This window comes from Perissodus microlepis, chromosome 7, assembly GCF_051167445.1.
Source record: "Perissodus microlepis isolate ML-2025 ecotype Zambia chromosome 7, ASM5116744v1, whole genome shotgun sequence".
In the NCBI taxonomy this organism is placed as follows: domain Eukaryota; kingdom Metazoa; phylum Chordata; class Actinopteri; order Cichliformes; family Cichlidae; genus Perissodus; species Perissodus microlepis.
In genome coordinates, this window is record NC_140467.1 from 26,947,989 (window position 1) to 27,090,513 (window position 142,525).

At 43.3% G+C, this 142,525-nt stretch overlaps 8 protein-coding genes across 10 annotated transcripts; 2 read left to right on the forward strand and 6 right to left on the reverse strand.

Moving 5' to 3' along the window:
* Positions 1-25,106: 25,106 nt before the first annotated feature.
* Positions 25,107-49,084, forward strand: npy8ar (neuropeptide Y receptor Y8a). Its single transcript, XM_084934484.1, has 5 exons — positions 25,107-25,317; positions 41,747-42,273; positions 43,712-43,953; positions 45,340-45,486; positions 45,685-49,084. Exons 2-5 carry the CDS (start codon positions 41,965-41,967, stop codon positions 46,133-46,135), a joined length of 1,149 nt encoding a protein of 382 aa, XP_084790610.1. The 5' UTR covers positions 25,107-25,317; positions 41,747-41,964; the 3' UTR covers positions 46,136-49,084.
* Positions 35,703-88,472, reverse strand: LOC146383234 (drebrin-like protein B). Of its 2 annotated transcripts, none has more exons than XM_084934482.1 (15): positions 87,769-88,472; positions 87,639-87,694; positions 86,393-86,505; positions 85,853-85,927; positions 85,643-85,786; positions 85,326-85,403; positions 85,082-85,233; positions 84,955-85,009; positions 84,282-84,347; positions 83,637-83,742; positions 83,356-83,556; positions 82,863-82,925; positions 81,662-81,756; positions 79,008-79,074; positions 35,703-40,034 (listed from the first exon to the last, which is right to left on the reverse strand). In XM_084934482.1, exons 1-15 carry the CDS (start codon positions 87,849-87,851, stop codon positions 39,790-39,792), a joined length of 1,599 nt encoding a protein of 532 aa, XP_084790608.1. In that variant the 5' UTR covers positions 87,852-88,472; the 3' UTR covers positions 35,703-39,789. The 2 variants fall into 2 exon arrangements, with proteins under 2 accessions (XP_084790608.1, XP_084790609.1); XM_084934483.1 differs by lacking the exon at positions 35,703-40,034 and adding an exon at positions 76,679-76,963.
* LOC146383235 (cytochrome c oxidase subunit 5B, mitochondrial-like) lies at positions 64,587-67,661 on the reverse strand. The gene is made up of 4 exons (XM_084934480.1): positions 67,523-67,661; positions 66,115-66,185; positions 65,117-65,216; positions 64,587-64,947 (listed from the first exon to the last, which is right to left on the reverse strand). Exons 1-4 carry the CDS (start codon positions 67,617-67,619, stop codon positions 64,835-64,837), a joined length of 381 nt encoding a protein of 126 aa, XP_084790606.1. The 5' UTR covers positions 67,620-67,661; the 3' UTR covers positions 64,587-64,834.
* LOC146383236 (cytochrome c oxidase subunit 5B, mitochondrial-like) lies at positions 73,391-75,792 on the reverse strand. Its single transcript, XM_084934486.1, has 4 exons — positions 75,641-75,792; positions 74,764-74,834; positions 74,058-74,157; positions 73,391-73,881 (listed from the first exon to the last, which is right to left on the reverse strand). The coding sequence occupies exons 1-4, from the start codon at positions 75,735-75,737 to the stop codon at positions 73,769-73,771; spliced, it is 381 nt and encodes a 126-aa protein (XP_084790612.1). The 5' UTR covers positions 75,738-75,792; the 3' UTR covers positions 73,391-73,768.
* Positions 88,473-88,576: 104 nt separating the features above from the next.
* Positions 88,577-95,063, reverse strand: dusp11 (dual specificity phosphatase 11 (RNA/RNP complex 1-interacting)). Its single transcript, XM_084934485.1, has 9 exons — positions 94,809-95,063; positions 94,143-94,218; positions 93,919-94,050; positions 93,499-93,622; positions 92,984-93,044; positions 92,859-92,905; positions 91,900-91,975; positions 90,482-90,613; positions 88,577-89,269 (listed from the first exon to the last, which is right to left on the reverse strand). Exons 1-9 carry the CDS (start codon positions 94,844-94,846, stop codon positions 88,918-88,920), a joined length of 1,038 nt encoding a protein of 345 aa, XP_084790611.1. The 5' UTR covers positions 94,847-95,063; the 3' UTR covers positions 88,577-88,917.
* An 8,876-nt stretch (positions 95,064-103,939) lies between these two features.
* On the forward strand, positions 103,940-107,777 carry LOC146383238 (caspase-3-like). Its single transcript, XM_084932558.1, has 4 exons — positions 103,940-104,211; positions 104,869-105,032; positions 105,143-105,269; positions 105,935-107,777. Exons 1-4 carry the CDS (start codon positions 103,995-103,997, stop codon positions 106,246-106,248), a joined length of 822 nt encoding a protein of 273 aa, XP_084788684.1. The 5' UTR covers positions 103,940-103,994; the 3' UTR covers positions 106,249-107,777.
* Positions 107,778-108,043: 266 nt separating this feature from the next.
* On the reverse strand, positions 108,044-112,896 carry LOC146383239 (caspase-3-like). Its single transcript, XM_084936775.1, has 4 exons — positions 112,701-112,896; positions 110,022-110,185; positions 109,785-109,911; positions 108,044-108,288 (listed from the first exon to the last, which is right to left on the reverse strand). Exons 1-4 carry the CDS (start codon positions 112,894-112,896, stop codon positions 108,044-108,046), a joined length of 732 nt encoding a protein of 243 aa, XP_084792901.1.
* A 4,755-nt stretch (positions 112,897-117,651) lies between these two features.
* Positions 117,652-132,324, reverse strand: LOC146383240 (transcription factor 7-like 2). 2 transcript variants are annotated; one of them, XM_084934488.1, is made up of 12 exons: positions 131,177-132,324; positions 131,017-131,086; positions 129,793-129,932; positions 122,255-122,332; positions 121,481-121,598; positions 121,315-121,396; positions 120,624-120,698; positions 119,773-119,916; positions 119,506-119,671; positions 118,683-118,790; positions 118,560-118,608; positions 117,652-118,479 (listed from the first exon to the last, which is right to left on the reverse strand). In XM_084934488.1, the coding sequence occupies exons 1-12, from the start codon at positions 131,351-131,353 to the stop codon at positions 117,947-117,949; spliced, it is 1,740 nt and encodes a 579-aa protein (XP_084790614.1). In that variant the 5' UTR covers positions 131,354-132,324; the 3' UTR covers positions 117,652-117,946. The 2 variants fall into 2 exon arrangements, with proteins under 2 accessions (XP_084790614.1, XP_084790613.1); XM_084934487.1 differs by having other exon boundaries at positions 121,315-121,399; positions 131,177-132,323.
* Between the last annotated feature and the right edge of the window lie 10,201 nt (positions 132,325-142,525).

A 142,525-nucleotide genomic window follows, 5' to 3' on the forward strand; every position in this document is an offset into this window, starting at 1 on the left:
CCAGAGATTAATAACAAGTATGATTCAATGCAGAGAGATCTATTAACACATAGTGAGTGAGAAAGGTGACTGAAGAAGAAATACCCAATGCATCATGGGAATCCCCCAGCAGCCTAGACCTATTGCAACATAACTACAGGAGAATTCAGGGTCACCTGATCCAGTCCTAACTAAACGGTTTAGCAAAAAAGAAACTTTGAAGCCTAATTTTAAAAGTAGAGATAATGTCTGTCTCTTGATTCCAAACTGAAAGCTGGTTCCACAGAAGAGGGGCCTGAAAGCTGAAGGCTGTCCCTCCCATTCTACTTTTAAATGCTCTGGGAACAACAAGTAAGCCTGCAGTGTGAGAGCGAAGTGCTCTAATAGGGTAATATGGTACAAAAGGTCATTAAGATAAGATGGGGCCTGATTATTCATGACCTTGTATGTGAGGAGCAGGATTTTTTTAATTTAATTCTGGATTTAACAGGAAGCCAATGAAGGGAAGCCAATACAGGAGAAACACACTCTCTATTTCTAGTCCATGTGAGTAGTCTTGCTGCAGCATTTTGGATTAACTGAAGTCTTTTTGTCACGGGCATCACAGGAATGGACCCAAAAGCAGACACTGAGCTCAGAATAGTTTGATGCAAAATTGAATTCATTTAAAAGTGACAATAGACAGTGCATGGGGAGAGTCTCACGGAGAGGGGGGTCTGACATGGGATGTGGCTGTACTGTGGAATATGTGAATGGCTTACTTGTGACAATGGTGAGCGGCACTGCAGGGGGAGCCAGACAAGGTCTGGGGTATCGACAAGTCGAGGGAGGAGCGTGCTTCCAAGCGGGGCAGCGATACGGAACAGGAGGGCAGGCAGGTGAGTGTGATCTTCTTTTTGCACAGGTAGAAAGCAGCTGATGTCCTCACTGGCGAGCAGCTGGGAGAAGCGAGTGGAGTAACGATGGAGGTAACCAGGTGAGCACGGTGAGAGAGTGTGGAAGATGAGCCAGGAAGTCGGTTACTGCAAACATAGCACAAAGTTACTATGGAAATAACTCAGGGAAAACACAAGGGATTCAGAGCTGATTTACTGCCGTTGTAAGGCAGACGATCTGGTGAAAGAGTGGAAGTGCATGCTGCTTAATACTTAATTTCTCTTTGCTACTTGGGCTGATTGGGACCGGATAATGTAATTTTGCTCTACCAGGGCCTGATATCCACATATCTAGACATTCATTTTAAATTTCAATAGAACAGTGGCAGTATAACGTAGAGCAAAATGTAGAGCAAAATTTAGTATTGTGGTCTAGACAACCCAAAATATGATGTCCCCATATGTGGATGCCAGGTCCTATGAGGTTAAGTCATTTTTTGCTAATTTTTAGTTTAGTTTGTTGTCTGTTTGGGAGCTGAAACAGTCTCTAAGGGGGTGGGGTTTTAGGGGATAACAGGAGGCGAAAGGCTGCAGAGAGGGGTGTAAGACTGCAACTCAGAAAAGCCAACTATGAGGTCGAAGGGTGACAGGGTGAATGAGACTCAGGAGGTTTTCACACCTATAGATGGTTTACTCTGGTCCAAATCAGCTCATGAGTTTGTAAACTTGTGTGCGAGAGTGTGTGTGTGTTTGTGTGAGTGGGTGTCTGTGTGTGTTTGTGTGTGAGTGCTACGATCTCTGCTCAGTCACACTGGGACTTAGCTGCTGTGTTAATAAAGTTTTTTTGAAGAGGAAGACCAAAGCTCAGTGACAGAGAGACGGGTGTCATGTTTGTGGGTTTTTGGATTCATGTTTACGACACTTTCTGTTTAAAGTGTTTCCTGTTTGGCCTCACTGCTCCTCCTCTGCTTCCAGTGTGTGGTGGTGGTCGGCTGAGTTTTTGATTCCTGCTGTGATTTCTAGATTATTCTTGGATAATCTGAGCCTCTGCTTTCTGTTTCTGATGTCTCTGGAGATGAGTTATCTTTCAAAACTCCTGTTTGTCCTCATGTTGGTCAGCTCTGCTTCCTGTTTCCTGTTGTCTCTCTTTCTTCATCTCTATCAGAAGGCTGATGAATGGGTTTCTGGCCTCATTATTGGGGACAGAGAAGCAAGGTCAGGTCAAGAAGCAGAATGTGCTGAATGATTAGCTGCTGAAGGTCAGAAGTCAGAATGAGGGCTGATGAATGAAGAGGTTAAAGCATGAAATAATGGTGATGGATTCTTGGCTGGCCGGCTGGGGTCAGACCGGGCGAGGCGTCACGTCAGTTATCAGGATGAATCATCGCTGCCTGTTTAGGAACACAAACATGTTCTCCATCAACATCAGCCTGAGTAATAGACAGCACTCTTAGCATCAGCTGATATGCGGCTGTCATAGCAACCCAGGAGGAGATGGTGAGGACCCAGGACCTGTTCCTCGCGATGGAGTGCAGGCTGACCTGCTTCATCTCTGACTATTAATCACTGCTGTTTTGAGTGTTTATCCATCACAATGAAACTTACTTGAGAGTCCGATTCGGCTGTGAACCATTGTGTATCATTCTGAGGGTGGACGGTGACCTGCGGCACTGACCACTCTGGAGTCAGTCTGGCGACGGCTCCCGGGCCTGGCAGATCCCCATGTACTAAATACGAGTGAAGAAGTTAAAGAATTGAGAACAAGGAGGGAGGGAGGGTGGGACACGTAAACGAGAATGAACAGTTTGCAGAACTGGGGGGAACCTATATAGATGACAACCAGAAAGAGCGTGTTTGGAGGCGTGGTCCCGCTCCTGAAATTCCGATACATAATCTCCAAATAATTTATTTCGAACTTGTAAATATAAGTGAAAAAACAAGAGAAAAGAAAAACTTATAAACATCACGTTTCATGAATATCTCTATGTCTACACAATCTTCATATTCAAAAAGGAGTAGGATGAAGTTTACACTTTTTCTGTTCCTACTGAACTTCTGAACTTCTCAACCTGTCTCTAAGGGAGAGGCCAGCCACCCTTCGGAAGATGCTCATTTTTGCCGCTTGTATCCGTGATCTCATTCTTTCAGTCACTACCCACAGCTCGTGAACATAGGTGAGGGTAGATTAATAGGTACGTAGATTAACCGGTAAATTGAGAGCTTCGCTGTTACACTCAGCTCTCTCTTCTCCACGACAGACCCATACAGCATCCGCATCACTGCAGCCGCAGCACCAATCCTTCTGTCGATCTCTTGCTCCCTTCTCCCGTCACTCATGAATTAGACCCCAAGACACTTAAAATCCTTCACTTGGGGCAGGAACTCGTCCCTGACCCAGAGTGGGCACTCTACCCTTTTCCGGCTGAGGACCATGGCCTCAGATTTGGAGGTCCTGATTCTCATTCCCACTGCTTCACACTCGGCTGTGAACCGTTCCACTGCGAGCTGGAGGCCATCACATGATGAGCCAACAGAACCACATCATCTGCGAAAAGCAGAGATGAGATTCTGAGACCACCTGGGTCAAAGCCTTCTGCCACTTGGCAACGCCTAGAAATTTTGTCCATAAAAATTATGAACAGAATCGGTGACAAAGGACAGCCCTGGTGGAGCCCATTGCCCACCAGGAACGAGTCCTACTTTTTGCCCACGATGCGGACCAAGCTCTTGCAAAGGTTGTATAAGGATTGAATGGCCTGTAGCAATGGGCCAAACACCTCCTACTCCCGGAGCACCTCCCACAGGACACTCTGAGGGACACGGTCGAATGCCTTCGCCAGATCCACAAAACACATGTAGACTGGCTGGGCAAACTCCCATGCACCCTCAAGTATCCTTGAGAGGATAAAGAGCTCGTCCAGCTACTCCACGACCAGGATGAAAACTGCATTGTTCCTCCTGTATCCGAGGCTCGACTAACGGATGGACTCTCCTTTCCAGCACCCTGGCATAGACTTTCCCAGGGAGACTGAAGAGTGTGATTCTAGAGTTGGAACACACCCTTTCTTTAAAATGGGAACCCCCATCTGCCAATCCAGGGGTACCGCCCCTGATCCCCATTCAGCCCCATTCAGTTTATGAAGATGGCGCCGGATGTCATGGCACGCCGTTTCTCGGTTCTGCAATGTTTATGTTTTATGTTCTTAGTGGTGTCCCTGCTAGTTTTAAAAACCCACTCCCTGTTGGTGTATGAGCAACAGACGCTTCTTAATATCCGTGACTCACTACTGAAGCTCCCCAGCATTAGCGAGCAATGTGGAGGACTCCCGCCGCCTCTGCCGTCGGTACCGGAGGAACTGCATCGCCGTGATCCCCACTGGAATCCTTTGAAACGGAAGCGCTGGAGAAGTGGATGAATGCGCGGCATGCGCTCTGGGAAGCGTGTTCGGGTCAGAACTTGGATGCAGCGGGTCCTTACCATCGGTGAACCTGGCTGTTTAGGACTTTATTTTGGCCTCAAACAGCGCTGCTTTCTTCCTGTTTACCCAATGTCATCGGAGCACGCTCACCCGAAGCTGCTTTATTGGTCGCCATGCCGACGGGATACGAGGGGAGGTGGAGCAAATATGAACAACCTACAAATACTGCCTGCTACCACAGATGGACAGAGAGTTAAATTAGCTCTCTTAAACGAAAGATCTGTATCAAATAAAACTCATGTCAAGCTGGATGTCATGTTCCTAACTGAGACATGGCTGCGCGCTGGTGAAATGGCACCCTTGCTGGAACTTTGCCCCTCCAATGCCAGCTTCTTCAGCTCCCCCAGGTTGTCTGGGAGGGGAGGCGGGGTAGCCTCTATCATCAAAGACTGTTTTAAATGCAAACAGATACAAAGTCCTGGTGTGTCTTTTTTGTTTTTTTTTTTTACCTCATTTGAGTCCCAACTCCTGACTTTAAGCTGTCCCGTGGTTCTAATTATAGTCATCTATTGTCCACCTAAATATAATGACTTGTTTATTTCGGAATTTTCAGACTTCTTGACATGTTTTATCACTCACTATGAAAGGATTCTTATAGTGGGAGACTTTAATATTCATCTGTGTTGTGAGGATAAACCCCTGGTCAAAGATTTCTTAAATGTAATTGATTCCTTAAACTTCACACAATTTCTGTCTGGGCCAACATGCAAGGGCCACACCCTAGACCTTGTCTTGGGCTACGGGCTGAATGTATCAATGACTGAAAATTGTGTTTTACCTATTCTAGACCACTCAGCAATTTTATTTGATATTTTAATCCCTAAATCTCCAGCTTCTGAGAGGGGAAAATTGCCCCTCAGATCATCTCGTTATATTAGCCCTGAAGCATTGCTTGGAGTTAAATTACATCTACCTGATGTGTTGGACCCTATTTTTACCCAGGAGTTATGTGTGGACACCTTGACTGCGAATCTTAATAATACACTTCTTGAACTACTGGACTCTGTTGCTCCCGTAAAGAAGTTAAAATGTCAAAAAAGGAACCCTATGCATTGGCTAAATGAGGAGCTCTTGAACTTGAGAAGAAATTGTAGAAAAGCAGAGCGTCACTGGAGATCTTCCAGACTAGAAGTATTTCTCCAGGCTTGGAAGGACTCATTGTCTTCTTTTCAATCAGCGATGTCGAAAGCGAAAGCAAATTATTTCTCAAATCTCATCATGAGTCATAAACCTAACTCAAAACTCCTTTTCAACACAGTGTCGCAACTTACAGAGAGTAAGTCAACTCTCTGCTGTTCTAATTTGATAGCTCATGACTTTCTTACGTTTTTCAGAGACAGGGCTGAAACACTTAGAAATCATATTACTCCCTCCTCAAGCTGTTCATTAGACTACTCGGCTGCTTTGCCTGTTGGTGTTGATAAACTGTTCTCTGACTTCAAGGTTATTTCTCTGTCTGGATTAACTAAGGTTGTAAAAGCAGCTCGATGTACAACCTGTTCTTTGGATCCTCTACCAGCCTGGGCTATAAAGGAACTGTGGTCAGCATTAGGACCCTACATTCTGTTTCTTTTAAATACTTCATTGACGACCGGAGTCTTCCCTGAATGTTTTAAATCAGCTGTGGTAGTGCCTATCTTGAAAAAGCCTGGACTGGATGTTGACATGGTCGCAAACTATAGACCCATCTCACATCTGTCTTTTTTATCTAAAGTCTTTGAAAAAGTGGTTTTTAAGCAGCTCACTGAGCATTTGTCAACAAGCAATCAGTTTGAACCATTTCAGTCTGCTTTTAGACCAAATCACTCCACAGAAACAGCTTTAGTAAAAGTGGTAAATGATCTGCTGGTAAATGCAGGCAATGATCGCACTTCAGTTTTATTACTGCTGGATCTAAGTGCTGCGTTTGACACTGTGGATCACTGCATTTTATTAGATAGGCTTGAACATTTTACTGGAATTACAGGAAATGTTTTATCATGGCTGAGATCTTACCTGTCTGGGAGGTCTCAGACTGTTAGTTTTAAAAATGATCTCTCCGAGACTTGTGCAGTGAGGCATGGGGTCCCTCAGGGCTCTGTACTTGGACCATTGCTGTTTTCTATGTACCTGCTGCCTCTTGGTGTTCTTTTACGTTCTTTTAATGTAACCGTTCATTGTTACGCTGATGACCTGCAGCTTTATGTTCCTTTAACCATTGGAAATTGTGCTGAAGTCTCTAAACTAGAATGTTGTTTATCTGCAATTAAGGGCTGGTTATCGGATAATTTCTTGCTCCTAAATATTGATAAGACAGAGTTGATGGTCATTGGGCCACACAAATTTCAGCACTTGTCCCAAAATTTCATCTTGAAAATTGATGACAGTGTCATAAATTGCAGGAACAAGGTAAAAAACTTGGGCGTGTGGTTCAACATGGTGCTCTCCTTTGAATCTCATGTAAAAGAGATAACAAAGACCGCCTTTTATCATTTGAGGAACATAGCCAGAATCAGACAAGTTTTGTCAAGCGACACTGCAGAGGTTCTTGTCCATGCATTTGTGTCCTCACGTATTGATTATTGTAATGCTCTTCTTTCTGGGCTACCAAAGAAAGGTTTTAGAGATCTACAGATGGTGCAAAATGCAGCTGCTCGCATTTTAACAAGAACTGGGAAATTTGAGCACATTAGCCCTGTTCTGAGATCTCTGCATTGGCTACCTTGTCAGGTTCGAGCAGATTTTAAGGTCCTGCTGCTCACCTACAAGGCTTTAAACGGATTGGCACCTTCATACCTCTTCGACCTTTTACATCTTTACGTTCCATCCCGTGCTCTCCGATCTCAGGACTCTGGCCTTCTAAAGGTTCCTAGAGCCAGAACAAAGACAATTGGAGAGCGTGCTTTTTCTTTTCGTGCCCCGTTTCTGTGGAACACCCTCCCTCAAGATATTCGGCAGGCATGCTCTGTGGAGGTTTTTAAAACTAAGCTGAAGACACATTTGTTCACCCTATCTTACATGTCTTAATTCTATGGCTTTTAGTTTTTAAATTTTTATATTTTTTAACTTGTATTGTGTCTTTTACCTGTATTGCTATGTATCGCTTTTATTTTATTTTTTATCTTTTTAGTTTCAAATAGTTGTACAGCACTTTGTTTGAAAGCGCTTTATAAATAAAGTTATTATTATTATTATTATTATCTCCATGCAACATTGTAGAGGTGTGTCAACCAGGACAGCCCCACAACATCCAGAGCCTTCAGGAACTCAGGGTAGACCTCATACACCCCAGGGGCTCTGCCACCAAGAAATTATTTAACTGCCTCAGTGACCTCCCCCCCACGGAGATTGGGAGGTCATCCCTCTTGTCCCCAGACTCTGCTTCCTCCACGGAAGATGTGCTAGTGGGATTAAGGAGGTCCTTGAAGTATTCCTTCCACCGCCCGACAATTTTCTTAGTCAAAGTCAGCAGCGCTCCACCTGCACTGTACACAGTGCAGGTAGAGCACCGCTTTCACCTCCTGAGTTGCCTGACGGTTTGCCAGAATCTCTTCGAGGTAATCCAAAAGTCTTTTTCCATGGCCTTTCCGAACTCCTCCTACACCTGAGTTTTTGCTTCAGCTACTGCCTGCGCCATGTTTCGCTTGGCCCGTTGATACCTATTAGCTGACTCCGAGGTCCCACAGGCTAACCAAGCCCGATAGGACTCCTTCAGCCTGGTGGCTCCCTTCACCTCTGATTTTCACCATTTGGCTCAGGAGTTACCACCACGTCAGGCACCAACCACCTTGTGGCCACAGCTCAGTGCAGCGGGTTTGGCAATGGAGTAGCTGAACATTTGAACTCAAAGTCCCTAGTCTCCCTTGGAATGCTGTTGAAGCTCTACCGGAGGTGTTCACTGAAGATCTCACAGACTTGGGCCTCTGCCAGGCATTCCCAGTGCACCCTTAGTATACATTTAGGCGCGCCAGGTCTTTCCAGCGTCCTCTCCTGCCACTGATCAAACTCACCACCAGGTGGTGATCAGTTGACAGCTCAGTCCCTCTCTTTACCCGAACATCCAGAACATATCCTTAGGTCTCATGATACAATTACAAAATCGATAATCGACCTGCAGCCTAGAGCATCCTGGTGCCATGTGCACTTATGGACACTCTTATGTTCGAACATGGTGTTTGTTATGTCCAAACTGTGGTTTGCAGAGAAGTCCAACAATAAAACACTGCTTGGGTTCAGATCTGGGAGGCTATTCCTCCCAGTAACGCCCCTCCAGGTCTCACTGTCATTGCATTGAAGTCTCCCAGTAGCACAACAGAGTCCCCAGGTGGAGCACCCTCCAGCACCCCACCCAGGGACTCCAAGAAAGCTGAGTATTCTGAACTGCCACTCAGTGCATACGGGTCAGGACATGTAACCCTACCTGAAGGCGCAGCATACAAACCCTCTCGTCGCCTCTCGCCAAGGGCAACTCCAGACTGAGACAGAGTCCAGCCCCTCTCAAGGAGAAGGGCTCCAGAGCCCAAGACGTGCGTTGAGGTGAGCCCGACTATATCTAGCTGGTACCTCTCAACCAGACACTCACTCAGGCTCCTTCCCCAAAAGAGAGGTGACATTCCATGTCCCAATTGCCAATCTTGGTAGCTGGGGATCAGTCATCCAGGGCCTCCGCTCCTGGCCTCCGCCCGGCACACAATGCACCTGACCCCCTACACCGCCTCCTGTGGGTGGTGGGCCTGCAAGAAGATGAGCCCATGTCTCTTTTTCAGGCTGTGCTAGGTCGGGCGCAATGGACTTAGGCCCGGCCATGAGATGCTCGCCAGGCCTGGGGAATATTGAGAATATTAAATTTAATAAAAAGTGGATTAGTTGGTTCTCTTGAAGTGGTTTTATTTATAATGCTTTATTGCTCTTTTGTTGCATAATGTAAGTTTGATTTATGCAATCCTTAACCTTGTAGAGAATTGGCAGAGACTTTAATTTAAGTAATGTGGGGAATCCAGGTATATTGTGATGTATTATCACACCAAGGAATTTTCTTGGTTTAGGTTAGTTCTCACCTGTACCACCTTAAAGACTGAATGTCTTTGCTTTGAAGTGGTAGGCTGTGACTGGGCCTGAGTTTTGGGTCACAGCACATTCATTCATGGACAAACACACCAGTCGCTGGTTTCTGCGACCCTGCTGAGGCCTCAGTTCTAATGTCTCAGCTGCCTCCAGAATGACCACATGGTCTGGGGAGGCCTACGGGAGCATCACTCACAGGCTGGGGACACACAGTGTCACGCTGTGGCATTAGGAAATAACAGCTTATTATATGAGCACATTTATTACATACATCAGTGTCAGTACTGATCAGCAGATACAACAACCAAAAAGGATTTGATTATCAGTGTGAATGAGGAACAGCAGAGCAAAGTAGACGTGATTAAGGCCGTCGGGAGGCTTCTATTTATTTTTCTAATGAGAGATTATTACATCGGATCACTGCAGTCCTGGGGCGCACACAGGGCAGCACAGGAAATTGGTTTACAGGTAAAAATCTCTGAAGTTTCTATTAAAGCTGCTCGATTTTATCTGCAGACTGATTCAGTGCAGCTGTCCCATCAGTCCTCATTAAAAGTTTCATAATCAGCTCAGCAGTCTGCGTCATAAATATTTGTCAGTGTGAGCTCTGTACGAGGATGCTTGCAGCCATTTCGAGGTTTCCTCCATCATTTGCAAAACTTTACTATCTGAGTTCACAACAGCCAGAGACATATTTTATTCTCCTGATCCTGAGCAGGAGTCGCTGCTGCATCATAGCTTCACTGTTAACTAACTGCACAGTTCATGGAAACCTGCTGGTTTCATTCAGTTAGTTGTTCTCCAACCGTCCATCCACCTGGCAACCTCCCTTTGCCTGAGCCTCACAGCTTCATCAGTCCAGCAGATCTCCACATGAAACTTTCAGGCCTGAAACACTCGGTTCAGCTCTGTTAGAAACTGAACTTAGATCAGTTTAATGCTCACAGTCTGAGTGGACAAACCCACTCACTTATACACTTATACCCACTTTTACTTATACAGTGCCAAATCACAACAGCAGCCGCCTCAAGAATCATGCTATATTTAACTCTCATGCCTGCAACTCACCTGCTTCACCTGACAGGCTGGACTGATCAAAGAGCTTCAGGTCCTCGCAGTTTTTATAAATCCTGTTAGGAGGTCTCTGCGTTCTTCCATAACCTTTAATATAAACAGTGTTGGGGAGGAACGGGAAACATGTACCGGCGTTAAGTATTTAACATACAAAATCTGAGTAACTGTAATCTGTTAGTTACTTTTTAAATGGGTGGTAATCAGAATACAGTTACTTTGATGAAATAAATAGAATACACGGTGGTCATTTCATGTTTCATATGTTAGGCTCTCTCCCTTTCTATGCCTTTTCCAGTTTTGATGATTAAATGCAGTCTTAGTCAAGAATGCATGTCTTCCGACACCAAATTCCGACACCACTTCATAAGAAGAATGGGATGGATGAAACTTCAGTATCTTTGATGTACTATTGCTGTGTGATTTTTATTACTATTAATGAAGGCTACTCACCACAGAGCTAACTTTGTTAGCTGATGTTAGACTGCAGACTGTTAGGCCGTTTCTCAATGCTCAAGTACGCGAGCCCGCTCTCGCAGGTCCCGACTTCGTAAGTTCACACGAGAGTCCGGAGAATGCACCGCGATTGTTCTACAATTGGAATGGCAGTGTACTTGATGACATCACAGCTCTGGAGTTCACTGTTTTTACCATCCCCTCTTAATTTAACTGTGATTAATATTTGCAATGAAAATGACACATGACATAAAAAATTACACATGATGTAGTAGATTTCTTTAAGAAGAAGAAAAAAAGCTCATTTAAAAAAAGTATCTTAAGCACTTTGGCAAAATTAGCTTTTACGTATCATCTGTTTCATAATGTCTAATAAGTTTCATACAGTTAAGCACAATCACTACATGACAGAAACACAAGCTTAAGCTCTCTTAATAAACATAGTAAACATGTGGGCCTGAATAAAAACAAACAAGTGAGATGTTAGAATGCCTTTATTTTTTATTTTAGTAAACACTCAAAACTTACAATAGACAGCTGGGGTTAGGAAGAGAATTGAACAAATATTTAAATTATAATCTGATCGTTTTTGGAGCAGCCTTCGTGATCTCCAAGTATTAACTTGCTGTTTTTAGACTTGATGGATAGCATTAACAACCTGCTAGCTGCAAATAATCATGTGCAGCTCCACATGATTATTACCAGACAAAAAGAAAACATATTACTTATACAGAAATAGTTTTCTATACGAGAGCCTTACCTAATGCCCACTCTACTTGTCACGGCTGGCGAGGCAGGCCGTAAGGACGTAAAGTGAGGACCCAAGTGCAAGAAGAGGTTGTTATGAGGAGTGAGTTTATTTAAGGTGGAGATGGAGAGGACAGGAACTAAGAAATACCTAAACTGGGAAAACCTAAATACATGAAATTGAAACCAAAACTCATAGAGTGACATGGAAAGGAACACAAGAAGGAACACAGGAAGGAACGGGGAAGACATCACAGACGAACCAAAAAACAGACAGGAGAACACACAGGGCTTAAATACTCACAGGAGTAATCATGGGACGGGAGACAGGAGAGGAACACAGAAATCAGGGCTGACGAGACACAGACGTAAACCTGAGACAGAGACCCTCAGAATAAAACAGTACAACAATACAACAGGTATGCACAGACACGAGCTTAACACAAGACATGGGAACAGGGAGGGAACACAAAGACGTGGCACCAGGGCAGGCACAGAGACACAGAACAAAAGGAGCTTGAAATACAAAACAGAAACAAAACCTGAGAACAAGAAATTCCCAACAAGAATGAATCTAAAACATAAGGTGGAGATATCATCTGAATTTCAGGAGCGGGACCACTCCTCCTTCACGCCCCATCTGGCCTCAGGCTATAAAAACGCCCCTTCTCCTTTTCATGCGAACACTCCAAAGACGCCTTAGGAGACGCCTCGCAAATTCTAAGAGCTTGATTCCTACTCACCCTTCGGCTTATCACCATGAATTCCCCGTTGCTCAGCCCATCGGACCAAGACCTCACTCCTTCTCCACCTGATTTTTCCCCTGGCAGTTCGGGATCTGCAAACTGATCTCCTAGTGGAGCCGCCGCGGAGTGCTCTATTACAGCCGGCCCGTCCGGCACGCCTTCCAGCAGCCGTCCTCGCCGCGCAGCCGTCAGGTCTGCCATTCGCATTCCCCGGAACTCCTCTCTCCGCTCCATTCAACAACACAGCGGCTCCGGTCGCTCCCCTTCCCTGCAAAACTACAACTTCCGATCTGCTACTAGAGGACGATCCCCTCCCAGTAAAAGTTCACAGCATAGCTCCACTTCGGATCACCCTGAGGTGCGTCTTCAGCCCTGCGGAGCGTCCCGGAAATGTGATCGATCTCAGCGTTCAACTCCGAGGTCGCGCCGCCGTTCCCATGCTCCGGTGAGGTCTCCCGAAGCTTCTTTGCCCACCAAGATCTCCGACTGGACCGTCGCCCGTCTCCAACGAGTTCTGAAAGAGAGAGGCATCCGCTTTTGTCGATCCGATAACAAGGCTACATGATTCCGTTTCTTCTTAACATCTCAGCGCTCCCGCTCTCATTCACCAAACAGAGTTAATTCTCTTACGGGCACAAATGAAGCTAGCGCCTGCATTAACAACTCGCTCCTTTCAGCCTCACCCAGCCAGCTACAGCCGCAGCTCGCCACCACTCCGCATGCTCCCTCCTCGGCTGCTCCTCCCACTCAGCGTGACACTCGTCTAGGGTTGCCAGTTCTGCGTGCCCCAATCCCCCCTTCGCAGCTTGCACCAACAAACCCTCTCGGTACCGAGTTGCCAGGCCCTCAGCCACATATTCCTCCATTGATAAACTTTGCCACCAACCTCGGCACCGGGATGCCAGGTTTTCAGCCACCTTTTCCTCCTCTGTTAAACACCACAGCTAACATCAGCACAGCGTTGCCAGGTCCTCTCACCTCCGCTCCTTCCTACCGTATTTCAGCTAACATTCCTAGAACCAGCTGTCTGACTGTTCCTCCCTCTTACCCAGCAGCCTTTCCTCCTCCCATTGGTGAAGTTCAGAGCTGCACCTGGCCTAGCCTTTTCGCCCAGGCTCCATTTCTCCAAGCTAACACCGCCCAGTTTTCGCTGACCACGGCAATTCCTCCTCCCAACCCACCAGCCCCAAAGCCTTCTCCTGTATCTGCTAACCTTCGCCAATAAATCATCGCCGGTAAATACCTAGATTTAGCTGAGCTCATTCTTCCTCCTCTCATGCAACCTGCTCTTCCTAGAGTGATTGATGGCCACGACGGTTCCATTATTATATGTGGTGCAGCCCCTTCTCGGTCGAAAGTGCTCACCCCGGTCAAGTTTGCTCTAGCCTTCTCGTTATACAGAGACATCCTCTGCACCGCTTTTCCCTCCCGAAGACCGGAGTTCGACTCCTATCTGACCATTATCCTCCACCTCGCGTTACGATTTGGCGGCACCGGATTCTATCAGTACCACATCCAGTTTGCTTCTCAGGCAGCTGCTCGCCTTCAGCAGTTTAACCAAGACACCTTCTGGGGCAGTCTCGATCAGGAAATCTACTGCCGCGTCTTCGCCACCCGTTCTTCTCTCTCCTACAAGTCGTGCGGCGCCCCGTCACATCCTGCTTCCGCCTCCATAGTCCCAGCCCAAAACGATCCACAGCCCTTGCGCCGTCCTTCTGTTCTCTCCCGCTTGATCCCAGCTCCCGTGCCAGAGCCTTCTAAACCCACAGTCTCCACCCCCAGCATGCCTTTGCCTCACAGTTCAGACAGGCGGGGCAGGCCCATCATGCACCTCGGAGGCTGTATCATTTGCAATAACTTCAACGACTCTGGCTGTTCCTTGTCTCAATGCCGCTATCTTCACTGCTGCTCCTTTTGCGGCGGCGGCCATTCCCGCCCTGCATGCCCCCACAACCCCACCAAGCCATGACAAGCTCTGTCAGCCTCCACACCCATCCAAATTCTGGCACTAGAAGATGCCTTATATGAAAAAAAACAAAACCAAAACAAAACCCTAACCCGTTAGTACATGGGGTTCTGCCCGGCCCGAGAGCCGTCGCCAGTCCCCTTCAAGGCCTTCCCCAAACCGCAGCACTATTCACACTTCCTCATCCCTCATCGCCCATCGTCAATAAGGAAGTGGTCTCTGCTAGTGAAATAATAATGAAAACCAAAACCACTGAGTCCACAGACTCAGGACCATGAAACTACTGTTACTCATTTTAGATTAAGATTTAAAAATCTAGTTGGTATTGGTATAGCGAGTAACCTTCAGTAATAGTAATAAATCACACAGCAATAATACATTTGTACCATTTGCAATAACTTCAACGACTCCGGCTGTTCCTTGTCTCAATGCTGCTATCTTCACTGCTCCTCCTTTTGCGGCGGCGGCCATTCCCGCCCCGCATGCCCCCACAACCCCACCAAGCCATGACTAGCTCTGTCAGCCTCCACACCCATCCACATTCCGGCACTAGAAGATGCCTTATATGAAGAAAAAAAAAAATCACCCTAACCCAGACTTTGTCAACTTCTTAGTAAAAGGTTTCTCACAAAGCTTCCACCCAGGGATCGTCGCCCAGCCATCGGTTTCTTGCACTCGCAAAAACCTGCAGTCAAAGAAAGAAAGAAAGAAAGAGATGGTTCACCTCCTTGATGACTTCCTAGTAATGCCCCCCTCCCACGTCACCACCAGCTCACAGATTATCAACCCCGAGGTCAGTCTTCTCCGAACTCGGCGTCCCTTTGTCAGAAGAGAAAACGGAGGGACCTTCAACATCCCTGGAGTTCCTCGGGATAACCCTTGACACTGAACGTTTCCAGGCCTCCCTGCCCATCGAAAAGCTCAATTCTCCATCCAAAACATTTTGCACCACTTGCGCCAAACGACAGCTGCTCTCCCTGTTGGGACACTTAAACTTATCTCTCACTTACTTTCACTCACTGCACCCAAACCGTCACTCCTTAACTCCGCCATGCTGGATAGCTCTTCCAGGGCCGAACTGCGTTTCTGGCAACTTCTGCTCGCTAACTGGAACGGCATCACCTTCTTCTACAACGATCAGCTGTCCCACCCCGACGGCGTTCAGCTCTTCATAGATGCCGCCCCTTCTGCCGGCTTTGGGGGCTATTACGGCCGAAGACATTCAGAGCCTTGGCGCCCTACGCAGAGGCAGCTCCGACTCCAGTTCCTCCATTTTCAGCCACAACGTTCGAGACCTAAACCCCAGCATCGCAGAACTTATCAGCATCTCCCAAGAAGCGATTATAAATAGCCTTGCAGCAAGCACATTGTCCTCATATTGGACCGCTTGGAACATGTTCCGTTCATTCCATCCCTCAGTGGCATCACCTTCTTTGTCAAACTGCTCACAGGTTCACCATGCTTAACCATTACATCATCCCAGATATCACCACTCACCAAAGGTTTCCAGCGTCAGTCACCTGCCACGACCCTACACCGCTTACCCCTAACTTCAGATCTTCTACATCGCTGCATTTCTACCCTCCGGCTGAAGTATAGCAACTACTTCCTGGCACGCACACTCAAACCCATGTTCCTACTCGCCTTCTTTGGCTTCTTACGCTGTTCCGAATTCACCTCCTGATCTTTGAAGTCCCATTCGACTCTTCACCTGTGCTTTAGTGACATCCACCCAGTCTCCAAAGACTGCCTCATTTTCATCCTTAAATGAAGCAAAACCAGTCAATCGGGCAGCCCCACGCCTATATACTATTTCAAAATAAACTCACCTTTAAGTCCCTTCGAATCACTAACCCATTACCTCAACCTCAGAAAATCTCAGCACACATTACCTTCAGATCCTCTGTTCATCACCGAATCTGGCCACGCCCCAACCAGGACATGGTTCCTCTCACACTTTCGCCAAGTGCTCTTGTCTTCTGGGATTCCTCCAAATCTCTTCTCTGGCCATTCCTTCTGCATCGCCGCCGTGACTTCTGCCTCCTGCAAAGGAATCCCTGACCACTTAATCAAGCTCCTGGGTCGATGGTCATCACAAGCCTACCTGTTATACATTCACAACAATCTCCAAGACCTCCGTAATGCCCAGTCTTCGCTCCTGTAGGGGATGCCTTCTTTGGGGGTTCTGCCTGGCCCGAGAGCCGTCGCCAGTCCCCTTCAAGGCCTTCCCCAAACCGCAGCACTATTCACTTCCTCATCCCTCGTCGCCCATCGTTACCAAGGAAGTGGTCCCTGCTAGTGAAGTGGAGATATCATCTGAATTTCAGGAGCGGGACTACTCCTCCTTCACGCCCCCTCTGGCTTCAGGCTATAAAAACCCCCTTTCTCCAATACCTGCTGTTCTCATTTTCATGCCCCCCCCTGCCCCCCCCTTTTCTTTCCTCTCTTCTCCTGTCCTCTCCTCTCGGCCTTTCCTCCCTTTATTTCTCGCTAGTACAGAGGGTTCTGCCCGGCCCGAGAGCCATCGCCAGTCCCCTTCAAGGCCTTCCCCAAACCGCAGCACTATTCACACTTCCTCATCCCTCATTGCCCATCGTCACTAAGGAAGTGGTCCCTGCTAGTGAAATAATACCAAAACCACTGAGTCCACAGACTCAGGACCATGATACTACTGTTACTCATTGTATATTAAGATTTAAAAATCTAGTTGGTATTGGTATAGCGAGTAACCTTCAGTAATAGCAATAAATCACACAGCAATAGTACATTTGTTTTTACAGTTATAAAAAGCATGAAAATATATATCTAGTAATCCAAAGTATTCAGAATACGTTACTCTCATTGAGTAAGTTAACGGAATACATTACAAAATACATTTTGGGCCATGTATTCTGTAATCTGTAGAGGAATACCTTTTAAAAGTAACCTTCCCAACACTGAATATAACATCATAAATTTTGCACTTGTGGCTCTTACATTAAACTTGACGCTCACTCACTGCTTTGAGGTATTTTTGTCCTTGACTCTCAGACCTTTAACACCACTTCTCGTTTTATCTGGACTGTGTCGCACCTGTCCAGTCTCACTGACCAATCACAGCACCTCCAGCACCACCATGTGACCCCTGAGAGACTGCTGGTGGTCAAAGATATGGGTGTATTCAGCAGAGGTCACATGATCAGGCAGGTGAAATCTCAGCTGTCTGTCCTGCAGATGCTGCCTGGATGTTTTCTAAAGTCCAAACTCCTCCTGCTTCTCCCTCAGACCTCCGTCACTGCTTCTCCATCCAAAACATTTTGCACTGTGTTAGCTTGCCTGAGTGCAGAGGAAAGCTGCCTGAATGGCAGTCGTGAGCAGCTGGAAGTGTCTGCACAGCTGGACGAGGATGTTATGCAGATGTTGTGGCAGCGTGTGGGTCAGCAGGACCCTGTGCTGAAGAACAGCTGTTTTTTCAAATAAGATATACAACAAAGGGCGTGAATGTGCAGGTAATCCTCTCCATCCAGAGAATGACCAGCAGCTCGCTCCCATATTTCCTGCGTTACCACAGTGGCAGATGAGACTGTAGTTTTGTTTAAATTCAAATCTTTCATAAGTTCATGTTAGCAGCAGATTTCTTTCACCTGCAGCAGGTGTTTCTGTGACGAGCCTCCATGATCAGAGGATTTTTATCACCTTCAACCATTCACGAGGTGTGAGGCAGCAGTGGTCCTGCTGAGGTCTGAGTTGGTAGGTTTTCGGCAAGATATAGTCAGTGAGATACACTCTGTGGAAGTGTGTGTGTGTATGCGCCTGTGTGTGTGTGTGTGTGTGTGTGTGTGTGGGTGTGTGTGTGCACCCTGCAGTCATCACACGGCTTCTTCATGCTGGGAGTTTTTGGGTGAGGAGCTCTCACAAACCTGAAACCTCAATTACTCTATGCTTGGTGTGAAACACTGAAGGATTCATCTTCAGGAGATCTCAGGGACACACATACATGTTTCTTCAAGCTGAGCTCACACAGCAGTTCCACCTCTTCATGTTCTGCTCATCCTTCTCTGAGGTGAGGTTGTGGTGATGTCACAGCAGCTCCCGGACTCTACATACATGTTTGTGGAGGTGATATTACTCCACACATGACTCGTGGGCCCTGATTTCACCAGAGCTGTATGTGTGTAAAAACCAAAACCAACCAACCAACCAAATGTGATTGATTGATCGATCGATCGATCGGTTGGTCGGTTGATTGATGGGATGTTTGGTTGGGTGATTGATTTGTTGGTTGGTTGGTTCAAGCTGAATGAACTCAGATATTCTCTGAAAAGCATCAGGGTAGAGTAGAAACTACAGGAGGAGGGAGTTCAGCTGTATTACCACAGCAGGAGGTAAATAATTAACAATGTGGAGTCCAGACGAGGCTGTTTCATCAGCTCCCCTCCATGTACAGACATAAGTCCTGCCCCTTCAGAGAAAGTAAACGCTATTTCCTCCTCATGTCAGAGGGCGGTAGGCTGATTTCCCTCCTGTGCATCACAATCAGCAGCTTTAACAAACTTGTGAGAGCTGCGGGCAGCGGGACTTTAACAACTGTGAGCCGGCCCACCGACCTGGTGCAATCACTTTGCTTTCTGATGCACATCAGAGTGTTTTTAACCCTTGTTCCTCCCCCAGTTCAGTGTAAGTGTCCTGAACTCACTGCCCAGCTGACATCATTCCAACAGCCACACAGATCCCAGCTCACTGCAGACCCCTGGCCGCTTGGCTCCAGTTTAATTATCACACACCTCACATTACTTACTGCTTTGTTTGTCATAGCTGTGATGAATCTTTGATGACTCAGTTTGATTTTCCTACCACTCCTTTAAAATGAAGTGCTGTCCTGTAAGCAATTCACCAGAACGTGTGTGTTCTGGCATGAAGAATATCACAGGATGGACCACAGAAACACTGCTCCGGGTCCCGATCACATGTCTGAAGAGCTTTCCGGTGGAAAACAGAGGGGGAGGAGGTGAAGTAGGGTGGATGTGACCACAGGGAAGTTTAAGGACCCTCAAGCACAGAAGTCTGAGTTTGACTGAACTTCAGTTTGGATTACTGAGCAACACCACAGAAAAAAGGGCAGCTTTCATGGAGCTGATGGATGATATCCAGTCAAAATGGTGTGGACAGAAGAAAAATGAATCGTTCCTCTCAGCAGAGGACCTGATTTGGGTTTACATGAGCCAAGCATAACAGGCTTTTTATGAAAACACTGATGGTGTACCTGCAGTCGCCGGAAATGCCCACATGCGTTAGCCACTGTGCTTCTTATTCTTTGTATTTAATGAATGTACTGGACAGCTGTTGCCTCTAGGCCAGGACTCAGGTGGGAAATCCACCGCCACTTCGTTTAACACCTGCAATCCATTGAGGGCAGGCGAGGGAAACAAAGACAGGAAACAGTGGGCATGGGGGTGGGGGGATTATGCAAAACCATATCAGAGAGATGAGTAGTAACACAAATGACTGGATATTTAGCCTGTGAAGCAGGGTTCTCATACAGTTGCTCAGTCTCTGCACCTGTTAGCGTGCTGGACGATCTGTGAGTGTCTAACCCTAACCCTTACCTGTCCTGCATTTCTCCTGCTCTCTGACACTCTCTGTGCAATGCTCCATCAGTTTAGAGTCTTTCTCCCCTTGTGGAGGTGGAGCCTGGTTTTCTCTCTGTGCTCTCTGCAGAAAAACATCCTTTTTATTTTCACAGAGAAATTCCTCCTGATCTTCACACAGACATCAGTGGGAGGTCCTATTCTTCTTCTCTTTCATTAATCTTCAGCTCTCAGTGGGAACACTCACAGACTGCAGAGCTCAGAGATGCTCCTGACTCCACCATCAGTGCAAAGCATGAGGAAAACACCAAAGCTGCCTCAGTGCACGGAGTAATCTGAATAAAGAAATAAAACATTTAGTTTGTTTCACATCTTCATTATTTCCTTTTTAACTGACTTATTTACAGAAATGAAATCATTGTTTGAAAAATCTTTGATTCTTTGATTCATATTTGATCACAGACGCTGTAAAATATGATGAACCCACCATGAGAAGCCATTAAAAGGTGGGAAGTAACAAAGTACAGATACTTTATAGTTTAGCAGACAGGTACAACAGGTATGTCAGATATAACAGGTATGTCAGGTATATCAGAGGTCCAGAGGTTGGCACCAGGACCACCAGGAGTTACCCAGAATGCACTGTGCTTAAAACAGCCATGGATGTCTGACGGGTTTTAAAGACTGACTGTAAAAAAAAGATGCTTAATAATCTTCACTCAGGCTTCCTGTGTTGTTGTTTCCACAGCGATGTAACCACAGCAACAAGAATCAATGATAATTTATGACTTGAGCCTCATTTCCATATCTGAGCTTCTTCTGCAAGTGAAACCGTTGCAGACCCAGCCAAAGATAATCTGACCACCACTTCCTGCAAATGTTTCACAATAAAAGCCTTGCCAATAATTGACAGGACCTTTAATATGAAATAGATACAGGAAATGTTGAGCCTGTGAACCTTAAAACCTCAACTGACCAATTACCTGACAGCTCAGTGTTCCCGTGGCAACCTGCAGGAGGTCAGATACAAGCCAATTCAAATGGTTTGTTTTCCCAGAGCTGCACTCTCCTCTTGATGGATCTTCCTCAGCCAGTCCAGCTGGGCTGGGTGTCGTTACTTCCTGTGTGCCTGCAGGTAATCAGCTGATTCCCTCAGACTGCCCACAGGGCTCAGATCAGGTCATATGATGGCCAATTAAGTTGCCAGGTGTGTTGCTGCAACTGTACCGCTATACAGTAAATCTTTGCTGTAATCACTTGTTTCAGTATTGCTGTAATGTAACATGTTACTGTACTAAACTCATTAATCGCATTACAGTTACAGTTATGTTGTTACTCACTCATGCTACAGAGGTCCTTCAGGTATTTTTCTTCCTGCTACAATCAGCTCATTGTAGTTCAATAAGGAAAGGAGTGATCTATCCCGCTGTGCAAAGTGTCGTCGGAGTGACGTCTTTGATGTCTCTTTTGGACGTCCAATTTTGGTCCACTAAAGGAGTTGTTTTGTAACGCCAGGTGATGTCTTTTTTCAACGTCTACTGAAAGTCTTGACATCCATATATCTGCATACAGGCTAAAATGTGGTCATTGTGAATGTCTTTTTAATGTCAAACTTTGACTCATTATAGAGTTTTATTCTGCTTCGACCTCTGTAGTCCCATGTTTCCAGAGGGTGGAGGGCATGTTTTCTGTGCAGAAACAGTTATGTGTGAAGGAATGCAGAGTGATCAGCGGACGTCTCCAAGACGTTGCAGGCTCCTGAGCTAAAACAAAAGTGAGCAGCTGTGGAGCAGAAATGTCCCCAGCTTCTCATAGTTAGTTTCAAAATGTGTGCATCGAAAAGACTGTCAAGCAGATAGTCCAGTTCATACACACTGGTACAAACTTCTCTGAGTACAGCTACCGATCATAACCACACTCACTTCTTCTTACAAAGCGAGACATGTTTCGTGGCGCGCCTGTGGGGGAGGCTGAGACACCTGGGATGCATCAGCTCGTCACACCTCCCATGCTTATAAGAGGGGACTGGGTGCTGAAAGGCATTGTTGTTGGTGGTGTGTGCCACTCACGGCTGACAGCTGGAAAGCTGAAGCCGTAAGTGTAACGAACAAGCAACCGTGATAAAATGTTAAAGAGTGTTGAAACATGGTGGAGTCCATCATTGTTGTCACCTCCTGAATCCCAGGTGGTGGCATGGTGGAATCACAAGAATAAACCAGATACTTGTACAAATAAACCACATATTGTGAGAATGGTCTTCTAAACATATTAAACACATTGTAGTCCTTTTAAAAGGAATTCTACAACATTTTCTAAGTACTTCATCATGATTTTACATATTAACATGGATTTCAACATTTTTAATATTTCAACACATTTTAATAACTTATAGTTTAACCTGGTTACAAACAAATAAGGTTATTAATTTAAATAAATAAACCAGTTAAAGAAAAACGTACTCAGTCCAAAGTTACTAAGCTGGAAATTTTGCTTCTCAGTGTGGAAGGACAAAACAATATGGTTTGAAAATGCCATTTCACTGCTTTCCTCCTCCCTCAGTCGGCATGTTCATGGTGCCCACATTTTTTTCTGGAATATGTTGAGCAAACCTGGAGAAGCTTCAGCTCAAGAGATCATTATTGGCATTGCTGTCATTTGTTACATGATACACTGATTTGGTGAGTAAATGTTTTCTTTTATTCAAACTGTTTTTGTGCCTTCTCTCAGTTTAACACCAGGTTTATAAACTTGCCAGCTAGCCAGTGTTAGACTAGCTTTTGTGTTACCAATGGGTGCATGCTGCTGCCTCTTGGCTCATGTTACTTAAAAATTAACCCCACAGTTTTAAAAGTCTAATACAAAAATCTCTCCGTGAAATTTTCTGTTGATTATTTGAAATAGAAAAATGAGCCCAGACGTAACTTTTTCGGAAGGTGCAGTCGTTAAAGGTGGGGGCTTGTTTTCAATCCATATGAACTCCTATAAGATATGAACTGTATATTCTTAACCTCTGTATTTATTTTAATGCTTTGTGGTTGCTTTTAAACATCTGTGACATCTATTAATGTCAAATCTAGCCTTTCTTTGATTTAATGAACATTTCTGGTTAATTACATTTTAAATATTATTATTATTATTATTATTATTATTATTATTATTATTATTATTATTATTATTATTATTATAGTATTTGTTTTGTTTTGTTGTGTTTAGACAGGTTTTATTGCGAAAGTCCAAAACCATAAACCAGAATAGTGGCCTGTTAAATGGTTAAAGCTTAGGTTGGCTTTATAGTTGAAAATAAAATAATTTAGCTTGTCCCTCTAAACAAATAAGTTGAATTACACAGTTGAATCATAAGAAACATTTTGGGGTTGGCTATGTTACTTATAAACTAGTGCTGTCAGAGTTAATCTCATTAAAATGACGTTAACCGCATTAATGTGGCAAATCTCCGTTAGCGAGTTAACACGGATCGCCCCGTGTGAATGGCTGCATGGCGCTAACGCGTTAACGAGCTAACTGCGTTAACTTAAGTTTACACTTAAGTTTCAGAACAGCTACCCCGTCAGGCCAGGGCTCTGCAGTCTATTTACACCTACAGGCCAGTGGATACTCTGTCAATGATGAGGATGTGCACATCCTGGACAGGGAGGAACGCTGGTTTGAGCGCGGAGTCAAGGAAGCCATGTACGTGGAAGGGGAAAGACCATTTCTGGTTTCAGTCATTATGCAAATGTACTGTTTATAAGATTGGGGAAACCTGCAGTCAGGTGAGACTGAAGAAGTCACTTGGATGAGTGAGGAAACATTTCTCCCACAAAACGTTACGTCCAGATGAACAGAATCAACTTTTGGAGATTTACACTTAAGTTAAATTAGCTTAAGTTTAAACTTAAACTTAAGTTTCAACCCCACGTTGCTTTCTGGATTTTATACTTATTTATTTTACTGGCTACATAAAATCAAAATTCACATGTTTTATGTAACTAAAATGTTTAATTATCTGGGCTAAAGAAAATAAAGTTATAGACTATAATATTTTGTATGCATATTACAGGATGTAACACTAGCATGAGTAAAAACATGGCTTTGATTTTGCCACACCATTTGATTTCCATGCTACCCTAGGAAATTTTCACTAGATCCGCCCCTGCCAGGGCTCAAACTACTAACCCTCCAATTAGTAGATAGCCTTCTCTACCTCCTGACCTACAGCCACCCCGTGTGCTAGCATGCCAATGCTAAGCTTTGTGTGCCTCAAGTTTATATTGTAATTATGAGACAGTGTTTCAGGTCATTTTATGGAGTAATGTAAATATCAACACTTCACCGAGTTCTTTTGATTCCTCAGAGGCATCTGATGGAAGACAAAACACTGCTCAGTAGACCATTTAACCCTTTATTTCTCTTTCATATTACTTCTAGAAGGGAGATGCGTCCTGCATGACACGTTGCCGCGGATCTCAAAATGGTGGTGTGCCCCTAACAGTTTTATTACAGACGCTCTCTCATTCTAGTCTAAACAACAGTGTCTCCGTAACTTTCCACTAGAGATGGTCCCCTCTTATCTACTTTTCCCAGGCAAGCGTGAGTGAGAGTCTACAGCTTTCTACTCCCCAAGGACACATGGTCTCATGCCTTTATTTTTCAGGGCTGTGTCCACTTAATACTACACTATATAACTTTATAACACTTATTAATAAAAAGGGAGGCACTGCAAATTATTTAATCCCAACGGTAATGAGAAAGTAAGCTATTGCAGAAGTGTAACTAATTACTTCCCTGCCAAGTAATTAAGTAATATGGTGCATTACTTTAGGAAAGGTGATGGATTACTTAACGTCCCCAGCACTGTAGATGGGTTGAAACTGACTGTGGTGTGTGGAGTGAGTGTTTGACTGACGGGGTGGGTAAAGGAAACACGCCTTCAGATCAGGTGTTCCAGTTTTTCAGAATAAAGTTTGTGTATTTGTCAGGGTAGTAAAATGTGGGATTAATCCATGAAATGACTGCATGGATGCCGTGAATGTTCAGCTTCCCCCTCAGCATCTGGTCCTGGTGTTTGGATGCTGAGGGCCCCCTCAGACTCAGGCCTCCTTAAACGTGTTTACGACCCTGGGTAAAGCTGCTCTGTTGTCACTGCTCCCTCCCTCCCTCTGACTCCACACTGGTTGGAGCTCCTCCTGCTCACTCTCCGAGCGGCCGCCTCTGCGTGCGGAGCTCACAGCCGCCTCTCCGCAGATGGGTGACTGCTCCTCTTCTCCCGCTCTTCTCCTCCCAAACACGGCGGCAGCTTCTTTCAGCTGTGTACCGCAGGCAGCAGCAGCCCCTGCGCCGAGCACAGAGGCAGGACTGACGGGAACCGCGCTCCAGGTGTAAGCTCAGGTGAGGATCTTTGACGCTTTGTGTCTCTGTGCAGGACTGCAGCTGCGTCCATTTAAATGTGAGTCATGTGAACGTGTTGGCTTTTCGCGCGTGCACCCAGAGAAGTGATCTCAGAGATGTGCTGTGTGTTCACCTTCCGATCAAAGCGTGAGACATAAAGGCTCACGTGCACGGACAGAAATTCATCTCAAAAGTTAAAATATGGAAGACCGAAAGTGCCCCCCAAAATCATGACGTCAACAAATTACTGATTAAAATGATTAAAATGCTTTTACAGGCACCAGAAACCACACTGAAAATAACCATAACATCCACTGCAAAATGTGACACAAATGAAGAATAAAGTTTATGTAGTGACATCCCTGTAGTTCACTCACTGAAGGAGGAAACAGACAAACAAACTAATTAATTAATTAATTAATTAATTAATAGTGAGCAAACAGTAACTACAGTACAAAACAGACATTTTTCATAATGAATAAATTATTAAAATAGAAGGTTAAAGGGAAGGTAAAACAACATCGCTTCAGTCCCATTTCATACATTCAGTGCCTGCACTTCATTTCTGCCTTTGTTCTTTGGTGTGTATTTTATAAGATTTAAAAATGTATTTAATATTTACTGGCATCAGCATCCTTGTCATAATAGTCAGTTGGAGAGGATATTAAATGGCTCAAACAATAATTATTTATTTATTATACTTGTAAATATGCGACACGTTGATAGGCTTCTTTCTCTTTTTTGTCTCTTAATGATGACATTTAATTTTATGTGTTTGTGTGCCGAACGCGTTTGTGCTTCCACATTAAAGGCATTGATGTCTGTGGAGTGCTTCCCTCATCTTGTTAACATAATCAGCATCATTTTAGTCATCAGTTCAATGTCACGGTTTGATTTCGAGAGAACGCCGCACCCGTGTGAGGAAATGAAGCAGCGACCAGACTGATCCACACGTTTGTTCTGCACACTTCATTCAGTTTTATTTATACAACGCCAAATTACAACAGCGCTCCCCGCAGGGCACTTTGTACTGTAAAGACTGCAATCATACAGAGAACACAGAGAAAACCCTGACAGTCATGTGACCTCCTGTGAGCCTATGACCGCCTACCTCACTCTGCTTTTCTTCCACACTCTTCAGTTTAAAAACAGTTACACTTCTTATTTACATGAAGCCGAGGTTCGAAACACCCTTGGTTCAGGTGTTGCAGGTGGGTGAAGCTGGAGGGTGGTGTCAGGCTTCTGTCTTCAGGCTGGAAGCGATTGGTAAAGTCCTGCCTGTCCGGGTTAGCAGACTCCAAGAGGGACGGGGAGCGTGAAGCTCCGGCTGGCTTGGACTCGTTGACGTCTTTCTGCACTTTTCTAAGTTTGTAGCGTCAGTAGCAGAACAGCACCACTGTAGAGTCCATAATAATCACAGCTGGAAGGTGATCCTGGACTTTAAATGACTTTTGACCTGCTCCCACCAGAGCTGACACCTGTCCCACCTGCTGATCTGACCCTGAAGGTTTACCCAGAATGCACGCTGTGAGTGATCAGAAACGGGTCAAAGTGCTGCAGGTCGTTCAGACTCGGACAGATGATCACACATTTGTTCAGAGACCAGGTTCAGTCCTCAAACTGAGTATTTAACTGATCTGGGTTCAGTTTCTATCAGAGCTGAACCGAGTGTTTCAGGCCTGAAAGTTTGATGTGGAGATCTGCTGGACTGATGAAGCTGCGAGGCTCAGACAGAGGGAGGCTGCCGAGTGGATGGACGGGTGGAGAACAACGGACTGACTGCCGTTAAACTCCTTGCTGTGAATGAGGACTTGTAATCCACTCTACCACAGTATTGTACACTGTATTCAAGTCTACAACATTAGGGGCGTGGCCTCTTTCACTGACAGGTGGATGGTGACACAGGCGGCTGTAGCTGCTAGCTGTCTGCTAACAGGATCTCTGGACTGTGTTTCTGTTGTTGGAGAATTTTAGAGTAATATTAATGACATCATGGGACCAATAATATGACTGCTGTGAGGTTACTGTACTAACAGAGCGTTCAAGAAGGTGGAGCTCCATGTCAGATTTAAATTCTAGGGTTTTATGTGGATGTTACTGAGCACTCAGTAGTGATGGTCTTTGGGTTTTATGATTTCAGTTTCTGATCATCTGTTCAGAGTCTGTGTGAGTACTTTAGTTTCCTTGGTTTTTCACATTTTACTGTGGTAGTTTTTGTCTGCTATGTCTAGGTTGAACTTTTACTTACTGTTCAGCAGTGGCTCATTCGTCTCCTGTTTGCCCGTCCACCGATCGGCCCTTGGTGTGTATGAATAGTCCTGTCCTCCTGTGGATCATCCGCATGTGCTCTTTGAGTTCAGTTTCTGTGTTTTCAGATTTCTCTTCTTTGGACTGTTTAAGTAAAAAGGTTCATGTTTGAATTTCAGTCCTGGTCCTGCAAACATGAACAGTAAGGTGTGTGTGTGTGTGTGTGTTTTGCAGTTTTTGCAGCTTTATCCTTACAGCTGTGGGTCGCCTGTTTGTCCCATTGAGCTGCATCCGTCTTCTCGGCGAGCATTCACCATGTTAGGAACTTCAGCTGCTCGGTCGCTGCCACAGATTCTATTTGACCTTTGAACTGCAGCACAGCAGTGATTATGAATGAAGGAAGACCTTAAACATGGCATCAGACTGACACAGCGGAAACAAACATCCAGGACGCGATGTGACGCCTGGCTTCACCTGAGCTCATGAAGCTCAGCAGTGAGCGTTTGCACTTGATCTCCAGGACTTCCTGTTCCTGTCTCGGACTTCCTGCTCCTGTCCCTATGAAGAGTTTGGAGCTGACCAAATGATTTGATTTGGATCGAAAAGCAAAACGAAAGACAGACTATGTAAATGCTTTTAACAGTTTTCCTACAGGGAAGGATGTGACATCACAGTGATGCAGTGAGTTTATCACAGAAGTGAATTCTCCAGAAATAAATTGAAAGAATCTGTTCTGCACACAGCGATAGAGTCAGGGCAGCCTGAGCGTCAGCGAGTGCTCTGAGCGTTACATCCTCCTGTCAGCTGACATCAGCGTCAGCTCGGCCCGCTGGACTGGTGTTTTACGCCGGCCCACGGCTACTCACCGATGACACAAAGAAAACAGGCATGAAATCTGTTAGAAGCCACAGTCTGCTCACTGCTGAGTCACTCAGGGCTGCTCAGGAACATCTGAGCCCCCCGAGCTCCTCAGACCTGCAGCTGTCTGAGGTCTACGGAAATTTGTGGTTCTCAGTGAAATGTCTCGGTAGCTGAATGTGCTGTGATGATTTGTCTGTTCTGCTTTTATTTTGGAGGTCAGGTTCAAATGTGGTGTAGAGAGGACCTGAACACTGGAGGCTTATCATTGGCTTGTTTGAAAGTCCAGAGGATAAAGTCCAAACTACAACTGCATGTCCTCAACAAAAGACAGCTGTGAAACATGATTCAGAGGAAATATCACAGAAAAAAACAACTCTAACTAGAAGCTCAAAACACTAAAGAAACCAAACTCACCAAAAACCAGGAAGTATCAACCAGGAAGTGAAATCCAGGAAGTGAAAATGTCTTCTAGTCACATTTTCAGAAAAGCAGACTTCCTGTTATCCTGCCATGTGACTGGTGACAGGTGAGCTTCCATGACTTTGTTGGAAGCTCACCTGTCATGGTCGGTCTGTTGGGGTGCTGTCACAGCCGGGGGACCTTCTCGTTCTCTTGTAAGTAAAAGTCTGATCGTTTCTCAGCCGGCCATCTTTACATCAGTGAAATGTCGGTGAACGATGATGTGGTGGCATCAACATCGCCTCAATAAAACACAATTGTGTTTAGAGACATCTTCAGTGAAAAACACGTGAAACATGCCTCGCACTCCTGATTCACTCACTAATGGTTTTAGTGATGAGATCCCCCATGGGTGTTCTGTCCGGCTCTGGAGGATCTGTCTTTGGTTTCTGAGGATTTATGCCTCCAGGATAACACCTGATGTAGATCACCTCACCGTGAGGTGTCTGTGAGAGCTGAGCCACATGCTGTGAGTCAGTGGAACATGGCACTTGATGGAAACACCATTAATCATCCTGCCCCTCGTCCCTCGGTAACCAGGATGCCATCGGGCTTGTTAATCACGCCGTCGTCCCAAAATGAGAAGCTGAAGAAAATAAAAACGGTCTTCAAAGTCTGAACACCTGCGTGGATTTCATCATGATAGAGGTGTGTCTACTATCCAACAGGGGGCGCCTGCTTTGATTTGATTTATTTTTAATTTCTAAGTGATTAAGATGAATCATCACATGTCGTGATGCATTATCCAGGTAAGTAAATCCCTAAAAGTTGATTCTGTTCAGTGATCACTCTTACTGTGTGCACACTGAGCTATTGAGAGTAGGATCGTTCGTTTGGGGTGTAATGGTCACCCTCGCCACCCCTCAGCCAAGACGTAATTACAGCAGTGAATGAGAAAGCAGTGGGCTGTCTTTGTGTCTTTTAGCGTCCCTGTTCCTGAATTGTTCTGTTATAAAAGCATTAGAGGGGCTGGAACGACGGGCGTTGGCTCTGATGGAATTGGGCTTGACTAGAAATCTTCTGTTGGGGCGGATTACCAACAGAGTGCCGTTCTGATTCTCAGCCGTGAGCACGACCCGTGGGCTGCAGGACATGTTCACCTACTCATCACCGGTATGTGGAACGTCCACTTGTCTGTCCATCCATTCATCCATTTGGTGCTGCAGAGCTCTCAATTCAGCTCAGTTCAGTTTTATTTATATAGCACCAAATCACAGCAACAGCTGCCTCAAGGTGCTTTATATTGTAAGGTAGACCCTACAATAATACATACAGAGAAAAACCCAACAATCATATGACGCCCTATGAGCAAGCACTTTGGCTACAGTGGGAAGGAAAAACTCCCCTTCAAAAAGAAGAAACCTCCGGCAGAACCAGGCTCAGGGAGGGGCGGCCAGCTGCTGCGACCGGTTGGGGTGAGAGAAGGAAGACAAGATAAATACATGCTGTGGAAGAGAGACAGAGATTAATAACAACTAATGATTCAATGCAGAGACGTCTATTAATGCATAGTGAGTGAGAAAGGTGACCTAAGAAGAAATACTCAATGCATTATGGGAATCCCCCAGCAACCTAAACCTACTGCAGCATAACTAAAGGAAGGATTCAGGGTCACCTGCCTTTTAAGCGTAATCTAAAAAGTAGAGCGCCCCCCCCTCGCGCGCACACACACACACACGCACGCACTAACACATCCTCCAACCACTCACACCCATATTTTGCTCAATTGCGGTTTATTTCACACCTCAAACATTTAGTAAACAATTAAGCAAATACAAGTAATCTGCAGGTAGTAAGAAAATAAACTACTAACTCTTTTACGCTACGTCCGCACCTACACAGGTATTTTTGAAAACGCAGCTGTTTCGTCCACATGTAAACGGCGTTTCGAATCACCGAAAACTGAGATTTTTTTAAAACTCATTTTTTGCGTTTACGTGTGGACAAGGAATACAAAGTTCGTCATGCAACGTCAAAGGTATGTGCCTTTTTTCACGTCAGCTGTGCGCCACGTTATTGCTTACATGAGAGGAATTGCAGAATGGCAGATAGTCAGATTAACAGTATTTTGTCTCTATCTTCAGGTTTTACACGCTTACATATAAACACGCAGTTACTGTCCCTCTATTTAGAAAGGCAGAGGCATCACGGTGTGATTATTTTACATGTAGTTGTTTTTTTTTCCTGTGTAATAATATTCAACATTGCAATCAATACATTTTTCAAAAAAATGCCTCTCTGTGGAAAATGGGTTTAAAAACATAAACAACTGTGGGATACTGTTTGTCCGTGATTTGAAGAGCCCAGCGCTGCTCCCGACGAAGGGAAAACCAATTCTGCAGGGAGACCTACCTCAGCACTTGTGCAGGTGAAACCAAAGGGAAGATATGCTTCACCATATTTTCTAGTCTTTGGCTTAGGATGAAGTTGGTTTGGAAACATATTCAGCTATGCTTCATCTCCTGCTTTGCATTTGTGTAGGCGCCCCATGCTAGCAGTGTCCAAGCGTTGTTGGGTTTTTCTTTTTCCCTTTTCATGCCGCGCCCCCCCTGCAATGGCTCTGCGCCCCCCCCTAGGGGGCGGGCCCCACACTTTGGGAAGGTCTGTATTAACTGAAGGCTTTTCAGAGAGTTTTTAGGACATCCTAATAGCAGTGAATTACAGTAGAAGTAATAAATGCATGAACTAGTTTTTCAGTGTCACTCTGAGACAGGATATTTCTAATTTTAGAGATATTGCACAGATAGAAGAAAGCAGTCCTACATATTTGTTTAACATGCACATCGAAGGACATATCCTGGTCAAAAATGACTCCAGGGTTTCTCATGGTGTTATTGGAGGCCAAGGTAATGCCATCTAAAGTAAGAGTTTGTTTAGATACCATATTTCTAAGATTTTCAGGGCCGAGTCCAATAACCTCAGTTTTATCTGAATTTAGAAGCAGAAAATTAGAGGTCATCCAGGTCTTTATGTCTTATAGACATTCCTGCAGTTTAACTAATTGGTGTGTGTTATCTGGCTTCATGGATAGATAAAGTTGGGTGTCATAAGCATAGCAGTGTATGTATGTACGCTAGACCTTCTGATGATACTGCCTAAGGGATGCATGTATAATGTAAACAGAATTGGTCCTAGCACCTACAGCGTGCTCTAATCGTTCTAATAGAATATTATGGTCGACAGTATCAAACGCTGCACTGAGGTCTAGCAGGACAAGCACAGAGATGAGTCCACTGTCAGAGGCCATAAGAAGATCATTTGTAACCTTCACTAAAGGTGTTTCTGTGCTGTGATGAGCTCTGAAACCTGACTGACACTTTTCAAATAAGAAAGTCTGCGGGTCTCCGTGTAATCGGTTTACTGTTCCAATACTTTTAGCCCTCACTGTACTTCCATCTGTGACTTCATCAAACATGTAAGAATAACCAGGAAGTGTGAGTACGCCATCTGTAATAGTGTGGTGAGCACATGAGCAGAGATTTCCTCCTCTTTGTGTGTCCTTGAATTGCATCCCACCCTTCCCTTCCCAGCTTCATATTCATTATGAGAAGTTTTTTCCCTTAGCTTTAAAGACACTTTCAATCCTAACAGACATTAAACCTGAAGGATCATTTCACCCCCACTGACCGCCCGGTCATGCCAACAATCTGAGCTCTGCGATGTGGCGGAAACAGACAGCTCGCCGGCCCGCAGGCACCACCGTCTGCATACATGCAAACTCGATGGCACGAAGCCGGCGCCAAGACGAAAGCGTCAGCCCTCTGGAATCATCTGCCACATCGAACTGATATCAAACATCAGGACGTGACCTCTGTGATGGCTGTCCTCACCCGCCTCCGCACAAAGGAAACCTTCATAGCTTAATCCAGCTCAGATTTCATGGCTCTGCTGCGTTGCTGTCCCACTTCCACACTCAGAGAAACACAAGTTATTTATATCCGTGCAGCCAGAACACACTCTTCCAGCAGAAAGCAGCTGCAGAGCGCCGAGAGCTCCCAGCCAACACGAACGTCTCAGTGCTGAACATTCGAAGCTCAAACACATTCAAGTTGTTGGTTTAATGTGTGCGTGCTCCCCCTCTGCTGCACAGACCACAAACATGACGGGCTCAACGCTGTGCTGCAGGTGACCTCCTTCCTGCAAGACGTTCCCTCTCACATCGACACACAGTGAGCTGCAGCTTCTGCAACTGTTCCGGTATTTTTTCCCATGATGAGAGCAACAAACCAAACAGAACCTGCAGTTCCTCTGACGTCCAGCAGAGGCAGCAGTGAGACCGTCCTCATAGACTTCCATGTTAAAACAAACCTGTTTGGTCTCTGTAGATAATTTAAACCTTCATTATATTTGTTTAAGGAAGATATTTTTGTAACTCACCTGTTTGCATTATGAGGAGTGTGGCCTCTCTGACTGAAAGGTGGATGATGACACAGGTGCTGTAGCTGCAAGCTGTCTGCTAGCTTCACCTGAACTGGACCTTTGGACCATGATTGTGCTTTTAGACATCATGTGACTAATAATATCGCTGCTGTGAGGTTACTGTACTAACAGACCATCTCAAAGAAATTCTAGGATCCTCATTGGATGTTACTGATTAGCTGGTGTCTATCTGATAGCTAAGCATTAACTGATAACTCAGCACCTTCTGGTTGAACTATGGTCATGGCGTGGCTGTAAGCTGTACTAACCAGTGACATAGAACATGAAGATAAATAATCTCAGTCACCCAAACCTGTCATGCACATTTTGAATATTTTACAGAATGTCAGCCCTAAAAAACGTTGATATTTTTTCCAGCGTTTTTGATTCTCACCACTTCTTTAGTTCGTGAAATGTTTGGAAGTGATGAACAAATTTCAGCTGTTTTTATGGAGATCATAACTCCTATAACAAACAGATTAAGTCTTCAGACTGTGACACCTGCAGTGGTAGTAAAACTGATCTGGGTTCAGTTTCTCACAAAGCTTTAATGTGTTTTTTAACCCAGAGTTTCATGTGGAGATCTGCTGGACTGATGAAGCTCAAACATGCAGCAAAAAGCCCAAAATGTGGACCTATGCAAGTGTACCTGAAGGGTCTGTGAGGCTGAACATGTTCACAGTGTGAAGGGGACATAATGCATCATTGATTAAACAAAGAGCAGCTGACTGTGATTAGTTTCTGATGGAACAACCCTGTTGCACAGCTTTCCTCGGCAGCCCACAGATTACACTGTGCACATTCAGTAAACTCAAAGAGTCTGAGTGCTCTGATTCTCTGCGCAGCTGCCGCTCGGTGAGGTCGGCTTAGGTAATGTGTTCTGAGGAAAGAGAAAAGGAAGAAGAAATTAAATATCAAAGATCAGCAAGGTCATCGGAGCTAAATGGGCAACTGCAGGCGGAGTAGCAGCACCTCCACGTCTTCACAGATTCTGGTCATGCACCAGACTTCATAACTTCACCGAAGGTTCAGGCATGCGCTCAGAAACAGCACATGCATGGCCCGAGTGGAATTCTGGTTCTCCTTCTTAAATTCACCACGATGATGTCACCCCGATCTTCCATCACGCTTTAATCAGTGCACACTATGAGCGTCTCAGGCTGTCCTAAACTTGAGCCCCATCAGCTTCACGCCTGCAGGAGTCCAGCTGAAGTAGCTGAAGTACCAACAGCAGCCAGATGAACCCACTTGTGCCTTTTTCTGGACTGAGTTACCCAACATGTTTGATACTGTGTGTGGACAGAAGAACCAGAGCCACCAGGCTTCTTTTATCTCCATGGACCAGCTCTTCATAGTCACATGAAGGCATGTGTGATGGAGATGGTGATCAGGTTGAAATTTTACTGCAGAATCTGCTCTGAATCTGTGCTGTGGCATACGACAGAGCCGCCTCTCACACTGTTCCCATTAACAGTGTTTCATAGAGGAGTTCAAAGCAGTGGGTGAACGTCAGCCTGTCGGCAGCAGAAAGTGAGCTGTCAGTCACAGATGGGAAGATGTGGGAGGAAGGAAGTTCAGACATTGTTCAGCCATCTGACGAGTGTGTTGGAGGACTTGTTTTAAGTTGGCACTCAAATCAACACGCTTTCATTTATGGGTAGAAATGAGGCAGAAATTTATCATAAAGCCTGAAAAATCTAATTTCAGTTGCTGTAGGAAATTTGAACCAGAGCTGAAAGATGCAGTCTTTTATTTTGAATCCCTTTTTCCTTTCAGAGTTGGAGCCATTAAGCTCTGCTTTTGCACTGAAAAACTGCTGGACTCTTACTGTGAAAACAGAGTCCAGCAAGCTGTTCTGCAATTAACTTCAATTCAGCTTCATTTATGCTTAGTTCATTTACATTTATATATATTTATATAAATCACAATATTAATACTGTGAGGTAAAGATGCTACAATAATACAGAGAAACTCCAGCAGTCACATGATTCTCCCCACCCACATCTAAAAAACCCTCCCTTTTAACAGGAAGAAAAGTCAGACAGAACCAGGCTCAGAGAGAGGTGGCCATTTTTTTCACATCCATGACAGACTGTGTGGGAAAAATGGATGCAGCCACCACAATGCCACTGGATTCTGGACTCTGTGACCTGAAGCCTTAGGCCAGGGGTGGCCAACTCCGGGCCTCGAGCCGGTGTCCTGCAGGTTTTAGATGGGTCCTTGATCCAACACAGCTGATTTAAATGGCTAAATGACCTCCTCAACATGTCTTGAAGTTCTCCAGAGGCCTGGTAATGAACTAATCATTTGATTCAGGTGTATTGATCCAGGGTGATATCTAAAACCTGCAGGACACCGGCTCTCGAGGCCTGGAGTTGGCCACCCCAGTCTTAGGCTGTGTCAAAATTCAGGGGCCGCATCCTTCGGAGGTCACATTTGTAGGCCGATTACATCACAGCAGGTGACAAAGGCTGTCCAAATTCGAAGGTTGCTCCAAATGTGGCCCAGAAATTCGTCCTCCTTTTCCCCAGATTTGAAGCATGGGCCGGGTGTATCGTTCGTGGCCCACCATATCCCAGGATTCATTGCGAATAAGGGTTGAAGAAAATCTTTTGAGAAAAACGGCGGGTGGTCGAAGTGAAGCAATCCAGAAATAAACTTTTAAAAGTAAGTACTGTTTTTTTTTTTATCTCATTAAAAATATCCAGCGGAACAAATTTAGCATAATGAAAAGTCTTAAAAAATTCAATGTAGCTAACATTCAGTTGTTTTAGGACAAACCAACCAAAAGTCTGGCCCGTGAGCTGTGGTAAGGAAGCAGACTCAACCATGCTGTGCTGAAGTTTATGGTTAAATGAGCTCTCATCCTGTATAAACCACTAATAAATAAGACGGGCAGTAAATGGCGAAGTCTTCCTCCTGTGTCTGTGCTGTTTGTCATGCTTATATCATACAATTTGAGCATGTCACTTTTGTTATAAAGCCCAACATTTCTGCAGGATCATATGTCCTGTTTCTCCTTTCTCTTTTTTCCCCTCTTAAATTTCTCTTTAATTGTCCCACATGGGGAAATTTGATTGTAACAGCAGCCAGAAAGACACATATACAAACAAACAGTACACAGGACACAGAACAGAAACATACACAATTTTCTTTCTTACATATTTACATCAAGGACAATGGTTACTATAAACGGAGTACTGTACAGTTATTAAATTAAATAAAATTAACTACAGATGGCAAACCCAGGTTGTAGTGCGACTCGGTTGATTAAATTATTGCAGTTACAGCGCAGATGTAAACATCTATGATTGTTGGGAGCAGTTTTGATTGTACAGTCTGACAGCTGCAGGGAGGAAGGACCTGCGGAAACACTCCTTCATGCATTGGTGCATGAAGGATTTTAAATGATTGTGTGATTTAAATACATAAATTATGTCCATGTGATTCTATTAGAAAACTTTGTTTTTATCTTGCAAATTAACAGATATTTGATAAACTTCTCCTGCTTTTGTTGTTAACTGCCATGGCTGATTTTCTTCTGCAAGCGTCCAGAGTAAGGAGAGACTGAGAAGGGACAGAGGCTCTTCATCCCTGATGAAACACCAGCACAGGTTCAGCAGTGTGTGAGGAAGAGGAGGAGAAAAAGGAGCCAGCAGCAGCTGAGAGATGAAGAGGAGAACAGGGGGAGAACAGACAGCTGTTCTCTGTACATGAAGGATGGCTGAAAATATTTAAAACAGTTTTCAGATATTTGCTTCGTGTATTTGCAACACAAACTATAACAGCTGCATACAGGGAACCACTGACTGATGTTTATGCTGCAGGACAGGATCTGACAGGGAAAGAAGAGAAAATAAAAGTAACCATAGATAACTTTGATAATGATCTGATTTATCCAGAATATATTTAGTCAAAATATTGTTTTCATCACAGTGGGATTGTGCTGGTTTCAGTGGGAAAAGTATGCAAGTAAGAGGTTCAAAGAGCTGTGAAAAGCTGTACATTCATAAAGTGTGTATGTAAAATACAATATTTTATAACGATGTTATGTTTCTATATCATCTCTATCCCTTGAGACTCTTTTACCCAAATATCAGCCTGTTTAATGCTCTGATATCTTCAACATCTTAAATAAATTATATTGCCCAGTTTTCTCATCAATAAAAGAATATTTACTGCATCAGTCTGATTTCCATTTTATGTGAAACGTACAAGGATCAAATCTTTGTAGTTAATTTTTGGGATTTTTTGGGATATTGCCCTTTAATATAACTAAAGATTTCAGCCAGTGGTCACTGTGTATTAATATTTGTCTGTTAGACACAAGTTATAAATGATATGAAATAGAAATATATATACCTTGAATTTTAACTGAAATATAATATTTGAGACAACTGAGTTAAATTTCACCTCTGAGGATTTTTTTTTTTTTTTTTTCAAAAAATGAAGTATATATAGTAAAATATCAATAATGTAAATCATATTACATTTATACCATGAAAATGAAATGAGACTCATTTCAAGAGCTACACTAGCAAACTATTTTACTAGCTAAACTTAGCATAATTGGCTCAGCACATGGCTGTAATGTTCACCCAGATACATCAGACGGAGATGAAACAACACAATTTTCTTCAGTAAAAGTCAAAAAAATGACATAAAATAAAGATTTTCTCTATTTCTGTCAAACCACAGCTGTAGCTGGTTTTGGACACATGTAGTAGCATACCAGCTGAGCAGACAGTGGGCGGAGTCAAGTTGAGACATTGCAAAATTCATTGTTGGAACATTAACTGTAACCTTGTCGGGTTTTCTGATAATCTCCTGCATGAAATCCGCAGAGACCTGTGGGCACTGTCTTTGCCGAACTGACATCCAGCAGATGTCAGAGGAACTGATTGATCTGGGTTGCACCTTTTGGATGTTTTCAGCTCTTGGGTCTCTGTTGGGCTTTTCTATATGACCAACTATATTTTGCAGCCAGACGAGTCGCCCCCTGCTGGCCATTAGACAGAATGAAGGAACACCTGCCTGGAGACAGGTGAATAATGACCGACAGAAGATTTGTTCTCAGGCGATGATGTAATAAACATGCCATGTTTTGTGATGTTTTTCTGCACAGCAGAGGAAACGCATTGTTTCCAGATGTTACTGGTGTTGTTGTCTCGTCAACATCTGTCAAGCTGTTGTCCTGTGTTGGAGCTTTACGTGTGCATATTTTAAAAACAGTGTGGATCTCTGAGTGTTCTTGTGCAGGAGCGAGGGAGCAGCAGATATGGAGCTGTGTGATGGCTGCCATGACAAGCGGGTGGCTGCTGCGAGTGAGTCAGAGCGTGGCTGTGCACAAACACCTGTGAGTGTGTCTCATTTGGTGGCAGCTCAGTCCCTCGGGGCTGATGAAGGCTGTCAGTGGAGAGCGAAATGAAAGAGTGGGCGAGGCAGACAGCTGATGGTGTCGATGTGCATGTGATCAGAGGACGCGCGCCGCCTGCAGCAGCTGATGCTCTAAAAGCTGTATCTTAATTAAACCGTTAAGTCAGCACGTCGCAGATAAGTGAGAACACGGGTCGTTAAAACGATACTGAGTGTGGGTGTGTGTATAGTTTGTGTGCACATGTGTAAGAACATTACATATATCATACATGACAGTTCAAACTCTGATATTCTTTAAAACCACAGAGGGCTACAGCGTATCAGCAGCTGATCTCAGCTTATAGTTGTTAGCATCAGAACCTTTCTAGACTCCCTGCTCCACAGGGGGTGCTCTCGAGCTGCTCCGGAATGAGGGGGGCTTTGTGGAGCTGCAGAACAGAGCGGATCATCATTGTTTTCTGTCATCTGATCAGCATCTCTGAAATTAGAAATATCCTGTCTCAGATTGACACTGAAAAAGTAGTTCATGCATTTAGTACTTCTAGGCTAGACTACTATGATTCGTTATTATCAGGATGTCCAAACAACTCTGTGAAAATCCTTCAGTTAATCCAAAATGCTGCAGCAAGAGTACTGACAGGGACTAGAAAGAGAGAGCAGATTTCTCCTATACTGACTTCCCTTCATTGGCTCCCTGTTAAATCCAGAATTGAATTTAAAATCCTGCTCTTTTCATACAAGAATAATCAATAAATAATTTGGCCCCATCTTATCTTAAAGACCTTATAGTACTGTATCACCCCATTAGAGCACTTCACTCGCAGACTGTTAGTTGTTGTTTCTAGAGTATTTAAAAGTAGAATGGAAGGCAGAGCCTTCAGCTTTCTAGCCCCTCTACTGTAGAACCAGCTTCTAGTTTGGATTCAGGAGACAGACACTATCTCTACTTTTAAAATTAGGCTTCAAAGTTTCTTTTTTGCTAAAGCATATAGTTAGGGCTGTATCAGGTGACCCTGAGTCCTTTCCTTAGTTATGCTGTTATTGGCCGGTCAGTGCACATGGCTGCCCGTCCCTGAGACTGGTTTTGCCGGAGGGTTCTTCTTTTTCAATTCAATTCAATTCCATTTTATTTATATAGCGCCAAATCACAACAAAAGTCGCCTCAAGGCGCTTCATAGATACAGAGAAAAACCCAACAATCATATGACCCCCTATGAGCAAGCACTTTGGCGACAGTGGGAAGGAAAAACTCCCTTTTAACAGGAAGAAACCTCCGGCAGAACCAGGCTCAGGGAGGGGCGGCCATCTGCTGCGACCGGTTGGGGTGAGAGAAGGAAGACAGGATAAAAGACATGCTGTGGAAGAGAGACAGAGGTTAATAACAGATATGATTCAATGCAGAGAGGTCTATTAATACATAGTGAGTGAGAAAGGTGACTGGAAAGGAAAAACTCAATGCATCTTGGGAATCCCCCGGCAGCCTACGTCTATTGCAGCATAACTAAGGGAGGATTCAGGGTCACCTGGTCCAGCCCTAACTATATGCTTTAGCAAAAAGGAAAGTTTTAAGCCTAATCTTAAAAGTAGAGATAGTTTCTGTCTCCCGAATCCAAACTGGAAGCTGGTTCCACAGAAGAGGGGCCTGAAAACTGAAGGCTCTGCCTCCCATTCTACTTTTAAATACTCTAGGAACAACAAGTAGGCCTGCAGAGCGAGAGCGAAGTGCTCTAATAGGGTGATATGGTACTACAAGGTCATTAAGATAAGATGGGGCCTGATTATTTAAGACCTTGTATGTGAGGAGCAGGATTTTGAATTCAATTCTGGATTTAACAGGAAGCCAATGAAGGGAAGCCAAAACAGGAGAAATATGCTCTCTCCTTCTAGTCCCTGTCAGTACTCTTGCTGCAGCATTTTGGATTAGTTGAAGGCTTTTCAGTGAGTTTTTTGGACATCCTAATAATAATGAATGACAGTAGTCCAGCCTGGAAGTAATAAATGCATGAACTAGTTTTTCAGCGTCACTCTGAGACAGGATATTTCTAATTTTAGAGATGTTGCGCAAATGGAAGAAAGCAGTCTTACATATTTGTTTAATATGTGCGTTGAAGGACATGTCCTGGTCAAAAATGACTCCAAGGTTCCTCACAGCGTTACTGGAGGCCAAGGTAATGCCATCCAGAGTATGAATCTGGTTAGATACCATATTTCTAAGATTTTCAGGGCCGAGTACAATAACCTCAGTTTTATCTGAATTAAGAAGCAGAAAGTTAGCGGCCATCCAGGTCTTTATGTCTTTAAGACATTCCTGCAGTTTAACTAATTGGTGTGTGTTATCTGGCTTCATGGACAGATAGAGCTGGGTGTCATCTGCATAGCAGTGAAAATGTATACTATGTCTTCTAATGATGCTGCCTAAGGGAAGCATGTATAATGTAAACAGAATTGGTCCTAGCACTGAACCCTGTGGAACTCCATAATTGACCTCAGTGTGTGAAGAGGACTCTCCATTTACATGCACAAATTGGAGTCTATTAGATAGATATGATACAAACCACTGCAGTGCAGTGCAGTTCTTGTGATTTGATGCCATACAAATAAAACTGAATTAAATTAAATCGTTGCATGAGTTATGGTGAGAGCAAACTACAGTCTGATGATTTGGAAGGTCTGACTGTTGGAGAGCTGAGCTAGGATTTGGTTTTTTTCTGCTACTTGTGCACATGGAGCGACTGTCGGGCTGTGAGGAGTGTTTTTAGGCTTCCTGTTTGAAGTGCAGCCCTCACGCTGCAACGTTTTAGCAAACGCCGACAGTCAGATAGTTGGAGAGTGGTTTTTCTGCTGAGTGTGTCCCAGTGAGCTGGGCTGCATAATGTGCCATTACACCCACACTGGCAGTGTACGCTAACGAGTGTCTCTGGACGATGGAGTGCAGCTCAGCATGAGATAGCAGCATGTGCTGATGTATTCATTCACTCCTCCTCTTCACCTTTCTCCTCCTCAGCCTGTCCGCTGAGAGCTCCTCATCTCCATCTTATTACTCGCTGCTGTTTTGTTTTCTTTGCAGAAAACGCTGCTGCAGAGCTGATCCCCGGGGAAAGAAACACAGGACGCCATATTTGACTCCATCATCCAACTCCTCACAGCACGTAGCTGTGTGCTGTTCTCCTCCTCCTCCTCTTCCTCCTTGCCCCTCATTGTGTTCTGATCCTCTTTATTGTGGGAAGTTGAGTCGCCGCCGCTGGGTTGCCCGCTCCCTACTTCCTCCTCCTCTCCCTTCCTGCCATGTCCAACGACAGCGGTGTCCTCCACGTCTGGGAGGCCTCCGATTGGGCAGACACCTCTCAGTGCCCTCCCTCAGTAAGCGGGGCAACATTCCTCATCGTGGCATACAGCGCTGTCATTGCCATTGGGTTGCTAGGCAACGCAGGTCTGGTGTTCATCATTGCCCGGCAACAGGAGTTGCGCAACGTCACCAACATCCTGATCGCCAACCTGTCGTGCTCCGACATCCTTATGTGCATCGTGTGTCTGCCTGTCACCGTCATCTACACGCTGATGGATCGTTGGGTGCTGGGGGAGGCCCTGTGCAAGGTCAGTGTGCCGCACACGCTCACCGTTGCTGGGACAACAGCACTCACCAGTGTGCAATCATCACTTTTTCCTTCAAAAACAATAAAGAGACGACAGTGAGAAGCTGTCTGCAGGGCTGTGTTGTCAGCCTGAGCACAGTTTCACACCGAGCCTGCAGCTCCTTCCTCCTGGAGTCAGCTGCAGGAGTATCTGAAGGAGCTGCTCCTCTTCAGGCAGCTTTAAAGGACTTGAATACCTGAATATTATCCGCTTCATTTCTGGCACTAGATGCTTACTTTTACTAAGATAATCATTCTTTGTTGACATGGAGTTTCTAAGTTATGGTTGTTTCTTTTATTTTAACTACTGTAAGTGCTGCTAGCTTATGACTGCACTGCTGAACACTGAATTAATGAGTGTTCAGAACACAGGACGTGCTTTTAAAAGAGATTTTAAATCTCAAGTGTGTTTTTCCTGGTTAAATAAAAAATAAAACCATAACCTTCACAGTGACAGAACCTCACTCTGGGCCACCGGCCTGATAAGCTACCACTGAGGCACCTGAGACAGGAAGGGTCCAGGCTCACTGGCCAGCACTTTCCAGTGACTTTCAAAATAAGAGTCATCCAGCATTGTCAGACAGATGTAAAATTAAAAAGGAGCCGGGGGGCAGTCCAGGTGCTGACTCTGCCCACCCTGAACATGGATTGCATACTCCTTTTATCCTCCAAAGTTGTGTTGATAAATGAAGACCGTTAGCTTTCCACTGCTTAGTGATGCAGATGAGTCAGGTACGCAGGTGAGACCAGAGGATGATACAAGCCTGTTTGTTCTTCCTCTGGAAGCATGTCTGTGGGAGCAGAGGGATTAGTGGTGGTCTGCTCCACACAGGAACGTGATGCTTCTCAGTCTGAGCGACCGACCACCTGAAAGCCTGAACAGCCTCTGGCTTCACAGATAACAGATCGGTTTTAATTACAAGTCTGTGTCACCTCATTTAGTAAAAATCTGAAATTAGACAGCAAACAGCAGCAACTCAGAGCCGCTGACGTTACAGATCTAGAAGTTCAGCAGCACCAGATCTGATGGAGCAGAGATGAAGAACAACGCTGACACGGAAGTGAGAGCCATCCATGGCAGTGTTTCATGTGCCCAGCAGGCCAAGCAGCACTTTACCTGCAGACCAGGTACCGCCTGCCCTGCTCACCTGTAGGTGCGTTCATTCACATTTTAAAAGAGAAAAAAAACTTGCCTTCATTTGCTCACTGTGAGGTCATCATGAAGCTGTCAGCTGATGTAACAGAGGAAACTGAATACATTTGGATGAATGGATAAAAGTGTGATGTCACAGCGTGAAGGTGGAGCTGGTCATGACCATGGGGCCGCGCTCTCACAGTGTACCGCCAGCTCGATAACCACACCTTCAGTTTGACCTCTGCTGTGTTTCGTGCCCGTCCAGGTGACGCCCTTTGTTCAGTGCATGTCGGTGACAGTGTCGGTCTTCTCCCTGGTGTTGATCGCTTTGGAGCGCCATCAGCTGATCCTCCATCCCACCGGCTGGTCCCCCGCCGCCGGACACTCCTATCTGGCTGTGGGGCTGACATGGCTGGTTGCCTGCTTCATTTCGCTGCCTTTCCTCTCCTTCAACATCCTCACCAATGACCCATTCCAGAACATCAGCCTCCCCGCCAACCCCTTCAGGTGAGATCTGGGATACAGGTGTTTCTTAGCTTCAGTCCAGAGATGCTGTTTCATTTTAAACTGAAGCTGAGCTGAGCTATGAGGACACATAACTGATTTTCTCAAAGCCCAGAGTTTATTTTTATTCTTTGGAAATGTTCGGTATTTGTCACACAGCCCAAAACGCCTTGGGCTTGTTTTGCATTTAGCTAAAAGCAGCGTAGCCCTAAGACGTTCAGCAGCAGAACTCATCAGGGGAATAAAGTCTGCTGCAGCACAAGAAATGAACCTGAATGTGTCTCAATCCGACCGTCTGGACATTAGCCTGTCAGAAATACTTAATGAACACTTTAAGAAAGACCTTTTATCCTCGGAGGTTCCTGTACCAACTGAAGTCTTTAGAACCGGTTCAGGGCCATCAGAGTCACTGAAGGAGGTGTTTATTTACAGTTCTGATTTTGTGGAAGAAGAATGTCAGCATTTGTTGGAGTTTCTTTAAATTCTGCTCTGGTGCCTGGTGATAGAGACGCAGAGAGTGTTTCATCCACAGAGCCTGACGCTGTCTGAGACTTCAGGGTTCATATCTGGATGCTGAAGAGTTTGTATTTACTTCATTTAACAAGAAAACTGAAGATGCATTTCTGTTGGCTCAGACAGTCAGGGAACAGCACTGTATCTGCTTATCAGCACATCTAAAACCTGAAAACGTTAATGCAAGAAGGTGAGTGGACCTGCCGATTTCAGACTCTGATAACAGGACTGAGACAAAGACAGCTTTGCTCTAAGGTGAGAGTACGGAGTATGATTTAGATATGAAGGGACCTGGTTTTATTGATTCTGGTGTGCAGGCAGGTAAAAATTCAAAAAAAGCCACTAATGTAGTACCAGTAAACCCCTGTACATCCTCAGTACATTCCCAAACATGTATGTTCCAGAGAAGCAAGCGGTTCATACGAGGTTCAGTCAACAAAATGAAAAAAGCCTCTTTTTCAGAGCCTTCCTCTCATGAACCTCTGGGCAGTTTCATCTGTTAGTTTCCGATCTCTTAGTGAAAATTCTGTTACATATTTATACCTCTGAGATTAGCGCTGGATGCCAAGCAGGTGAAAATGCCATCAAATGGGTCAGACTTAGACTTAGAGCTTTTTATTGTCATTGTGCAGTTTCTTGCACAGCGAAATTGGGTAAACTCCTGGGTCAGGAGTGAGGTAATGTTCAGAACTGTCACCAGAGGTTGGACACCAGCCTCAGTAAAGTTGTGCTCAGTGGGATATTACTTTGAGGCACAGATGTTTTGGGATATTGCTTAGTGCAGAAGTTACATGAGATCTTCAACTTCCTAAATCAGTGCTTCTAAAAGTTAAATAAGTGTTTCCGTTTTCATTATCCATGTCTGTCTTGTTTAAGGGATCATTTGATCTGTATGGAGCTGTGGCCGTCAGACAAGCATCGCCTAGCCTACACGACCTCGCTGCTTATCTTCCAGTACTGCCTGCCCCTTCTGCTGGTGCTCCTCTGCTACCTCCGGATCTTTCTACGCCTGAGACGTCGCAGGTCACACAGCTTTCCGTTCACTCACTCTGTGATAACTCGGTTCATCCACATCATCTTTAACTGTTCGTGTTATCGTGTCAGATTAGAGCTCTGTGTGGACACTGTGTGTGGTTACGCTGTGAGTTAATGCTTCTTGAGGTTTGCTGTGACATTTCCTGGTGGATTGTCTGATGATGGATGTCATGCTGTGTTGTGCAGGGACATGCTGGAGCGCAGCAGGAGGACTCGAGGAGCCCAGAGGATAAACGTAATGCTGCTGGCCATCGTCATAGCCTTTGCTCTGTCCTGGCTGCCACTGAATGTCTTCAACACTCTGTTTGATTGGCACCACCAGGCCCTCCCAGACTGTCAGCATGACACAGTCTTCTCTGCCTGCCACCTGACGGCGATGGCCTCTACCTGCATTAACCCCATCGTTTACGGCTTCCTCAACAGCAACTTCCAGAGGGAGCTGAAGTTGACACTGCAACGCTGCCAGTGCGGCAACCGGGCTACAGAGAGCTACGAGAGCTTCCCTCTATCCACCGTGGGCAGTGAGGGCATGACCAAAGCAACGTCACTCAACAGGATGGGCTCGATGTGCATCCCCTCACCTAGACCTGAGATCGGTTCAGCAATACTTGCCAAGACATTACCAGCTGCCACCTAAAATCAAGGACTATGAGAACTGTCTTCTGACAGGTGGTTCATCAGCGGTTCACAGCTGGAGGCAGTGTGCTAACAGCTGGCTGGGATGACTGTGTAATCAAATGCTGCTTCATCTTGGCTTGGGTTCCATCACTTCACTGCCAGAGATAAACAGCTGATTTGACCTGTCACCAAATGTTTGGTGACAGGAATGAATGAAGAGGCTGAACGATGCTGCTTTGAGTCCCGAACACGAGCAGGATCATTGTTTAGAGTAACTCTACTGAGTGACAGAAGAGAGAGGAGGCAGGAGAGCTGGTAGCAGGGACTTTTCAGTAAGACACGCCCCTTAGTTACTATAACTAGGGCTAATAGTTTTAGCTTTTGTTGTTTGAGTGCTGCAACCAGCCATTCTACAGCATTTCAAAATGGCAACATTCTAACGACATTCTAGTGTCATAGACACAGTGGTGGGTTCTGTTGGTCAGTCTGTTGGTTGGACAGTCTGTCCACCAACAGACTGACTGACAGAACAAACAGCTAACCAAAAGACCATACAACCAACAGACTAACAAACCAGCTGACCAAAAGATCATACAACCCACAGACCAACTGATGGACGGAGCAGCTGATCCACAGACCGTCCACCCGACAGACTGACAAGCTGACCTACAGACTGTCCACCCAACAGACCAACACACTGACCAGCTGACCGACAGACCATCCACCCAACAGACCGAACAACAGACCAAAAAGCTGACCCACAGACGGTCTAACCAACAGATGGACTGACCAATAGACCAACCAGCTGTTCAAAAGACCGTCCAACCAACAGACCGACTAGCTGACCAAAAGATCGTCCAACCAAAGACTTTGGTGTTGAAAGAACTGAAATCAGATCACCTAACAGAGTGTCAGCAGCTGCAGCGCCATATTTTCTTCACATTTTTCTACAGACAGAACCAGTGGCCCCTCCCACTCTGCAATGAAGCAGGGGATGTTGGTGGAACCAGGTTACACTGCTTTGAAGTTTTTTTTGTGCAAAGAGCTCAGCAGGAGCACAGACTGTTACTGCTGCTGAAAAATGTACTAAAAACTGAAGGAAACTAACAAAATCAAGTTTAAAAAATGGTTCTATTACCGAAGCCAATGTGAGATCTCTGGCTGTCACTGCCAACATTTACTGCCAAAATTCTTTTGCAGTTCTTCAGTTTACTTTCAGACACAAACAAATTATTTAGTGTTGCACACAGGTGTTGATTTGATGAGATGAAATGATGACTGTGACTGACAGTTGTATAAAATCACCTAGCAATCGGGTTAACATTTGAGACCGTTTTAAGTAGCTGAGTAAAAGCTGTAAAAGTTAGTAGTAGGTCCCGGGTAAAGTGTCAGCATCTTGAACAGCATAGAAATAAAACCAGAGCTCTGTCACAGTGTAGCTGCCAAGCATGCCAGTGTTGCAGGCTGTTTTAAAGCAGTTAAAGTAGATCTGTCCTGTTTTCTCTTATTGTCTGTCACATATATCCTTTTCATTTTAAACATCACCAAAATTTCAAATATTGTGCTCAGAGTATGTAGAAATAATCACTGAGGCTGTGCACAGCTCTAAATTAATTTAATCTTTTTTCTCTATTCTTGGAACTGTATTTGATGCCACAGACAGAGATGATGTCCTTGAATGGTCATCTCATTTCACCCACTTCTGCTAAAGGGGGGCAGAAATTAAATGAATGTTGGTTTACATTACAGGGAATGAAGTGAAGGCCTAATGTTTAATTAATAGTGGTTCATTTGAGCTACTCTGGCTCAAGATTAATAATACATAACTCAGAATTAGGATAAGAGGACCCTTTCAACACAGAAGTCAATTTAATCTCTTAGTATAGACATGCCTTGTATTAACGGTTTGGGGTTTAGTTGAGTTAAGTTAGGTTAGGTTCAGTTGAGTTCAGTTGATGAGTTCGGTGAGGTGGGGTGCGGTTGGGCGAGGTTGAATTGATGAGTTGGGTTGAAGTGAGTTTGGTTGAGTTGGGTTAGGTTAGTGTAAACGATGTGCAACAGACCCGACCACATCTCAGCGCTTTTCTGCGTACACTTTTCTTTATTGCGATTACTGTTCATAACAATACTCACACTGCAGCTTTCCAGCTCACAGGAGAAGATTAGTAACTTACATGCAGTGGAAAACAATATGGTTGCAGGTTATATGGTCATATGGTTAACAATTGCAGAAGTTGTTAATAAAATCCACTGAGTGAGTGACTCTGTGCTAATGTTAGCGTTTACATACTTGAGCCGATTTTGTCCTAATTTCAGTGACTGCATCTTAAATAACGTTTTTAAAGATGTTGTTTAGCCTTATTCTGTGCTGAATGAAAAGAAACTGTAGGAATGTTTCACACTCAGTTTGTAGCAGCTTCACACACTCTTACACTATTCTACTGTTCATGTCAGACGTACTGTTATAGTTACAGTTACTATTACACTTACAGTTATCCAACCCTGTCTTTCTTCCTTTTTGTTAAAGCATAAATTTTATTTCTTATATCTCTAAAATCTCCTCCTGTCTTTTGCAGATGGAAAATAATGCCGTTTTTGGGATTCTCTCCAGTATGGGTTTTCAATTTGATCAACATTTGAGCAATTTTAGAAGCTATAAATTTTCCATACATCCGAATGATAACAAATGTTAAAAGACCCAGTTTCTAATCTCCTTCTTAAAAAATAAAACCTATCTGGCTGTGCATGTTTGTTCTCTCTGTGGAGTCATTTCTGTTTTAAACTCATTTCGTTTTTGGTTCAAATGACCAAACGTGGGACCAAACTCTTCTTTCTCGTATAACTGGGGATGAGTTTCCTCTGTCAGCTTCTTCATGCCATTTAAGTGAGAAAGGTGTAGTCTGTGTGGGGCTGTTGGGTAATGTAGTGCAGAATGTTTTCATTAAAACACTAAGTTTAAAGTTGAAAAGTGTCTTTGTTGTTCTTTCCTTCTCAGGCAAGAAACTTTTGTGGGATCCTGCCCATAGAAAACAGAACACTTTTTGCCAATCTCCCTTCAAGACCTTCTGCACCTCTGGATGGCTGTCAGTATGCTTCTTCTTCTTAAAGGGCTTCATGTAAATCCCAATATTACTACCAGAAGAGCATGAGAAGAGTCTTGAAGGGCAGACTGCCCAAATTAAAAACAGGAAAGGTTTCATTCTAGCTCACATACCTTCTTCCTGTTCCAGGATTAGTTCAAGCAAATGCTGAATTTCTCAAAACTGCGGTTTTCCTCAACATAACAATCCAGGTGGATGTTTTCAGATTTTTACAGAATGGATTTTGGAAGAGGAAGCGAGCTGCTCGCTAGCAACACTAACACTAACCTAACAGTAACAACACAATCTGCACCCAGAACATCTCTGTGTGAGGGTTGGTATGAACCTCACCAGGCTTTAATGCGGGCTGCTTGTGGCATATGAGTTTCTCCAGCTGAGAGATGATTGGTCCAGAGGGAATGAGAGTGGATGGCTGGCAGAACTGGATGGGGTAACGACTGATTGAAGAGGCTTTTTACAGGTTAGAGTTATTAGTATTTGCTCTTTTAACTGCTCAGGCATCAGTCTCTATGGCTGAAGAACACTGCAGTTCTTCTGCTGTCCAGCAGAGGCAGCAGGGTTGGAAGCTTTTTATAACTCACTTGTTTAATGTGTTTATTGTTAGGGGCATTGCAGGTTGTGCGAATTTTTCTAATTACAAGTCATATTTATGTTCATGTCTTATTTTTTTTAAGCTGAGCTGCAGTCTGTGCACAAGACAAATAAATTCAAAACTTGACTTTTTTTCCCAGAGACAGTGTTAGAAAAATATCTGTGTAATCTGATGACTGATAAATAATGAAGTCATAAGCTGTAAAGTTCCAGACTGTGGCCACACTGGTGACCATTCTTATGTTTTGAGCTAAGTTGAACTTGTAACCTGCAGTGAAATCAAAGCGCACAGCTCCCTCAGACTGCTCACACCTCTGCTCGGTGGATCTCAGAGAGAAGAAATGAGCCAGGCCTCCTGCTGAGCGGGCCCCTTCAGGAGGCTGAAGAGGTGGCATTGGAGGCTAGAGAGCTCTCTCGTTTATCCCCACACAGCTCACTGCTGTGCAGTCAGGCTGCTGCCATCAGACACTGAAGGAAACCTGCACAGGTGAGCTCACCTGAAGTTCACATAGTGACCACCGGTGTCAGTAACAACAGTGGTGTCCTGGAAGCTGTGCAGAACTCTTTAACATTTGCATCTTAAACCTTTTTTTAAGTGAACAGCACAGACAGCAGGAAGACCCCAAACACTAGTGATGTGCGATACCACTGATTTCCTTTCCGATCCGATACCAAGTAATATTCAGGGTGGTATCGATGATACTGATCCGATACTGATACTTTGAACAAAAACTTATTTTATTTATTGTATCTCAAATTATAGCGTCATAATGATTACAGGACATCAGATTACTTGTTCTTATCACTTAATAATGCAGAGTTCATCATATAGAAATAAAAAAACTGAAGTTGTGCGCTATTTGAACACCTTGCCTGCCTGCAGCACTAAAGGACTCGTGAGAAACTTCTGTCTCGCCCTAGCAGCACCTGTCCCTCTCCTCCTCTTCAGTTCACCTCAACATATGCTTGTCATATTCTGTGATATGATTTACTCTGAGGTGTTTGACAAGGTTAGTGATGTTGCCACAACCATACATGCCAACCCTCCCGATTTTTCCGGGAGAATCCCGAATTTCAGTGCCCCTCCCGAAAATCTCCCGGAGCCACCATTCTCCCGAATTTCTCCTGATTTTCCACCCGGACAACAAAATTGAAAAACCATATTGCAGAATTCATAGCGTGGCCCAGCCAATTCCAGTTTCCAACAATGGCGGCAGCTGCTTAGTTTTAATATCACTCTTATTTCTCTTCCTGGGTCGCAAAAAAACTTTTAACATATTTTCAGGTGAGAATGTAGCTGTGTAAACTTCAAATATCTGAGCCGACCGACGCATCGTCTTCAAACCCCCGCGGTCTTTCACTACTCGGGTTAAACATGATGTATAAGTCACTTTCATAACTTAAAAATGTTATTGTTTGGCTTTTTCAGTGTTTTATTTGTTCGTGAGTAAATCGGTTTGGCTGAGATTAAAGTTATTAGATTCGATTAAATTAAATGTAACTTTATTAATCCACACAGCTGAATAAACGTCAAACAGAAAATGATTAAACAGAAGTGTGAGACGGTCGAGAGTTTACGTCAGCGCCCGGTTATATTTTAGATAGCAAGGAGCAGACGGCAGAGTTTTACTCCACCGAGGAAGCGCATGACGTACTACCCGGCTTTCTTTAGACCACGAAGGCCGGGTCCTCAGGTGGAAGCAGCCTCTGAATTTGGACACTCCCGCTGTTTCCAGGCCGGCCAATAATAACGGTGACATTTAATGTATTTTATCCGATAAATAAACCCTGTAAAATGTATTTATCACCCCCCCTAACAGCCCTTTTGAATATCTCCCTAATTCTGAGGTCTCAAGGTTGGCAAGTATGGCCACAACACCTCACTCTTGGAGCACTTTTTTGCCACATGTATCGCAAACCACGTCTCAGCTGTTTGTGGAGGTAAAATACGTCCGCACATGACTCCAATTACACTCAGCCATTGTTGTGAGTGCGCACGCCAGCGGCTGCAAGACATTTATACAGCCGTATTTCGCCCATAACTATGAAAGGCGGAAGGGGAAGTAGTTCCTTTGAATGTAGAAAATCCGAATGTTATAGTTTCTTTCCACTGTGTTCCTGTTAATGATAAACTACAAATTTACCCTAAATTACTAAAATATCGATATTTTAATGTGAGAATCGATTCTAGAACATAAATGATTGGTATCGGAGGAATCGATATTTCAGGATCGATCCGCACATCACTACCAAACACCACAAGAAAGGGTGCGCGCACACACACAAACACTTTCACAAACACATACACAGACAGACAGACACATACACACACATGTTGGTATTACAGCAGCGCCGGAGCGAAGAGAGCGGCTGTATCCCAATTCAGGTTCTGCAGCCTTAAAGTACGCAGCCTTAACGGTCCTCAAGGGCCGCGTACTCAAAGACCGCTAAGGCCGGAAGTGTGAGGCTTGTAGGCTTGTGAAATGGGATGGTCTAGCCTCCGTCGCGCTGCCCAGGTTGCCTAGCAACCATGATACTAACAGCTGGAAACGTTTCATACAGCTTTGTTTGACAGAAATGAAGAACATATTTTGTACATTTGTTTCTACATGCGCTTTGTGTGATTTGATAAGTATCTGAGGCTGAGACCACAGGACTGTAAAACATAATTGTTGGGCTTCATTTCTGTACTGAACAGTCATTTAAGATTAGCTAGTAAATAACAATTAGCTAATGTTGTTCATGAGACTAAAGTCATCTCACTTTGGTAATGTAACTATAATATGGTCAATATTATAGTTATTATATTAATCATTATTAGTTATTACATCAGTGAGTTTGAACTCTGTGTCAAATACTGAGCTTCAGTAAAGATTCAAGTTGCATTTATTTATATTTCCTGTCACCTTAAATCTTCACTCAAAGACAAGTATCTTTGACAGTGTATATATAGATGTATCATATATAAGAGACAAATATTGTTCTTTCAGTATATTGGCATTACTAAATTTGGCTCAATGCTTACATATATGTGTAAAAAGCAAATGTACGAGCTGTGATAACTGTTTCTGATAGAATGAAGAGTAGACTGATATATTAAATATTCCTTTATTGGGTGAGAAAATCATACCATGTCATAACTGCTTTAAGTCATACAGAATAGATATCAGAGCCTTAAACAGGCTGACTTCTGCTAAATGGGTCAAACTGGGCAGAAAGTACACAAACACATAACATCATTATAGAATATATAAAGCATATAAACAATTACAGCAATATGATGCAACAAACACAGCAGTGCTACTAATCCAAAATACTCAAAGCTTCATAGAACTGAAACAAACATTTATTTCTAGCTCCATTCTGCTGCTGATACATACTTTAGGTTTCTGATATATTAAACTTGTTGCTGCCTTTCATAGTGTGTAACTTGAAGGCCCTGAGTACTTTCTCCCACACTGAAAACACTGGAATGATCAAATTATTTGAACATTACCTAATAAGACTGATTCAGGACAGACAATTTGTTATTCTAACCATTTCCAGCAGTCCTTCACAAACAGGGAACAGTCTGTCTATTCTCTCCATCTGTCAGCTGCTGTTGGCTCTTCCTCCTCCTCTTCCTCACACACTGCTGAGTTTGTCCTGGTGGATCATCAGGGGTGCAAAGCCTCACAGATGATGTGCAGCAGTGGGTCCCTCAGTCTGTCCTCACTTTGGACACTTGCAGTTGTCACACATGGAAATCAAATGTGTGATAAGCTGCAGGATTCAAACACAACTGTAACTTATAAATACATGTTCATACTTTTATTACACAATCAGAGAGAAAGAAAAAGAGAGAGAGAGTGCAGGACAGACAGACAGGTGACAGTCTCAGGTGTATACACTGCTACAAACAGGAGGATTTAGTGTTTGTGTTATTACGAGTGCTAAACAAGAAGAGTTCCCAGATGTTACAGTGGACACATGTGTGACTCCTGTGATTAAAGCATCTTTCTTTCAGCTTAACGAGTGAACCGTCAGCTCGTTCAAACACACGTTAAAGTCCGTTTGGCTCGACACCACCGAACAGAGGCAGCAATATAACATAGCTAACATTAACAGTGCAGTGAATCCTGCTTGTGCCGTGATATTCAGGACTGCAAACCGAGCAGCATCACTGACTTTCAGCTTGTTGTGTTTGTGGCTATATGACTGACTTTAATTATCCATAAAATCGTCACATTCTCTGTAAGATTAAGGCCAACTATTGAACGGCGTATATTTTGAAGTAAAGGCTTTAAAACCAAGTAAACGCTCAAAGTACAAACATCACTAATGTCACATAACTTTGCCGACATGTGGCCAACAGTAATGTTTTAATGTTCTTCATTATTAAACATTTGCATATAAATAAGTGACATATTATTCAGTACTTAAGTTACTCTTCATCCGCCCCTCTTCCGCCGTTTTTTTCGGCAAAATTATCCACTCCGTCCTATGCATTCTGGGATATGTTGGGCCACGAAGTCTACACCGCCACATCCTTAAAATTCAGGGAAATGAAGGACGCATTTGAAGGCCGCATTTCGAGCAGCCTTTGAATTGGGACAGCCTTCGTCGCGTCGCTGTGACGTAATCGGCCTTAAAATGCGGCCTTTAAGGCTGCAGACCCTCGTTCTAAACTTAGTTCTGTTCGGAGACTTAATATTGGCGGTATTATAACTGATGACCTCCGAAAAGTCTCCACCTATTGCTCCAATTTTTATAAATATTTATACAAGTCAGAGTTTGATGAGAGTGCTGCTCTGAACTTTATGGAACAAATCCCTGATGTGCGAACAGTTAAAGAAGATCAGATGAGTTTCTGTGATAGGCCGATATCTATTAGTGAAGTGCTACCTGCTATTCCACGTCTTAAAAAGTAATAAATCCCCAGGAACCGATCGCTTAACCTCTGAATTTTACATTACTTTTGCAGATCAACTGGCTCCATTTCTGCTAAATGTATACATTGAAAGTCTTATAAATCAGTCTCTTCCCCCCACTTTATCACAAGGTCTGTTAACCCTAATCCCAAAGCCAAAGAAAGATCCCACTTATATTGACAATTGGAAGCCAATTTGCCTCCTTAATAATGATTATAAGATCCTAGCTCAGATCTTTGCCAAAAGACTGCTGTTTTGAATGATATTATTGATGAAACTCAGTCTGGCTTTATGGCTAACAGACACATATCCAACAACATTAGACTTGTTTTTGACCTAATTGATTATGCAGATTTGTGTGGGGATGATAGCTTTATCTTATTTGTAGATTTCTGCAAAGCGTTTGATACGATTGAACATGGTTTTATTTTTCAGGCTTTGGGCAAATTTGGCTTTGGTCCTTATTTTCAGAATGCAATTAAAACAATGTACAAAAATGTAAATTGCTCCATCAAACTACAAGCAGGTACATCAGCTAGGTTTAACTTGAACCGCGGTATCAGGCAAGGCTGCCCCATCTCCCCATACTTATTTCTCATCTGTGCTCAACTCCTCTCTGATTATCTTAAACGCAGTCCTCTGAAAGGTATAACAATTGCGGATGAAAAAATATTCATTAGTCAACTTGCTGATGATACCACTCTCTTTTTAAAAAATGCTTCACAGGTGCAGATGGCTATTAACACAATTACTGCCTTTTCTTTAGCTTCAGGACTCCACCTAAACATTGGCAAATGTGAACTGCTTGCCCTTAGAAATTGTACCAGTCTATCTATCGCTGGCATCCCAGTGAAAGAGTCTGTCACTTACCTTGGTATCGTCATTAATAAAAATCAATCCACCAGGTGCTCCCTTAATTTCACTCCAATTTTGGACAAAACACAACAAAAGCTAAATGCTTGGCTGCAGCTTGTTGTTTCCTTTATCTTTTCTGAGTTCTCTCTTTGTTACGAGAAAATATTGTTTGGTTTCTTTAAGTACCCCATGCACAGGGCAAACAAATTTTATTTGATTAATTTATTGATATTATTGGCTAAATTTCATTTAGATAAGTTGAAATTTTCTAACGCAAAACCATCCTTTCAGTGCTTTTTAAATACAACCAAACAATATGTTAAAACCATACAACATTCTCAAAATCTAAAAGCTGTCAAAACCATAAACTTATGTTCCCTGTTCAATATCATGTGACTCTTTAATAGACTGTGTCTATTTAGTTTTTTTATACGAACCCCCTGACATTGTGTTTGCTATTTTGTATTTGTATATCTGTATTTTGTGCTTTGTCAATAAAGCGTATTAAAAAAAAAAAAAAGGCTGCAGACCCTGAACTGGGATACAACCAGTGTGTGTGTGTGTGTGTGCATGTGCACCATTACAGATAACCAAGGAAACAGCAGATGTATGGAGACGATGCTGCTTGTTTGCACAGGCAGGAGGAGAGAAGGGTTTTTTTATTTTTTGTTTTTTTTAATGTGTATGTGCGTATGGAGCCCTGTCTTTGCCCCTCAACAATAAAATGTAACTATTAATCTCAATTTTGCTAAAGAAAAGGATCTGGCTTGCATCAGTCACATGACTACCATTAACCGCACATTCTCTGTCATATAGGCCTGCATGAATAAGCTTTCTGAATCCTTTATCATCCGCAACTGAAAATAGTTGTGGATGATTACTATACCTTTCTAATGTGACGTTGTTGTCCCTGGCTCTCTTTCTCTCTCTCTTCCTGCCGCTCTGTTCCTCTGCTGAGAGTGTAACTACCGCCCCTTCCCCCTCTTCCCAGCGCAAAGCACAAGGCTCGCGTGCAGAGTGAAGCGGAAAAAAAGTGTGAGAGAGGGTGAGAGAAAGAAAAAGAAAAAAACCCACGGCTCGCGATAAGGAGCCGGCTCGCGTCGTTCACGTCAAAGATCGGACTCTAAGAGCCGTTTGGTTTGCGACCGACCCAATCACTAATTGCCTGCCAAAAACTGATTTCCAATGTTTCCGTGTGTTTTTTATGTGTAATATCGTTCCGTATGTTGCTAAATAGACTTTGGTGAACAGGTATTACAAAGGGGTTATATATAAAATTTAAAAAATTACCTGTTTCTGTAACTGTGTTATTGTACTTAAAATATGTTTACAGAACTATTTTTTTGCATTTGTTGCAATTTCAGCTGTCCTCGTGGCCAGATTACTCTTAAAAGAGACATTTTCAAAGTCAACAAGAATAAAGGATACATAAAAGTCACTGCCAAAAACTGATTGCGGCTTCTACCTTGTTACAGGAATGTTGTTTGTTGCTCAAGATGACTTGGTATCATTCATGAGGGGTACATTTGACATATGTTTCACATATTATAGACCAACAAGTTATTTACAGCAGTTTAAATACAAGCAGTCAGTTTTTGGCAAATACCGGAAATCAGTTTTTGGCAGACAATCACTTTTTGGCACAACACCTGGAACGAGCTCGCAAAGTACATGCGCATTTTCTACAGGCTAGGTGGTGGAGGAGAAGCAGGCAAATTAATTGGAAGGTGCAGACTGAAACAAAAACAGTAAGTAGGGTGTACAGCGCACACTATAGTCTATAAAAACTAATGAACTGAAATAAATGAGCGTGCTGTTTGTGCAACAGCGCGACAAACATTACATGTCCTTTTATGAACTGCACAAGTAGTGGTGGTCATTAACTGCTAGCTAACTGGGTAGGGGTGTTACAAGGGGGTCTGTAGCTCTGTCCACCATTTTAGGAAACATGTTTTGTTTTAAAGTAAGTTACAGGACTTTTCCCTTCTTTTCTGGAGGACTTTTATTTCACTAAAAACGATCTAATATGGATATCCACATAATTATGGATTATTATAATTATGATATTCAAAAAAACCCCACTGTTTTTAAAGAAAATATATTAGGTAACAGATGATATTAGGTTTATATTTCAAATTAGATAAAATGCTGATTTTACAGCAGTAAAATTATTGTATCTCTACAGTTTAAACATTTAATAAGCACTGCATGTGCATGTGTGTGTGTTTTATGTGTATAGATTTTTAAAAATTATTACTAACAATATAAAAAATATTCCAGACATGCCTCGTAAGGAGAGGAGAAAGAAACAGCTACAAAAGGAGCTGTGTGAGGCTGCTAAAGGCAGTGGATCCCTCACCAGATGGATTAAAAAGAGCACAGGTAAAAATAACACATGTACCAGTTGTTGTAGACATATTCAAGGATAAAAAACAATAATAACAGTTGCAATGTTTTGGTTCTACAACATTTTCTATCATTACTTTACCATGGACTAGGTGCAAAAGTTGTTAAGTGTAGATAATTAAATAATAGATTAATGCGATATTAAATTGTGTGTTGTTCTCAGATAAACAGCAAGTGGAGGGTGATAGTTCAGATGAGGAGATGGAAGGAGGAAGTGAGGCAAAGACTGAGTCACAGACAGAGCCCTAGAGAGAATGTAGAGGAAAGGGCAAGCCAGGAGAAAGAGACTGGAGTGAGAAAGTCAGAGAGTGAGACAGAGCTCAGAGAGCAGGAGAGTGAAGCCATAGAGAGGACATTCTCAAACCTACTTGGACACACCCAACTGATCCTGCCCATGTCATACAATTCCACATACAGTATGATGAGGCCTTTATTCAAATGTGTGACAATATTGGACCCTGCCAACCAGTACTGTCATCATATCCAAAGAATGAAGAGGGACGATCGTTTCAAAAGAAGTGGTATGAGAATAATCCATGGCTAGAGTATTCTCCAAGTGCTGATGCCATGTTTTGTTTCAGCTGCCGTCTTTTCTTAAATGATGAAAAGTACACAAGTCACAAAACCTGGAAAACGGAAGGGTTCAGTCGGTGGAGAAGGGCTTTAGAAAGGATTAAAGAGCACATATGTCTGTGAAGGTTCTCAGTCATCCAGGTCATCGTAGTCTAAGGAGCTTGGAGAGAAAAGCGTCTGGACTTGGACGTGGAGAGCCACCTCCACAGGACAAGACTCAGCAGTCCATTACAGTAACGCGTTAACGCATTACTGTAATCCGATTACTTTTGCAAGTAACGAGTAAAGTAAGGGATTACTGTTGCTTTCCTGTAGGAACGCTGCGTTACTAAAACCGTGATTTTTTTGCGAGAATGTCTCGTGACAGTGACGTAAGTGCGACGTTCGTGACAACAGCTGTGTGCAGATCAACAGTGGATCATATATCGAGTGCGGGAGAGAGTATGACCCTGCAGCGTTTAAAGCGTGGAAGTACTGACCTTACTTTAAGTTTGATTCCATAAAAAGTGACAAAAACATTAGCATCCGTTGTGCGTGGGAAGAAAATTTCTTTTTACAGCGAAAAAAAACCCTAAACGTCCGAGCAAGCACCGAGTGCGCTATGACGTAATGGGAAATTCACAGAGAAACTCGCGGATTCTTCAACTGACCGCTGCGGCACACCTGCACCAGGGCAAACCTCCGCCTACCCCACTCCTGCTTTACAGGTGAAAATAGAGCAACAGGACCACTAGTCTTTGACTTTATTTATTTTCTGCTGTGTTTTACTTGCATCTATTTGAAAGAGTGAGTGTAAACATACACACAAAAAAAATTTATTTTATGTGCTGGAATGTGCAGAAAATAGGTTTAAATATTAAACAAATTTCTTCAAGTCAGAGAATGGTGCATATAATTAAATTTTTGCTTGATGCATAAAGTTAAAAGATTAAAACTAATAAAACAAGTTTTAAAAAGAGACTTTTCCATTTGATTACATTTTGTATGATGGATTATGTAGAAAAAGTAGAATTGGGCTGAAAGATCTATCGCTTTATCACCTATTCAGGTTGTAAATCGTGTTTTTAAAAAGTAACTAAGTAATTAATTACTTTTGAAAATAAGTAATCAGTAAAGTAACAGGATTACTTTTTTGGGGAAGTAATCAGTAATTAGTTACTGATTACTTTTTTCAAGTAACTTGACCAACACTGGAGAGGACAGATGGTTTGAAAGAGGAGTGAAAGAAGCCATCTATGTCCACTGTGAGCGACCATCTTTGAACAGAGGCGGTGGTGTACGACACCAACTGTCTGCCATCTATAATCCAGTTTTGAGATCCCTTCCCAGACGCCTTAACACCCACTCACACCCTGGGCCATCTGACCTCAGGAAATCACATGATAGGGTGGGGCCAGGTTTCACAATGAGCTCACCCGAAACCCTGGCTGACTGTGACCCACACCAGTTTTCACACCTTGGCTCATGTGATTAGGTAGAGGATCAATCAGGGGGTCCTTTTGTCCCTCTTTGGGGGGTTACTCCCACAGGGACTCTCCACCATTTGACCCTCGAACTGAAGAAGCTTCTCGGATGAGAGGTGAAACGTCTTCAAGCAACTTAAAGAAGTCCAGACGCTTTTCTCTCCAAGCTCCTTAGATTAAAGCGCACAGTGCCTCAGAGTCTCACATGTGTGGTATGGTGAGGTAGAACTCATTAAAAAAAATCTTGGAGGCAGCCTTTGAAGTAGCTGACCAAGTGTCACAAGCTGCAAAAGACAAAGAGAGAGAAACAGAAATTTTGTCTTGTTTTATAGACCTCACTCTTTACCTGGCAAGTCAGGGTATGCCTTTCAGGGGAGATGATGAGACCTTGTCAAGTCAAAATCAAGGAAATTTCTCAGAGTTAGTTGAGTTGTTCAGCAAGTATGGCAGTGTAATTAAATTACACCTTAATGCCATAAAAGAGCGACAGGGAGCTGGAAAAAGACCTCTCGTTTCGCTTCTCTCTAACAGAAGTCAGAACAAAGTCAGAATCAAAGTTTTGGCCACATCAGTAAGACGTGTCATCCAAGCAGAAATGCAATAATCTGAAGATTGACAACATCCGGGGTCAAGGTTATGATGGGGCTGTCAGACACTAGGTGAGCCTGCAGAGAAGCTGCCCTCAAGACAATGAGGAAGATCCTCCCAGCTGAAATACTACAGCAAGATCCTCCAGACTCTTCAGCAGGTGATGCAATGATCCTTCTCAAAAGCATCAGTTTTAAATTCATCCTGTGTCTGGAGATCACCTGTCCCATCTTCCAAGTGACTGCTACTGCATCTGATGCATTGCAGAAGAAAGACTTTGACCTGGCTGCAGCATACAAGATTGTTGATGATGTTTTGCAGAGCCTGGAACACAGTAAAACAGAGGAAGAGTTTGAGAAAATTTATGAACAGGCTAGAGAGAAGATGGCATCAGTGGGCCTGGACACTCCATCTGAGGTCCCTGGACAAGCTCGGAGGAGGAAAGTGCCAGCAAAGTTTAAGTTTGCTGCCACAACAGCTACTGCTGATGACCATGCTTTCACAACTCCCCAAGCATACTACTGTGTTAAAGAGTTCTGTGTTTTTGTTGGCACAATGACACAGGAGCTTCTGAGACACGTTAGGAGGAGGCGATAATTCCACATGGGAAATCTTGAATGCCTTGCATACCCTGACAGTCCCAGAGAACTGGAAAAAAAAAACCACCAGTCAGTGTGGCATCCATTCTTTCAGTGGTCAAAGAAAACAATGCACATCTGATCTTCCCCAACATGACTGAGCTGCTGAAGACATATGGAACACTCCCGGTGTCCACAGCAACTGGGGAGTGTTCTTTCTCAAAACTAAAACTAGTTAAAAACAAACTCTGCACCCTTTGCTCAGAGGAGAGGTTGTCAGACCTTCTTTCATTGGCAGTTGAGAAAGATGTTCCAGTCAACCACAGTGATGTCATTGACATTTTTCGGGACATGGCAAACAGAAAGTTACTGTTATCATTTGGGACAGGACATGAAAAGCATCTTATTTCTTCCTGCTCTTTCCAAAACATACCCTGTGTTTGTTTTTGTTTTCTGATTAATAAAATGTTTGATTTATCCTCCTGTTGGTTTATTTTCTTTACTGTTGTATTGTTAATTTTAATATTTGAAAGAAAGAAAGGAAGAAAGAAGAAAGATTTTACGGTTCTACAATCTAATCCCTCCCATGGTAAAGTTGATGCTGTGATGTTCTGTGCTCTGTGATGTTTAGAAGGTGCTAACAGCACTCACACACTGTATGTATAGATTTTTTTTTAATACATGTTCACCCTACCATGACCACCCCTGCCTTTTGTACTACTAATATTCTGGTTTCAGTTTATTTCCCAGTTTTTTTTAAAAATCTGTTGCCTTATGGTTCCAAGCATTGTCATCAATCTTTTTACATTTTATTTTTTATCTCAAAGCACTTGTTTACTTAACTACCTATGGACCTTTTAATGTCTACAGTCTCAGAACAACACAGCCCTGCCCTCCAGCACTATCAGCAACAGGAGCAGCAGTAATCCCTCAACAGCAACATTGTACACCATCAGCCTATGTTTTAATAGGCTACATTTGCTTTGCATTGTCCCCACCTGATGACAGTCATATAGTGTGATGCGATTCCATATTAGATTAGTCATGAATGTGAGTTGTTGTTATTTAGCCTGTTCTATCTTCCCCTTTTCTAACTTTGAGCACCCACCCCTTTAAACGTCTCTGCACGGCCCTGGTCCTACCAGTCTCCTTTCTGTCAGTGTGAAGAACCCTAACCTCTTAAATGTAACCTCTCTCAGTGTGAGCTCAGCTCGCACGAGGCTCCCCAGCGCTGCATCGCCGGCACCGTCAGACGTGAGACTGGACCTTCTGACTCAAACAGGTCTGGCTGCTTCCTCAGACCTCAGTTTTTGTGACCTTTGCTGTTTCCTGTGAACTTTAAAGCTTCACCTGAAATCTGCCTGAGCTCTCAGGAGCCAACATGGAGGACGAGATCTCCTGAACTGAGCTCCTCACTGCGGAACTGCTGTATTACCAACATTTATGCCTGCTCTACCACATCAGGTATTTAATGTGTTCCTCCACATTCATCCCACAGCTCCAGGTGTTACCTGTATGCTCTTCTTGACCTCATCTCACTTGTATCATCCTCTCAGACTCGAGTCAGGAGGCTGACACGCCTCTGATCCATTAATCCATTAGGAAATGAAATGAAAATTCATTGAAAAGTAAAATACCCAGAATCACTGAGCGAGGGAGCACAGCATCGAGGGCAGAGGGACACTCACAGCAGATATACATGCACCGAATAAGAGGACCAGGACGACAGTTGACATGAATCCAGGAAAGAAACACAGGAAGTAAAAGAAAAACCTGTCACCAAAATAAAAGGGGAAGAGCTGACACACAACAACACAGCAGCTTTGCTCTTATGGAAATGGAGATCATCGTTAACAAAGTTCTGAGTGAGCTCCTTGGGCTCTTTCAGCTACTTTTCTTATTCGTGTGCAGCTCTGAGCGGAAACTAAAGGAAGCAAAGCAGGGGTCACATGATGCGTGCTTTAAAAAGCTGTGATGACAGTTTTAAGAAACTGTGTGAACCATTTCACGGCATCTATCTATGAAGCTACACTGCTGTCACAGGAAGCTGCAGACAGCTGTTTCCGCCTGTGGTGGCGGGGTGACCTGACCTGTGACAAGACTCGCCAGTGACTGCTCTGACGTCTCAGACCAAACAGACCTTTCACCTCCTCGCCTCACGCCAGCAGGCTCCTTAATCCACTTCATCACTACTGTGAACAGGTCTCAGTGTCTTCATCGCATCATGTACGAAACACTTTAGATTCTATTAGCAAGAAGCGCCCCCTGCTGCCAGAGGCTCAGCAGTGACTACAGACTTCTGAGATTACATTTCAATTACATTTAATCAATCTATAAGATATATTTAATCTATAATCCATCTATAATCTGTACTTTATCTGTAAATCAGATGATCAACACAAACTGTAAATAATCTATAACTTCAAAGTTCATCCTAAACTTCATTAATCCCACTGAGCAGTTTTGAATGATTCTGATAAAATTGTTCGTGATCTGGCTTCCATCGTCTGAGGTCTCCAGTTCATGTGACATAAATAAGTCATATTACCTCTGACCTCTCTGTCAGGTTCAACAGATTGATCTGAAGGTCAGAGTGATGCTGATGCTGTTTAAAACGGTTTCTTGATGCCTTGTCAACATTTAGGAAATGATATACTGGTATAAGGGGATTATGGATATCTGATTATTGTGATGTCATATCTGACCTCTCTTTTACATTTCACATCTGCCTCTCTGTCAAGTTGACCCCAGCATGCACGACATCTTTCAGAAGTCTTTTTCAGAAATACACTGCAGATTGATCTAATAATCATCCATGTTGTCATTACACATCACCGTGTGATCAAACATTTCTGATTCCTACTTCACTACAAACCTTCTACACTACATTTCGATAAGATAATAATAGAGCGAGCTGAACACTGAAGGTTTATGCTCTCACTGCTTCATGTTCACTCCGTTTTTCATTTTCAAGTTAACCCTTTATTTAAAAGACTCAATTACTACTCCCAGCTGAGCTGGAATAAACTAAATTAAAATTTTGATGTAAACAGTCTGATGTATTCTGGTTTTATGTACATCATATTTAGCACCAATAACTTTCTGATCTTAACTTTCATTTTCTTTCTTTTTCTTAATTTCTTGATATATTCAGCAGCTGTGTTCCAAAAATAAACCGCTAACACTGTAATTAACCTGTGTGTAATCTGACACATTCATTAATGTGACAACACAGAAACAACCACAGGCGTCTGTTAATATTTCAATTGTATAAATAAACTAGGAGCTGACAGTGAATACAGATACACTTCATTCTTTCATCCTCAGTTTGCTATTCTGATGCTGGGTGAGAACTTCACAGCTACACTTCCACGTTCAGGTGGAACAGATGACACAGACAGCGGGTTGACAGGAAGTTAAAGTTTATTGGCTGCTCCCGGGAGGTGGGAGGAGTGTAACGTGTGCAGTACAATTGTGTGTGTGTAAACTGACTGAATGGAAATGTCTGAAGAAACTCTTTGTTCCCCGAACGTGTCTGATCCCGAATACATGTAACGTGTAAGCAACGACTGATGAGGTCAGCAGGTATGTCAAGTAGAAGAAGGTGGGAAGCAGACAGCGCCACTTCCTCCGCAGGAGGAAGAGGAGGCAGGTCAGTGGGGGAGCTCATGGGGAACCAGCTTGTAGTGGGCGCCGCAGGACGGGCAGCGCTGGGCCTCACCCTCGTGGAGCCAGAACCAGACCACGGCTGTGTTGTCCTCCTCACCTGCACACAGGAAACTGGGTGAGAACCCTAACCTGCAGCTCACACGCATGCTCAGGTTTCCCAGTGAGGAATAAGCCCCACCCCCTTTAAGCCCGGAGGCGAGTTTAACCCTCATCTGAGAAAGCTGCCGCTGCTCACATACGCTTTCAAACAGGAAACAACAACTCACACACGCATCCCACAATCCTCTTGTTCGTGATGGAGGGAACCAGGTGGGGGTCGGCCTTGGAGCCTGCATAGTGCTTTGGCTTCATCATGTTGTAGGGGTCCTACAGGAGGGGGAGGAGTCAGGTGAGTCGGGGCGTGACGGTATTCAACATCAGTTTCATCTCAAAGTTTATCTTTCATCATCTTCATGTGCAGGAGGAGGACAGCTTAGGCTACGTTCACACTGCAGGTCTTAATGCTCAATTCCGATTTGTTGATCAAATCCAATTTTTGTGTCTGCTTGTTCACACTACAAATAAAATGTGACAGCAAACGCGCTCTAGTGTGAACCCTCAAAGCGGCCCGCATGTGCAAAAGAAGACGTCACACACAACGCGCTCTGTATAGACCCAGACCCAACAGTACTGTTTGACTGATGGCCCTTAATATAAAGACTTGTTTCGGACTTTACGTTTCCCAATTTTGCTTTAAGTTATAAAGTTATTTTGTTATTTACATATGGCCTAATAATTATCCTTATTGCTGTTTTAGAGAGGAGCGGTGCTTCAAAGGATAGTTGCAGATTTCTGTCAGAATCTGCAGATTATACAGTACAAATAACATGCTCACGTTTCTCCAACGTTGTCTTCCCAACAGTTTCACTGACATCTACACTGGATGGCCAGGAAGCGTTCGTGATGTCTTATCGGGCGCTTCACCTGCGCTGATAATTGGCGTCTGTCTTATGTCAGTGACATAAAAGACGGATTTAATGCGACATGACCATTCAAACAGCAGTCGCTTTCTAAAACATCAGATATGTATCGGATTCAGTACCACATACGAAAGTGACCCAGATCGGATTTGTGCTGTTCACTCTGTCATACCATGATCAGATATGGGTCGCATAGGGTCAAAAAAGTCAGATTTGATGCGCTTTCGCCTGCAGTGTGAACGTAGCCTGAGATACCCCAGAGACCCGTCAGGTCAAACGGGGCTGAATGAACTCAACGATCTTACCTCGCCGTGCTTCATGGCCTTCATGATGACTTTCTCCAGCCCTGTGGCCTGCTCTTCATCAGTGGGAATCCCTGTGAACACAAAACCAGCCTTCATCTTCACCTCATCTTCATTTATACACATAAACCAATACTTTAAAAGAAAAACAGGATTTTTTTTTTTTTTAAAAAGTGTTTACATTTACGTTGTTTCACAAGATACTGACAAAAATGAGAAATAAAGTATCAAATGTTCCTCACAGCGTGCCAAGAAAACCATTAAAGGCTGGTGGAGAAAATTCAGATTATACTTTACTTATGAGGAAAATTCAAAGTTTAAATGTTTCTGCTTTATTTTATTTAGAAAATAATAACATACTTTATTGTTCATTTTGATCTGAGTTTACAGTAAGCTCATGCTGCCGCACACACACACACACACACACACACACACACACACACACACAGGTGGAAAAACACATGGCTGTCTGCAGACTTCATGCTCAGAAACACAATGACTTCTTTAAACATCTTGATGCATGCTCAATCATCCAGGTAAGTAAATCCCCAAAGTTTGATTCTGTTCATCTGGACGTAGCGTTTTCAGTGGGAGAAACGTTTAGTCACTCATCCAAGTGCATTTGCATAATGACCGTTTCAGTCATTATGCAAATGTACTGTTTATAAGACTGGGGAAACCTGCACTCAGCTGAGACTGAAGAAGTCACTTGGACGAGTGACGAAACGTTTCTCCCACTGAAAACGCTACGTCCAGATGAACAGAATCAAACTTTGGGGACTTCTTTAAACATTTAATTTAAGCCAGTCTGAGCTCTTCTCGTCCTGTTCATGTCTTCTTTACATTTCATATTCAGACACATTTATGTGAGATTCTGTCTTCGGGTGAAAGTTTACTTTGTTTTTTGGTCATTTATTAAAATCATCACAGAGCAGATTTTTTCCGAATAAAAGATCAATCAATAATCAATCAGATTAGATAATTATAACCAGAGAAGATATTCATTACTATCCGAAAGCAGTAATGTAATCGATTAACCGAGCGTTTTGTATAATTGAATAATTGACTAATAATTAACTGTTAAATTGAACTCTGACCTCCCGAAGCCAACCATCTGCTAACGCTGCTGAGCTATTAACAGCCAAATATCCGCGGCTATTTCCGGTGTTCCGTCCTTTAAAGTGTGCCGATCTGAACATGGGTTTATTAAAATCTACTGATTGGACCGTTTAATCGTTTTAAAATGAGCCGATCCGTCATTTATATTTGTTCTGAATGAAGTCTTGTCTGAGCGGCGCTGTCACCGGGACAGGAAGCGATCGGCGTTCTCCGTCTTCCCCGCGGATTAAACCCTCTCTAAGCCGCCTGTTCCCGCCGAGTTCCAGGTGTTCTGTGCCGGCTTGGAGCTCACCTCCTGCTGCCATGCTGCGGCTCAGAGCGGGGGTCCGGACGGAGCGGCAGGCCGCCGCGGCTCTGACGGCGGAGCGGAGCAGTAACCTTGCAGCCATTTCTCCTTCTTCAGTGATCACTTAGGTCGATCGGTGATGACATCATATTTGTGGACTAGTTCTTCTTCTTCTTCTTTGTTTATTGGCAGCTTTGAGGTGCACTAGCGCCACCTGTGGATCTCCAGATTCAGGAGAAGTTACAATATGTGACATCAGCATCAGTTCATAATGTGACGTGTGTGTTACAGCCCACCTGTCCTCAGGTGCATGCCTCAGGGTACACTACAAAGAAAACCCGACAAAGCCTTAAGGCTAAAAGGCGTTGCGGATTATATATAACAAAAAAAAAAAGGATACGACAAGGCAAAAATTGTGGTATTTTGTAAGTATAATAACATGAATTCACTATGTAATTGTGTAACTTTATTAGCAGCTTCCCCCTGAAATGCGCCAACACCATTGAGAGTAGCATCCTCCTCTCTGACCTTTTATGCTCTCTGGTCGCTATGGTAACGTGTAAATATTTCTTTCAAAATAAGACACAACTTCTCACATCATCAGTCAGGCCATGAGCCACGCATGGATGAAACCTGGAACAACCTGGACATCAGTGACTCATTGAGGAGGTCACAGAAGAACCCAGAACGACATCTGAGGATCACACTCTATACACAGGAGTTAATAGTGACAATGATCTGCTTCAGCTTGACAAGACAAGTCAAGTGGCTTTATTGTCATTCCAAACATGTACACAGTGCTGTACCACTGCAGTACATGGTGCTATATGTGACATATAACAGACAATCAACACAGGACTACATAAAGTGCAATGTGCAAAATTGCAAAAAACAAAACACAGACAGTACAACACTAGACAGAACAGATCAATACAGACACAAGACTGTGCAGGCCAGGGCTGGACTGGAACAAAAAATCGGCCCGGGCATTTTGACTAGAGACCGGCCCACCAGGTATTACAGGAAAAGCCATAAAGCCTTTGAATGAAAACAAACGCTGTTATGACAGTGATGTACACAGTCTTGTTGGTATATACGTATGATTTCTATACATTTTACATCAGATAAAAACTTTAGTTGTAAGATCCAGATTATTTATTAACCTCTTAAGCCCCAATGCCCCCTGATACGGGGGCAAAAGGCAGGAGATCAGTTAGGCTTGGGGCTTAAGAGGTTAAAAGCTAGACATTTTAAATGAGAATAAGAAAGAAAAGTATTTCTTTGTGCCCCCCTCTCCCTGTTAATGCCCTACCTGGCCCCCTGGCAAAACTTTGCTAGACCCGCCCCTGCACAGTTACCAGCTGTCAGCTACTTAGAAAAGGATCCTGGTGTCATTTGTTTCTCAGAAACAGTTCATAGCTTCCCTTCAACTCATTCATGTCACCTCAAAGGTAAACCTGTTTCTCCATCACCTGTTCAACTCTGATGATTCAGTAAGGACATCTCCTGGTTTCATCTTCATGTTTCCCTCTCACCAGATAACCAAACCGATATCATGACCAGCAGCTTTTACAGCTGTGGCTCCAGCAAACATCAGTTGATACTAGAAATTAATATTAAATAACTTCTAACAACAGCTGATCAAGCTTTTTCTGATGGCAAAAGCTTAAACGTATCGGATTGCAATACCCTACAACGGATAGTAAGAACTGCTGAGAAGATGAACGGAGCCACTGTTCCCTCCATCACAGACACTTATTGCACCTGCTGCATTCGCAAACCCACCAGCATTGTGGAGGACCCCACGCACCCCTCACACACACTCTTCAGGCAGCAGGGCAATCGGGCCCTCACTGCCAGACTGCAAAACAGTGTCTTCTACCAAGCCGCCAGACTTGGTAGAAGACACTGGGAGTGAGACAAAACATTTTTTTCAGCATGCAGTTTATTGAAAACAGTGCTTAAATTGAAACAGGCTGTTTTATAGCTGATCAAAAGTTTAGGACAACATGCCTTTAAAAGGCCAAACTGTGCAAAAATGTTGAGTCATTGTTATTTTCTGTCAGGTAGTCACACTGTCATGACATTCTGATGGCAAAGGCAAAAAAACATTCCCTTTTTGAACGTGGTCGGGTTGTTGAACTGCATAAGCAGGGTCTCTCGCAGCACGCCATCGCTGCTGAGGTGATACACAGTAAGACAGTCATTTGGAATTTCTTAAATGATCCTGAGTGTTACTGAACAAAAAAGTCAAGTGGAAGACCAAAATAATTTCACCAGCACTGAGCTCCAGTTGGCTGTCAGTCAAGAAACTGGGTGACCCTCGACTCAAATTAAGGCCGTTACTGGTGCCAACTGCAGCCCCATAACCACCAGACAGCAAGCTAAGACCGAAGAGCTTGAAAAACAAAAATCGTCTTCAAGACCTCTTCTCCAAGAGAGGACCAAACATTGGACAATATAAGTGTGGAAGAAAGTTTTATTCTTTGATGAAAAATATTTAACAAGCAGATCCCACCTGAGACGTTTTTTACGCACCACAGAGGAAGGGGAACCATGACGATCTGGGGTGCTTTTTCCTTCAGTGGAACAATGGAGCTTCAGGAGGTGAAGGGCCGTCAAACGGCCGCTGGCTATGTCCAGGTGTTGCAGAGAGCATCCCTCATGACTGAGGGCCCTTGTCTGTGTGGTGACGACTGGATTTTTCAACAGGACAACACTACAGTCTACAATGCCTGCAGGACAAGGGACTTCTGCCAGGCGAATAACATCACTCTTTTGGACCATCCTGCATGTTCCCCTGATCTAAATCCAATTGAGAACTTTTGTGGATGGATAGCAAGGGAAGTTTACAAAAATGGACAACAGTTCCAGATAGTAGGTACCCCTCGTGCGACCGTCTTCACCACCTCATAAAAACTTTTGTATCAAGCATGGCGCGACAAATTTTTGAAGTGATCAACAATAATGGTGGAGCTACTCATTACTGAGTTGATGTTTGGAACGTTGATTTGTATTTTGGGGGGTTTACAGGTTTCTTTGGAGGTGTGGTCCTAAAATTTTGATCAGCTGTAAAACAGCCAATTTATTTCAATAAACTGTATGCTCAAAAAAATGTTTTGTCTCACTGCCATTTCTTCTTGTTGCATGTTGAAGCTCTACTTGAAACGTTGCTAAGATCCAACAGGTGTCCCTGCAGGTTTTAGATCTCACCCTGGGTCAACGCACCTGAATCACATGATTAGTTCTTTACCAGGTCTCTGGAGAACTTCAAGACATGTTGAGAAGGTAATTTATCCATTTAAATCAGCTGTGATGGGTCAAGGACACATCTAAAACCTGCAGGGACACCGGCCCTCGTGGACTGGGATTGGGGACCCCTGCTCTACAGTCTCCGTGTTTTCTGTAGAATCTGATTATCAGGACTCTGATTAACACTTTGATTTGATTTTCATGGAATTTGATGCAAACAGAAGAAAAGTTGAATCAAGAAATATTCCCATTAATGGAGACTCGAGCTGAAGACCAAATATCAGAGAATAAATGTCAAAAAGTTTCATTTCAGAATAAAGTTTGTTAAATGCTTTGGGTGAATACAAAATGTGATTTGGTTATTTTGGGTCTGTGAGGGGTTTTGGTCTGTTCACTGAAAACTGATAAGACAGGATAATATTCAAAGAACTTTGTAAATATTCATACATCCATGTTCTTCACCTCTTCTCCAGCTGAGCTCTTCAGAGTTTCCACTATGGAAATAAGATGACTGTTATGAATTCTCTATGATGCTCACTGCATGTCCAGCATCATGCTCTTCATTTTTACACGTTTAACCTGTGATATGTGATGGGATGAAATAAATCATACACACACCTGTTGTTTTCTCCTCTCTCCCTCCTGCCTCTTGTTCTTGTTCACAGTTGCGCTCCCTGAAGACTGTCGAAGCAATAATTAAAGCACATTTAAATCTCAGAGAGCTTTACTTACAATCACTCATTTGGGGCGTGTCCAGTTAGAAAAAATGTGTTTGTTCCTTTTATTTGTTGAAAAAATGTAAAAGAATTCAGGCTAAACAGAAATATTTAATTCACTTTTATTTAAATATCACAAAACCACAACAACAGTCATCTCAAGGTGCTTTATACTGTAAGGTAAAGACTGTACAATAATACACAGAAAACCCAACAATCATATGACGCCCTATGAGCAAGCACTTGAACAGTGACAGTGGGAAGTCCCTATTAACAGGAATAAACCTCCAGCAGAACCAAGCGGAGCTGCGACTGGTTGGTAGTGAGGGGAGGAAGACAGGACAAAGACATGCTCTGGAAGGGAGCCAGAGATTAATAATAACTAATGATTAAATGCAGAGAGGTGTCTAAACAACAGTGAGTGAAGAACAAACACTCCCAGTGCATTATGGGAATCCCCCAGAAGCCTACACCTATTGCAGCATAACTAAGGGAGGATTCAGGGTCACCTGATCCAGCCCTAACTATATGCTTTATGAAAAAGTAAAGTTTGAAGTCTAATCTTAAAAATAGAGATAGTGTCTGTCTCCTGAATCCAAACTAGAAGCTGGTTCCACAGAAGAGGGGCCTGAAAACTGAAGGCTCTCCCTCCCATTCTACTCTTAAATACTCTAGGAACAACAAGTAAGGCTGCAGTCTGAGAGTGAAGTGCTCTAATGGGGCGATATGGTGATATAAGGTCTGTGTTTCTCACACAGAAACTTTAAACCGCTCACACTAAAAGGTCAAAGGTCATCAGTGTGTTCAGATAGGCCTGATGAAGAGCTCATGAACATCACTGATCAGTTTTCTGACCTGTCAGTCAGCTGCATTTTAGAGAACCAGTGTGAACCTCAGTCACCACTCGCAACAAGTGTGCTTGTTAACCGCTTTAACTGTTGATCACTACTGTTCCAGACAGCTTTCCAACTGTCTCCATATCACACAGCACAGGAAAGGCGTGAACAAGCTGCAGCTGGCATGCCAGCCTCCCTGGAATTGCCCCTCAAGCCTGCTGATCCAGACCACACCTCCACCACCGCCAGACATGTTTGCATCAGTAGCTCAGAACATCCACCATCAGTGACAACATCCACACAGGTGGAGCTTCAGTTTTTAATATTTCAGTGTTTTAATCTTTTAATTATTGTTGTATGAAGCACATGGGTGGGAGGGAAACACAGAATTTCAGTGTGTTTTGAAATTACAGTGTGATGATGTCACATCATTAAAGATAGACTCGCGGGAATAACATGGCCACATTTTTACAGGAAGAAAAGAAATAATTATATAAGTGCAGGGCGTATGTGAGGTTATATTGATGGAGACAAGTCTGACTAAATCTTCCACAATCACCATCACTGTTACCTTTCAAAAGGCATGTACAGCAAAGTAAAGCACCTGGAAGTTGGGCCAGGTTAATCCACTGATTTGGCCCACACCCTGAAAAATACAGCTTACTTATGAAGTAATATCTAAAAACTGTGTTTCTGTAAACATGCTGAAAGTATGCACTGCTTAAATATACTTAGTGTAATGATGAATTTCCTGTATAACCTGACTGCTCACCTCCTTATTCTAGTATTAAGTATTTGTAGGTAAATATGATTACACAGTAACTTAATATAAAATAAGTTTCTTATTTAATCACAGAGGAATTAGGCCTTCAGTCATGTGCCGCATTATATAGTGTGACCTTGTTTTTCAGGCTCAGTGGGACGTACACTGCAGTCCCGTCATCACAGCGTCATCACTGCCACATGCTGCCGTTCTGGTCATTATTATGACAGCATGTCGATTACAAACAGCTGCTGCTACTGTATCCGTGACATCATAAATATGGTAATAAAAAGACTGAGTCAGCTGATTCAGGATAAACAGATCTTTAGTGTTAAAGGAACAGTTCACTCAAACTACAAGCACAAGTCTAGAAGTTCGATGTAAAACACATTAATCATGGTTAACTATGAAAAACAGGAAGAAGACTCAGAGACGCCCACAAACAGGAAGTTACGTTTATTGCTGCTCCTGGGAGATGGGAGGAGTGTAACATGTGCAGTACAATTGTGTGTGTGTAAACTGACTGAATGGAAATGTCTGAAGAAACTCTTTGTTCCCTGAACGTGTCTGATCCCGAGTACATGTAACGTGTAAGCAATGACTGATGAGGTCAGCAGGTACGTCAAGTAGGAGACGGCGAGAAGCGGACAGTGCCGCTTGCTCCGCAGGAGGAGGTGGTGGTGAGTCAATGGGGGAGTTCGTGGGGAACCAGCTTGTAGTGGGAGCCGCAAGATGGGCAGCGCTGGGCCTCACCCTCGTGGAGCCAGAACCAGACCACGGCCGTGTTGTCCTCCTCACCTGCACACAGGAAACTGGGTGAGAGCGGTGTCACCTGCACGTCACACGCACGCTCAGGTTTCCCCAGTGAGGATTATGCCCCGCCCATCTTTGAGCCCGGGGCAAAGTTTAACCCTCGCCTGAGAAAGCCGTGGCCGACACTCACACACGCTTACAAACAGGAAACAACAACTCACACACGCATCCCACAATCCTCTTGTTCGTGATGGAGGGAACCAGGTGGGGGTCGGCCTTGGAGCCTGCATAGTGTTTTGGCTTCATCATGTTGTAGGGGTCCTACAGGAGGGGGAGGAGTCAGGTGAGTCGGGGCGTGACAGTATTCAACATCAGTTTCATTTCAAAATTCATTGTTCATCAAGAACGATTCACACAACTCAGAGGCTGACCTCAGATCAGCTGAGGCTGAGCTGCAGACAGAATTATTTATATTAATATTTGAAAATGAGCCGAGCAGCGAATATACCACAAAATAATTATTAATCATTAATAAAAAGGCAAAACACAGAAAACTAATGTTAATCAAATAACTGCTATATGAAAATAAACAAATAATCGAGAATACATTAACAAATATTAATACAAACTTAAACAAGCCCAAAAATACTAAAAATAAATCTTATTATGAGTAACAAAATCAATAACTACTCAAAATAAAAATGTTTTATAGTTTTGCTGAAATATGTCGACACACCGACGGCTTGAGTCTGCTCGTTTCTCCTCAGATTTGATGTTTAATGATTTTAATCTTGATTTAATTTCTGGTCTGCGTGAAATATTGTGTTAAGATGAATCCGCATCACGCTCTTCTTTTTCTACTGCTGTTTTTTCATGTTTCTGGAGCACATCATGTCAGAATTCCTGTGCGTCGGTATGCTGTCTTACCTCGCCCTGTTTCATGGCCTTCATGATGACCTTTTCCAGCCCGGTGGCCTGCTCCTCATCAGTGGGAATCCCTGTGAACAGCACAGTGTGATTAACAAGCTTCAAAGCAAACACTGATCATCAGAACAGGCTAATGTGTGGACTCCCTGTGGGTCACATGACTACAGCACACGTTATTACAGGCTCTTATGACCTCAGTGAGTTGCTGAGTTTGTGAAACCTAAAGCAGCACGTGTTTCTCTCACAGACATGACCACATCTCAGTGTAAAACTGAAATGTTTGATCTGATGTTTTCATTCACGTCACTCTGATTCACTTTATTGATCATCGTCAGTCATGGTCACACACAGCACCTTAAAAATGCATCGATCACTGCCTTTAGCTGTTCCAGACTAGATACAAATCATTCAGGTTTCTGGGAAACTCTGCAAGTTAAAATGGTATGTTTATCGATACCATTACAATCTTACTGATCACTTCGATCGGCAAACCAAACTAATGACAACTTCCGTTACTCTCTCATGTGTTTAATCTTCATACCGATGAGACGTTCAGGGACCTTCATGGAGAAGGTTAAAATATGACACGTTAATTGTTTCAGATATAAAATATATTTTAGGTTTTAAATCTCACCGTATTGACCGTCATGATTACTAAATTCTGATATATTAAGACTTTTTAAATCTACAAGTCAAACAATCAGCCAACACACGGTTTTTAATAAATCGCAGGATATTAAAATGAAGTCTGATCCGAGAGGAGCCGTCACCAGAATAGGAAGCGCTCGGCGTCCTCCGACCTCCCCGCGGATTAGACCCTCTCTAAGCCGCCTGTTCCCGGCGGGTTCCGGGTGTTCTGTGCCGGCTCGTGGCTCACCTCCTGCCGCCATGCCGCGGCTCAGAGCGGGGGTCCGGGCGGAGCGGCAGGCTGCCGCTGCTCTAACGGCGGAGCGGAACAGTAACCTTGCAGCCATTTCTCCTTCTTCACTGTCAGGGAGGCCGGGCGCACGGAAATGACGTCAGAGTCGCAGCGTGCTGCTTTAAAAAAGTAAAGTAACAAGGAAACAGCTGGTCGTGGACAGATGGTTATCGATGGTCACAGCCTGGTACTATAAAGAGGATGGATGATGGATCACATGACGGCTGATCAGTTCGTTTCATCTATCTCATCTAGGCGTTTGTAGAGATTACAGCAAACATGGAAGTTTGTCTTGAAACAACAATGATCCTCTCCACATTTCAACTTTATTCTCAAATACTTGACTTTTCTTTTCTTAATGTGACCCTGATACTCCTTCCTACAGTACAGTCTGCTCAAATCAGGTAATAAAACACAAAAGACAGATATTATGAAACATGACTACATTAAAACCAAGGACAGACATTAAAATAATAATAATACATGAAAATAATATTTTAATAAATATAACATAATATAATAAATTAAATTAACGTTGACATAGATATTTAAAAGAGGTATGGAAATACAAATAATTAAAAAACAGGGGAACTGAAGAACTTTTCTGACAAAGACAGTTTTTATATTTGAAACTCTTCTGACTGGAGAGCAGTTCTTTCCACATTTTCAGAGACTCCAAACTATCTGGACAAAATAACTTTTTTTTTTTTTTTTTTAATATAAGAACTGTTTTGTAAGAAAGTCAGTGACTGCCTGGAGAACACAGGAGCATCACCACATGCTGTGTGTCCTCCTTGAGATGCTCTGCAGGTCCCCTCTGAGGTCCATAGTCCCAGTCTCGGCTGAAATGCCACCTGTTCACTGAGGCCTTTGAGTTTTGTGTGTAAAGCAACCTTGAGTTTATTAAAAGGTTCTATATGAACCTAATTTATGCTTCTTATTAATTAGTAAGACTGGCCAAACAGAAGAAAAGAAAAATAAGAGCAATATCCAAACTGCACTTGAAAATGACTGTATTTATTGTTTACTGGTTTTTTCAAAGGTTTATTAATTCAGTGATACTGAACAAGTTAATGTGAGTAAAATATCCATCTGAAACACCTACAGCTTTATTAAAATTAACAGGACAATGAGCCAATGACAACTAGATAAGCTCCACATAATTAGCCGGGAACATGCCATATTCCCCATCAGGTCCAACACCTCTCCACCAACCCTCATCCAGCATTTCTATCTGAGTAATAATATCATCGGGGTCAAAGGTGATCTCAGTGTCATCCGCTGTGAGGAAGAGGAAATAGAGAAAACTCAGTTAAACTAAAGGTTTATCTAGAAACACCTTTCAAGAGTTTCAAGTTTCAAATTACAAGCATTTAAAAAAAAAAAAAATGAAAGAAACTGTTCTGTATACTCGACTTTAGATCTGTATGTAAAATCCTGGCTGAGGATCTTACGTGGTCAGTACACATAAACAAAACAGTGAAGAAGGCGCAGCAGCGCCTCTTCTTTCTCAGGAGACTGAAAAGATTTGGCATGAGCCCCCGCATCCTCAGGACCTTCTATTGCTGTGCCATTGAGAGCATCCTCACTGGATGCATCACCACCTGGTACGGCAACAGCACCGCTTACAACCGCAAAGCTCTCCAGAGAGTAGTGCGGTGCTCTGAACGGATAATTGGAGGTGAGCTTCCCTCCCTCCAAGACATCTACAGGAAGCGGTGCCTGAGGAAAGCGGGGAGGATCATCAAGGACTCCAGTCACCCCAGCCATAAACTGTTCAGACTACTTCCATCAGGAAGGAGGTTCTGCAGTATCCGGTCCCGAACCAGCAGACTGAGAGAAGCTTTTTCCATCAGGCCATCAGACTGCTGAACATTTCATAAGACACCTAGGGGTGGCTGTAGCTCAGGTGGCAGAGCAGGTCAGCCACTAATCAGAAGGTCTGGTGGTTCGATCCCAGGCTGCCTCCTGGCTGCATGCCAAATATCCTTGGGCAAGATACTAACCCCATGTTTGCCTACTGGTGGTGGTCAGAGGGTCCGACAGTGTCCGGCAGCCTCGCCTCTGTCAGTGCGCCCCAGGGCAGCTGTGGCTACAATGTAGCTTGCCATCGCGTGAATGTGTGTGTGAATGGGTGAATGTAGTGTAAAGCGCTTTGGGGTCCTTAGGGACTGAGTAAAGCGCTATACAAATGCAGGCCATTTACCATTACCTCACCTCCACTACTGGAACTTCAACATTATGCACTACATACTGTACATTAATGCCACTGTTTTGCACATGTCTCAACCAACTCTGTATATTTTATTTTATTGTTTACTCTATTTAATTTGTAAAATATGTATACACACACACACACACACACACACACACACACACACACACACACACACACAGAAAAAAACATATTTAGCATACACATCCAGTAATGCATATACTGTTATATATTGTACATATATTTATTAGTCTCAGATTTAGCCATTCTTATATTTTGCTTGTTTTACGTTATTGTATTTTTGCACAACTCTGTTGCTTGTGAAGCTTGCACACAAGAATTTCACTCACATGTACTGTACCAGTGTACCTGCACATGTGATGTGACAATAAAAGAGATTTGATTTGATTTAAAACAACATTTCAGTGTTTCATCAGGTAAATGTGATAAATAATAACCAAACTGGATGGCTTACTGCACTGTCGAGGTACAACAGCTCTTTCCAAATGTAAGGCCACTGCAAGCTTATTTTACATCCAAGAAAAAGTATTATCCTGTTTTTACAGATTTGATTTACAGATTTGATTTGATTTGATTTGATCTTCTTGATTCATTTATTGAGATTCATCCTTCTTTAACAGCTTTTCCCCTGTGACAGTCAATGGTTCATTTAAACACTTTTCCTCAATTGAAGAATACAGAATACATTTTGGTCAAATATTTGCAGGTAAATTTATAAAAAAAAAATGTGGAAACTTAACTAGCTAAGCATTTAATCATTAATATTCTATAACTGATAATTATTTGATAATCAAACCAAATAAATGGATAAATAAAAACATGTCATATTTACTGTGAATGATCTGCTGTACCTTCACAGGCCACTAGAGGCCCCAGTGCAAACTCAGTTACAATAATGTTGTTGTGATATCACAGAAGTCTTATTTTCATGATATCAGTATGGTGAACAACACTCGGGACTCTTTCCAATTTCATTCAGGCACGTTAGACCACAAGACGCGATGGTCCTCAGTAGTCACAGAGAAGACGGCAGACCCCACAACTACCAAAAACATGAATGTGTATGTGTGTGTATGTATGTATACGTACCGGCCTGGTAGTCGTACAGAGCTCTGGCACAGATACCTTGTCCACTGCCATCCCAAATACTATCAGCCTGAAATTCAAAAACAGCTAATTAACATTTAAACAGTATTTTAAATCATTTCATTCAATAACTTTTTACTCAAACACTGGAGGACCAAATCTGCCAAAAGAGATTAAATAAATACATGAATCACCTCAATAAATACGCCTACAAATATAGGTATTCATTAACTTAGAAGCCAAGAACTTACAGTGGCTTGCAAAAGTTTTCGACCCCCTTCAACTTGCCCACATTTTGTCACATTACAGCCACAAACATGAATCAATTTTATTGGAATTCCACATGAAAGACCAATACAAAGTGGTGTATATGTGAGAAGTGGAATGAAAATCATACATGATTCCAAACATTTTTTACAAATAAATAACTGAAAAGTGGGGTGTCCGTAATTATTCAGCCCCCTGAGTCAATACTTTGTAGAACCACCTTTTGCTGCAATTACAGCTGCCAGTCTTTTAGGGTATGTCTCTACCAGCTTTGCACATCTAGAGACTGAAATTCTTGCCCATTCTTCTTTGCAAAACAGCTCCAGCTCAGTCAGATTAGATGGACAGCGTTTGTGAACAGCAGTTTTCAGATCTTGCCACAGATTCTCGATTGGATTTGACTAGATCTGGACTTTGACTGGGCCATTCTAACACATGGACATGTTTTGTTTTAAACCTTTCCATTGTTGCCCTGGCTTTATGTTTAGGGTCATTGTCCTGCTGGAAGGTGAACGTCTGCCCCAGTCTCAAGTCTTTTGCTCCAAGAGGTTTTCTTCCAAGATTGCTCTGTATTTGGCTCCATCCATCTTCCCATCAACTCTGACCAGCTTCCCTGTCCCTGCTGAAGAGAAGCACCCTCAGAGCATGATGCAGCCACCACCACGTTTGACAGTGGGGATGGTGTGTTCAGAGTGATGTGCAGTGTTAGTTTTCTGCCACACATAGTGTTTTGCATTTTGGCCAAAAAGTTCCATTTTGGTCTCATCTGACCAGAGCACCTTCTTCCACATGTTTGCTGTGTCCCCCACATGGCAAACTGCAAACGGGACTTCTTATGGTTTTCTGTTAACAATGGCTTTCTTCTTGCCACTCTTCCACGAAGGCCAACTTTGTGCAGTGCACGACTAATAGTTGTCCTATGGACAGATTCCCCCACCTGAGCTGCAGATCTCTGCAGCTCGTCCAGAGTCACCATGGGCCTCTTGGCTGCATTTCTGATCAGCGCTCTCCTTGTTCGGCCTGTGAGTTTAGGTGGACGGCCTTGTCTTGGTAGGTTTACAGTTGTGCCATACTCCTTCCATTTCTGAATGATCGCTTGAGCAGTGCTCCGTGGGATGTTCAAGGCTTGGGGAATCTTTTTGTAGCCTAAGCCTGCTTTAAATTTCTCAATAACTTTATCCCTGACCTGTCTGGTGTGTTCTTTGGACTTCATGGTGTTGTTGCTCCCAATATTCTCTTAGACAACCTTTGAGGCCGTCACAGAGCAGCTGTATTTGTACCGACATTAGATTACACCCAGGTGCACTCTATTTAGTCATTAGCACTCATCAGGCAATGTCTATGGGCAACTGACTGCACTCAGACCAAAGGGGGCTGAATAATTACGCACACCCCACTTTTCAGTTATTTATTTGTAAAAAAAATGTTTGGAATCATGTATGATTTTTGTTCCACTTCTCACGTGTTCACCACTTTGTGTTGGTCGTTCACGTGGAATTCCAATAAAATTGATTCATGTTTGTGGCTGTAATGTGACAAAATGTGGGCAAGTTGAAGGGGGCCGAATACTTTTGCAAGCCACTGTAGGTGTTTTTTATTTCATGACAAATATGAGCTCATTCTGAATCTAATGGTACCAATATATCTGAAAAAAGTTGGAATGAGAAAACAAACGTCTGGAAAAGTAAACAGAAACAGCTGGAAGAGTATTTATTTAAACAGTGCTTCACTGGAAATTCAGAATTATTTCTTATGCTAAATGAAACATTTTCTGATTGAGGCATGTTCACAGTATGTTTCCCATTTCAAGGTTCTTTATTTGCCATTTGTGCATAAAACTAGCAGTCAAAGCACACTGGAATTCTTGTGCAGAGCACTTTCAGTCATAGTAAGCAAATTTTAGGGATTTTTCATAATTTTAGAAAACACAATCCTGCTTATGATTTCTTTGGCTGAGGTGGGACAACCAAGTGGGAAAGGAATGAGTGAAGGTTCAATCTTGGTGTCAGGGTTAAACATAGAATTAGATGCTGTGGTTTAGGTTAGTGTTTTGCTATGATTAAACTTGGGTATAACATCTTCAGAAAATTATCAGAACAAACACGCCTCCCTCTGTATCAGTTTATTCTAACAGAGAACAAATTTTAGCCTAAGTCTGAGATCTAGTCATCCAAACAACCTCAAACTCAGCACTGCACTTACTCGAGACCACAGCGATACACCCACTAAGTCTCAGGTCTATTGGTCAGTTTTTGAGTCAGACACATTTCTCAAACTGTTAGTAAGACGTTAAGGGAGGAATCAGAATCAAAATACGTTGTTAATTTCTAAGGAAAATATTTACTGGGAGTGTTGTACATGTAAATGTACTTATGATGACGTGGACTTACTGCTGGTGCATGCTGGGAAACGTTTTGATACAGGTCCTCGTTACTCGGGGCTGAATGCGGTGCCATGTATGGATCATCTTGAGCTGGACTTCCCTCTGCACATTATAAAAATCACAAGTTTTAAATACCAGAGATGAAAAAGTGTTCTTTGTTTTCCAGGACAGTGAGAAAAGACACAAAAGTACCAACAGGATAAAGTATTAATACTCCAATTCCAGGAAAAGTACTAAGTATCACCACACTACAACCCTCAAAAAACAGAAGTTACAGAAATGTTACTATGAATTATGTTCCATAGTCTGAGATTCTGATATAGCCAGTGAACAAATCTATCTATCTAACCAGCGCTGTGCTACAATCGTGGTGTAACAGCTTTACAAACATGAAGGCCAACGAAACAAAAACCAAGCTGTGAGCTGTAAACATGATGGAGCAAACACAGAATAACCACAAATTATTTCAGCTAACGTCCATCATTTGCTGTTGCAACCTCAACAATTCACTGACTCACCAACTCTGACAGTGACTCTTACTCGATATGTAAAATAGTCCAAATTAATTAATTTTATTAACCAAAAAATGTGAAAACATAGCAAAGTTTAAACTGCTAAGTTTCCAGTATATAACATATTTAATTACTTTTGTTTTTTGTCTTTAATGTTTCAAACGTAAAAGCACCACTGAGGAAAAATTCATTAGTATTCACTTCACAGTGTTATAGATTTAATTTAAAGTGGATAAAAGTGACATTTTCAACTCTAATGTTTTCTAATGTATTCAGACTCTTTTCTGTGGTTTCAGATTATTTTAGGTTTATTTTGTTTGCTTTAATTATTATTGAGATGTCTGTTATTTTTAAATTTACTGAACATTAGATTCATTGACTAATTAATGGAATTAAATTGATATGGTGTTGTTCTGCAGCTATTTTTAATTCATGTGTTTAAATCTCAGCTGCAGTTATAAGACTAAGAAAACTCTGAAATGTAGTATACTAGAAGTATAAAGTATTGTGTAAATGTACTCGGAGTGATTTTTGTGGGTGTTGATGTTAGTGGCAAACTGATCATCATATAAAATATGGTCTTATAGGAAGAAAAAGATAAAAAAAAAAACCCTAATTCAAACTACTCTGATTATTGATAAATGATCAAAATTGCACAAAACAAAAGTTAAAATGAAATGACTTTAAAGTTCACACCTTGTGCAGCTTCATCTTCATCAAAATCATCTGACCACTCGTCTTCGTCACCATAACCAGCGTCTGTGTTTGCAGGAGGGACGTCTTACTTCATGTCATACACACAACACGCGGGTATTTCACAGTTCAGGTCACTAATCAGTTAAATTAATACATAAAAAAAGGTTTCCAGACTCAACTTTTTCAGCTGATTCAGCATATCCAAAGAAAATATCAGTGTTATGTGAACACGAGTTTTCTACTCATGACACAAATCCACTCCTAAATTTGAAAGTATTTTTAACAAAGCTTAAAATTTAAAAATAAAAAGCCACCTTGGTTCTGACTGACTAACTTCTGGACGCCTGCTGAAGGCCAGCAGTTTTGTGAGAACTATGAGAACAACGGTTACTCCACATAACTTACTTTATTTTTTATTTCTGTTCTACACCAAAGAACTGTGGTTCCTTCTGGGAACCTCCTGCAGTTGAAAAGCTGCCTCAATATGTCTCACCTGCAGGCTGCACAGGTGAGTGTGCCCTCTCTGGTGCTGTAGTGGAGGCAGGTGCAGCATGTGGGACAGGCAGCACAGGTGAAGCAGATGTAATCAGAGACAGGGGGGTCACTGCTGGAGGAGAGGATGGTGGAAACCGAGGCTGAACCAGGACGTCTCGCTCAAACGATTTCTGCGATAGAAACGGACTCTGCAGCCTCCCTGCAGGGGGAAACGTGAAGGTGAACCACCACCATCATCATCATCCTCATCCTCATCATTATCATCATCGTGTTTCTTACCGGGTCTGGAGTCAGCAGGTGTGTCGCCAGCATCAAAGCTCTGCTCCTTCTGCTTGAAGATGTCTCTGGGATTAAACGCTCTCTGAGAAATCAGAGATTTTGCCTCCTGTGAATAAAACAGGGTGACATTAAAGTAAAGAGGCAGGATCCTACACTTCCCTCAATGCAACTCTTCAGCCTTTGTAATTCAGCTCTTCCTGTTCATTATTTCAATTTGGCTTACAGTAAAAAAAAAATGTAAAGGCTTCCAGGCTGTAGAACTAAACATGTGAAGCAGACTACAGTTCCCATGATGCGTCTTGGTGGGCAACATCCAATCACAGAGCCAAACAAATGTGAACAAATCACCAAGAAAATCCTAATTTCTCTAGTTTTAACATCTTCAGATTGAATCATTGTGAATTCTCAATTAAAATGTGTTTGCTATGAGAACATCATGTCAGCTGCTGAGGCTCATGGGTAATGTAGTATCCAGAGCCATCCACCCAGCTGATCAAAAATGAAACTGGAATAACAAAAAAGTTAAACCTGTGTGATCATTTTTTTATGTTTCCGATGCTGTGTGAAAATAAATAATGAACATTTAGAGGGAGAAACAGGAGCAGATATTACGTTACAAGAATTTATGGTCAAAATTGCGCTCACGTTAGCTTTCTGCACCGAGGCAGCAGCGGAAATTCCCGTCATCTTCCTGTTCTCCAGCTGCTCATTCTGAAACACAGAAATCATTCATACATCACGTTAAATATAATTTTAACATCACACAACACAGACTTCTCTGCCTCAGTGATTTGCCAAAAGGATTTAAAATCAAGTTTCAATAAATAAATGACTCATAATCCAGTATTTTTTACTTTCTTAATATGTTTTTTTTATTTATTTATGAATCAAATACATAAGTTAGCTTATCCTTTAAAAGTTAAAAACATCTTTCTCTTACCCTCAAAATCAACTGCTTAACTAATATCTATGTCATTATTATTGGGTAATTTAAAACATGTTACCCTTTCCATTATTTCCTGTTTATTTACTTTTCATTATCTGAAATAGTTTTCAGTTTAATAACTTCTTTTATGTTTGCTTTTATGTTTGAATTTATTCATGTGTACTTTATTTATGTTTATAATTTTTTTTAAAAAGGGGTTAAATAGTAACGCTCAATATTGTTTTTTATATTGTTTGTGATCAAATAAAAACTTGTTTTCCAAATTTGATTTATTTTTAATTTATCAGGAGCAGTAATGTGATGCTGGCTGGGCTCATAAACTCAACCGAAACGGGGAATAAATCAGGATCAATGAGCTGAAGCTGAGCTCACCCGACGCTGCTGTTCCTGCTCTTGCTCCTCGTCCTCCCGCTGCTTCTGCCGGAGCCTGAAACACAAAATACTTGAAGTGTCTTCTTCATGAGTTTCTGTGATTTTGTGTTTTGTGTGTCTGACTCACTTCTCCTGTTCGATCTGCTGAGCTCTCTCTCTCGTTACCCTATCCCTCTCCTTCGACTGTCTCTCCTCCATGTCCCTCCTCTCCCTCTCCGCCTCCTGCCTCTCCTGTTCCACTCGAATGTTTTCCTCCTTTTGACGCATTTCTTCATCCCGCTGAAGGAGAAGAAGAGGAAATAGAGAGTGGTGTGACTTTGCTGACTGAAACCTGTGGTACAATCTTGGAGGACTTGGAGTTGAAACCGAACCTGAGCTTTGACCCAGAAGTCGTCCTTGTTGATTTGTTGGATTTCCTCGACAGCGTTGACTTTGCGGTACACAGAACCCTGACGAGAGAAAAGGCTCAGGGATTATAACAGAAATGTCCTGTTTTTCTTCTCTGTGCGCAACCCTGATTATTTATTCTTTATTTCAGCGTTCTCTCTCTGTAGACAGAAGTGTTTGAGCTGTGAAGAACATCTACATTAATGTTCATGCAGGGGTAGGAGTGCACTGTGAGATGAAATATTGGCTTATTGGATGGTAAAACGAGGCTGTGCTGCCAATTCAGGCGGCGTGATCTCACCACGGGTCCTCTGGGAACGTCTCTGTACTCCTGTGTTTGCTTGTGGAAGTTAAAGTTAGCGCCGGATGCTTTGGCCACTTTGGCCAAGATGGTCTCTGGGTCCACGTCGTCCTCCGCACGGGCGTTTACAGTCACATGGGCTCCCTGTGATGTCACACATGTTAATGATGCAGCTCTTCAAACACATTAACATTAACAGGCCAGACTCACCTTCAGGAAACCTGCTATGGTGCTCACGTGATTGGCACACTGTCCTTTCCGAGAGTCCTTCACACCTTCACCTGTCTTAGAAAACAAAAATCATCCATTCAATCCTGTGAATGTGGCATCCTTCTATCACTCGACACTCATAGAAAGTAAAGTCTGCAGAGCTCTCTACATCTAACGATGACATGCCATGTTCTGACTGTAGCATCGAAGATTGAGTGAAGTGGACATATAACGATGACCTACTCGGTGGCTAGGCTAATATAAACACATCAGCAGGCTGAAGATGGAGGACGCGGGTTAAAAAAAGTACATGTTGAGGGGCTTCCTGTCATGTGACTGGAAGATGCTGAAACCAGCCAAACTTCACCCCAGAGGTCTGAGATGATCCGTCCACAGCATGAGCTCACTTATTAATGGTCTGGATTACTCACTGTGAAAAAGTCCTGAGCTTCACGTCCACACTGAAATCTTCAGATATTTGTGGTTTTCAGAAAAAAGAAAAACTTCAGGAAAAAAGCTTTGAGTTAAAGTTGGTCTTACCCAGTTTATGAGGATGTATTTGGGCAGTCCAGAGTTCGGGTCCCTGACTCGACAGAAAGCGTACATCACCTTCCCGCTGTTCAGCTCCTCCACCATCTCCTCCAACCCTCCATCTACACAAAACACAAAGGAGAACATGATCTCATTTAGATCAGACCGCAGACACCTGAAGGCCAGACTGGAGATCAGAAGGTTATGAGGGTGGCTTACGCTGGTGTTCCTGCGCGCACGTCCTGTGTAACACATAAAGAGGTCAAGTGCTGCACGAAAAACCCTCCACAGCTTGTTGGAGACGTTCCTCTGACACTCTTAATGCTGGTGATGTCATTGCATCATTTCTCAGCTGCACAAACCAGTTTGGAGCGCTGAGCAACTTTTGCTTTTTTTCCCACCTGAGAGCAGCAGATTCTTATCTGTGTGCTTCAACACGCCAGCTGTACCAGCGTTCACAGCCGTGAGCCCAGTGGTTTTCTTTGCTTTCACTTGCAGTTATATTTCGCTTGCAGCCTCTGCTCCATTCTGCTGAAACTTATTGGTACATCACAAGATGTAGCCATGGCTCAGCTGTGGAAGCTGAATGCTTGTAATAACCATGCTGTTAATGTTTGCTTCATATTTAATAATAAGTTTTAAGTGTAGTAGGGCAAACACCACTCTGCATGTGGTCGGTCTGCTCCTGGATTTTAACCTGAAACCCTCAGAAACAGAAAACACTCTGGGAGCAGACCAGAGGAGTCAAACATAAGGCCTGGGGGCCAGAATCAGCCCAGTAAAGCCTCCATTCCGGCCCCCAGGAGGAGATAAATGTTTGTTGCTGCTGACGCTAGAAATGTCTGTTTTTACAGTTGGTCCAAACAAAAGGACATTTTCTGTGATGAACACAACTTTGTTTTATACTCTCGGACAGTCTGGATGAGTGTATTTCTTACAGTCATGATGATCATCACGTGGAAAAAGCTGAACTTGGTTGTCTTACATTAGGAAGTCTTAGGGTTTACATGTGCACAGAGGGACAGACTGCAGCACTGCTGAAAAGTCAAACTGAGGTCAAGAAACAGGGTGGAGAGCAAGAACACCTCAAACATCTCCTCAGGTCCAAACACAGCAGGAAACCAGCAGAGAGAAGAGTCAGAGAGGAAGGACAGCAAAGAACACAGGATCTGACCTTCAAAATAAAACAGGAAGTGAGGGGAAATCCACAGGAAATAAATTCGGAGGGATCAAAAGTTTGGATCCAAGTGCTTACCTCCTTTCTGTGCCACTCGGAGGTTGTTGGTGTTTCCTTCGTAGGTGAACAGTGCCCTGAAACAGACAGACAGGTGTGGGTGTGCAGCAGATGTAGGTGTGGACAGACACACAGGTGAACTTTATCTTACCAGTCTGTGTTAGACTTGCCGCTCACCACCTCCTCGTAGGCGGCCATCAGCGCGGCTCCATTCTTGCTCAGATTAACAGACATGTTCCTCCACAGCACGGCAGCAGCGACCCAGCAGTACTGTGGCAAACCTCCCACAGGCACCAACTCAGCTCAGCTCTGAGGAGACTAACCGGGCGGGTCGAAGGACCCAAACCTGACTGACCGCATTCTCCCCAGGTGACTCCTCCCACCTACACACCTGTGCTCAGCAGCAACAGGACACAGGTGAGTGTATCATGTGACCCTCTGCAGCAGGGAGTGTGTGTGTGTGTGTTACAGTGAACAGGGTGTGATCTGTGTTATTGTTGGCTTATTGGGGGCGGAGCTTGCCATACCTGCTCACCTGAGTTTCTGTTTTGTTTTTTTACAGAAAGGAAAAAAACTTGAAAACCTTCAAAAAGCACAAAAACAAGTGAAACCAGAAGAAACGTGATAAATGTTCTTCAAAAAAACCCGAACAAACCCACTGCTCCGTCTTTCTGTTTCTATAGCCTCACCCGTACGACCCCTCCCACCTGAGAGGCAGACAGCAGGTTAACGAGACTATGAAAGCCACGATCAATGGAGCTCTGACACCAGTATTCACCATGGCAACAGGTAAACACCGAGCAGCTCCTCGTTTGAATCAGGTGGCATTTATCTCACAAACAGTAGACTGAAGGTAGAAACATGGACTCAGACTGTCCACAGTTCAGTGAGCTCACAGACGCCCGACAGAGCGCTCAGGTCACACCACTTCATACCAGTTTATAATTTACTGACACACAACATTTTCAGCTTTCATTTAATAAAACAAGCACACAAACAATGTGTTTCATTTTCTTCTTATTCACTCATGAAAACATGAAACTTTAAATCACTCTCCACTCTTCACCCTGAACGCTGACCTTCAGACATGTGGCACACACACACGCACATCAAATGTCAGTCTTGGAAGCTAGAGCGAGGTTATCAAAGTAATAATGACAACATTTGAACTGCGCTGTGATTGGCTGAAGTGGACTTCAGCAGCGTTAATTTTAATTCCTGTTTAAATATTCTCATTCAAACACTAACGTCCTTAAAAGGCCACATAACCTCAGTCCATTCTTCTTCTATCAAATAAAATCTAGTGGTCGTATCCGCTTGCTCTGCCTCCCCGTATGTGTCTGCTGTCGCTGTGTCTCATTTGTGGCCCCGCCCACTCCTCCTCAGGCACTCCATAGCCTTCAGCAGTCCAGCGTGGTGAGTAGCGAGGGAGGATCGGAGGAGGAGGAGTTCTCCACGTGTCCAGCGTTGTGGCGCCTGGCCTCCACTGAGGGTTCCCCACACGGCTATCCTCCAAGTGTGGCGGTCTCCTCCACTGATTATCCGCCTGAGGACGTGTCCATCGATACGGGTTGAGCGATGGCGGAGGAGGGGGGAGAAAGTCACGCTGAGGAGGGCGGTGATGAAGGTGGACGTTCCCTCGTCGTGGAGGTCTTTTTTCATTTGAAAAAAAAAATTTTTTTTATTCATATTCTTAAATATATGGAAAATTTATATTTTTTTGTTTTATTTAAGAATATACACACATACTCTCTCTCTCTCTCTCTCTCTCTCTCACACACACACACACACAAAAGATTATATTTCAATCATTTAACCCTTTAAGACCTACCATAGAACCAAGTCCGCCAGAGCTTATATTATATTTTTACATGCTGTGGAGCCATTTTTGGGAGCATTTCAAGTTGATATACATCAACACAACCAGTATAGCCCAAATTTTAATAATATGTATGCATTAAGTGCATAGTAATTACATAAATTGCAGAAAAGTGCAATAAACTACAAAAAATTTAAAATCGTTTTTGTTTTTTTAACATATATTTCTAGTTAGAGAAATTTAAGAGGCTTATCCCTCAAAACTGTAAATACAAAAAAGTCGCACAAAATAGTTTCCCACCACAGGAAATTTATTTTAAGTGTCTTCATAGTTTTATTTTTGAAATACACCAATTTTTATATACTGCAGGAAAAACGAAAATAAATATTATAATGCAAATTTGCAAAAAAAAAAAAAACAGCATATGCATCAAAATAAACTATTTCCAGCAGTGCAATATGAGTCCTAAGCATCCCAGAAACGATACAGAAAGTCATAAAGTCAAACATAACTTTTAAAAACACCAGTATAGGCTCACAAGGCCCTGATGGTAAAAAAACTACATTTCCGCAAAATGACGTCATGTCCGGTTTCGGGCAGGTCATGGCGGACATGTGATAGTTCGCGCTGATGGATGTAGGAAGTGTTACAAACAGCTGATCGGATCGGCAAAGCGTGTTTCTGGAATATTATGTTTTTGTTGCTGCAAGTGCTTTTTATGCAGTTTTTGCAAAGCTATATGTGGAAGGAAACTGTGACCGAGGACAAGCTGATGGCATAAGATGTAAGTACACCTCCTCCGGTTTCATATGCAAAAAAAATTATTGTGCTAGCTTATGTGGTTGCAGTTCTATCGGGATTTAAAAATAGTTACGCAAAACGGAGCGTTCCCGCTCCGACCGGCTTTAAAGGGTTAAAAAACTTTATTCACTTCTGTAATGAGTGAATTTGAAAGCAGCAGGATGTAATGATGATTCTCTGACGTTTATTAAACTTGGTTCCTTCCTTCTATGACTGATGAACATATTCAGGTGTGTCGTCCTACCTGTGGTGCCGGGACTTTTGAGCGTGTGCGCGCCTCTTCTGATCGCAGTCATCGCTTGGCAAGCTGGAAAGCGGGCGATGAACAGCTTGACCTCTCATTGGCTCCTGCTCCACCTCCTCCATCCCTTCGTTACTGTGACAATGGACCAGAAAGAGTCAGGAACCAATCAGAGCGCAGCAGTTAGTCGGCATGGCGACTCAGAGCAAGACGAAAATGACAAATGTAAATACAATTTCTAAAGGCGAGCTTAGACTGTGGTTAAAAATATATCAGATATGTATTTCTAATATTTTATTTGTACTGTAATAAATAACCAAATAAAATTGAAGAACATTCGTTTTTTCTCAAAAGAAACTTTCACAAACATTTTGAGTATGGAAATGTGTTGATTGTTCTTTGATGAATAATTTGAGATATTTACATTTTTAAATGTTTTTGTCGTGTTTTAGTATTTTTTCTCTTCATTTTTAATATTTTTATTATTTCATAGCATCCATCCATCCATTCACTTCCGCTTATCCTTTTCAGGGTCGCGGGGGGCGCTGGAACCTATCCCAGCTGTCATAGGGCGAGAGGCGGGGTACACCCTGGACAGGTCGCCAGTCTGTCGCAGGGCTATCACACAGAGACAGACAGCCACATGACAGCGCTCACATTCACTCCTATGGGCAATTTAGATTTTTCAATTAACCTATCCCCACTAACTGCATGTCTTTGGACTGTGGGAGGAAGCCGGAGTACCCGGAGGGAACCCATGCAAACGCTTAGCAGTTAAACACAAATATTTTAAAATATTCTATGAAAATTTCTGCACCATTTAAATATTTTGAATTCATTCTGATTATGAAAACACATGAAGGGAATTTCTGTTGATATTTTACAACATTTTAAACTTCCTTTAACCCTTATATTCATAATTTATACTGTAAAACAGTCTAAGTCCCCAACTTTTTTTGCGCCCTGTACCAGTTTATGTCTGACAATATTTTCACGGACTGGCCTTTAAGGTGTCGCGGACAAATACAACAAAATGAAACTAGTACCGGTATTAAAAAAAATAAGATTTATTCGTAACAGACGGGAAAAGACCCAGAGAAACCGAGTTAACGATAAAAACAACTTAAAAAATAACGATAAAGACCCCCAAAAATCCCAAAAAAACATACATTTCCCACCCGAGCCTCAACTCTTGCGGCCTGGTACCAAACGCCTCATGGACCAGCCCGGGGGCTGGGGACTGCTGCTGTAAAATATTTGAGACTGTTTAATATTCTTTTTTTTTTGGCTGTTATTTGATTTTTTTGTGTGCTACAAAAAAATTAAAGTTGAAATATTTTTGTCTTTAGGATATTTCTAAAGAGTCTGTCTGTTGATTTTGAATAATTCGTGTGGGTGCAGTGAGTGGGGGGGAGCCTCACCTCCTCCTGCGCCCGTGCTGCAGGTCATGCAGGTAGTTCTGCCTCTCGATGGCGTGACCGCGGGACAAGTTAAACACTGCAGAGAGAGACGATGCTTACACATGCTTCACACGTGAAATATGAACAGTGTTGGGAAGGTTACTCTTCAAATGTATTCCACTACAGATTACATGCCCCAAAATGTATTTTGTAACGTATTCTGTTACGTTACTCAGTGAGAGTAACGTATTCTGAATACTTTGGATTACTTAATATATTATCATGCTTTTTACAACTACATGAATGTACTATTGCTGTGTGATTTATTACTATTACTGAAGGCTACTCGCCATACCAATATCAACTAGATTTTTAAATCTTAATACAAAATGAGTAACAGTAGGTGGACATTAGGTAAGGCTGCACTTTTTGCAGTGATCTCGTAAAACTATTCCGCGCGTATATAAAACAGGTCCGCGGCTCCGAACCGTAGTAAAGGGACCTCTGGCTAATACGTCGGGTTCGTGTCGTTCTCGTAGCCGAAAAATAGCTTTACTTTGTTGTCTGGGTCAACTTTGCTAGCGAGAGACAGAGAGAGGAGTTGAAAGGCTGCTCCAACGGAACTTATTGTTTTGGAGGAAAACACGAACACAGTGTACAGTCCAGTCTTAATAGCTTACTTACAACTGGGCTCGTCAGGCACTCTTCTTGACTGCAGTGGTTATTATTATATTTACATGCTTCCAGCTCCCGTTTCTGGTCGGTCATTTGTTGAATAATAATTTTAAAAAATATTTCTTCACGTCATTATGCGGCTGCAAGTAGTGGTGACATGGGCCGTGAGATTGAGAAACAGGCATTTGAGCCTCTTAATGTACTCATGTACTCATATGTTGTATTTTAAATACGTAACGCCGATACATGTATTCCATTACTCCCCAACACTGAATATGAAATATGGACACGAGAAGCCGACTCACGCTGCACCGCCTCCCTGGGGTCCATCCCATCCACGTCAATCAGATACCTGCAGGTGACACGTGGCAGTTAGATCCCGCCCACACCCTTGAGTCCAGCCAACCAGCAGACTTAAGTTTGTACATACCTGCAGATCAGGTACCCGGTGCGGTTCAGGCCGTGGGTGCAGTGCACTCCGATCAGCTTATCTGCAGGAGACACAAATCACAGTTAGAGCTCAGATCGCACTTCTTCTTCTACTGTGGTTTCCTATTAAAGGACACAATGCCAATCGCACACGATCTCATTCATGCAAAGCCTAAAAGTCATGTGACCACAGCCAGCATGACGGGTTTGATTGAAGCAGGAAACCAGCAGCTCCTCGTCATGTGACTGCTTGAAATCTGACCAATCAGCTGCCTGCGAGCCTGAAGTCCCAGCAGACTTCCTCCTCCTCCTCATCGGAAGAGGAGGAGAACTCCTGTGAGACCGCAGCTGATTAAAATGCTCAGAGCTGATTTTGTTCCCAAAAGTCCCCAAATCTAAAATCTGAGCAGCCTCAAATCTGCAAAACATGGCAGTCATGCAGGAGCAGCAGAGCAGCAGGAGGTGAAGGAGGAGATCAGACTTAAACCTGTGAGGTTCACATTAGCTTGCTCTCACCGTTCTCCTTATTCTCCCGCAGGAAGCTGCAGACGGCGCGTTTGAAGCTCAGGATGGTGTCATCACTGGGAACCTCGTGACCTCGCGTGAAGATCTTCACACACAGCAGGGACCTGGGAATGTCCTACACACACACACACACACACACACACACACACACACACACACACACACACAGAGTTTACTTTACTTTATCATCATCAGAAAGCTGCAGTTCCTCTAATGTCCAGATAAGGCTCTGAAAGAGAGTGAACGCCTGGAGAAAATCCATCTTTTATATACATTCTGTGGGATAAGCAGTGCGTCTGTGTGTTTGTGTGTGTCTGTGGTCAGGTGGAATAATAGCAGCATAATCAATAACACTGATCAGTAAACACAGACTTGATCGATTTGTCTATAAATGCAGGATCTTGTGCTCACCTCGAGCCTGTAGTAACGTGTGGTGAAAGTGAGGTCAATGATCAGCCCAAGCTCCTCCTCCTCGCTGCTGACAGCATCTAGCAGCTCCCAGGGGCCAAACACATCAGAGTGCGGCAGCTGGCGGTTCAGAGACTGCACAGAAGAAGAAGAAGATGATGATGATGATGGCATGAGTGACGCTGAGCGAGGCATTTGTGGGGAAGAAGCTCAGATGACACCCTGACCTGCTTCAGAGGAACTTTGAAGGCGATGAATCGAGTCCCGCGGAGGCGTTTTCCAACCGGCGAGTAATCGAGCCACCTGCAGGACACGAACAGTCAGTCAGCATTGTCATGGAAACCTGAAGATGCCCGATTCTTACTTCTACTGCCGTTACTCTCACCTGAGAGAGAACTTTCACATTAACATCTAAGTTTAAAGACACGGTTATAGATGTTCAAAGACGTTCCCAAAATAACAGTGAACTTCCTGTAGCTTTCCTGTAGCCCTTTTAAATAACTCTTTATTTACTTATTTCACACACAGCTGAATTTTTTTTAATAATCTTTAGAAATAATCCACTCGTGTTTCCTTTGCAGGCGTGGCTGCTTGATGATCACAGATTACACATGAACGCTCAGTGTAAAACCCTTTAAACGCCACATCGGTGACGTCATTATGATCATGCGCTAGATGTTTATTTTTTATATTTACCTGCGGGTCATTATTTGTTTACGTGTGTGATGACGTAATCGCGGTTACTCGTAAGACCGTGCGCTGGTCATGAGGTCACACAGCAGCAGACTGGAGGCTCTCAGGTTCATGAAGCTGTTATTAATAACCGTCTTTGTAATAAACCCCGGACTCTTAGTTATACCTGTGCATGCGCGGAGCTGTAGGCTGACACGCACCTGTCAGGTATGCCGTTCTTCTTCGCGGATCTGGACATGTCTCCACTGCTAGACGTTAGAAATAAAAGAGTAAAAGCTTGAACCCAGCGGAAGTCCGTCTCTGACCACGTGTCTCTGCCAAGGCGACTTGGAGCCGGACCACAGCTCCTCCGCCGCTGTGTCCCTCCGCTCGGGGGTAAAAAGCCGGATTAGGTTATGCTGTGCTCTGGACGCTGTGCGGGATAAGCAGTGCCACGGAAAATTGGAGCAGTGTCGCAGCACACTGATGACGTAATGACAGCCGCTCTGGCGCCTGCCTGCCGCCAGACGTCGCACCTGAGAGACTAATCACAGACAGAGGATACGAAAAATAAATGATCCCAGATCAATCCAGGTTATTCCGGATGAAAACAATAAGATTTACTCTTTTAAAAAAGAAATGTGGAACAGCTGTTTTCAGAGGAATATTTCTAGTCCTTGTCCTTTGTTAACAAAGATGGAAATATTGTAATCTCAGAAAAAATTTTGACACACTTCATCAGACAAAATTATTAAAAATTATAGCAAATTCATTATACTTTTTGGAACATTATATTATATTATATTATATTATATTTTTACATTAATAAACATCTCATCCAGGAAAACAAAAACAAAAACAAAAAAACAAAAGCAAATAGTAGAAACAGGAGTTCTGATGTGATCTTTGTGGTTTTGAAGTAAAGACAGTGTTGAAACAGTTTCAGACATTTATAGAAAATAAGCCGCAGTTATGGTTTAGTTTCCCGGATTAGTCTTTCCTAAAATCTGGTGGCTTAAAATTTTGGCTGAGGTGTCATTTTGACTCCTAAAAGTTTCTGATGATCATGTGCAGCTATCAAAGTGTCACTGTGGTACACCCCAGGGGCGATTCTAGGATCAGAGCTTTGGGGGTGCTGAGCACCCAGCCGGCTTGTGAAATGGGATGGTCTAGCCTCCGTTGCGCTGCCCAGGTTGCCTTGCAACCATGACACTAACAGCTGGAAACGTTTCATACAGCTTTATTTGACAGAAATGAAGGAGGAAAATCTTTTGTTCATTTGTTTGTTTGTTTCTACATGAGCTTTGATTTGATAAGTATCTGAGGCTGAGACCACGGGACTGTGAAATCATGATTATTGGGCTTCACTTCTGTACTGAACAGTCATTTAAGATTAGCTAGTAAATAACAATTAGCTAATGTTGTTCATGAGACTAAAGTCATCTCACTTTGGTAATGTAAATATAATATGGCCAATATTAAAGTTATAATTTCAATCATTATTAGTTATTACAGCAGTGAATGAACTCTGTGTCAAATACTGAGCTTCAGTAAAGATTCAAGCTGCATTTATTTATATTATTTATATTTCCTGTCACCTTAAATCTTCACTCAAAGACAGGTTTCTTTGACACTGTATATATAACTGTGTTATATATATGAGAGACAAATATTGTTCTTTTAATATGTTGGCATTACTAAATTTGTCTCAGTGCTTACTTTAAATATCCATAAAATCATCACATTCTCTGTAACATTAACGTCAACTATTGAACGGGTATATTTTAAAGTAAAGGCTTTAAAACCAAATTAGTACAAACATCGCTAATGTCACATAACTTTGCCGACATGTGGCCAACAGCAGAGATGGGATTACTTTTTTCAAATAATGAGTAAAGTAAGGGATTACTATTGCAAAAACGGTAAATAGATTACCGTTACTTTGCCGTAGGAACGCTGCGTTACTGCGTTACTAAAACCGTGATTTTTTTGCGAGAATGTCTCATGACAGTGACGTAAGCGAGTGTGACGTGCGTGACAACAGCTGTGTGCAGATCAACAATGTGTAACAAGTGTCTAATACAAATGGATCATATATCGAGTGCGGGAGAGAGTATGACCCTGCAACGTTTAAAGCGTGGAAGTACTGACCTTACTTTGAGTTTGATTCCATAAAAAGTGACAAAAACATTAGCGTCCGTTGTGCGTGGGAAGAAAACTTCTTTTTACACCGAAAAACCCCCTAAACAAGCTCCGAGTGCGCAACGAGGTAATGGGAAATTCACAAAGAAACTCGCGGATTCTTCAACTGACCGCTGCGGCACACCTGCACCAGAGCACCCCTCCGCCTACGCCACTCCTGCTATACAGGTGAAAATAGAGCAACAGGACCGCTAGTCTTTGATTTTATTTATTTTCTGCTGTGTTTTACTTGCATCTATTGGAAAGACTGAGTGTAAAAACAAAAAATATTTTATTTCATGTGCTGGAATGTGCAGAAAATAGGTTTAAATGTTAAACTAATTTCTTCAAGTCAGAGAATGATGCATATAATTTAATTTTTGCTTGATGCATAAAGTTAAAAGCTTAAAACTGATAAAACAAGTTTTAAAAAGAGACTTTTTCATTTGATTACATTTTATATGATGGATTATGCAGAAAAAGTAGAATTGGGCTGAAAGATCTATTGCTTTATTACCTATTTAGGGGATAAATCGTGTTTTTAAAAAGTAACTAAGTAACTAAGTAATTAATTACTTTTGAAAATAAGTAATCAGTAAAGTAACGGGATTACTTTTTTGGGGAAGTAATCAGTAATTAGTTACTGATTACTTTTTTCAAGTAACTTGACCAACACTGGCCAACAGTAATGTTTTAATGTTCTTCGTTATTAAACATTCGCACATAAATAAGTGACATAATATTCAGTACTTACTTTTAAAAGTTTACTCTTAGGCTGCCCCTCTTCCACCGTTTTTTTTCCGGCAAAATTATCCACACCAGGGGCGATTTTAGCCCATTTTTGGGGTTGCTTCAGCATCCCCAAAAATGAATCAAAGCACCCCCAAAGATTTCTTACTTTTTTTGACAATATTTGCTGATTGTGTGACACACTGCTAAAAATATAAAAAGCATACAGTACTTGGTTGAGACATAACATTTTAACAACAAAAGTATAGATAACCCCCCCCCCCCCCCCTCCCAAAATGGTTTGTTCCAGTTCGCCTCTCCCTTGCTCTGGCTCTAGCGCTGTTGCTGCCAGAGCGATGGTGGCTGAGACGCAGCTGAGCAGAGGTGTAAGTGCCTGGCTTAAAACAGGACATATTAGCTGCATTTAACCTTCAGTTACTCTTTATATAGTTAGGTAGGAGTCAGACCATGTTTCTTTCTAGCTGAAAAACATTACACCAGGTAACCAGGGTGTAAAAAAACTTGTTTTCCAGCGATGTTTGCTACCCTACAATTCGTCCTACACTGCAGTAAAATCAGCGACATTTGAAAACCTAAAACTTAAAATTGTCCGTAGCCCACTGTTGTTACCACTGTCCTGTTTTAAATCGATACTAACTAGCTAACTGACCAAATGCCCATTAACCTTATAACTCCTGTTGTGTGTGTGTGTTTTGGGGCCACCTTGGGGCGCACACATGTCAGTGCGACCCAGGGTGGCTGTGGCTACAATGTAGCTTGCCAGCACCAGTGTGTGAATGTGTGTGTGTGAATGGGTGGATGACTGAATGTAGTGTAAAGCGCTTTGGGGTCCTTAGGGACTAGTAAAGCGCTATACACATACAGGCCATTTACCATTTTTTTTGTACAGAGAGACAGCCAGGTTCATAATGGATATAAGGAAGTTGTTTTTTTGCCACATTCAGGTAAAAATGTAAAATCAAATGATCCGTCAATCAAGAATAATGTTGGTGTTTCAATATTTATGTCTTTTATTAGATGTACATGTGGTTTGGTTATTTGCCTTTTGGTTGAAAGTACACTGAGAGAGGACTTTTTGTTAGCGATCTTAATAGTATTTTTTCATATTAATGTAATTTATCATCTAATTGAATACAATCTATTTGTGTATGATTGTCAGTCCAAAGAGGGAGAGAGGAAAGAGGAGAACGTGAGGAGAAAGTACAAGGTCAGGAAGAACCAGGTAAGAAAACAGACAGGGAACAGTGACAGGCACAACAGAAACTGTTAAACTGACAAAGAGAAAAAACCTGATTTTACTCACACAATCTGGAAGTTGTGTTCTCCCTATATTAAAGCTGCTATACAGAATCTGCAAAACAAACTGGGTTGAAACATTTTTGACCCTCTTTAACAACATTCCAACATAACATTATAATTGATTGGGGAGATTAAAATTAATAATATATTTTTATGTGGTTCAGCCACAACTCTACTAAAACCTCAGCCAGTAATAGGTAGGCCAACTTTTGGACCGTCCAGTTGTCTGTATGACTGCCGCAGTACATGCGCCACATTTGCACACTATCAGAAAGTGCCAAATGGCCCTGGTGGAGTGAGGAGCTGTAAAGAGAAGCAGATGCTCTGTTTCTAAAAATGTTAAACTTTTTACAGTGTGTACCACCTGATAAAAATGTTAAGCTCTCCCAAGTACCACTATGAAAACATGAAACCCATAAATCTTACAACACAAAATTAGTATTATTAAATTAGATTTTTATTTGTAATAATTTATTCTGTTTTGGGAGTGTTTTTTTATGTATCTGTATTATATTATACATACACATTAAAAGTGAATCTCTGTCCAAAAAATGCACTCAGTTTACTTTTTACTCACTATGAGCATCATTCATTATTCTCCCCCAGTAATTAAGGTTAGGATATGTATTTTTTTTTATTCCAATCCATTCTTCTTTAGCACCATTTAAATAACCTTAATCAGATTTGATGGTTTTGTTACAGACTTTTCAAAAAAGTGTTTTGCTTTTCTTTCACAAATATCGGGATTAAATTGTGTTAAAATGTACAAAACAGTGATGTCATGTTTTGAGACGAGGACCCAGGCACAGAGAGACTTGATGAATTTAAGAATCATATGATTTATCTTGCCTGGCTGGGCAGCTCTCTGGGTGAAAAGCTCTAATCCTAGAATCGCCCCTGGTTAAGCGACTGGAAAAGAAAAATTTAATTTAATATATTTATTTATGTTTTTTTGTTCATTATTTGTTTGTATAATTGAAGACAGTTAAATGAAATTAATGAGTGGATTAATCCCAGATTATCCCAGATTAAGAAATTACATCATCAAAGCAGTGAAACATCATAACACATGCATACATAACAAATAATAAAGGAATTCAAGGATCAATAAAAAATGGAAACAATAAAACTACCTGAATAAATGAGTAAATAAAGAAATATAATAAAATAAATAAATACTTGAATAAATGAATGATAAAACGTTATAAATGTAATACAAATAATTGCAAATATGTAAATAAAGCAAATCAAGATATGAATCTTTTTCTTCTTCTTCCAACTGCTTCCTTTAGGTGGTGCCACAGTGGATCATCTGCCTCCATCAATCCTTTCTGTTTGATTTATTTTGCCTGAAACAAATATTTAAATAAAATCAAAATAACAAATAGATGGTTAAATTGATACATTTAAATATCTAAGGATTCCCAGAGTGTGGACCAAAGGTGCTGCAGGTGGGCTGCAGTAATAACTGAAAGTCATTGTAGTATTAATCATTTATCGCCAGCAGCGTGTGATTTTTATGTCGTTTTAAATAAAAAATGTGTAATCACTGTGACAGAATTAAGATCTTTGATTGGGTCATAAATGTGTGGGACAGCAGCCCTCTTGACTTTAGGAATGAGTGATCTAATTAAATAGTGAGGAATAGATAAATAAATAGAGGCCATGATGGAGGGGTCAATCAAATTAGATGTGTGGATGTTGGAGGATGAGATTCCCACAGAGGATCAGTTTGGAAATCAAGGCGGGAATTAAAAGAAAGACATACAGAGAGAAAGAAGTAAGAAGAAGACATAGAGTGAATATCTACAGAAATTAAACAATAAATAATTTTTTACTTAAATATTTTGGGGGGATATGCAAATGTCTATTTTTGTAATTATTTGTAAGGACTACATTTTGTATTTATAAATGATCAACTTCTTGTTTTTTCTACTGAATTAATGTTTTTTTCTGTTGTGCGTGGGAGCAGCCGACCTCATCGAGAATTTCCTTTGGGATGAAGTCTGATGAATTAAAATGAAATAAAGACGGGTGTTCGTGCACATATGTGAGCGTGTTCAAGGATTCCTGGAATGCTTTGATTTGTTTACGTGTTATTTTTTATGGACACCTTGTTCCCGTGGGCGGCAGGAAAAGCAGGTTTCCTCTGAAGCGTGAGATGCTGATAAGTCAGGTGTGTGACCTGTGATCAAAGTTTACAAGCAGCTGACAGATTAATTCATGAGTGTGACTACAGCAGACAGCACAGCGCAAACAGCTACGTTCCTCACTCACTTCAATCTCTGCAGCAGTCAACCTTGTCCAGACTCCACCACATTACATCTGCATGAGTCAGTCTGTTCTTTATTTATAGAGTGTGTCTCATTACATGCAAACTCAACAAGCTTAAAAAATTAAATCATTGTTTTAATATAGTGCAAAATTACAACAACAGTCACATCAAGGTGCTTTACACTGTAAGCTAGAGACCCTACAACAATACAGAGAAAACCTATCAATCCCACAACCCCCTGTGAGCAAGACTTTGGTGACAGTGGGAAGGAAAAAAATCCCTTTAAAGTGGAATAAACCTCTGGGAGAACCAGACTCAGAGAGGGCAGGCCATCTGCTGTAACTGGGGGTGAGGGGAGGAAGACAGGACAAAGACGCAGAACATAAAACCAAAAACCCCTTGTTATCTCTTGGGGACACTTTAGCTTCCCCTCAGTTCGTCTGCTGCCTGAAACATGAAGCTCAGATAGTCAGCAGTCAGTCAGTCCCGTCAGACACCCATAGACACTTCTTGACCGTGTTTGTGCTGCTGGAGCATTTTTAATGACTTCATCTGACCAATAATATGTCCGCTAGGGCTATGACCAAAATCTCATATCCTGATATAAAACATTTATCATCCCGACAACGATATATATGACAAAAATGTTACATTTTCTTTAAATCCTGTGAATCCCGGGCAATTCAACTTGCGTGAAGTGTTTTCAGGTGGGCATCATGCACCCGGAGTTGAGTGTATTGACCGATGCGTGAAACAATGCATTTTTAGACATAGGTTGTAACGGCTGCAATTTTCTTGGTGATTATTTATTACACGGGGAAAAGCCTGTTGTAACATTTGAGTCTAAGGTTTCTTTTCAGCACCAGACGGCTGTTTTGTTTCTCATCCATAAACTCTCTCCATACTCTTTCACATGATTCTTGAGTAGTGTCAGGGTTCTCGGTCGGTTCGACCCAGCATTTTGAGTTTATCATGTTTTGGTTTATTTTTGAATGATCGTTTTGTTACTCTTGTGCTTTGTTGATTATTATTAGAATTCTATGTTTCTGTTTATTCGTTTTTAAGGATTTGTTGTCTCATGTATAGTTTGAGTTCCATGTGTTATTTTCTGTCTGCCTCTCAGTGTTGAGTCTGTGTCTTTGTGTAGTGATTTCGTGTTTCCTGTTTAATTGTGAAGGTCTGCGTCTCATGTGAGTGTATTCAGTTTTACCTCCCTTGTCTCGTCTCGTTAATTACTTCCAGCTGTGTCCCCCTCCTGTGTGTAATCGCCCTGTGTTTCTCTGAGTGTATTTAAGTCGTGTCTTCTGTTGTAATAGTTGCTGGTCCGTCTGTGTATCCACCGTGTTTCATCTGTGTGTTCTCCCTGCTGTCCATCGTCATTTACCTCTACCAATCCTCCTTCATGTTCATGTTCAGTAGATTAGTTGTTTCCAGTATAGTTTAGCTTAATCTCTGTTTGCCATTTTTCCCCCTGTGCTTTGTGTTTCAATAAACCACCTTCACATCTTCATGAGTGCCTGCAATTGGATCCTCCTTTATTTTTCCCCACACAGCTCATCTCACTCGCCGTGACACGTAGGTGGTAGAAGAGGTTTGCCGTGTTTGAGTCTGAGGTGGGGACCGGTTTCATGCATAATTTGCATAGTACAGTTTTCTGGTCCGTGTCAGACTTTTCATAACCAAACCATGTCAATGCTACAGAGGGAGCCCCTCGTTTAGAAATAAGGTCCTCGATTTGTTTTGAATGGTCCTTCTGTTTGTCATCATTTCAGTTTATTTTGAAAATCTCAACAGGATCTTCAGCTTCATTGTGAAAGGTTTATGTGGAAAACAAACAAGTGGAAGGCGGAGCCACACAGTGGGTTTACCATCATTGTTGCTAATGACAACACGTAAAAACAGTCGCGTAGTGTGGTCATTTTAAATATAAGAGAAAGAGAGAACTTAATATAGCCACTACAGGGACCATCAAAACGATGAAAAAATATTCCCTTAAATTGTTTATTTTGCAACACCACAACACAAACGATAGTGTAATGTGAAATGATAGAGGTTTTCATATCGTCATCCGATATATATTGTTATATCGAACAGCCCTAATGTCTGCTGTGAGGTTCCTGTACTAACAGAAGTCTGAGCTCCCGTTTAATGAGACAGATTTCAGAATTTCACCCACACTCGAGATCAAACTCTGGAAATAAAACCAAACACGGTGGGCACCAAGATGCTAACGGTGGGGCTTCAGAAATTAGTGTTTTACATTGTGCTAGCTGCAGTCATCTTTTATTTACAGTCTGTTTGTCATCCTGTTAAATCCTATTTTTTTCCTAGTGGCCTTTGGAGCAGCTGATTTTAAACCATCTGTCTGGAGTTTTAAGGAACACTGAAAGATTCAGAGGACCAAACAAACCCCACAGCCAGTGAAGTAGAATAAGGCAGAATAAAGTGGAAACACTCACTTTTATTTAGGTTTTTACTCACAGAGGTGGCAAAAGTCTTGCTTGGAGTGAAACAAACTTTATTTGTAAAGATGACAAACACAAACTTCACATTTTTAGTAAAGTGTTTTTATAAAAATCAAAAATCATAAAAGGCTTTAAAAACTCCTCGATTGTTTTCTGTTACTGCAGGAAAATGTTTGTGTGCCGTGAAAAATGATGACATGTCATCCGTGAGTGGAACACACCTGGATTTCTGGCACAGCGAGAAAAAACATGAAGTTGTGTAAGACTTGAGCACATAAGGCTGATAAGGCAGCAGAGGAAGTTCCAGGTAAGGTAAAGAGGTGTGGTCACACCTTTACAGCTCAGGGGCTCTTAAAGTACTTTCAGTGCAGAGCCAGGAGCTTAAATCTGACAGACACTCACAGAGACAGAGCTCAGCGGACCTCAGCTACATCACCATGTCCCAGCAGAGACGACCAGTGGGTGGGAAGGCTGAGGTGAACCGGGCAGTGGTGGTGTCCGTGGCCGAGTTTTACCCCGGGGTGAAGATGGGGAACAGGGCCGGAGCCAAGAGGGATGCCAAGAGGCTCCACAGTACCCTCAGCAGGCGGGGCTTTAAGGTGGAGTTGCACAGCGACCTGAGCGGCGCCGAAATCTACGAGCTGTTTGAGAAAGGTAACCAATCACATCACACCGAAAAGCCCGCTTCCAACAATAAAAACAGGACGCAAAACATTCAAACTTTATTTAAACACAGCACAGAGACAAAATATTTAAATTGAGAGAGCTTTCAGCCAAGAGCTCATTCATTTAAAAAAACAGCTGACGTCACAGAAACTCAGAGGGGGCGGGGCATCGGTGCCCACAGCAGGGACTGCGTCTGTGAGCCCAGTTAAGGAAACATTTGCAGCTCCATCTCCCTGACAGACACACAGCTTTAACATTACAGACACACCTCTGTTCTATTTACAGGTAAAGGTGAGGCTTACACTGCCCTGACACTCATTGGTGACATGCCAGTGCTGACTGATACATTTGTAATTATATAACATGTGAGGATGTGATTATACGTGTGTGTTTTACAGAGATGGTGATTAAACACTGTTACAACTGATTTCCACTCATAGATCAAACATAGGTCACACTCTTTTAAAATAAGTACGACAGCAGCGAGCATAGTGTACATAAAGTTTCATTAGTTTGAATCTTCTGCATGTGAACGTAAACACAGGCTGGCATACCTGCTGCCATGTATCCAGTGTTATGGCTGCTGTGAGAATGCTGACTGAGGGTCACTGACAGCACTACTGTCTGTTTGTGTCTGTTCTGCAGAGAGCAGGCGGCCCGTGAAGGACTGCTTCCTGGCTGTCTTGTCGTCTCACGGGGAGGAGGACTGCGTATTCGGAGCCGACGGGAAACCCGTCCGGCTGTCTCGGATCTTCGCATATTTTGACAACGAGTGCATGGAGAATAAGGCCAAAGTGTTCCTCATACAGGTAGGTGGCAGAAGGGTGAGGACAACATGAGTTTAGGTCGTGTCGAGGAAATGAAACAATCCGTTTCCTTCTGTGATGCTGAGGTCATCCTCTTGATGCTGTCTCTGCAGGCGTGTCGCGGAGATGCTCTGGATGATGGAGTGGAGGTGGACTCGGCCGGTGACGCCACCGACTGCAGCTTCTCCCTCCACCTCTCAGTTCCTGTAGATACAGCTGTGATGTATGCCACGCCCCCAGGTAAACACCAAGCCTTCAACAGACCACCACCACTACCCTCTAAACCTCCTCAGCGGCCACTCAGACCTCCTAAACTACCCTTCAAACCTCCCGACAGGCAGCATAACCATTTTATCCATCCCTAGAACCTCCACAGTTACCATGAAACATAGAACTTAAACCATCTTTATGACAACTACACCACTTGCAATATGATCACATCTCTTCAGGGACTTTTAAGACCTACCAAAGGACTTCTAAACCTCCTTAGTAACCAGAGAAATCTTCTATACTACCTATTAACCTCCTCTATGACTACTGAAATCATTTTAACTGTTCATGGAATCTCCTCACCTGCCACAAAAGTGCCCAACTACCTGTAGACCCTCCCCAATTCCTGCAGACCTCTAACTTCCTCTGAGGCCCGTATACCTTTCCAGCTGATCCTGGAGAACCTCCTTCATGACGCACAAACACATTAAAAAAAAACCTCAGAGCTTTTTTGGTTGGCAGAAACCTTTATATGATGGTTGATACAACAACACAAGTCCGACTCCGACTTGTGTTTTTAATAAATCGTGATTTTCTTTCTCAGTTATGTCCTCAGGAGCTTTCAGAATTCTTCAGAGGTTGTACGTGTTTAACCATGTCAGATTTCTCTGTTTACCTCCTCCTCTCTCCATCAGGTTACGGAGCCTTCATGAGCCCGCTTGGATCCGTCTTCCTGCAGACGTTCTGCACTTTGTTGGAGGACGAGGCCCATCAGAACCTGGAGCTGACTCGCCTGATGACCCGCCTCTCCCACAGGGTGGCCTACACCTTCCAGGCCAAAGGTCGTGAGCTGGGCGGAAAGAAAGAGATGCCGTGCTTCCTGACACGACTGACCAGAGAGGTATTCCTGTTCTCAGAGTCGGAGAGAGCCGGAAAAGCAGAGGGAATCTCAGCCACGTTACTGGTTGGTACTGAGAGCACCAGAACACGGACACCTTCCATTAGTTAGACCAAATCACGGCAGAGCACATGGAGGAATGGAAATGATCTTGTTTTTGTGTGGTGTCGTTCTAAAACTGTGTGAAGAAAATGTTTAGCATGTCCTGTACATATGTATGTATGCATATATGTATGCATTATTTATCTGCAAATACACAATGTTTGATACAGTCACGGGTCTGCTTGGTCTATTTCCTGAACGTCTGTCAGTAACGGGCGTAAATCATCATGCCTGACCAGGTAAACGTGTTTATAGGACGATGCAGACATCAACATCGTAAACACACTGGAGCCTGAGCTGGAAACCCTGCACGTTCTTTTTTACAGAGCGGTTGGTGAGATGCAGGGGTAACTTCTGTGAGGCTCATTAATGCTGAATATATCTGCAGGTCAGGGAAGCTCTTTCTGACATCTGAAAACATCTGGACTCTGTGAAGCAGAAACAGGTCAGGAGAGCTGAAAAGCATCAGAGTTTGATCTGCCGTCTGTAGCTCTGCACTGACCTGCAGATGATTTTGTGGAGATGTCTGTGAACTTGCTCTGTCTTTCCAAGCTTGTGACGTTAGAGAACAAGGATGATGATGTTTGTTTCACACCTTCAGATTTTAATCATGTGGTCAGAATAAACTCAGTTTGTGACAGGAGCTTCTTCTTTTTTTACCTTTGTGAATGTAACACTGGAACTATCTGGCTTCTAGAGCACCACTGAATATCCATGTAACGTGTCTAAGCTGTGAATGAAGAGGGTGTAGTGATGTGATGGAGCAGTTGTGGGGAAGTGAAACAGCTGAGTTCTGGGAAATGTCGTGCTGTGTGTCAGACATGAATCATAATTGTGTTGCAGGTACTAAACTGAAAGTAGATGAAGGAAGGCCTCAGGACAAAACCGCTCCCACACCTCTGTGAGCGTAAACTTACCGACCTGCTGACTGCTCATTCCAGGTCACATGATCTGCTTTATTACACATTCAGTGATAACAGGTGTGGACTCTGTAAGTTCTGGTTCACGTCCAGACAAGAAGTACTCAAACCCAGACAGACTGACTTTATGTGATCCCTTCAGGTACTCCCACACGTGTCTCTGTATGAACACACACCTGCTGACTCAAGGAGATGACTCAGAAACATCTCCACCTAAGATTCCCACAACTCCTGTAAGAGGACAAAATATGTGAAATGTAAATCCAGCCTGACCCTGCAGGTTTTTAAAGTTCAAACCCTCACTTGGTTTCTGGTTTAAATGCTTAAACATGTGACTCATCCACAGCTGTACCTTCACACTGCTGATGAAGAGGTTAAAACTTTTCAATTACTGTTTATACCGACCTGTTAGACTCACATATGCAGTAAATCTTACATTTTACTGTTAAACATGTGACCGTGTTCTTCAGACTGACACTTTAGTTTAGGAATAATCTTTTTCTTCAACCAACAATTCAAGATTTATTTGTAATGTCTCAATACAGGAGTAGAAATTTTTAAGCACTATAAAAGATTTCTGCACCTACTCCAAATTACTGTTTTTTATTATTAAAAACTACCTGCTGTTAATTTCTGATACTCAGATAGTTATTTGTTCATATTCAGATGTATTTATCAAAGAAAAAATAAATGCAGATATAAAAATGTGTGACTACGTGGATAATGAGTGAATAAGTGAAGAAATAATCTTCATAAATGAGAAAATAAGCTCCAGTTTATTGCAGTCGCATTAAAGTGGATCAATGAACAGCAGAAGTTTGTGAAACTTCTCAAGAAATGGTGACACAACATCTTCAAGAACTTTAGGAAAACCTTTCCCAGGATCAGAGATCTTCTCTCTCTGACTCTGAGAACAGGAACACCTCTCTGGTCAGTCGTGTCAGGAAGCACGGCATCTCTTTCTTTCCACCCAGCTCACGACCTTTGGCCTGGAAGGTGTAGGCCACCCTGTGGGAGAGGCGGGTCATCAGGCGAGTCAGCTCCAGGTTCTGATGGGCCTCGTCCTCCAACAAAGTGCAGAACGTCTGCAGGAAGACGGATCCAAGCGGGCTCATGAAGGCTCCGTAACCTGATGGAGAGAGGAGGAGGTAAACAGAGATACTGGTCTCTGGACCATGGTGAAAAATCTGCAGATTATTGATTCAGACAAATGTCACCACCAGGTGTCAAAAATGAAGAGGTTCTGTGGTCTCTTCAAAGGTGTTAGAGTTTTCAGAGAAGGTTCTGTAGGGTTTGGACAACACTACTAAAATTACTACTTCAATTGTCAGGAAAAGGTTCTAGAGGTCCTCACAAAGTTGTAGGACTCACTGAGGAAGTTGCACTGGTATTTTAAGTTTAAGGGATCCTGGAGAAAGGGAGCCTTGAGGAGATTAGACTGGTCAGTGAGAAGGTTCAAGGTCCTCTGGTAGGCTGGTTATGGCCAGAGAGATTTAAACAGCTGTTTGAAAAGTGAACTTAATATTTAGGTTGAAGAAGGTCACCTAGATTCAGTTAGGAATGTGCAGTGGTCATTAAAGAGGTTCAAGGGCTTTGTAGTCATTGTGGAGCCTCTAAGCGTAGTTCACGAGGTTTCAGTTGTCAATAAAATGTTTGAGGGGTCTTTAGGATGCTGTAACAGTCACTGGGGAAGTTTTATGATCACAAAAAAGGTTCAACAGATTCTTTAGAAGATTTTACATGTCAGGTGGTTTGAGGTTTATTCAAGAGATCCTATTATAAATCCTATTATAAAATATATTATAAAATCTCCTACAGGTGTTTTAGTGGTAACTGAGGAGTTTCATAGAACAGACCAAATAGTCAAGATCATCAAAGGTCACCGGACAGGTATGAAGAAATGTTCAAAATGGTTTTAGATGTCACTGAGGAGGTTCTGCAGGTACATTTGGTTATTTGATTGTTCCAGAGATGATTTGGTAGGGTGGAACAGTTGCTGGTGAGGTTTGTTTTAGTTGCATTAAACGCAGTTTTATGGGATGTTGATGCTCTAGAGTTCTTCAGGTAAACCATAGCGATCACAGTGGAGCTCTGAGAGTTTTTTTTGACAGATTTTAGTAGTCATTGAGGAGGTGGACACTTTTGTGGCAGGTGAGGAGATTCCATGAACAGTTATGAAGGCGTCATGGAGGTTCTCCAGGATCAGCTGGAAAGGTATACGGGCCTCAGAGGAAGTTAGAGGTCTGCAGGAATTGGGGAGGGTCTACAGGTAGTTGGGCACTTTTGTGGCAGGTGAGGAGATTCCATGAACAGTTAAAATGATTTCAGTAGTCATAGAGGAGGTTAATAGGTAGTATAGAAGATTTCTCTGGTTACTAAGGAGGTTTAGAAGTCCTTTGGTAGGTCTTAAAAGTCCCTGAAGAGATGTGATCATATTGCAAGTGGTGTAGTTGTCATAAAGATGGTTTAAGTTCTATGTTTCATGGTAACTGTGGAGGTTCTAGGGATGGATAAAATGGTTATGCTGCCTGTCGGGAGGTTTGAAGGGTAGTTTAGGAGGTCTGAGTGGCCGCTGAGGAGGTTTAGAGGGTAGTGGTGGTGGTCTGTTGAAGGCTTGGTGTTTACCTGGGGGCGTGGCATACATCACAGCTGTATCTACAGGAACTGAGAGGTGGAGGGAGAAGCTGCAGTCGGTGGCGTCACCGGCCGAGTCCACCTCCACTCCATCATCCAGAGCGTCTCCCCGACACGCCTGCAGAGACAGCATCAAGAGGATGACCTCAGCATCACAGAAGGAAACGGATTGTTTCATTTCCTCGACACGACCTAAACTCATGTTGTCCTCACCCTTCTGCCACCTACCTGTATGAGGAACACTTTGGCCTTATTCTCCATGCACTCGTTGTCAAAATATGCGAAGATCCGAGACAGCCGGACGGGTTTCCCGTCGGCTCCAAATACGCAGTCCTTCTCCCCGTGAGACGACAAGACAGCCAGGAAGCAGTCCTTCACGGGCCGCCTGCTCTCTGCAGAACAGACACAAACAGTTGTGCCGTCAGCAGAGATGGGCAGTAACGCGTTACTGTAATCCGATTACTTTTTCGAGTAACGAGTAAAGTAAGGGATTACTATTGCAAAAACGGTAATTAGATTACTGTTACTTTCCCATAAGCACGCTGCGTTACTGCGTTAATAAAACCGTGATTTATTTGCGAGAGTGTCTCATGACAATGACATAAGCGAGTGCGACGTTCGTGGCAACATCTGCGTGCAGATCAACAATGGATAATATAACGAGTGCAGGAGAGAGTATGACCCTGCAGCGTTCAAAGCGTGGAAGTACTGACCTTACTTTGAGTTTGATTCCGTAAAAAGTGACAAAAACATTAGCGTCCGTTGTGCGTGGGAAGAAAAGTTCTTTTTACAGCAAAAAAACCCCTAAACGTCCGAGCAAGCACCAAATACGCTGCTGCTGGAATGCGAAATTCACAGAGAAACTCCCAGATTCTTCCACTGACATGACGGCTGCGGCACACCTGCACCAGGGCAAACCTTGGTGCTATATAGGTTAAAATAGAGCAACAGGACCGCTGAGACTTTGATTTTATTTATTTTCTGCTGTGTTTTACGTGCATCTATTTGAAAGAGTGAGTGTAAACACAAAAAACGATTTTATTTTATGTGCTGGAATGTGCAGAAAATAGGTTTAAATGTTAAACAAATTTCTTCCAGTCAGAGAATGTTGCATATAATTTAATGTTTGCTTGATGCATAAAGTTAAAAGATTAAAACTAATAAAACAAGTATTAAAAGGAGATTTTTTTCATTTGATTACATTTTATATGATGGATTATGCAGAAAAAGTAGAATTGGGCTGAAAGATCTATTGCTTTATTACCTATTTAGGGGATAAATCATGTTTTAAAAAGTAATTAAGTAACTAATTACTTTTGAAAATAAGTAATCAGTAAAGTAACAGGATTACTTTTTTCGGGAAGTAACCAGTAATTAGTTACTGATTACTTTTTTCAAGTAACTTGACCAACTCTGGCCGTCAGTGACCCTCAGTCAGCATTCTCACAGCAGCCATAACACTGGATACATGGCAGCAGGTATGCACGTGCTCAATGCACATGCGCCTCGTCTGCAGAGTGGTTACTCATGGGAAAAAGGAACACTGAAGCAAAAGCCAGCCTGTCTTTATTTTTTATTACCATCTAATAAGTTGTTAGTAATTAAATAGGTGTTACGCTGCAGTTCCTCTGACATGCAGCAGAGGCAGCAGGGAGTCTGTCCCCATGTTCTTCCATGTTAAAACTAGTAAACATCTTTACAGCCTGATACACAAACTGTTTGGTCTCTCTGCATAATTTCTTAACCCATACCTGTTTAAACTGGATTAAGGCTTAAAGTGTGCATTATTAGGGCCGTGGCCTCTTTGACAAACAGGTGGATGGTGACACAGGCGGCTGTTGCTGCTAGCTATCTGCTAGCTTCACCTCAGCTAACTGAAGTGCAAAAGCAGCCCAGCATAGCCAGGCTTTCTCTGTTTTAGCTGGATTAAATCCAGTCTGAGTTGACCGGCATCACGATGGTGGTTACTGGTTAAGGCATGCATGATGTGACTCTGCACAAAGCAAACATTATCAGTGGTGAAAGAGCTCTGAAGATTATAAAAATACAGCACCAAATACAGAGCTGGTGCTACTATAAGATCAGTGATTAGATACTTTATTGATCCCACATTGGAAATTGTTAAATGAGCCAACACACCTGGGCTACGTGACCAGTAGTCAGTCATGTGATCGTTCAGATAAGATAAACTTACGATGAACTTTTGTTTTGATGTTGGAGCGAATAAATGACCCACCTCGCCTGTCCTATGAGAAGCAGGTTCTAGCCTGGAGCTGCTGAATGGCACAGTGAGCTGCTCACAGACACTCTACAGTCAGCTGATCATTCACCTCATCACGCTATGATTCAATTTGCCCTCCGGCCTGCAGCTGTTTGGGTCTTTAATATGTAATAATAGAAATAATATACAACATGGAAGCATCCATCAGTATATTCTTCTTCTTTCTTTAATGTATTAGAGCTAACCGGCACTCGTCTCATAGTGCTCAGAGCTGAAAGTCAATAAATCCATAAATCCATAGAGCAATAAATAAATGTCCAGAGCTCGCTGTTCCAGAGTCAGATGCAGGTTTGCACACCTAAGCTGCGCTGTCACAGAGAAAAGAGGCTTTCTCCTTTAGACCGCTGCTGCCGTGAACTTTAACCTTTGACCTGATAACCGAGGCATGCAGGGCCAATAAGCATCTGACTGAGATCACTTTGCTGGGAAGTTTGTACGTGTGAAAGCTGCAGACCTGCTCAGAGCTCTGCATTTACACAGGCGTTCTCACCTGCTGATCAGCAGCACCTGGTTACCTGTGAGACGAGTGAGGCTGGACATGTTCACACCCACCTGCACGTGAGCCCATGCCCGCTGCAGGTGATTTATCCTTCAAACCACACATGATGCTTCCATGGAAATGTTACCTTGCACAAACAGCTCGTAGATTTCGTCACCGCTCAGGTCGCTGTGCAGCTCCACCTCGAACCCTCGCCTGCTGAGGGTGCCGTGGAGCCTCTTGGCGTCTTTCTGGGCTCCGGCCCTGTCCCCCAGACTCACGCCGGGGTCAAACTGGGCCACGGACACTACCACAGCCCGGTTACTCCCTGCTCTGGCATCCATCACGCATCTGTTAGCTCTCCACCTGCAGCAGATGTGAAGGTTCAACCCCGCCTTCTGGCACACCTGACAGTGTGGTGGACTGCCCTGGACAGGTGTTGCACAACTATGTTTTTTCCTTTCCTGCAGGTAACGCTGGTCACGATGCCCTCAGCTGTTTGAGTTTCACAATGAGTCAACACTCGCCTGCAGACCATAAATCCAGCAGTTTGACAGCAGTGACGTGGCCCAGCACACTGCTGGGAATCAGCAACACCTGCAGGTCAAAGGTCAAGATGTGTCCTTCGGCCTGTGAGCAGCTCAGCTCACACATGAAAGGCGTGAGCTGAGTGCCTTTGATGTGTGAGATGAGAATAGCAGATTAGATGTGTTTCACTGTAATCTGAGATTAGCAGAAATGAAAATCTCAGTACAATTTATCATCTTTCCTCAGAGATTTATGATATTATAAACTTTAAATTAAACTTTAATATAAACTTTCATCCAAATTTTAAGGGTTCTTTTTAAAATCACCAACTGATAAACAATGGTTTAATTTTTAACAGTTTTATCATCTAAGACAAAAAATTAAAAAACAGCCATTTTTCTGTATTCTTACACTGAACTGACAGTTTATTCTTTTTGGAAATGGGCATAAACTGCCATAAATCACTGGGACACAGTCAGGTTTTTTAACTGAATTTTATTTTTATTTACTTTTAATTTTTTTTTAATGAAATCTTTAATCTTAGAAAGTATCTGGGGTTATTTCTTGATACAATACTCAACAAAAGACTCAAAAACAACACAAACTTCCACAAATCTACTACAAACTGGATCTGGGAACAATATGCTTTTTTGCACTTTTTGCATCTTGCACGTGTCTTCGTCCTGTCTTGTCTACAATATCCTGAACATAACTTTGTATTGTCTCTGTCCTGTCTTTGTGTATTGTTCATAGATATAGTTCGTAATAGTACCTTTTTAGCTCCTAATTTTACCTCAAATTAGAGTTATTTTTATTTGTAATTTCTGGTTTTATATCTTATATATCTATATTATACTTCTTACATAATTATAATGAACGGCATTTTGGTATGCTGTATATTGTTGTACTGACAATAAAGACCTTAAATCTTGAATCTACATGCCATATCAGTGGGAGAAATGCTTCATCATCATCCAGGTGACTTCTTCAGTCTCAGCTAACTGCAGATTTCCAACCTTATAAACAGTACATCTGCATAATGACTGAAACTAGCACACTAACAATATGAGGTCAGTTTATGATCATTCATATGCAAATTCTCATGACCATTGTTACGAAATCAGTTTCACCCCGGTTCTTTTTTATTCCTCGAGGCATCCATAGACGGCACCGGACTCAGTAGTCATTTTCACAAAACCTTTATTCATCTTCATTTAAGCATCTTCTAGAAGCAAGGCCAGTGTCCCTCTGCAGATCTTCCACTCCTTTGTTTGTTACAGTCAGCTTTATAGAAGCGACCCCATCATAAAACCCCCATGGTGTGTTGCAAACTGTTTGTGTGTGTATGCACGAGCACGTGAGTGCCTGTGTGTGCGCGTATCCGTATGTCTATGTAAGTGCACGTAAGTGAATGTGTGCGCGTACCTGTGTGTATGTGTGAGTGCACGCCAGTGAATGTGTGCGTGTGGATGTGTGAGTGTAACAGTTTAAGCAGTGTGTGTGTCTCTGTGTACGTGACTTCCTGACGGTCATAAAAGTAATCTCACCCAAGCTACACCAAATTCCTCTACACAACATAGAAAACAGAGTTAATGTATTACAAACACTGAGACCCCCACTCTGCATCCACTGGACCATTGGCCTCTTGTTGTCTTACATTTACAGATCATGTGGAGAGTCTCCTGCAAACCTACTTCTAAGTTATAACAATTATGAGTTTCTATTAAAGGTACAAGCATCAGCATTAGCAACCCCCAACTGTAGCTTCCTGTCTCCTTTTATGACAGCAGACCCCCAGTGTCAATAAATTCCTTTCCCTCTAAACAGTTACACACACTCTCAGGCCTACAGCTAAGACAAACTGAAACACAGACAAATCCTTCCCTATTCCTCTGATCTAAGCAAATTTAAAACATTATATTGTAATAATTATTTTTCTTGTACTCACACCATTGATCATTGGTCATGAGTACATTCACAGAGAGTTGGCTGCAATCACAGCATTGTAAGAAAAATGAACCCTTAGGCCCCCTTCTCGGTTCAGAGATGGTCTTTCCCTTGAAAGAAAAAGTGAAAGTCAGTTTCAGTCTAGCAGAATCAGGTTTACTGCTATCAGGACGTCTTTGATCTCCGTGATCTACGGCGCCCTCCAGAGGTCAGGTGATGGAAGAGCTTCATTAACTTACGTTAAGGCCTTATGACCTTACCCCCTCAACCCTCCATGATTGTGCTTCGGGTGGAGGCCTCTTGCTGTTTAAATCGACCTCTTCCTCCCCGTTGTTGTCAAGTGTAGCTAATATGGGGTTTCCTGTCCATGATCACAGGGTTTTTACCTGACAGCATGAAGCAGCATGATGCGGCTGATGTACCTTCAGCTGTGTGGATTGTGTTCAGTGTTCAGGCCCAGATTAGAGTCAAGATCTTTCCTTCAAGCTCCTCTGCCGGGTCTTTGTTGGAACAGGGTGACACAGGAAACTCTTACCTGCTCAGAGAGCACTGGGCACCTTCCACAGCACAACTGCACCTAAAACGGCAGAAAGTCAAACCTCTGAAATATTGGTGAGTGATGTTCATGTAATGGTCCAGCAGCGGCTCTGAGTTTGGAGGAAATGTAATGAACAAGTTTATCATGGTTGATTTCAGTCCAGCAGGTTCAGGTATTCATGACTGGACTCACTCATCTTCGTCCTCATCTGGGTGTTCAGATAAACGTGTCCCCGGGGCCTGACTACCACTCAAAGGTTCCAGAAGGAGCAGGGATCAGGATCACATTCCTGGTTCCTGTGAACCAGTGTGGACTTGCATTCCAGTTTAACACCTGCCACCTGTGTTCTGGTCTAATTTCTACTCCAATGTGGAATCAGTCCTGTACCATAAGCTGCTGGTGTCTGCAGGTGGAGGGTGCCTCCATCTCTGCCCTGCCACGTCTTCCTCCGCCTTTAACAAGCGAGCTGGACTCACAGCTGGAAGAAGCTGCTTCCTGGTTGAGCTTTTGAATCTGGAAGTGCTGTGCAACACTGCAAACATTGGTATTGATCCAATACCAAGCAAACTAAGAGCAGTATTTCTGGTTCTGATACTTTTAACCAGCTTATGTAGGAGAGAGCAGTGTGTCACTTTTTTTTTCTTTTACATTTGCCAAATTCTGAACACATTTTAATTAACACTAAACAACGACAGCATTGTGATTTTTACTACTTATGATGATTAGTTAACAGTTTTCTTACATATTGATGCTGTGTGTTTTGGAGAGCTGGGGTGTAAATGTGCCCGTCTGTAAACGACTGACGTTTATTCTTTCATAAAAAGATTAAAACATTCATTTAACACAGCTCAGTGGGATACAGTGGGGTTGGGTTAATTGGTGATTCTAAATGCCTGTAGGTGTGAATGTAAGTGATTGGCTCAAGCCCCACCCCCATGACCATGACCTGCAGAAGACAATGTAGGTATGGGTGGGCAGTGGGATACATACTGGACTTTGAGAAACAAAGCATGGATCCGATACTGGCACCAGTGTTGGTATCGATATGCTGCCCACCTCTAACCAAACACGGATTTCCAGGAATCTTACCTTCAGGAAGCGTCCATGTTTTTCCTTACAACCTCACGGAGAGGAGCCACACTTCTAAAGAACATTCAGGACCTTTTTTACCTTCCTGTGAACGCAGTTACAGATATGTTAATGTTTTAATGACTTTAATCTCAGAACACAGCAGAGCTCTTTAAATTTGAGTTTCTGTACAGATTATAATTTTACGAGGAAAACCTGGATCATCTCTACACATTATCCAAGGTTTTAACTTTTGATGACTTTAATCTACCTTTTTTGTCACCTGCCACACTTTAACAGCCACTGTTAAAATGTGACACAGATTATTGGGGCCCCCTCACCGTTACTTCCTGAGAGAGTCACCCTTTTTTGTGATGAATTTCTGTATTTAAATGTTGGATTTTCCAAGTATATTTTCTTTTGCTGAGTGTTTCTCAAAACCCTTTTCCTAAATCTTTCCAAGACATTAACGTCAGTGGAATCAAGGTTATGACCACATGTACACGAGTTTATTATTTTTCCCAAATTAGTTTTGGAAAATGTTTTTGTCCTCATAAAACCAAACCAAAACAAAAAACAACCTCAAGGTCTGTGGAGCTGGACAGAGCAGCAGGTGGTGACATAACCATATCCATGAAATAATTCAGCTTGATCCAAAAACACGGCACACAGGCCAAGTTTTCTTTTTCCTTCGTCCACACATAAAACACTGAAACTCTGGAAGGAACAAAGAAAAAGCCTGCGTGTAGTAAAGTACCGTGTATGTGTGCACCTTTATTTTTCTTGTTTAGTCTCAGAGATGAAGCTCGTTTTCTTTATAATTCATGACGTTAATGTCGGACATTATCTAGGCTTGATTTTTTCAAAATATTCCTGACTGATTCCACAGAGACTCAGATAATCTGCTGCAAACAGTAAATGAGATAAAAACAATGGGGCGTGATGTTTCGATGATGATCTTTGACCCCAGAGTCAGAGCCTGTCGGACGCGGCACACAGAGAGCTCTGAAACTTCAGGTGAGAGCTGAGTGAAGGTTTATTGACAAAGAGGAGGAAACAGGAAATCTGTTTACACTCAAAACTACCAGGTAAAAAAAGCATGTTAAACAAACTAAGCCCCGCCCCCTCACCGTTACTTCCTGAAAAAGTGTAAAAATAGTTCCTTGGAGTCCGAGGTGCAGTCAAATATTGACCAATTACACGTCCTTTTATTCTCGTACAAACATACAAACATGACAAGGATAGAAAAGAGCATAAAAAACAGTGGCGGTAAAAACGAGGTCAGAATTTATTTGTGTTTCTCACGCCGTTCATCACGGCTGATTGGTTCTTCGGAGCTGCTGAGTTAAGGCACCGTGAGAGCTCGAAGAGGTAGGAGGCGGGGCCAGGAAAGGCTGAGAGCGCAGAGGAGGGGGCCGTTGTGGCGGGGACGAGGCGGTGTTGGAGGAAGGTGTGGAGGGGCCCGTGGTGATGGTGGCGCGGTTCAGGGACAGTGGTGGCCGCTGGGGCTTGGTGGTAAGGGAGAGCGGCTGCAGCTGCTCGGGGTACGGTGACGTGTGCCCACTGAAGGACGACGAGTGTGTGTGCTCCGTGTGCGTCGGCGCCGGGGCAGCGGGCGAGGCCAGCGACGTGGTGGGAGTCGCGGGAGAGTCCAAGGAGGAAGCGGGGCTCGCCTGTGACAGGTGGGTGTGTGTCAGGTGAGAGACGGTGTGCGGCTGCACCAGGTGATGGCGCGCGTGTGCAGTCTGTGTGTGCGGTGGAGGCGGCGGTGGGTCCTCGGCTCCCATGGAGACACGAGGCCTCTTCAGCTGCGGGGGGAAGTTGTCTGACGGTGCCGCCGCGGCAACTGAGGAGCAGACGCACAAAAGTGACATCATTGTGACATTTTCTACATCGTCACAAAGAAAACAGCAAACATTGCCTCACCTTCGAGCTTCATCTCCATCCTCGCCCTCTTCCTCTTCTTCTTCTTCCCCTGCAGGAAACGAGCCATGAGCACGTCAGCTGACACGAACATGTGACACATGATCACGCGACTTTCATACTCACATAGTTGTCTCTGGCCGACCAGCCGGGGTAAAGCTTGGAGTGCAGGAGCCTCTCTTGGCGTGCCAGCTCGTAGTATTTGGCCTGCTCGTCCTTCGTCAGTGAGTGCCACTGAGGACGGAAAAAACACAGCAGACACGTGAAAAATGACGAATCCACGAACACGGAAAACAAACAAACAAACAAACAAAAAACAACCCACCAATGAGATTCAATCTAAACTTATTTATATATACTTATATTTATTTACATAGCCCTGCAGGACTCGGCCACAGTGAGGAGGAAGAACCCTCTTTTTACAGGAAGTAGGATCAAGAAGGGACAATCTACCTCATCACATGACTTTACTATTATTTTAGCTGTGATGAAATTATTTCATCATAACTTTGAATGTTTGATGATTCAGAGAATCTTACAACTTTCCTTTATGTTAATAAAGTTTGAATCTCAAACATGAAACTGATTCGATCCTTTCTGAACTTCAGATTCTTCAATTCATCCCGACGGCTTTATGATGCTACACCTGACATCACTTTCTCCATAATGTCACTAAGAGTGACCTCTGACCTCCAACTTTCTGTCCAAATGACAACTTAATTATTAAAATTTATTTTATTCATAATTGTCTTGATTTATGAATCAAGAATAAAAACTTGATTTATTCTGAAAACATCACAGCTGTCAATAATTTTACATTTTAAACGTGAAATAAATGTAAATATGAAAACATGAATATTTGAACATGAATATGTGAATAAAATGTGTCTGGAACGTTAAAATGTGTAAAGACAGACTAAAAATTAAGCTCCGCCCCCTGGTGCAGTACCCTCTGTCCGAGGATCTGGTTGATGGACGAGCTCTCCTTCACTTTGCAGATGGCGACCACTTTGGGCCGCTCCTCCCTCATGTACAGCATAAAGGCGTTCAGCGGCTTCTTGATGTGCAGCTTCCTGTCCTCGTCGCCCTCGCGCTTGGTTTCAGGCGTCGCCTTCCTGTGGGGACACAGGTGTGAGATGGGTGAGTGTAACCTTGGTGACAAAATGGGTGGGAGGAGCAGCTGCTGGAATTAAACTGTGAGGCCATTTATTTTTACCTTGGCTGAACGCTGCTGGCCCCGCCTCCGTCGCAGCTATCACTTTCAGGCTCCTGCTTGACTCCGGTGCGGACGATGGTGGGGTGGGGGACGGACAACTGAGGGGTGGGCACCAAGCGAGGAGAGAAGCTGCTCGACACCAGACTGAACAGAACAGGGAAAAGTTAAATACTACTGGATCATTAACAAAGCAACAATTCAAGGAGTGCTGCAACGTCCCATATCTGAGCATGTACTAATAAAAGCGTCACACAGACAGAATGGTTTATGAATGGTATACAGTTGGTATATTGTTGAATTCCAATAGTGAAATAAAGCACGCAGAATAGGAAATGAGACAAAAAACAAAGAAAATGCTATTTTCCATTAACTTTCATGCTGAACTGAGGAAATATGAACAGTTTTACCACAAAAAACAAGAAACTGCATTAAATATGGACATGTTTATTTTAACACCTACTTTGCCTTGAAGAGTCCAGGATAATATATGTTAATTAAATCAGCTTGAGCTATAACACTTTCAACAATGTGAGAAAACTGGCCTGGCTCACCTGTTTTTAAAATATGGATCTGGATTTTTTTCTTTATGTTTTGTTTTATTTTGTTTATTTGTCATTTTAACAAAATAAACCCACAATAATCCAAACTGACTCGACATGTAAAGCTTTTACTTTGCTAATACAACATCGTGATCCCTCAAGGCGTCCTGAAGCCTGAGGAGTAATACGAGAACTCTGACATGAGGCGATAAGGTGCGAGGATCACGCTTCACTTCAGCCGCAGTGAGCAGGTGGAGCTGATTCAAACTACACATGAGCATCAAAACGACGTGTTTAGTCTCGGTCACTTACCTCGACATGGAGGCGTTCATGGCGAGTGCTGCCGGCGAGAAGCCCCCGGTAATGGGGTACATGTGCTGGCCCTGCCTGCAGACAGAAACACGAGCAGATGTGAGGAGTTCTTGTTAGCTGACAGCCGTGTAATGTGTGCAGAAACCTCTCGCCGGCCCCACAACTGGATCTGCCGATCAGGACGGCCAAGGAGGTGGGCGTGTCCCCTCAGTGTTTAAGGCCGGGGGTTTTCCTGGAAGCATCGCTCTGATTCTCCAGCTTTTACCAGTTTTAGATAAACACGAGCCTGTGTTATGCAGCAGCTGATTGTACAGGTACGCCAGGTTTCACATGAATCATCGTGATGCCGTGTTTTTATGACTTCCTGGTCGGCGGGAGCCTTCAGGTTGAACTGGATCAACAAACAGAAAGTTCAGGTCCTCGCACTCGCTCTGTCGCTTCCTCATTCATAACTGTGCCAGAAGAGCTCAGCTCTGATTGGCTGAAAGGGTCACTGCAGAGCATCAGTGATCCATGTCAGCAGTGGTACTTCAGTACATTTCCTCTGTGCTTCCATGTGACTGAGTTTTTTTTCTCTGCCCTCAGAAACAGCATCATTGTTTCCTGTGAAGGCTGTGATGTAATTGTGAGATTACCATGGAAACCCTGAACCGTGTGTGTGTGTGTGTGTGTGTGTGTGTGGGGTACTCACAGCCATCCCAGAGGGTGTGGGATCTGAGGCATGGCTCCAGGGGAGACCGGGTAGCAGGAGGCGTGAGGAGACCGGGACACCCCTGCTGCAGAGACAACTCAGCTTCATGCTTCAGCTTCACCATCATGCCCACAGGATAAAAGATGGGGGCAGGGATGCCGCTTACCTGCTTCAGGAGAGAAGCCAGGTGAGGCCCTCGGTGGGGAGAAGGCCTCGGGGCTATAGGACAGCAGCGGGTGGAGGTGGGACACGTGGGGATGCTGCATTATCGACACACTGCTGGACTGCAAATGGACACAGAGACAGCAGCTAAGAGGCAAAGATGAATATGAGATTATAATCTCAGGGTTCTGGATTATTGTATCAGAGGAAGGACAGATTATTTTCTTATAAACAGCTCTTCGTGTTACTGATGCCTCAGAGCGACTCCCCGACCCAGGCCTTGGTCTGACTCTACCTGTGACATTACTGTAATACTGCTATGTGAGGGTGACTCAGTAATAGGGAAGCAGTTAGCGGGATTAGCGCAGAGCTGGAAGAACAGAATGATCGGATTAAAGCTTTCTGACGGCTCTTCTGTGTGCAGATCCACCAGGACATCATTAAAACTGCAACATCAGAAGAATGAAACTCAAAGAAGTGAAGAAGAGATGGATGAAATGGCTGTGTTTGTCCACCAGAGGGCGCACTGCAACTACAAAGGCCGAGCAGCTGATCGGGGCAGTAAATAAATAAGTGCACTCTCCATAAGAGGCTGTGCACATCGCCCTGATTTACAGCGCGGTGATGGTGAGGATGAGAAGGAGCACGGTCTGGCTTGTTTTAACCTCACATGTTGAATCAGTGACTATCTCCATGACAACATGATAAACATCATCCTCCACCTGCCTGAGAACCAATCAGGACGGAGCTGATGTTATTTTCATCTCTAAGCTCTTACCAGGTGTGAGGGAGTCGCTGTGTCTCTGACAGATGCTCTTCCTGGGACGTCAAGCAGCGGCCACTGAAAGGGCAGGTACTGTGGACACACACACACACACACACACACACACACACACACACACACACACACACACAATTTACCAGTAATCCCAGCACTGACACAAATCTGGATGAAGGGATTAAAGCCTGAAGGAAATTATCTTCCTCAGCCTAATAAACTCTTTGCTGAAGGCCACGTCTGAGTTTCCTCCCAGCAGGTCGGACTAATCCACAGAACTCCCACAGGAGCAGCCTCCGGCCTCAAACTCACCGTGAAATGTAAACTCATCACCGAGGTTGCCCATCTTATGAAAACGAAGCAAACTTATTGGCGGAGGAACTGAAAGGTCAGACTTTTGCAGACTTTAGCTAAGCTGGCTGAGCACCGCGTGTTCCAGCAGCTCTGTCATAACTGACCAAACTCCATCAATGCTGGAACGAAAGCTGCTCAGACACGTTTCACCTAAGCCTCGTCTGAGCAACGCCACACAGGGACAACCCGACACTCCCACTTCTGTTTTCATCCAAGTGAAGCTTCAACACGTGTGTCCAAGAACACGTTCACAGATCAGGTTCATGTCTGCAGGAGAACAGCTCACAGGAAGTCATATTACACCATCTGGACACCTCGTTTCCTCACATCAGAATGAACAAACTCACTGCTGCAGCGGCACCAAAGTGTGTGTGTGTCCGGGCTCTGAACACACACGGTGCATCTTTACTTTAACAGCTGCACTGAAACACTCTGACCCACCTGGATGTTCAGGTGAGTGCTGATAATGTGCAGTGATGGTGTGACCTGTCCAGGTGTGTTGATCTGAAGCTCTGTGTGTCAGTGTTGCAGGAAACACTGACACCAAGATGAGACATCGCACTTTGTGACGCATGTTTACATTCCTGCACACCAGAAACACCAACACAGGGCCACACCCACTGATGAATGGACCAATGACCTGGCTTACACGTGAGGAAGAAGAGGGACAGATTAGATCTAAACCGAAGTTGTTCTGACCCCACCCCTTCCACAAACACACACCCCCATCCCCCTTACTTTATCAAATGTAAACAGACCCCAGGTGCTCAGTCTTCCAATCAGCTGTGACCCCTGACCCTTAACCACAGGACCACTGTGGCTCTGATGTACCTTCTGGACTGCAGTGACATCACCACCAAGCACCTGAGCAGGTGAACAGTACGTGCTCAAAGTCCACAAAACACCATGAACCACCAATAAGAACACAGCTCTTATCTGCTCCCACGCTCTGTAGCAAGCATGTAAACACACACACACACACACTGCAGTGAGATGACTTCCTTTGCATCGTCTCACTTTCCGCCTCGCTTGTTTACACAGAGCGGTGCAACACCTAGTGGTAGGTAGTGTCATAAGTGTCATAACATATTTAGAGTAACAGGAAGTTACTGAGTAGGACTTTCTGTTGCAGACTAGCCAGAGCAGCAGAGTCTGAACATCTCCATGACTTGCCGCGATCTCCGGGTAGAAGAATGACGGCAGCTTCCTTCCAGAGTCCAACCTCAGGGTTACCGAGGCACTCCAAAATAAACAAAGCAGACCCCCCCCCTCTCAGGGAAGTAATGCTGAGTAACCCTGAGTGAAAAAGAGGCGTGCTGATGGTGGCAGGATGCCCTGGGTGGATTCAGAAGCGTTGGCTCACGGCGAACAGCAGACATGTTTGGCCTGACTTACGTCCACAGCTCAGCTACGTCAGTTGCTCAGTCATCCAGCTGCTTTTAGGGTCCTGAAGATGCACCACCTCAACCTGCAGTTCCAGCCTGAATGGAGCTCCTTTCTGTAGGTCTCTGGGGGTCCACCTACACCGTGCTGTGGGATGGAGGAGGCAGTGATTGTGGTCGAGGTGGTTTTCGCTGTCCAGCTGTTGGAGGTTATTCTGGAGCGATGATTGGCTGAGAGCAGAACTATGGTGCTGTGGTCTTTTCTTAGGGATGTAATGGCCTTCGTTTCCTGGAGGGCGAGGTTGGGAGGAGCAATCCACCCTGACTGCTGATCTGAGTCTGGGAGGTGAAGACACCTATCGAGCTGCTGCCTTGTCTTCCTGTTCTGGTCCTGATGGTCCGGGTTCTGCCTCGGGATCAGATGAAGGAGACGCCTTCAGTTTGATGATGTCAGAGCGCGTGTCATGAACCATCAGTCTGACCCAGATCTGCAGCGAGCAGCAAGCGCTTCCTGTTTCCTCCACGTTTGGGAATAAACTGTTTCTGTTCTGTGTACAGGAACACAGTGAAGAAAGCAGAACTGTGTGTGTGTGTGACTGTGTGTTAGTGTGCGTTAGTGTGTGTGTCCCTCTGTGTGTGAGGGTGTATAAACAGGTTGTCCTCCTGGTATTTTAAGACTCTGCAGACAATATGAAGGAAAACAAAGGAGCTGTGGGACTGTCTGGCCTGCTGAGAGGGACCAACTTTAACTAAACAAACACACACACATAAACACACACACACACACGGCCGGCTTTATCAACAACCTTTTAAAGCCCAGCCCCCTCAGTCCTCCTGCTTCCATTCACTACAGCTCAGGTGTGACTGACTGCAAGCCAGCTCAGCCAATCAGTCAGATGCTGATTACAGCACTGCAAACAAACCGAGAAGCTCTATGTGTAAAATAAGAATCACCAACACTTCACCAGCGTGTCCCCACAGGTCTGAGATTCAACTCAAAACAGAGACACTGAAAACAGCACATCAGACTGGTTAAACTGGTTCAAGTTGGGATTAAATCCAAAGCTCACACAAAAATATAGATATAATAAAAATATAATCATCGTGTTGTTTTCTGTTCTGCAGAGGCTTCTATGCAGACATTCAGACACCACCCCACAGAGCAGGTGGAGAACCAGCTGTAACCTCAGGCTAAAAGATTAAAGTCAGAAAGCTGCAGTTCCTCTGACGGCCAGCAGGCGAGGCCCACACTGAAATGTCCAACTTTGGGAGAAATGATTGGTCACTTGGATGAGTAGGGATGGGTACTGGTATCCGGTGCCATGATGGCACCAGTTCTGACATAAACGGTAGTAACCAGACCGAAAAGCAGCGCACATTTCGGTGCTTTTTTTCCTGAGCTGTGATACACTTTAGATTCTAGCCAATCATTTTACGTTTCCGAGGATAGTAGGCGGGCCAAGGGTACGTACGTTCTTTTAGAGCAGAGCTACAGATTAAAAATGCCCAAGGTGAAGCGGTCAAAAGTCTGGCTGTACTTCACAGCAAAAGATGCAAACTCAGCAGCCTGAAACAAGTGCTTTAAGGTGATACTGTGATACTGTGCAAAGGAGGTAACACCCCAAATCCGATGAAACACCTGGCGAGGCATAGCGTTTTTTTAAAAGCCGAGAAATGCACCGTATTTGATAGATTGCTGCGAGACCTCACATCGGGCACATCTACTGCGGGTGTGGTGCCTGTTATCGGACCGGAGTTAGCAACATCCCCCCAAAACCAGAAGAGTAGAGTCCTGGCCCCTGGCCCTGCCAGTGTAGCAGAAATGATGACGGATGATGATGGCAGCAGCAGCCGTTCTTCTCTGAGTGAGTAGCTTAATGTTGTTTGTGTGTAAGCTAACCATGTTATTACATTAATGCATGTAAGGTGAACTAGCAAACACCATGGTAGTGACATGCGGCTGTCTTCTTGTTTGATGGCAGATACTCCCTTCACCCTGGCCAAAAAGGCTAAAATGACCAAAGAAAAAGTGGGAAACAGCTAAACATGAGAGGTTTTTGGACAAAGTTTGTGTTTTTTCCATTGTTTAAGCACTGCTTCCAGCCAAGAGTGATACCATATATGCCCTATAGCTACAGAAAAGGCTAACATTGTTATCTTTTTACAAAAAAAACAGCCGAACATGAGAGGTTTTTGGACAAATTTTGTGTTCTCTATTCTTTAAGCACGGGTTTGAGCACCGTTTAAGCACCGGCACTGTTTCAAAAGTACCGGTTTGGTACTGGTATCGGATAAAACCTAAACGATACCCATCCCTATGGATGAGTGACTGAAAATTCATGTGTAGATGAACACATTCACCTTTTTGGGACTGGATGACTGAACATCATCAAGACAGTACAGCAGACATGAACATGCTTCCAAACCTGCTCTCCTGTCACGTGTTTATAAATCCATCCATCCTCTTCTGCTTATCCGGGACCGGGTTGCGTGGACAGCAGCCCAAGCAGAGAAGCCCAGACCTCCCTCTCCCCAGCCACCTCACACCAAGGCGTTCCCAGGCCAGCCGAGAGATATAATCTCTCCAGCGTGTCCTGGGTCTGACAGGTGGTGTTTATAAATCACCAGTTTAAACACCAATGATGATGTCACAGTGAATGGTAAATGGTAAATGGCCTGTATTTGTATAGCGCTTTTACTAGTCCCCCCTAGGGACCCCAAAGCGCTTTACACACCCAGTCATCCACCCATTCACACACACATTCACACACTGGTGGAGGCAAGCTACAGTTGTAGCCACAGCTGCCCTGGGGCAGACTGACAGAAGCGAGGCTGCCATATCGCGCCATCGGCCCTTCTTGCCATCACCAGTAGGCGGCAGGTGAAGCGTCTTGCCCAAGGACACAACGACCGAGACTGTCTGAGCCGGGGCTCGAACCGGCAACCTTCCGATTACAAGGCGAACTCCCAACTCTTGAGCCACGATCGCCCAGTGCCCCATCAATCTTTTGTATACAGTCTATGCACTAACCTGCAAAGGGCCTGAGTGTGTGGGCTGCTTTAAATGGAGACATTCGCATGTATCAACATTAGGGCTGCACGATTTTGCATAAAATGAGAATCACGATTTTTTTGCTTAGAATTGAGATCACGATTCTCTCACGATTTTCTTTTCCAGTATAAATATTTATTGCACTTATTAACTGCACATCAACTTCGTAACAGTTGAGACTGAACATAAAAACAATAAATAAACATAAAAACAACAAATGTCTCGCATTTTGTCGTTGCCGCAAAATGTTGTAGTGCTTGAAATTCCGTCTCCACCGTTGCTCGACACTGCGTGTATAGAGCAGGTAGTGCAACAATAGAAAAATAGTTGCGGGACAGCACTGTGTAGCGTTTGTCTAGGGTGTTGATCATTTTCCTAAATCCCTCGTTTTGTACAGTGTTGATGGGAGCCATATCTTTGGTCAGGTGATAAGTGATAGCCTCTGTAATTTCTTTGTGCCTGCGGGAGTTCGACGGGTATAGGGAAGCGCTGTATAAGGTTCCCGTTATTGATGTTTGGGTGGTTGACCGGGACGGATTTTCTCCAGTCACTTTCTCGTCATCCCTGACGTGCTCTCCGTTGTTTTTTCCCTGCCAATTTTAGCAGCCAGCTTCTGTATCATGTGGTATAAGGCTCTGCCCTGGTCATTTGTTGAGCAGGAAGAGTGAGCGCTTGTTTTCATGCAGATTACGTCCCGGATCAAAATGCGGTACAATCGTCGTCTTTTCTTTTTTTTTTTTAAATCGTTGTCATTTGGAAATGAGATCGCACATAAGTATGAATTGAGATCGCGATTTTCTAACGATTAATTGTGCAGCCCTAATCATCATGCACGTGTTACCAAAAAACAGGACTGACACACACACACACACACACACACACACACACACACACACACACACACACGCATAACTTCTTTCAGATCCTTGAAGCTAGTGTATTTGCAGTGTCTATGTATGCAGTGTGTGTGTGTGTGCACGTGCGCATGTTTGCAGTGCCCAATTAATGACAGCCTCTGACTCGCCCTCAGACTGCCAGGCACACCTCCTCCTCCTGCTCCTCCAAAACGCTGAGGCTACGTCCACACTAATGCGTTTTTGTTTGAAAACGCATCGTTTTCTCTCCGTTTTGGCCTCCCGTCCACACTGAGACGGCGTTTTCCTCAAGGAAAAATGCAGCGTTTTGAAAACGCATACATTTCAAAACTGAGCTGTCCAGTCGCAGTGTGGACACTGAAAAACGCAGACTTTCTAAAACGATGACGCATTTTAGTCATGTGATGCAGTCATGTGACCAACTAAACAAAGATAGCGGAGGGCATTATACAGCAGTTGCTTTGATTGCTCTCAATTTTGACAGCCCTAAAAAAAGATTCATATCAGTTTGTACATGCTCCAGGTAGCTTTTCTTCAAATTCTTTAATTCTCACTCACTTTTGCGCATGCGCAGGACTGGAACGTAAGCGTTTTGGGCCGTTTCAATGTGGATGCACAACTCTGTGAAAACGACTGAAAACGCTAGTGTGGACGCGGCGCGTTTTCAGATGAAAACGCCGTTTTCAAATCTACCTGTGCTAGTGTGGACGTAGCCTGAGAGGGGTGCAGGAGGTCTGAACTGTGAGCATAGCAGGGATATCTGTGCTATTTCACACCTGAGCAGCATCACCAGACTGCAGGTGTGGCTCGTACCCGACACCTGGTCTTTCAGCAGCTGCATAAAGGCTTCCTTTGCTGTCTTGTGTAATCTCAACAATGAACATGTAAAATAATTTGAAGAGAAATTACAAAAATGAAATTTTTCTGAACTTGAAATCCACTGCAGAGTCAGTTTTATCCTGATGCTCTTTTCTCAGTGTTTCTGTCAAAAGACGTTTCAGTAGCCGGAGGCCGAACTGCGACTTAGCTAACCAGCTCTCGGGTAATGATAACGATAACAAACCCACCTGAGAGCTTTCAGACTTTAAACACACAGGAGAAGGAAAGAAACCCCAGACCTGGATTCCTGGGAATACTCGGCTGTAAAACTGACATGAAATGTGGCCTCAGGGGGAAAATGATTTATTTGTGATAACCTCAGGGAGTGGCACCAATCATCCTCCACCTCTGGTGCCAGGCTGAACAACCGTAAAACCACCTTCTTCTCATCATCATCCACTTTGCTCTGTAACCACGGTTTGCTTTAAGCCCCGCCTCTACCCGAGAGCAACCTTCAGATCAGAGCCCCTCACCGTCACACTGCATTAACCTCTAATCCCAGCTCGCCAACCCCAAGCTACAGCAGCTAATCTGCAGCTCGTCACTGAGCTCGACCTGCCCAACCACACACACACACACACACGCGCGCGCACACACGCTCGTGCACGCAGCCTTCAGGTGAGTCAGCGTGATTTTCGTCTCTGCTGCGGCCTTCTGTCGGGTTAAAGTGTGTCACGTGAATGGCTTCATGTGCACGAGCATGACTGAGCTGTACCAACTGTAAGTACACATCTAAAAATAAATCACCTAAAAAAGTAAATAAATAAGCAAATAAATAAAAATGCTCAAATTGATAAAATATTTGAAAAACATAAAATCAATTAAAAAAATTCAATAATAAAATTTAAAATTCTATAGATAACATTTTATGTTTTTCAGATAACATTGACAAAAATCTAAAAAAAAAAAAAAAAAAAGTAATTAAAATTTGAATGAAAACGAAAAATGAAAACCAAATGAAAAAACACTTTCAGCATCTCTGTGTCTGCGTCTTACCGTTCGGGCACCCGCCGTCAGGGCTCCATTGGCGAGGTACGGGCTGCAGAGGTTCCCGAGGTCAGGGAACATGAAGAACGGGTACCCGACGTAGGGCGAGGGCTGGAGGAGGCCTCCATCATGCTGCTGCTTCCTCAGAGCTGAGAAACAGATAAAAAGGATCAACAGTGCACGCTGACCTGAGACCAGTTCAAGTTCAGGCTCACATTCAGTTCAGCTTTTACAGCCCAAGACCTGAATCAGATTATTAATCAGCTGCATCTCCAGTGAAACCCTCATTCTGATTAAGATCAGGAATTCACGACGCCAAACACCCTCTGACTTCACCGCACTGCTGGAAGCAGGAAGCTTACACGTGTAAGCACGAAAATGTCGGCTAAAATAAATCAATACCAAAAACAAAATTTAAATCAAGCTAATGAAAAATTTATTTTAAGTAATTTATCATTACTAAAATATCTAATTAAAATAAATAAAGTGTTCTAAAAGAGCCAATGAGAGAGATATAAAATACTGAAATACAGAAATATGCATGAGAAATATTATTAATATTTAAATATTCAACAATAATTTTAATTAATATTAATATTTCTTATTTTGTATATATTACATTAAATGTAATATAAATAGTTTCTAAAAATGTTACATTCCAAATGTACTTAAATGTCTAAAAGACATGAAACACACTCAATATAATTAAAATAAGATTCCAACAAAGTCAGGAGCAAATACATGAAGCAAGACAAGTTGTCCAAGAAATTACATTAACCCAATAAAATTTTCTAAAACAATTAAAACAGTCAAAATACTTGCAATAAACGAAAATATATAGCAAATAAACATAATAAGTGTTTGTAAATATAACTGCTAATAGCTCTCTGAGACACCCAGAAATATTTATATAAATAATGTAAACATAAATGTGGCATTATCCTTTAAATGCAGAAAAAATGTGCTTAAAATATTAATAAAAAAGGTCAGACATGTTTACAAATACAGAAACATGGGTGTAAAATAGGGCTGGAAATAAAACAATCTAAATGACAATAGAGGATGATGTCAATAAAGTACCCAGAAACACCTGGACTCTGTTACAGGTGTGTCTCTTGGAAGTTTCACCTGGTCTCGGGTACACAGAGCTCCGTGTCCAGGTGTTCTGCTGCTGGGGACCATCTCCCTCCCAGCGGGCTCATAAACTTCATAAAGCAGCACTGTGGCTCTTACCTTCCTCGCTCAGCTGGCTCTGCCTGCCCCTGCTCGCCACACCTGGACGGGGCTCGGGACGCCGGTCTGCCTGCACAGAGGAGCACACGGGGCGGGTAAACACAGCGCCGATAGCCCGCTGGGGTCCCGGCTGCCCCGCTGTGGCCCCGCTTTGACTCACCTCTGAGTCCGAGCTGCTGTTGGTCTCTGACTCGTTGACCAGGGAGGACTTGACGTCGTCCAGATCTCGCTCGGCGGACACGTTGCGCTTCTCCTCCTGCTCACCTTCGTCTTTGAAGGCGATGAGCTCGTCGCTGGCTCCCAGGTCGTCGCCGTCCTCCCGGCTCAGCTGCGGCATGGCTGGACGCTAACGACGGCTAACACTAGAAGCGACTTAAGGGCTAACTCGCAGTTAGTACACAAAAGTCCCGGAACACCGAAGCCCTCTCCCGGGAAAGTAGTTAGCTAAGGTCGACTGTGCGGGACCTCCTCAAAGTCAGCGTTAACGCCAACTTAACGGCTTTTTCTATCCGTTTAAACCGTTAAATAAACAGAAAACTCCCCAACAGCTAGCTTACATGCTAGCTAGCTCCGTGCGGCGTTCACGGACACTTCAGCTTCAGGCGTCGAATTCCTGAGGAGCGCGGTCCTCCTTCAGCCGAGCTCCTCCAAGAAAAACCTCCTTACAAAAGCAAAGTCTCAGCCACAGATGCTTCAATGATTTTAAAACACCCCGTCCCACCAAACATGAAACTAGAATTTTAAATCCCTCACGGACGGACCGTCGACATCTTAATAAGCAAGCCCGAAAAGTTCATGTCCCCCTGTGTGCAGTTACTCCTCCAGCGGAGAAAGTGGAAGGCCTGCCCACGGTGATTCCTGCATCGTTAGTCCGCTCTGAAACGTGCATAATTCCGCACACCGCTGCGGTTTTACTCTGCTCGTTTCCGCATATCGCGCAGTTTGCTGATTCAAGACGATCACTGGAGGCGTGGGAACGGAGACGGGCTGCACTCAAGTGGAGTGGAAGGAAAAGACTGCGGGGGTGGAGGCTGGAGGAGCAGGGGACCTGCACTGGCCCCGGATCAGTTCACCGGAGCCGGGTGCACGGGGCCGCGGGCTGAGCTGATCCCGGATCAGGCACAACAGGTTGATCCTATCTGCGCGCAGAGGAGGAGGAGTTCACACGGAGAAAAGGAGACTTTCAGAGTTTAAAGGAGCAGTTCGACACTTTGTGCCCTCACGGACTGAAACAGGACACACTTCCACCGCAGATGCCGAGCACAGACCCCGGGCCTCAAATTCCGCACTCTGCAGCTCCTCCAGCGGCCAGCAGGGGCGCCAGCGGCGGGTCAGCCCCCATACACTCCCGTGTTAACGTGTCCGACATTTACAGCAGAAATAAACGCGTTTACAGCAAACACACACACACACACACACACACACACACACACACTTGTTTTCATATCATATCATAACCATAACCTAATTGTAACCCCAACACTAAGACCACATTTTGAGTCTCAAAAATATATTTTTCTTGTTTGTCTTCCAATATTCACTAACTACTACCTAAGTAGTAGTAAAACTGTAAAAATGTGATGTAAACTGGAAATAGAGAAAGTTCACCTTCAAAGTAAAAGTCAGGGTTGCAGTTAACATCTTTCATAAGGCAAAACTTTTATGTTGAAGTCTCCATATCCAGTTTATGTCCCGCTCAGGTAGTAGTTAGTGATTATTTGGGGACAAAAACTACAAACATTAAATACTACAGACACAGGCGGCTGTGGCTGCTAGCTGTCTGCTGTCTTCATCTCAGCAGGTATCTGTATAAACAATATTGGGAGCAGACTTTCCAGAGAGTCTGAAATCCGGGTTGGATGAGTGAAAGTCTGTTAATTAGAGCTGTACCTGTCCATATGTCACCCCCACATATATAAAAGTGTTATGAGCCCAGCTGGAGCTCTTGGATGGTCTGTTAGTACAGTAACTTCACAGCAGCCATTTTATTGGCCTCATGGTGTCATTAAAAATGCTCCAAAAGGCTCTGAGAGCCACAAACATGGTCCAGAGGTCCAGTTAGCAGACAGCTAGCAGCTAGAGCCACCTGTGTCACCATCAACCTGCCAAAGGGGCCACGGCTGTAGTAATGCAAACTTTAAGCCTTAATCCAATTTAAACAGGTGAGTGTAGGAATAATAAATTGGTGAATGGCGCAAGTTGTATAAATGCTTTAAAATTAGGAGTCTATTGGGACGGACTCACTGCTGTCTCTGCTGGACGGAAGAGGAGCTGCAGCTCACAGGTCTCTGTTTCAGTGGGATCGTGTGGATCTGGCTCTGGATTGGTGGAAACGAGGTAAAAACAACTGGCACACCGATACCGTCTGTCCGGTATCAGTTTCTGCTGCACATGAGCACAGTGATGGGTTGTGGTTCTAGAAGGCAGAACCGTTTTGGCCCGAGCGCTGCGCGTGTGTTTGTGAAACATTGGGATGCGTTTTAGGCCGGTTTGGAGCTTCGGGTTTGATGGGAAAAAGAAAATAAGCTATCATCAGCAGAGCCGGGCTGAGGAGCTGATTATTGTTTCCAGCCTGTCTGTCTGTGCTGATGAAGCAGAGCAGGAGGCATGTACTATCCCCTCCCAGAAACACTGAACACACTCATTACTGCCCACTCACAGTTCTGCTGTGCTCCCTGTGGAGAGCTGCATGGTGGCAATTAGGCAGTATTGCCCCACTGCCCCCACCCCTTCCCCTCCCCCCTCTGTCTTTTTGTTTGTTTTTTCCTCATTTTCTAGGCTCTCTTTGTCCCCCCTCCTCGCACCATGCAGATTACAGTCATGCATGTTGAGATTACAGCAGCTCTCTGCAGAGGAAGTCTGAGGACCAAGCAGAGACACACTGAGTATGTGAGTGACACAGAGGCCTCACAGAGACTACCTTCACGTTAATGACAGGCTGGCTCTGTTAAATCAGCTCTCATTAAAGACAAAGAGCCTGTTTCCATCATAAACACATCCCTGAGTCTGGGGACACACACACACACACACACACACACTGAGGAGACTTAACAACGCATTCTGGGATTCTTCTCTTCTTTAAATAGTTTAAACTCCCAAACAGGACTCTGAACCACACATATCCCTCCATCTGCATCCTTCTGACTACAGGCGAATCGCTCAAAATGCCCGACTTTGACTGGACACGTTAATACTGTGTGATGTTAATCACGAGCAGAGTGTCGAATACTGAGTTCAGTGTGTGTTCAGGAGTCCCAGTGAGGCTGCAGTGATCCAAACACTCAGCTTATCACAGAGATGCTCAGCATGTAAAATTACCTGTAGTAGTGAAACCATACATTTAATGTTGGCTTGTATACATTCAGTTTATATGAAGCATGCATGCATAAATTAATAATCTATGACTTTGCATTTCACTCAGAATTGTTGCTTCTTGTTTGAAGGTGCAGAATAATGCAAAGAAGAATTATTTTGAACTGTGAATCATGCAAAGCTGAGCAGCTCCTGTTGTTTTTGATTTCATCTTTTTCTTAATCACTGGATTATTTTAATAATTTTATCACTTAGAACACACACACAAACACACACACACACACACACACACACACACAGGCAGACACTCACACACACACAGACAGACACTCACAGTCACACACACACACACTCACACAAACACGGATACACATTCACATAGACACATGCGCGCACACACGCACACACACATACACTCACAGCTGGTCCTGAGCCTGTTGACAGAATCACACCGATTCATCGAATGTTCAATAAATAATCGATAAATATTTAAGAGTCCTTGTGTGTGTGTGTGTGTGTTAAAGCTGTGCTTGTGAGGATATGCTAACACAGTAGTGAACATGTGTTCATCATTTAACATAACTCAGATTAAGCCTCTCGTCCTCACTGAGTGAGCCTGCTTGTGCCAGAGGAAGTGGCTGCTTTCTCAGAGCGCAGCTCGTTATTGAGCGTCTCTCGGCCACACTTCACCCTCCTTCACACACAGCACACACTCCACTTCCTTGGAAACAAAAGAGGGATTTCCTCCTCACCGAGACGCTCTGGAAGCTCAGCACACACCCACAACCGTGTAGAGTTAGACATATGTGTCTGGTCCCGGTCCTCGGGGTCACCGGGTTCACGATGCGGGCTGCAGTGGGAGGCAGCCTCTGTGGTTACGACTGAGCGGCGGTATGCGGGCCTGGAGAGCCCTGGGGAGCCTCGCTGTGATCATCCTGCTGATGCACAGCTGCTCAAGTTTCAGCTGCTACAGCCAAACAGGCCCGGGAATCAGACCTGAATCCTTACAGGTCTTCAGGTCCATAACCCCGCTTCCTGCTGATGAAAGCAGACACCCCGGTGTATCCTCCCCCCTCCAGATGTGCTCATGCTCTCTGACTTCTTCCTCAGAGAAAGAAGACTCTGAAAGTGTTGGAGCTTAGTGAGGACATGCAGTGAAGGAAGTGTCTGCTGCTATTTCAAACTAAAGCTCTCAATCAGATCCACAGAGCAGACATGATGGATCCTAACAGACTGAAAACATCTGCTGAGGTTTCTACTCAAACTCATTGTTTTACCAGCTGCAGCTTTCAGCAGAGAGCCCAAAAACTCCAGATTACAGATTACTCTGACAAACAGAGCTGAAGTTTAACTCAACCACAAGACAAACCAGCAGCTTCAGAGAGCAGCCCACAGCTGGAAGGCACAGCTGTTAGGAGACGGAGAGGCTCTGCCCACATGCAGCTCATGGTTTCCATTTGTGAGTGGCGGCCAATCAGAAGAAAGTTGAGTTTAAGAGGGTGGAGTCTAAACAGCTTGTTTTAAACCAGAGCTACACCAAGAGCCAGAATGAGAGATTTGAGGTGTGCATGATTCACAGGTTCTCTGTGAGAGAGTCTGGAGCTGTGCACTTTAATCTGACAGTCACTTTAAATAAATGATGAATAAAACTTTCCAGACATTTGAGGTCAAATGTGGAAGCAGCACATTTTGACTTTTACTGAAAGCCAGAAAAAGAACAGTGTGGAGTGTCATGATACAAACCCACAAATAAAGCTAAAGGTTTCTCACACAGAGATGAGCTCATCCTGCTGGTGCTCTGAGGACAAATGTTTAATTTGGGAAGTCTGAGTGTGCATGTGGGTGAAAATACAGAAGTGAAACTGAAAAAGGTCAAAGACGTGGAATTTGGTATTGCAAATATGTTTTCCTAAACCTCAAGCAGCCACAGCGTTCATCACTGACAGCAGAATGCATGTTTGCTCTCAGGCTCCTCAGGGCAGCTTTGCATGATCGCTGCTCAAAATGATTCTTTTTTATGTGATCCTGGGCCTCAGTGCAGCCTGTCTTACACTAGCTGTTTTAGCTCCTCCCCCTATCTTTTGACTGGCTCCCCCTCACAAACAGAGGGTTGGACTGCAGGTTGATGGGGCTTCATGGCCGTGAGCATGTCACAATAAGTGAAGCAGCATTGATCCAGGAGAAGAAAATGAGAGAGAAAGTTTCTATGGAAGTTTTCTGCAGAAGGTTTCCAGCAGGGCAGAACCTCTGTAACCTCTGAGCTCCTCACGTACCGCCGAGATGGTGGCAAAGACAGACACAATCGCAGAGCCCTATCTTCAGCTGTGATGTCACTTCTGGCGTTTGTGAGGCCGCTGGCATAAAGCAGGTGTAGCAGGTGAGGGGAAACCTCACTTTATATAGGGATATCCTGCCTGTGTGACATCATACAGAGCCAAGAGTAGAAAAAACACCTGAACCCTGAGTGTCTGCCTCGCAGGGAGCAGATTAAAAACAGCTGGAGAACATCAACACGTGGAGATTTAGCTTCATCCTATTTATTACACAGCTCTTTAAATTCACAGCTGAGGGCTTTGACATTTTTCCAAAGTTTAAGTCTAAACATCTACACCTCCTCCCTCGGACTCAGGGGGTAAGTGGGCTCCCGTTCCCTCTGTCAGCCGTCTGCAGATTAAACTGCAGCAGATTGAGGATGTCTGGCAGAGCTCAGGTGAGTTTATCAGCTCATCTGTGAGTGTTTGTGCTGCTCTGAGCTCGTCACAGCCCAGAAACAGAGGAATCGTAACAGCCAAACTCCAGCCGTTCCATCACCCCCCGGACTAATTTACTGTGAAAGTCCGAAACTTCCTCTCTGAGGGTTTCTGTAAGTGGCTGCATGGAAGCCTCAGACACCACGCTGAGCAGCATTTGTGTGTGTGTGCGTGTATGAAGTGTCTGAGAAATGATGTCATCGACAGCTGGACGCAGAGGAGGAAACAGCTGCCAGTTGAGTCTGCAGCTGGAGCTGTTTCTTTCCTCCGTTCTGCTGGACCCCAGATCAGGCTCCCCAGTGACTGCAGCCATGCTGAAGGTCAGAGGTCAGAGTTCAGGGTTAAAGCACATAACTTTTAAATGACAGATACAGTGAGCTCAACTCTTCTTCTCTCCTGACTCCACTCACTGGTTTTGGAAGTATCTTTGAGCCTTGGTATTAGCGTTCTGCCCAGAAACAAGCTCATTCTTGTTTTTGGAGGTGTTCACATGAGAATCTGCACCCACAGACCTGCTGGAGCTAAGCCAGCTTGGAGGCTCTGATAGTGCAGTTAACAGGACAGCAGCCATATCGTCAGGTGACTGTGTTGGCCTCCAGGCCGTTAATGTCTGAATGTTTGCTGTCAGGTGTTCATTGTTTTCAAGGCCAATATTCACTCTAGAAAAAAAGAGCATTTAAAAAAAGCCTGTCAGCATGAAAAGGAAGCTGACTCCTTGCTCAGGAGCTTGTTTTAGACAGGATCATAAAGAATGATTATTCTCGACTCTAAATCATGCAAAGCTACTCCAGTGAGGTCCAAGAATCAGAATCAATCAGCTAGTTTAATAAATGTTGACAGCAAAATTTTGTCTAAAATATTGTCCAGCAGACTAGAGAATTATATACCTAAGCTTATTAAGGCAGATCAGACAGGCTTTATCAAGAATAGAGCATCAATTACAAACATGAGAAAATTACTGAATATTATAGAACACTCCAATGTAACCAAAACACAAGAACTTGTTGTATCACTTGATGCGGAAAAAGCTTTTGACCGCGTTGAGTGGACTTATATGTTTGCTTTATTGGAGAAATATGGCTTGGACAGGGGGTTTATAGACATGATCAGATTGTTATATGTCACCCCAAGAGCATGTCTTGTAGTTAATGGTATTAAATCATCAGAATTCTGTTTACGGAGATCAACAAGACAGGGGGACCCGATTTCCCCATTAATTTTCGCTTTAGTAATTGAACCACTGGCTGAGGCCATTAGAAATAATCAAAGTATATCTGGATACCAAATTCAAGAATTTGAATTTAAAATTGTACTATACGCAGACGATGTTCTGCTGTTTGTCACCAATCCCCAGGATTCTATACCCTCTGTATTATCTACTATAGAAACTTTTGGATATTTGTCCGGGTATATGGTTAATATGAACAAAACTATATGCCACTGGGAAATTTGCCTATGACATGCAACATCCCATTTACCTGGTCGGGTTCTGGATTTAAGTACTTGGGGATACACATTTCACCTAATATAAAAAGTATATTGAAACAGAACATAGACATAGTTCATAAAAGTGTCAAACAAGATCTTTCTAGATGGATGGATCTCCTGGTCTCCTGGATGGGGAGAATAAATTTAATTAAAATGAATGTGTTGCCACGGCTTTTATATCTTTTACAAATGCTCCCGATAACTCTTACCAAAAAAATTGTACAAGAAATTGAAAAAGATCTGTCAAGTTTTATTTTTTTAGGGGTAAGAAACCCAGATTAAGTATGAAAACGTTACAGCTGCCCAAAGATAAAGGGGGTCTTGCCTTTCCTAACATTTTGCTGTATAACTGGTCATGTCATAGTAGAGTTATACATGAATGGATCCACGCATATCTAAAAGAGACAGAGAACCCCCTAGATGCCTGGACATGTTCGCCATTTAATCTCCTAAGCGAACTAGTGAGTAAATATATTAAAAAACATAACAAAGTAATGATTAATACTTACTTAAAAACATGGCGTGATATGAACAAATACACTGAAAGTAATCCTATACTGAGTTATTTAACACCTTTTATAAATAATCGGCACTTTACACCGGGAATATTTCAGAGATGGTTTGGTGCAGGAATACATGTGGTGGGCAATGTTCCCTCTAATTTTTCATGTGTCTGAGCGAACACACAAACTCCCTGAGCGGTCTCCTGGACCACTGTGAGCGACAGCAGACGTGTGCACTGTGGTCACGCCGGCATCTAATCCATCCAAGTTACATGGTTTATTAAAATAATCAAATTACAGCCTTTACATTTATGTTAGACTACTTTTAATTAACTGCTTTAGCCCACTTACAATGAAAATGTAAAAAAAAAAAAATCTATTCATTGACCTGTGTAGGATGTTAACACTATTGGAAGTAAAAATAACTTGAACTCCAATTTTAAAAACACAACTTTCTTTCTTTTTTTTAAAAAAAGCTCTGACTTGTATTATGAGTCTGTGGTCTTCGAGAGAGCCCTGTAACTCTCTGTCTGCAAAATATAGTATATAATGACCAAAGCTGGGCAATTAATTATATAGTTACTTCTTCAAAAAAAGTAACTCAGTTTGGCAAACAACAAAGTTTTTTGCAGCTATTTTTTTAAATGCAGCCAAGGCATTTTTAAATAAACATTTCAAACTATTTACAGAACAATCAGCTGTTCTGCATCAAATTTGATGCCACACAAATTGTTTGTGCCACTCCAAAAAATAATTTCTGTCCACTATGAGATAAAGGAGAACAACAGCCTGATACCTGCAGGCCTGACAACAGGAGATGTATCACTCCTGTAACACCTGTAACATTCAGCAGTCGCCTCATTGTTCTGACACACACAACAAAACTACACTACACACTAACTACACAAGATTTGCGCTAAACGTCTCAAATCTCTCACATCTCAAAACACCGCTGTCACTCCTAAAACTTCCCCCCGTTTCTTAACAACTAGATGCCACGTTGCCATATAATTTTTTGATTGGTCGACATGGTACTTTTTTGGACGAATAGGAAAGGGAGAGGGGGGTGGAGTTTGTTTTTGCTCACAGGCTTTCGAGCCTTTTTCCTTATAAAACGCCGTTTTTACCGTTTATTCCCGCAGTAAATATAAACAACGACAGTATTCAGGAAGAAAACCACACATTGGATATATTTTTATTTTACGTGGCCTATCAACACAATTTAAAAACTGTTATAAAGTCCACACTTTTTCCATCAATTGTTCCGTCTGTCCTGCTCACATCTCCAATGGTTGTACACGTTGTCATTAACGTGGCTTCACTCCACATCAGCTGCTTTGCTAGCTAAAACACCGGTGTGGGCACATAAGGACGCTGTCATAGCCTGTCAACCACGTTGATTAGCTGCGTATATACAAATGTGAATCACATTATTGGCTGGACTGTGGGATAAGGTGGCATTGTTCTAATCCCATATGGGAGCAGCCAGTCACTTACTGACTAACACTGCAAAACAGAATTGTTAACGTATTTACTTTAATTTCAATTCAGGTTAGATTTTTTTTGTGCGCAACGCAGATTTTTTCTGCGCAGAGACGTGCCAGCAGTGCGCAATTGCGCACGTGCGCAGCTTAGAGGGAACATTGGTGGTGGGTGATCTGTTTAATGGGAATGTTTGTATGTCTTTTGAGCAGGTCCAAAAGAAATATGGAATACATCAAATTAATTTTTTTTTGCATTTTTACAGGCTCGTCACCTAATTACTTCAAGTTTTGATACTTTGCACAATACAATGCAACTAGGACCCATGGAAAATTTCTTTTTACACTTAAATGAAGATAATAGTACTATAAGACAGTTTTACAATACATTACAAGGTTATAACAAACATAATATTAGAAAACTGATTAGGAGTTGGGAGGGTGACCTCCAGTGTCATTGTGATGATCTTGCCTGGAGTGAGTGCATACAATCTGTGCATTCTTTATTTCTTAGTAACAGATTTAAAGAAACACAATATAAAATTTTACATAGACAGTATAGAACGCCTATTTTTCTGGATAAAATTGATCCGAGCAGGTAAATCTGCGGCGGGGTCCTACTTGCACTGTCTTTGGACTTGCTCAAAAATTTCAAAATTCTGGCTCTGTGTAACAAAAGAATTAAAAGGTATATTTAGAAGCATAATACAAAAAGATCCAGCTCAGTATTTATTGGGGCTGCCAATTCTGAACAAATTTCCAGACAAAAACAAATATAAACTATTATGTAAATTATTGTTTTTGGCAAGAAAATGTATTGTTTTCAATTGGATTAATGAAAAACCACCAACAATAACTCAGTGGCATAAAGAAATCTTTAGAGTTTTACCAATGGAAAGACTGAGTGCAAAATTAAGTGGCAATGATGATATTTTTTTGGATATATGGCGCCCGCTATTGGATTACTTACTTGATGATCTGAAGAAAACCATAGTGAGAGGGGCAGCCCCACTCCAATGGCGGGTTGAGTCTGTCAGGACAAATGTGTAATGCGTGGTAGACCGAATTATCTATACTGTATTAGTTTTCTGTTTACATGTCTCAGACTGCTTATTGTGTTATTTTTTATTTTTTTCTCTTTTTGTTGTTGTGGTAGTTGTTTTTTTTTTTTTTTTTTCTATTTTGTATAAAGGAAAAAATAAATACAAATATGATATAAAAAAAAGAAAAGAATCAATCAGCTGTGAGTACAGCAAGGTTTCATTTGGCTCTCTTAGAGGACATTTCCCGCATGAGACAGGGCTTCAGGTCCTGGGACTCCCACAGAAACCCAGGACGGCTCACTGGTTCCCAGCTGGGGCTCATGAACAGTTTAGTGATGCCTCACCGCAGCTTCACCAGGTGATAACAGCTCCGTTTTCACAGGCCAACCCACCGCACTAACATGCTATCCTAAATGATCCACAAAGTTTAAACTGGACACAGAGGAAGTGAGCGCTGAGGTCATCATGTGATCTAACATGAACACACTGATCCCGGCAATGTGACGGCCCAGCAGGCGCTCCTCTGAGGAATGAATGAATGATTGATGGACTGAAGACCTACCTACCCCTGGGGCAATGAGCTGCCACCCCCATCACTGCATCCTGTCCTATCCCCGCCTGCCTCTTCTGCTCCTCTCTGAAGTCAGACATACACTCAGCAGCCTTCCTCACACCTCTGCTCTTCAGGTATCATGACCCATCATCTGGAAGAACTCTTGATCCTAAGCAAAGATGATAAAAAGCTGATAAAAAGCAACCAGGGAAGAGTTTTGAGGAGCTCGAAGTAAAGACGAGACCCTCGTCCAACACAGGAGTCCATACCTTAGCACCTCGTGAAGGAGTTAAAAAGAGTGCTTATCTCAGAGTTCAGCTCCTCTTCTCAAACTTTGACAAGCGCAGCAGCTCTAATCTGAGTGCTGTGCTAAACAATG

Excerpts from the sequence above, each read along its gene's own strand:
- npy8ar (XM_084934484.1), top strand. The coding sequence starts at position 41,965 with ATGTCCAACGACAGCGGTGTCCTCCACGTCTGGGAGGCCTCCGATTGG. Across the intron at positions 42,274-43,711 it reads TGGGGGAGGCCCTGTGCAAG|GTGACGCCCTTTGTTCAGTG; the intron begins GTCAGTGTGCCG and ends GTGCCCGTCCAG. Across the intron at positions 45,487-45,684 it reads CTACGCCTGAGACGTCGCAG|GGACATGCTGGAGCGCAGCA; the intron begins GTCACACAGCTT and ends TGTGTTGTGCAG.
- LOC146383235 (XM_084934480.1), bottom strand. The coding sequence starts at position 67,619 with ATGGCTGCAAGGTTACTGCTCCGCTCCGCCGTCAGAGCCGCGGCGGCC. Across the intron at positions 66,186-67,522 it reads CCGCAGCATGGCAGCAGGAG|GGATTCCCACTGATGAAGAG; the intron begins GTGAGCTCCAAG and ends TTGTGTTCACAG. Across the intron at positions 65,217-66,114 it reads AGGCCATGAAGCACGGCGAG|GACCCCTACAACATGATGAA; the intron begins GTAAGATCGTTG and ends CCCCTCCTGTAG.
- LOC146383236 (XM_084934486.1), bottom strand. The coding sequence starts at position 75,737 with ATGGCTGCAAGGTTACTGTTCCGCTCCGCCGTTAGAGCAGCGGCAGCC. Across the intron at positions 74,835-75,640 it reads CCGCGGCATGGCGGCAGGAG|GGATTCCCACTGATGAGGAG; the intron begins GTGAGCCACGAG and ends TGCTGTTCACAG. Across the intron at positions 74,158-74,763 it reads AGGCCATGAAACAGGGCGAG|GACCCCTACAACATGATGAA; the intron begins GTAAGACAGCAT and ends CCCCTCCTGTAG.
- LOC146383234 (XM_084934482.1), bottom strand. The coding sequence starts at position 87,851 with ATGTCTGTTAATCTGAGCAAGAATGGAGCCGCGCTGATGGCCGCCTAC. Across the intron at positions 86,506-87,638 it reads CCGAGTGGCACAGAAAGGAG|ATGGAGGGTTGGAGGAGATG; the intron begins GTAAGCACTTGG and ends TGTTTTGTGTAG. Across the intron at positions 85,928-86,392 it reads AATACATCCTCATAAACTGG|ACAGGTGAAGGTGTGAAGGA; the intron begins GTAAGACCAACT and ends TTGTTTTCTAAG.
- dusp11 (XM_084934485.1), bottom strand. The coding sequence starts at position 94,846 with ATGTCCAGATCCGCGAAGAAGAACGGCATACCTGACAG. Across the intron at positions 94,219-94,808 it reads AAGAACGGCATACCTGACAG|GTGGCTCGATTACTCGCCGG; the intron begins GTGCGTGTCAGC and ends CGTGTCCTGCAG. Across the intron at positions 90,614-91,899 it reads CAGCACGGGCGCAGGAGGAG|TAACGAAGGGATGGAGGAGG; the intron begins GTGAGGCTCCCC and ends CCATTGTCACAG.
- LOC146383238 (XM_084932558.1), top strand. The coding sequence starts at position 103,995 with ATGTCCCAGCAGAGACGACCAGTGGGTGGGAAGGCTGAGGTGAACCGG. Across the intron at positions 104,212-104,868 it reads CTACGAGCTGTTTGAGAAAG|AGAGCAGGCGGCCCGTGAAG; the intron begins GTAACCAATCAC and ends TCTGTTCTGCAG. Across the intron at positions 105,270-105,934 it reads GATGTATGCCACGCCCCCAG|GTTACGGAGCCTTCATGAGC; the intron begins GTAAACACCAAG and ends TCTCTCCATCAG.
- LOC146383239 (XM_084936775.1), bottom strand. The coding sequence starts at position 112,896 with ATGGATGCCAGAGCAGGGAGTAACCGGGCTGTGGTAGTGTCCGTGGCC. Across the intron at positions 110,186-112,700 it reads CTACGAGCTGTTTGTGCAAG|AGAGCAGGCGGCCCGTGAAG; the intron begins GTAACATTTCCA and ends TCTGTTCTGCAG. Across the intron at positions 109,912-110,021 it reads CCAAAGTGTTCCTCATACAG|GCGTGTCGGGGAGACGCTCT; the intron begins GTAGGTGGCAGA and ends CTGTCTCTGCAG.
- LOC146383240 (XM_084934487.1), bottom strand. The coding sequence starts at position 131,353 with ATGCCGCAGCTGAGCCGGGAGGACGGCGACGACCTGGGAGCCAGCGAC. Across the intron at positions 119,672-119,772 it reads GCCAGCAGCGTTCAGCCAAG|GAAGGCGACGCCTGAAACCA; the intron begins GTAAAAATAAAT and ends GTGTCCCCACAG. Across the intron at positions 118,480-118,559 it reads GATGGAGATGAAGCTCGAAG|TTGCCGCGGCGGCACCGTCA; the intron begins GTGAGGCAATGT and ends TCTGCTCCTCAG.